Source organism: Carassius carassius, chromosome 43 (genome assembly GCF_963082965.1).
Source record: "Carassius carassius chromosome 43, fCarCar2.1, whole genome shotgun sequence".
Classification (NCBI taxonomy): domain Eukaryota; kingdom Metazoa; phylum Chordata; class Actinopteri; order Cypriniformes; family Cyprinidae; genus Carassius; species Carassius carassius.
Window position 1 is genome coordinate 21,650,792 of NC_081797.1, and position 144,179 is coordinate 21,794,970.

General features: G+C 37.1%; 3 protein-coding genes, 4 long non-coding RNA genes and 7 gene segments (V, D, J or C); 6 read left to right on the forward strand and 8 right to left on the reverse strand.

The window, feature by feature from the left end:
- Positions 1–2,090: 2,090 nt before the first annotated feature.
- Positions 2,091–2,737, reverse strand: LOC132125155 (immunoglobulin lambda constant 7-like). The segment is given in 1 exon segment: positions 2,091–2,737. A coding segment is annotated over 1 exon segment (393 nt).
- A 24,629-nt stretch (positions 2,738–27,366) lies between these two features.
- LOC132125382 (uncharacterized) lies at positions 27,367–34,967 on the forward strand. 2 transcript variants are annotated; one of them, XR_009426900.1, is made up of 6 exons: positions 27,367–27,537; positions 30,957–31,128; positions 31,203–31,530; positions 31,886–31,953; positions 32,059–32,102; positions 34,775–34,967. It is a non-coding gene; the product is annotated as an uncharacterized LOC132125382 (long non-coding RNA). The 2 variants fall into 2 exon arrangements; XR_009426899.1 differs by lacking the exon at positions 27,367–27,537 and adding an exon at positions 29,747–30,489 and having other exon boundaries at positions 34,775–34,966.
- An 882-nt stretch (positions 34,968–35,849) lies between these two features.
- LOC132125432 (uncharacterized) lies at positions 35,850–37,466 on the forward strand. Its single transcript, XR_009426913.1, has 3 exons — positions 35,850–36,054; positions 36,733–36,821; positions 37,364–37,466. It is a non-coding gene; the product is annotated as an uncharacterized LOC132125432 (long non-coding RNA).
- A 448-nt stretch (positions 37,467–37,914) lies between these two features.
- LOC132124760 (uncharacterized) lies at positions 37,915–40,351 on the forward strand. Its single transcript, XM_059535913.1, has 6 exons — positions 37,915–38,022; positions 38,113–38,224; positions 38,311–38,534; positions 38,619–38,790; positions 38,929–39,056; positions 40,034–40,351. The coding sequence occupies exons 1-6, from the start codon at positions 37,921–37,923 to the stop codon at positions 40,349–40,351; spliced, it is 1,056 nt and encodes a 351-aa protein (XP_059391896.1). The 5' UTR covers positions 37,915–37,920.
- A 5,200-nt stretch (positions 40,352–45,551) lies between these two features.
- Positions 45,552–48,469, reverse strand: LOC132125381 (uncharacterized). 2 transcript variants are annotated; one of them, XM_059536767.1, is made up of 7 exons: positions 48,334–48,469; positions 48,123–48,240; positions 47,953–48,044; positions 47,720–47,834; positions 46,745–47,016; positions 46,403–46,579; positions 45,552–45,792 (listed from the first exon to the last, which is right to left on the reverse strand). In XM_059536767.1, exons 1-5 carry the CDS (start codon positions 48,463–48,465, stop codon positions 46,853–46,855), a joined length of 621 nt encoding a protein of 206 aa, XP_059392750.1. In that variant the 5' UTR covers positions 48,466–48,469; the 3' UTR covers positions 45,552–45,792; positions 46,403–46,579; positions 46,745–46,852. The 2 variants fall into 2 exon arrangements, 1 of the variants encoding a protein (XP_059392750.1); XR_009426898.1 differs by having other exon boundaries at positions 46,745–47,013; positions 48,123–48,458.
- A 4,427-nt stretch (positions 48,470–52,896) lies between these two features.
- LOC132124761 (immunoglobulin lambda constant 7-like) lies at positions 52,897–59,140 on the reverse strand. The segment is given in 2 exon segments: positions 52,897–53,310; positions 59,118–59,140. Coding segments are annotated over 2 exon segments (387 nt in total).
- A 798-nt stretch (positions 59,141–59,938) lies between these two features.
- On the reverse strand, positions 59,939–61,241 carry LOC132125467 (uncharacterized). Its single transcript, XR_009426920.1, has 2 exons — positions 61,118–61,241; positions 59,939–60,323 (listed from the first exon to the last, which is right to left on the reverse strand). It is a non-coding gene; the product is annotated as an uncharacterized LOC132125467 (long non-coding RNA).
- Positions 61,242–61,613: 372 nt separating this feature from the next.
- LOC132124762 (G2/M phase-specific E3 ubiquitin-protein ligase-like) lies at positions 61,614–62,592 on the reverse strand. Its single transcript, XM_059535914.1, has 3 exons — positions 62,372–62,592; positions 61,936–62,117; positions 61,614–61,799 (listed from the first exon to the last, which is right to left on the reverse strand). Exons 1-3 carry the CDS (start codon positions 62,565–62,567, stop codon positions 61,614–61,616), a joined length of 564 nt encoding a protein of 187 aa, XP_059391897.1. The 5' UTR covers positions 62,568–62,592.
- Positions 62,593–74,098: 11,506 nt separating this feature from the next.
- On the forward strand, positions 74,099–74,760 carry LOC132124848 (immunoglobulin kappa variable 3-15-like). The segment is given in 3 exon segments: positions 74,099–74,166; positions 74,260–74,333; positions 74,423–74,760. Coding segments are annotated over 3 exon segments (465 nt in total).
- Positions 74,761–90,805: 16,045 nt separating this feature from the next.
- Positions 90,806–92,818, reverse strand: LOC132124849 (immunoglobulin lambda constant 7-like). The segment is given in 2 exon segments: positions 90,806–91,177; positions 92,800–92,818. Coding segments are annotated over 2 exon segments (333 nt in total).
- A 675-nt stretch (positions 92,819–93,493) lies between these two features.
- On the forward strand, positions 93,494–94,265 carry LOC132124958 (immunoglobulin kappa variable 1-39-like). The segment is given in 2 exon segments: positions 93,494–93,586; positions 93,685–94,265. Coding segments are annotated over 2 exon segments (375 nt in total).
- A 3,851-nt stretch (positions 94,266–98,116) lies between these two features.
- Positions 98,117–99,378, reverse strand: LOC132125359 (immunoglobulin lambda constant 7-like). The segment is given in 1 exon segment: positions 98,117–99,378. A coding segment is annotated over 1 exon segment (393 nt).
- Positions 99,379–123,281: 23,903 nt separating this feature from the next.
- Positions 123,282–130,642, forward strand: LOC132125129 (uncharacterized). 3 transcript variants are annotated; one of them, XR_009426853.1, is made up of 6 exons: positions 123,282–123,417; positions 126,655–126,826; positions 126,901–127,230; positions 127,586–127,653; positions 127,759–127,802; positions 130,469–130,642. It is a non-coding gene; the product is annotated as an uncharacterized LOC132125129 (long non-coding RNA). The 3 variants fall into 3 exon arrangements; XR_009426854.1 differs by lacking the exon at positions 123,282–123,417 and adding an exon at positions 125,994–126,187; XR_009426852.1 differs by lacking the exon at positions 123,282–123,417 and having other exon boundaries at positions 126,196–126,826.
- A 10,532-nt stretch (positions 130,643–141,174) lies between these two features.
- On the reverse strand, positions 141,175–143,852 carry LOC132124850 (immunoglobulin lambda constant 7-like). The segment is given in 2 exon segments: positions 141,175–141,596; positions 143,848–143,852. Coding segments are annotated over 2 exon segments (369 nt in total).
- Between the last annotated feature and the right edge of the window lie 327 nt (positions 143,853–144,179).

A 144,179-nucleotide genomic window follows, 5' to 3' on the forward strand; every position in this document is an offset into this window, starting at 1 on the left:
TCCCAAATGACAACGTACCTGCTCTGGGGCGTCTATCTGGTCTGGGGGAATGAGTGTGTTGTGTAGAATGTGATCAGATGGGCAGTGTTGTAGGGATCAAGGGTTGCATGGTGATGGATGATGCCGTGGTGGGTAATCACTGCACACAGCAATCTTCCGCGCTGGCCAGGGACTTCAACAATGGCACACTGGCCGATGATATTCCTTCCCCTCTTTCGTCTTTTTGTGAGGTTGAATCCTGAATCCAATCTGTTGAAAGTATGCATCAATTGTGGGATTGTATAGGACTCACTTGCACATAGTTATATCGCAATTCATTGACTCTTTCTGAATTGCGTTCAGATGGCACCCTGTAGACCTGCTTCATCCTCAGATTATTTCTGCGCAAGACACAGTCCAGTGTTGATAAGCTTACCCTATCAATATTTGGAAATATCTTGTTATGCCATTATTTTCTAAGACCATGTTCATGACTGCAGTTTCCTGTTCAGGAGACCACCTTTGGTACTCTTTCAGTTCTGCCAAACAAATAGTAAAATACTGTAAATACTGTGTAGGAATACAAAGTAGGAATACATTTCCCAAATACTTGAAACATACTTTATTTTTACAGTCCCACAGAACAGTCCACAGGTAATTCTGTGCTACTGTACTCATTGAGCACTGTATTGATTTCCAGTAATGCAATTTTCTAGTGTGAGTAGATTTCTTACCTATTCTCATTTCGGAAAGCTCCCGTGATGGATGATACAGTGTACCTGCTCAAATTTGGCTGTACCCTTTGCCCAGCCTCCCTCATTGTTAGACAATGGTTGACCACATGTTCAACCAAAGTGGCTCGGATCTCATTAAAGATTATGGTCCTTGGCCTTCCTCGTCCTTGTCCTCCTCCTCCTCCTCTTACTCTCACTCCTCTGGCTCTGGCTCTGTTTCCATTGTTGGCATCCATTGCTCCAAAACAGAAGAGCTCACTTTTTGCCGTTTTATGCTAAAGCTCTCTTTGCAATTGTAAAAATGTGTGACAAGTGTTTGCCCATGTGATGAGTCAGTGTGCATATTTGAATGGTAGTGTGTTCCTTGTGAAAACAAGTGATTTTTCTGCCATAAAATTGTGCGAAATGCAGAGAATTGTGTGTAGTGGTTTGAAAAAACCATGTGTTTTAGAACTGCAATGTGAGTGTAAAGCAGGAATTGTGCTTGCAGTCTGAATTCTCTTCTTCTGATACAACTACTCCTCTCCTTCTGCATCCACAAAACCAATTTAAAGAGGTCTTTTTTACTTTATGTTGATGTAATGTAAAGACCCTCAACACCTGACTATTCTTCCAACTGAGAATAGAATCAGCTATTTTTAAATATTTTAGTGATCTGTTACTTAAAATTGCTTATCAGTTGTTACAATATTTTATAAAGAGATATTTTCCAATACTTTTGAGTTGATGTTGTTGCAGAAGTAGAGGCTTTACACTATATTTAAAGTTTGTAACATTAGGTTTTCATTTCTGTCATGCTGTGTTTAAGCATTTGTAAAAAAAAAAAAAGATAATAAAGATCTATGATTTTGGTATAAGGTATAGCTTATGTGAAAAGAAAATGTAAGCATTTTAGAAATGTGTTAATTAACTGAATATTGTGTGAAAACAAAATTAATTTTGCTAAAGATATGGTCACCACAGACTGATGTTGTGCTAAATGTGTATAGTGTTTTGAAAATGTGACTACAGATTGGAAAAAGGATGTTAGCAATTAAAAAAAAAAAAAAAAAAAAACCTGAAATGTAATAATGAGTTTGTCTGTGTGCTGCAGGTCTACAGCAGAAGTGAAACTGGTGTGTTTCAGTCCAGATCATGTAACCAAACAGTCAAACAGTGATTCTGGGAGTGTGAGCTGAAAATCTCATTTGCATTGTCAGGGTGGAGTGATTGTGATCCTCTCAGAATAGAGCAGCTCTGTCTCCAGAGACCATGTTCAAACCCCAAGAGCTTTATTTGACTAGATTTACTGCTACTGATCGAGCTTCTGAAAAACACCTGCACAAACACTACATGCATCTTCATCTGTTAGTTGAATGATGTTGTCCGACACAAATGGAGTTTGTTGAGAAGCTTTATTGAATGTTGCAGCAAACACAGCAGATTGAAAGATCAGCCAGTGCTTTGACACTAGAGCTCTCTTTCAGTATTGAGTTGTAAATGACTACAGCTGCAGCACTAGACTCATGTGAATCCTGCCTGACACAGGACACTCAGATACACTCATCTTCAGGAGAGAGCAGCGCTCACTGGAGAAACATCAGCACTGCGAGCGACTAACAGCGACTCTTGTGGAACGAGGCCTCATGAGGAGCTCCATCATGTGTTACTCTGCAGACGTACTGCTCTCCCGCTTCCCAGCGTGCTTTGCTGAGGGTCAGGACACTACTGCGGCTGTAGCGGCCGTCCTGCTCACTCTCTGCGCTGGTCACAACCCCCTCGGTGACCTCTGAGCCGTCCAGTGTCCAGCTCACCAGCGCCCCCTGTGGAGAGTAAGAGCTGAGCAGGCAGAGCAGTGCGGCTGAGTCTCCAGAGATCTGCAGAGAAGAGGGCGGCAGCAGAGACACTGAGGGCTTCACTGTGGGACCAGCTGCAGGAGACAAACACAACACATTCACAAACACAGAGAAAACACACTGCAGCTCCAGCACTCTTCTGCCCTGCAGCATTCACAGCATTTCAACAGGACTTTCAGCAGCAGACATGAGGAGTGCAGTCAAAACACTACAGTCTCATCATTCATCTTATTCAACATCACTACAGCTGATTAATACACAATATACAAACTATATATAATCACTACATGCATTTAAATGAAACCTCATAAAATGAAACGATGTACATGAATGCTGACACTGTACAAAGACACTGAACGCTTTAATTCCAGTATAGTCTCAAATCTCATCATAAAGTTCTTACATTGTCTTACTTGAACTTGAAATGTTCTTACACTATTAAATATTTTTTTACACTTTTCAAAATCTAAGTTTCAAGCTGATATTTTATTACTATATCTCACACCAAATGCAAATTATTTCATAATAATAATAATAATAATAAAAACAATTGAATCAACTTTTCTAAACATTCACATATTTAGTATTTTGTAAGTTTTTGAAGCATGGTATGAACAAAAGAGATTCAAAATCATTGACTGAACTACAAAAAGTAACTATTTACATTTTGATGTTTTCCATGCATAATATCTATAATAAAATATGAACTTTATATGAAGTGTAAACATTAATGGAAATAAATATGAAATAAAATGAACTGATAAAACTCAAAGTGAGACACATCATGGAAATGTGTTTTGGACAATGTTTGTTTCCTGAGAGTTTAATTCAGTTCTTTTGAAACTCTAAATGTGATGATAAAATAAATAAAATGTTAAAATCTATACATTTCAATACTTTTTTAACCAAGACAGTTAAAAGAGACAGACTTACCGAGCACCAGTTTAGTTCCTCCACCGAAAGTCCACCACAGTGATACAATCTAATGAAACACTCGTACAAAAACCTCTACTCCACTCGAGTGAACACACACTCCAGCAGAGAGAGAAACAACACTTCTACACTCGGTCATTTAGTTTAAAAAATGCTTTTCAAAAAGTAAGAGCAAAGACAAAAAATTTTCTAAATGTTTGTTATTAACTGAAAAATAATTTAGTTATTTTCATAATCAGTTAAAAAGTTTATTCATCTCATTTATAATAGACATGATTCACTTTGACTTTAAACCCCTATCTCTAGCTGTGTGCTGATTTTGAACTTTCTAAAGAAATATACAGTAATTCATGAACTGTGACGTCTGAGGTGACCTTTGACCTCTTTTATCATGAGGATGTTGTGGAGTTTCTCATAAATATACTTCTGTTCTTCATGTATGCAACTCAATCATATTAATTCACAAAATAACCTGCATCTTCAGACAAAAGAATCAAGATACAATTGTTAATATATACTGTAAATATATACTGTACAGGCTGTTGTGAATCCCAGGCTCTAATTGGAGCACAAGAACAACAAAACTTCACATAAACAAGGTTTAATCGATCACCATCCCATTTGTGCCCAATTTTTTCTGAATGGATTCATGTATATAGTCATGTTAATAGTGTCCTATGTGAACATGCATTTATTTTTCCCCAGGTGTTTGTTTATTTTCTTGAAAATCATATTTTAATATGCGGTTACTATAGTTGCCGGTGAGCAAATATGTTGTATTCACCGCTTCAATGTCAAATTTGAATAGGAGAGCATTTGGCATCTAACTCAAAATAACTCTTAAATAACTTATTCATAAACAAATTTATCATGCATAAAATTCAAATAACATTTGATACAAACCCCAAAAAATCATCTAGCTTATAATCTCTTAGATATGATAACACAACAAATCCATTTGTCTTAAAATGATGGAACATAGTTCTGAACAAAGTGCAGCCATTAAACTGACCCAACAGGGTATTGTGTATAAAAAAGTTAAATAAAAATGAACACGTACAACTAAATAGAATGAAGAAAATATTACATCTGTATCATAAAAAAGGTATACCTGAAAGAAACAGTTTGGTTACCAACATTCAGCAAAATATCATATTTTTGCTCAACAGAAGAAAGAAACTCATTGGTTTGCAACTTCAGGGAAACTAAATGATGACACAATTTCCATTTTTGGGTGAACTTTCCCTTACATAAGCAGTGAAGGTACAAGTAGTTTTATAAATTTACATAAACATGAGCCGCGTCTAAAAGGCAAAGGTGGAGGTGTTGCTTCAATTCATAACAACGTTTTCAGGATTTCTCAGAGGGCAGGCTTCAAGTATAACTCGTTTGAAGTAATGGTGCTTCATATAACATTATCCAGAGAAACAAATGTTAATGATAAATCCCCTGTTATGTTTGTACTGGCTACTGTATACAGGCCACCAGGGCACCAAACAGACTTTATTAAAGAGTTTGGTGATTTTATATCCGAGTTAGTTCTGGCTGCAGATAAAGTTTTAATAGTTGGTGATTTTAATATCCATGTTGATAATGAAAAAGATGCATTGGGATCAGCATTTATAGACATTCTGAACTCTACTGGGGTTAGACAACACCAGTGTTGTGCCTGAACGCGTTCATTGAACGATAGTTCATGAACTCGTTCATATTTTGGGCGAACGTGAACTGAACGTGCTGTATTAACTCGTTCTGTGAACTCGTTCATTCTGGTGTCTGTGAACGGCACGCTCTCTCAGGTTAACTTCATTCAATAGGGTGGCAGAATTCTAGAGAGCCTTCCAGGCGAAAATCCGGCTAAAACACACCGTAAACGGGTCTTAATATGTAGCGGAAAAACACCCAATCTGGCAACACCAGCCACCAGTATCGCACCGCCGTCCGCCCATGCGTGACGCGTCATCAAAAAAAAACTACCAGCAAACGACAGCAGCATGTAGCAAGAAGGCGTATGATCATTTAAAAGAATTTTATGATGTTTATGACAAGGTCGGTGAGAATGGGAGACAAAGTATTAAAGCAACAATGGGGAAATGCTGTCCCCTCAATGCTAATGTAAACCCTGGTTGGATAAGGATTCAAAATTGGATATGAAGATGAAATCTGACGCATAGCTTCATTGTTAAAACTGATAAAATAATTGCTGTCTGTGATTCTATATGCGGCTGTGGCAATAATTTAAAAAAATAATATCTCGCAGCAACGTATGGAAAAAAAGAACTATGAACTAGTTGATTTTTGGAACTGTGAACTTTAGTTCAAAATTTTGTAGTTTGAACTATGAACTGAACTAGTTCATTTTAAAATGTGTGAATTGAACTTTGAACTAGTTCATTAAGAAAGTGAACTTTCCCAACACTGGACAACACGTTTCAGGACCTACTCACTGTCAAAATCATACTCTAGATTTAATACTGTCACATGGAATTGATGTTGATGGTGTTGAAATTATTCAGCCAAGTGATGATATCTCAGATCATTATTTAGTTCTGTGCAAACTTCATATAGCCAAAATTGTAAATTCTACTTCTTGTTACAAGTATGGAAGAAACATCACTTCTAACACAAAAGACTGCTTTTTAAGTTATCTTCCTGATGTATCCAAATTCCTTAGCATATCCAAAACCTCAGAACAACCTGATGATGTAACAGAAACTATGGACTCTCTCTTTTCTAGCACTTTAATTAAAGTTGCTCCTTTACTCTTAAGGAAGGTTAAGGAAAACAGTTTGACACCATGGTATAATGAGCACACTCGCACCCTAAAGAGAGCAGCCCGAAAAATGGAGCGCAGCTGGAGGAAAACAAAACTAGAAGTATTTTGTATTGCTTGGCGGGAAAGTAACATATCCTACAGAAAAGCATTAAAAACTGATCCGATTACTTTTCTTCTCTTTTAGAAGATAACAAACATAACCCCAGGTATTTATTCAATACAGTGGCTAAATTTACGAAAAATAAAGCCTCAACAAGTGTTGACATTTGACAACATGTTGACAGTTGACAACACCACAGCAGTAATGACTTTATGAACTTCTTTACTTCTAAAATCGATACTATTAAAGATAAAATTGCAACCATTCAGCCGTCAGCTACAGTATCACATCAGACAGTGCACTATAGACCCCCTGAGGAACAGTTCCACTCATTCTCTATTATAGGAGAGGAAGAATTGTATAAACTTGTTAAATCATCTAAACCAACAACATGTATGTTAGACCCTATACCATCTAAGCTCCTAAAAGAGGTGCTTCCAGAAGTCATAGATCCTCTTCTGACTATTATTAATTCCTCATTGTCATTAGGATATGTCCCCAAAACCTTCAAACTGGCTGTTATTAAACCTCTCATCAAAAAACCACAACTTGTCCCCAAACAACTAGTTAATTATAGACCAATCTCGAATCTCCCTTTTCTGTCCAAGATACTAGAAAAGGTGGTATCCTCACAATTATATTCCTTCTTAGAGAAAAATGGTATATGTGAGGATTTCCAGTCAGGATTTAGACCGTATCATAGTACTGAGACTGCTCTCCTTAGAGTTACAAATGATCTGCTCTTATCATCTGATCGTGGGTGTATCTCTCTATTAGTTTTATTGGATCTTAGTGCTGCGTTTGACACAATTGACCACAACATTCTTTTGCATAGACTTGAACACTTTGTTGGCATCAGTGGAAGTGCATTAGCATGGTTTAAATCGTACTTATATGACCGCCATCAGTTCGTAGCAGTGAATGAAGATGTATCCTATCGATCACAAGTGCAGTATGGAGTACCTCAAGGCTCAGTACTAGGGCTGCTTCTCTTCACGCTTTATATGTTACCCTTGGGAGATATCATCAAGAAACATGGTGTTAGCTTTCACTGCTATGCTGATGATACTCAGCTCTATATTTCTTCGCTGCCCGGTGAAACACACCAATTTGAAAAACTAATGGATTGCATAGTCGATATAAAAAACTGGATGACGAGTAATTTCTTACTGCTAAATTCTGAAAAAAAACAGAGGTGTTAATTATAGGACCTAAAAACTCCGCTTGTAATAACATAGAACACTGTCTAAGACTTGATGGTTGCTCTGTCAATTCTTCGTCATCAGTTAGGAACCTAGGTGTGCTATTTGATCGCAATCTTTCCTTAGAAAGCCACGTTTCTAGCATTTGTAAAACTGCATTTTTCCATCTAAAAAATATATCTAAATTACGGCCTATGCTCTCAATGTCAAATGCAGAAATGTTAATCCATGCATTTATGACCTCAAGGTTAGATTATTGTAATTCTTTATTGGGTGGTTGTTCTGCCTGCTTAGTAAACAAACTACAGCTAGTCCAAAATGCAGCAGCAAGAGTTCTTACTAGAACCAGGAAGTATGACCATATTTGCCCGGTCCTGTCAACATTGCACTGGCTCCCTATCAAGCATCGTATAGATTTTAAAATATTGCTTATTACTTATAAAGCCCTGACTGGTTTAGCACCTCAGTATTTGAATGACGCTACGTTCTCAAAACTCAGGCAATTTGATAATACCTAGAATATCAAAATCAACTGCGGGCGGCAGATCCTTTTCCTATTTGGCACCTAAACTCTGGAATAACCTACCTAACATTGTTCGGGAGGCAGACACACTCTTGCAGTTTAAATCTAGATTAAAGACCCATTTCTTTAACCTGGCATACACATAATATACTAATATGCTTTTATTATCCAAATCCGTTAAAGGATTTTTAGGCTGCATTAATTAGGTAAACCGGAACCGGAAACACTTCCCATAACACCCTATGTACTTGCTACATCATTAAAAGAATGGCATCTACACTAATATTTGTCTGTTTCTCTCTTGTTCCGAGGTCACCGTAGCCACCAGATCCAGTCTGTGTCCAGATCAGAGGGTCACTGCAGTCACCCGGATCCAGTACGTACCCAGACCAGATGGTGGATCAGCACCTAGAAAGGACCTCTACATCCCAGAAAGACAGCGGAGACCAGGACAACTAGAGCCCCAGATACAGATCCCCTGTAAAGACCTTGTCTCAGACGACCACCAGGACAAGACCACAGGAAACAGATGATTCGTCTGCACAATCTGACTTTGCTGCAGCCTGGAATTGAACTACTGGTTTCGTCTGGTCAGAGGAGAACTGGCCCCCCAACTGAGCCTGGTTTCTCCCAAGGTTTTTTTCTCCATTATGTCACCAATGGAGTTTCGGTTCCTTGCCGCTGTCGCCTCTGGCTTGCTTAGTTGGGGAAACTTCATCTACAGCAATATCCTTGACTTGATTGCAAATAAATGCACAGACACTATTTAACTGAACAGAGATGACATAACTCAATCCAATGATGAACTGCCTTTAACTATCATTTTTGCATTATTGACACTGTTTTCCTAATGAATGTTGTTCAGTTGCTTTGATGCAATGTATTTTGTTTAAAGCGCTATATAAATAAAGGTGACTTGACTTGACATAATAATATTTGCATGCTATTCTTTGTGATTTGTGAAAGTCCTTGATATTCATGAAATTAATGATATTATTTTTAAAATATATGCTTTTTATACAATTATCATGTGTAGGTTACACCCATGATTGTTTGCTTGTTTGTTTATTTATTTACTTGACATTGAACATGCAGGTATTTTTATTCTAAGAGGTGTGTTAGTTAAAAATAAATACAAATAAATAGAATGAAGAAAATAGTACGTCTATATAATAATAAAAATTTTTTTTATGCCCATAGTATTCAGTGTCTGACTGTGAAAAGCGATTTATTAACTTTACTTTATCTATTAACTAACTTTATTTTCTCTTCTTCAGCCTCCAGAGGAGTCACTTTGACTCAACCTAAAGTTAAAACTGTCCAGCTCGGTCAAACAGCTACAATAGAGTGTAACATAGATGTAGGGATACATGGCAGCTACTTACACTGGTATCAGCAGAAACCTGGAGAAGCTCCTAAACTCCTCATATATCTAATAAACAGCCTCCAGTCAGGAACTCCATCTAGATTCAGTAGCAGTGGATCTGGCAGTGATTTCACTCTGACCATCAGTGGAGTCCAGACTGAAGATACATGAGATTATTACTGTCAGAGTGTACACAGTGGTCCAGTGTTCACACAGTGATAAAGAGTCGTACAAAAACCTCCGTCAGTCAGAGTCACAGTGACTGCACTGATACAGCTGAGAGACACTGCAGCTGCTGATGCGCATCTCAATAATTTTTGTCTGTAACTCTCTATTGTATTGATGAACACCATTTATCTATTTGCCCAACATTACGAGTAAATATTAGAATTATGTAGGAGGAGCAAAACAATTCAATGCAGTACAAATCACACAAATCTAGATTACTTACAAATCTTCTACTTAGTGTGCAAAAGTCTTATTCAGTGTTGCTGCACTAACTGGCATCACTAGTTCCTGAAGGGGTTAATTCATGATCCCATTTTAATTAAATCTGTAGTGGTCTGTGATGGCTGAAAGAAGTCTCCATTGTCCACATATTTTCAATACGATTTAACATTTATCATATTTAAAAATAAAATGCAAACTTCTAAGAAAGAAAGAAAGAAATGATTACAATTATCAGTCTCTCTGCATCAGAAAAATACCACATATTCCCATTTTTCCAGCTATTGGCTAAACCCAAGCTGAATTCACTGTTTGTTCATCAGCAGAAGTCCAACAAATTTACTCAAATGTTCTACTACTTCCTGCACACACTCGTTCAGATTCATTCAGTTCGGATTAATTTAAACTATAGCCTTCATATTTAAAATGACTGGACGATTATTTTTTAACTGATAAACGCACCAAAAAAACCTGACAGTGCTTGCTCCCTTAATTACGACATTAACCATGGCAGATACAAAAAAAAAAAAAAATTTTTGTACTCAAAGTTACAATGGTAACCATAAATTAACCAGGTTACACTAACCATAGCTTTACGTGGTAACTTATTTGTAGTAAAACTGCCATTATACAAATTGCAGTCAAACTGCTAAAAAACACAGTATACACTTTTTGTATTATAAAACCTTGGTTAAGTTTTTTATGAGGGCTGGTGTACTGTAAACTTCTTAACAAACCGAGGGCTTCTAAACTTCTTAACAGAGCGCCCCAAAGCGAAAAGCTGGTATGCATTGCACCTGTTGCCTCTTATACTCACGCTGTGATCAGCGGCAGCTGGATGCAATAATTGCATGACAGTGTGCATTGGCTTTAGTTTACACTTGAAGTAGATTGCTCTATCGAAGCAATATACTATTTTCGTCGGTCACCGACGTGGAGTCGAGAGGGACCGACTGAAAGGGAACATCATGTTCTAAGACTAACTTACAAATATCTTAGAAAAGTATAAGTTTGGGCAGATTACATCACATTTATTTATTTACTTTTTATACTACTGTGGCTTTTTCTGTTCTGTAAATTTAGTATTTTCACATAATGACATAATTTATAAATAAATGACAGCTATATTGCATATTTTTTCTTGTATTTATGTTTTCGCTACTTTTCTAATGTCCTGTTGCAAATAAATTCTGTCTGTATGCATTTTTTGTCTGTATTCTTTTTTTTCTTTTACATAAACTGTACATTTTATAAAGCTACTCTGAGATGGTTATTGATATTTTGTATTCAATTTCTGCAGCAAAAGAAACAATGCACGCATTTACTAAACCCAATGAAACAAAAATGTAGAGAGGCTTCAAAAGAAACTACAGTGAAAAACACAATCTATGATCAATAAAATATACTGTCTATTGTGTAAGAGCAGACCTGAAGCATAAAATAATGCAGTTTCTGTAATTTCAGCTAATGATTTTTTTTTTTTTGTCATTGTGTTATAATTGACTAAATGTTCCTGTTGGAAGAGAACATGTTAGTGTTTGAATAATAATTTGATTTTGAAACATGTTTGCAGTGTTTTGTTAGACATAGTGTATTGTGTTAGTTTATTATTGTATTTTGAAAATTTGCTTTGGGGTTTAGTTTATATTGTGTGATTTTGAGCATGAAATTAACCATTTCGCCAATTTTGTGTTTTAGGTTTGTTGGTGCGTTAAGAGTTAAGTAAACTTGTTAACCCTTGTGAAAAAGAAGTGCACTTAAGTATACTTTTATAAAGTGTAGTCTACGTGATACGCAGTAATACGCTGTATACTCACTAGAAAAGGCCAAGGATTTCCGTATACCAACTTAAGAAAAACCGTGAGAATACGTAACAACTTGGTTTTGTGTCTAATCTTTTACACTTTTATTCATAAATTCACCCCATCTGTGTTTGCGAAGCGACACGGATTGAATCGTGGAATCCAGTCAAAAATAGAACTTGCTGTATAAAGCAGAACGTCACGGAATTTGGCTGATTTTGAATGAATGCATCTACATTAGGGCTGTACAATGAATCAAATATCGACATGTACTAATGTATATGAATATTTACAGTTTTTCTCAATCGCTTTGTTACATTTCTCAGATCAGAATTGAAATTCTCAAAACTACCTGTTCAATTCTCACATCATTGTGTCACTTGTGCATATCAAAAAGCAGTTTCTCATTTCTTTGAACAAGTTGCAAATGCTTTGGTACATCCATGCAAATGATTATGTACAATTCTCTGTTGTTTCCTACATTATCAGTTGCTAATGTCATGTTGCTCAAAATGTACTATATAGTTTTCTGTGCAATAGTCTTACCCCCCAAAACATCGGGTCTTTAGTTCATCGTATAAGTCATTAAAGGCAAAATGGTTAATCTAGTTGTCATAAACTGCCAAGCACACTTTTTCTTTACACATTATTATTAGAATTTCTTTGTCAATCTGGCATGAATTGTGCAAGTGAATCTTTACTAATGAAGAGAATGTAGATGATAAACCAATGATAAACCATTTCTCTGAAATTGCTCAAAGGTTCATCTCATGAATCTTCTATTGGAAAGCATGTACTGTATAGACAGATGACAACACAAGAGTTACACATTGACTTATTTTCATCTTTGTGCCCATATTTCTTTTTCCTTTTCTATATCACAATGACATTGTAAAGGTTTTTTTTTGTTTGTTTTGTTTTTTGGCCAGACCACTATTAACAGTTTAAACTGGGAATTCTATCCAGTCTCTTTCAATCAATATCCCACATACAGTAATGTGTAAATTTCTACTTTTGAAATGGATATATATGGCATACATAAGCATATGGCATACTGTTCAATACAGTAACTGTCATCCAAAATGTTGCCATAGTTTACATCAGAACATCTCTCCAGAGTACACTGTTATATTGACAACATGACTAAGCAATTTGACTGACTTATCCATAAACTATAACACAAGGACTTGTCATTCGATGGCACTGACATGTTCATTGACACAGATATTTACTTTTGAGAGATGAACTAAGGATTTTGAGTAAGAAAGTGGCTTTTGCAGGTTATCCATGGTGTTTTGCTATTTGTACAAATTGTTTTGAGAAATGCACTTACTGTTTTGCAAATTGTGAGTTTGATTCGAGAAATGTACCAAAGCGACTGAGAAAAACTGTAAGAAGAGACTACAGTTGTTCTACACGTATCTGGGAATGAGCGCTCAATATGTGCATTTTTGTCATTCAAATACACAGAATGTTCACTGTGTTTTCCCCCACGCCGACTCCGCTCTCACCACGCCCCCAAATATGACTACATGCTGACTGTATCTATGTTCCTGTATTTACTACAGCTGGCACACAAAAGCTACTGTCCTCATCATTTGGTTTGTTACCTGTAAAATATATGATGATTATAGGCTGTCTGCAGCAAGCGTGTACGTCTGCAGATTGCAAGACGGGGGCATAACTTGAAGTGGGCGTAACTCGAAGTAGGAGGCGTAACTTGAAGTTGTCTGAATCACACAGAACCACGTGAGATGTAGAAACGAGATGTTGTTGGCAAAATGGCAGCTCGTAAGGTGGCAACGGTGAGAATAACTTTCCCCGAGATAAATGTTTAAATTTAAGTTTATAAGTCAGTTTCTTGTTGTGTAGTATTGGTTCTGGAGCTGATAATCTATTAAAACTTAAGTTAAGTAAGCAAAAGTTATTGCGGGTAACACTTGGCGGTTAAAAGAACAAAATTTGCCAGATGTATATTGTTAAATCGCAAGTAGATAACGTTGAATTCAATAACGACGGGGTTTGCAGTTGTAGTGTCACATAGGTAAACTGTTAGCCAGCAAATACGGGAAACAGGATTTCTTGTGTGTTGTGAAGTGTTTTTATTGCAATGTTAAGTTCACTCATGAATATCACCAATATAAAGTGAAATCACCTGCTGTAGTTGTGGCTGGAATTAATACTGCTTAGTGAATCATAAAAGTGCTGGTTGTGCCGCTCTTAACAGGTGCACTTCAGCCTGAATAGAGTATTTAATGAGTTTACTGAAATGACGAGGGTGTATTACACCTTTAGAGAACATGACTCTTTTGGAAAATGTTGTAAAGTGTTATTGATCTGATCATGTGGGTAAACAATAAAATTCTTATTTTTTTAATTGCTTCCAGCTTCATCCAACGGTTTGTAGGGAAGGTACATTGAAAACCCCAATTTCTGAAGGCCCGAACTACAAATGCCACATTTGCAGCAAAACAGGAGCGTATGCATATGTTGTGGCACATATGCAAACCCATGAGAAGACAGCTGTTAAACATAGAGGTATTTGTTATTTTAGATAAATGTTGTAGAGCCTGATTTTTTTTTTAATTATTCACTAGTAATGTTAAGCTATTTATTTCAGTGTTAACTTATGTACAATTTTAATTCTGAACATTGCATCATAATAAAGAATGTATCTGTATTTTATATACACCTGTGTTTCTCTTTGTTTTTTAGGGTATAAAATGTACAGATGCCATGGTGTATGTTGCAGAAGCCATCATTATCACTGCTGCTATTGTGCGAGAATTATAACTCGGCAAAATTTATTTTTGAACCATGTGCAAAAATGTGGGTTTAGTAAGTTCGTGTGGGCAAGGAAGAGGACAAAGGGGTCGGCTGGACTGCTGACGTATTTATTTAACAGAAAAATAACTCAAACTTTGCAAACACCAAATGGTGACTTCTATTCTGACACGCTGTCACAGCACTTTCGATTTACTCCTTCCGGTTTCCGTTTCCGGTTCGGGTCAGCAGTCCGTCTCTCTCTCACTTGCAGCCTCCCACATAGAGCAGCCTTGACCTGGGTAAAGGCCTGCTGACACGGCTCCGTCCACTGGACCGTATCTGGCACCTCCTTTTTAGTAAGGTCAGTCAAAGGTCTGGTGAGGTCCGAATAATTAGGAATAAACCATCTATAATATCCCGCCAGCCCCAAGAACTGCCTTACCTCCTTTTTGGTCTTGGGACGTGGGCAGGTCGCAATAGCGGCTGTCTTATCAATTTGGGAACGCACCTGTCCATGCCCCAAGTGGAAGCCCAGATACCTTACCTCCACACGCCCAATCGCACACTTCTTTGGGTTGGCCGTGAGCCCCGCTCCCCTCAGTGACCTCAGGACAGCCCTCAGATGCTTCATATGCCGCTGCCAATCATTACTAAATATAATGATTTCATCCAGGTAGTCAGCCGCATATGCAGCATGGGGCCGCAGAATCTTATCCATGAGGCGCTGAAAGGTAGCAGGTGCCCCGAACAAGCCAAACGGAAGGGTAACAAATTGGTGTAAACCAAACGGCGTTGTGAAAGCTGTTTTTTCTCTGGATAATGGAGACAAGGGGATCTGCCAATAGCCCTTTGTTAAGTCATATGTCGAATAAAAACGAGACGTGCCTATCTGATCAAGCAACTCATCAACCCGCGGCATTGGATACGCGTCGAATTTCGACACAGCATTCACCTTGCGATTATCCACACAGAACCGGACTGAGCCATCCGTTTTCGGAACTAAAACTATGGGGCTCGCCCAGTTACTGTTGGATTCTTCTATTACCCCCATGTCAAGCATAGCGCCTAATTCAGCCTGAACTACTTTTTTCTTGTGCTCAGGTAAGCGATAAGGCTGGCTGCGAACTACCACGCCCGGCTCGGTCTCGATATGGTGCTGAATCAGGTTAGTAAGGCCCGGTAGCGCGAGAAGACGTCGGCAAACTCTGCCTGTAATTTAGTTAAATCAGTGAGTTGGGACGGCGAGAGGTGATCTCCACCTGGAGCCAGGGCGAGGGATTGTGGTTTGATATTTGCCTCTGGACCAAGATCATCCTCCCCCAAATCACCGTTGCCAACATCACTGATTCTGCCTCATTCCATTTTGTAAGGAGGTTGAGGTGGTAGATCTGACGAGACCCGTTCCTATCGGACAGTATTACCTCATAATCGAGATCTCCGACTTGTCGTGCGACCTCAAACGGTCCCTGCCACTTAGCCATTAATTTAGAGCTCGACGTTGGGAGTAATATAAGTACTTTCTCTCCCGGTGCAAATTTGCGCAACCTTGTTCCCCTGTTATACAGCTGGCTCTGGCGGTCCTAGGCTTGTAACAAATTCTCCATTGATAGCCGCCCCAATGTGTGGAGTTTTGTTCTCAAGTCCAGCACATATTGAATTTATTTTTTGCCCTGAGATGGTCCCTCCTCCCAAGTTTCTCTCAGTACGTCGAGCACCCCCCGGGGCTGGTGCCCATAGAGAAGCTCGAAGGGGGAAAACCCCGTGGAGGCTTGTGGGACCTCTCGCACAGCGAATAACAAGGGCTCTAGCCACCTATCCCAATTTTTGGCGTCTTCGTGAACGAAGTTACGGATCATGGATTTAAGAGTGCGATTAAATCGTTCGACCAGGCCGTTGGTTTGTGGTTGATAGACGCTAGTTCGAATCGATTTAATGCCCAACAATCCGTACAGTTCGCGTAGCGTACATGACATAAACGCCGTGCCCTGATCGGTGAGGATTTCTTTTGGAACCCCCACCCGGGAGATAAGACGAAACAGGGCATCCGCAACACTTTTAGCGGAAATGTTGCGGAAGCCACCGCTTCAGGATATCGTGTTGCATAATCAACTATGACTAATGCAAAGCGATGTCCTCGTGCCGATCGCTCTAATGGCCCGATGAGGTCCATTCCAATTCTTTCGAAGGGGACCTGCATTAAGGGAAGAGGGCGCAAAGGCGCTTTTGGGGTGGCCGGTGGGTTCACCAACTGACATTCCGGACAAGACGCGCACCACCTGCGCACGTTGTCATGAATGCCCGGCCAAAAGAAACGGGTCATGTGGCGATTTAGTGTTGCGGCCTGTCCCAAATGGCCCGCCATAGGATTAGAATGGGCCGCATGAAAAAGCTTTTCCCTGCGGCCCTTTGGAATTAACAACTGGGTTGTATTCACTTTTGTCCGAGCGTCTTGGGTCACTCGATACAACCGGTCTTTTAAAATGGCAAAATACGGATAGGAGAGCGGGAGGGCAGGATTGAGAGACTGGCCATCGATGGCGCCGACCTGTTGAAACGCATGTTTTAGTGTCTGATCCTGAGACTACTCCAGAGGAAAGTCATCACGCTCCGAGAGAATCAGTCTCCCTATTTCGTTCGGTTCCCCTGAAGCAGAACCCAGCGGTCCTGGCTCAGTTTCCCCCACCTGTACCCGCGCGGTCTCCTTCCGTGCCTTATTTCCCTTAAGAGGCATCCGCACATAACGACCCCAATAAAACCGTAAACGCAGGCCAATTTGTTCCCAAAATTATCGGATGCCGGAGGTGGGGACTAACCGCCACCTCCACACTATGCTTTTGTCCCTGGAATTAAATCATAATTGGGACGACCGGATACTCCACCACATCCCCATGTACGCACCGCACCGTCCCGGAGCTGTTGGGCCATCGCGAAGGGCCAACCGGCATCGCCCAACTCCAGCGATGACGTCCGCAAGCGGCGTGGAGGACGGGCTTTGCATGGCTGCGGCGGCGGTCCTTCTTCCTTCCCGGGTTTCCACTTCCCGGGTTTCGGGTTTCAGTGTATTAAGTTCGTGTGGGCAAGGAAAAGGACAAAGGGGACGGCTGGACTGCTGACGTATTTATTTAACAGAAAAATAACTCAAACTTTCTATTCTGACACGCTGTCACAGCACTTTCGATTTACTCCTTCCGGTTTCCGTTTCCGGTTCGGGTCAGCAGTCCATCTCTCTCTCACTTGCTTCCGTCTCCCCTGGCGTTTTATACTCTCTCCACGGCAATTACTGGAACAAGAAACAGGTGATGATAATTTCTGCCCAAACCACTCACTTACCGCTCGTCTCCTGATTCTCTCTCCCGCTGCAGACTTCGCTAAACCACGCCCCCCTGCCACAGTGGGTTAGCTGAAGCGTCAACAGGTCCCTGTGTCTCTGCACCATCCAGCGTCTGTGCCCCATCCAGCGTCTGTGAACCATCCAGCGTCTGTGTACCATCCAGCGTCTGTGTACCATCCAGCGTCTGTGAACCATCCAGCGTCTGTGAACCATCCAGCGTCTGTGAACCATCCAGCGTCTGTGCCCCATCCAGCGTCTGTGCCCCATCCAGCGTCTGTGAACCATCCAGCGTTGGTATCCCATCCAGCGTCTGTGAACCATCCAGCGTCTGTGAACCATCCAGCATCTGTGCCCCATCCAGCGTCTGTGCCCCTTCCAGCGTCTGTGAACCATCCAGCGTCTGTGCACCCTCCGGCATCTCTGCACCCTCCGGCATCTCTGCACCCTCTGGCATCTCTGCACACTCCAGTGCAGCTTCTTATCCAAAAGTCATTACACTGTCTAACAGTGATAAACCTACGTCATCAACTTGAGCCCAAACCACCTGCTCGAGTAACCCAATAATAATTAGGTCAAAGCCCCAAAAAACTACATGCACATACTGCAATTTAATTGTTAATAAAAAAAACATCAAGATACACATTCAAAGACGTCACTCAACAGCAGATACAGATGTAACGGCAAATCACCATCTACCATCCCAATGCATAGACTGTAATAAGGGCATTTTTGCTGTCAGAAGAAGCTTTTCTGGATTTGGAAACCCCATACATGTACAGAAATGCACCTGGGGAAGCAACCATCAAGTGAGCTGTGAGCTACAGCAATGCAAACGGGCTTCTGAATTTTCCAGAAGAAGTGGCTTAATGGGGTTTCAGTGCATCCATTTGAAGTCATTATCATACTGTCCTATTTCATCCGAACCAGACATCATCCTTAAGGAAGAAGTTCTGTCAGATATGGTAAGAAAAAAGTGGATTTCTGACAAAACAAAGAAATTGTGTCTTGCACGGAAGCAAAAAGCAGAGAATGAGAGCTACCCACTGAGTAAAGAGGTCTCATTTGGCAATGGAACATCGAAAATATATGTGTCAGTCCTGGAAACGTGCATCTCGTATTATTCTCGGTTAGGGAGAGTAATTGTTTGTTTTGACAAAAAAAGAAATACTTGGCACTGCCCATGCTCTAAGCCAAGGAATTCATGTCCTCATAAATCCATTGCGAAATGGCACTTGAACCAGACTCGTCCTGAACTTTTTCTAAAAGTCAGATGTACAGACAGTGATGTGTTTGACACATTTGCAGAAACTTGTCCTCCAGATGTGCACAGTACTGAGGAAAGGCTTCAATATCCACCTAATGGAAACGCTTTGATGGCAATTGTCCTTTACTTGCTGAACAACAAGAAATTGCCAGCTGTTCTGCCAAAAGATGTTTGTTCACCACAGAACATGGAAACACTCCCCAAGCATCTCATTCCACTGGAGACTTTTTGCACTGTATGCCCAGGAAAGATTCCTCTTTCGGATCCAATCTTAATTACACAGAAAGCGAAAATTATCATGTTCACTGGCATAATGGAAGGTGTGTGTAACTTAATTGTTAATTCATGTTATAACCTACAGTGATTCCATGACTAATACAGAATTATTTTCCTTCCTTATAGATGTGACCACATACTGTAAAAGGTGTGGGTTGTGTGGACATTTTTACCGATACCAGGAATCGGCAGAGGGGCTGCACAATTTTGATGACCACACAATATTAACACTGCATCTTTGTCTGTTCTTGAGACAGTCTGTACAGGTAATCTTCACTTCTACATTCATGCATGCAACTTTAATGCACCCATCATATTTTCCTAAACGCACGTCTTGTGTGTTTTTTAATGTACTATTTTAATCATTATTTTAAACGGGAACGATGTAGGAATTTTGATAATTCTTTATAAACAAGCAAGTTTGTTCTTCATTTAATAATTTCAGAAATGTAACTATTTTATTGTGTTTTTGTTCTAAAAGTTTCACCCTGAAATCCTAGTAAGCATTCACAAATGTCAACAGAAAAGCAAACATGACTTGACAATTTCTTGACAAATAGCATTTCAAATGCTATTACAGAATCACACTGCAGTTGGCAGGGCCTTGGACATCTTAGAACAGATCAACCAAAAAAAGTATCCAAACCATGACTCCCTTCTTCATGGTTATCTTCACTTTGAAGCGTTGACGGCACATAATTACCATTTTTCATGTGTGCACTGTGGGGTCCATCCACCTTTTGTGATAATGGACTTGCACAAGAAGGGAGTTTTTAGCATGCCAGGTAAGAAGTGGTCTTTCTCCTCTTTCAAGTTAAGGCAAGTTGAGCTTTATTGTCATTCTGCTACATGTGTGGACATACTGTACGGTGGAACTAAATGTTGTGCCTCATAGGACCACGTTGCTACATAAATACAGACATACAACAATGAAGTAAAACAGTATAAACCTATACACAACTAACTTACTGACAGATTTTGACTATAAATATACTATATATAAATGTTTACCTATACATAAGCTAAAAAAAAAAAAATAACATACTGGGATGCGTTTCCCAAAACCATAGTTGCTAACCTGTAAGCTGTAATGTCTTACAGTGAGCGATATTGAGGATCCCCCACCACAGTTTGATGGCCACGTTGATATTGAAGAATTCTGGCAATCTGGTTTGATGGCCACATTGATATTGAATAATTCTGGCAATCTGTTGACCAAGAAATTATTTGCAGAGGCTTTTTACAAAGTAAGTTGTAGATATGAAAAAGTATCCTGCAGCCATATTTAGAAATGTTTTCCAAAAGATCTCTCTCTCTGTTTACAATGCCCTGTAATTATCTGTGCGCATGCTTTTCTAGTGCCATGGATAATTTTTTATATTATTTTAACTGCCATAATCTGTTAAGTGCAGTAACATTTAAGAAAACTTTTGTTTTTCATCTAAAAAGGTAACCATGGGAATCCATTTAAAGTTTCACCTTCCTATTCAAAATGGGCACCGTGGATTGGTCCCCTCACCAGAGCCAGCAATAAAGTACTCAACACTGAGTATGCCAAAGTTACCGCAAAGAAGTCTGTTGCAGAAAATGTGGACATTGACATCACAGAAGAACGACTGTCAAGTGAACTAATATGATAGCAATGCATACATTTTAATTATGTGTTTTTCTCACAACCTAAGCACTACAGCAGAGTTAAAAACACATAAAATTGAATACAATATACAACAATGATATCAAACAAATCTGACACTTAAACATAAGCAATTTATAAAGGTGGGTTTTCAATAAATTTACTGGATGTTTATAATCTGCTGGATGTTTTTGAAACCGCTTCCAAGTTTGGTTATTAACTAAAAGCAAGAAAAATTATAATCTATCCTGCTTTGTAAGTAATGGTAGTTATTGCATCTACATTTTTTCACAGGTTGATGCCTTGAGAAAACTTATAAAAGAATGTGGTGTGGATTCAAAGGGCTCAAAAATGGATCTTCTCCTCCGTTTGAGGGAGGAGACGAAAACAAGGAGCACTTATGACAAAGTGTTTCAAAAGGTTTGGGGAGCATCTGGTAAGTGCCCTAACTATATGTTGTTCCATAATCTATGTAATGATCTAAGCAAATATTGAATAGTTATTGTGACGAGTGGGGCGGGGCCGAGGGACATGGGAGCGAGGCCGGTGGAGTGATTGGAGATGAGCTACACCTGTTCGACCCGCCGGTCTCGAGGCCCACGGAGGAGATGGAAGGATATAAAACTGGAGCGACGACAGTGAAGGACGAGAGAGGACCAGGCCTGGGCTTTTAGTTGTGTTTTGGTTTTTTTATTTGAGCGCACCAGTCGTCCGTTAGGGGCTGGTGCGCTGTTTTGTGTTGATTTTGCTTTATTAAAATGTTGTTTGATTGTCCGCCGGTTCCCGCCTCCTTCTTCCCGATGATTAGCAAGGTTTAATTCATTACAGTTATATTTAACATGTCAGTATGAGTCTATACGTGTACCTGGAGACAGCTAGGTTAATGGCAATGCTAATGGTGTGTATTTCCATTTCAAGGTGGCTGGGCAGTTATCTTGTGTCCTTGTGGCATTGTGAACTCAGTCAAATTCAACATAAGAGCTGAAAGCCCACGTGATTATGCAGATATGTTGCTGTCATTCCAACATTTCCCAAACATTGTCATCTATGATTTTGCTCGAGGACTAGTGACTCATACCAACCTAAGGGAACCAGACAGACTGCCCTTCAATCCATATGAAGGAAGAGTGGCTGCAGCTATCCCAGAGAATATTGAATCTGCTAAGAGAGGGGAACTGAAAATAAATTTGCCATGGTTGCAGTTGAAAAAAGACCCACCTGATCCTAATGGCCATCCTGCAACTGGTTCCGCAGAGCACTATGCATTGTATGACACGTTTCATCAGTATAACACAAGAGATGAAAAGGATGCTCTGAGAGTAATTGGACTTGTGCCAGAGCTATGTGGGTGGATAAACTCCCAGACAGCAGAGCAGCTGTTCTCTGGCATGTGAAAGAACAACTATTTCATGAACTCTCTCTCCCCAGCAAGCCACATCTTCCTTATGCGTAACATTTTGCATTCACCACAATGAGAGCGTTAACCAGAAGGCACTGGAGGACTTTAAAAGATTTCTCATGGAGATATCACCCTTGATGCATATGGAAAAGCCATTTTGGGTATTTATAATTCGATTTCATTATTTTAATACATTTACATTTAAGATCTATTCTAGGACAACTATTATTTCAAGTAACAAATATACCTAAAATATCTGCATCTAGGGAACTATCATTCACCCAAACATCACTGAAGGAAACCATTGTTTAAATGTGTGCCTACGTAATTCTAAATATTTTTTATGTCTTATCACTGTCAAATGCTTAGAACTGTCACTGTCTTGCAGTGCATGCGGATGTCCCTACAGATGTGGACATGGAAGCCCACTGTGGTGAGCAATGTGAGGCTCTGACTATGACAACAAACCTCAGGCCCTGTCGTGCCTCATGGACACTAGGATTGCATCATCCCCTTCAAGACAAATTGGTATGTTGGATGTACTGCTTTGTCACAAAGATTTATTAATAGACAATATTGTGCCATTTATTTTGTATTTGTTGAAGTTCTTTAAGTGTTGGAGCTTAAAGTTATCAGGCACCATGCCTAATTTTAGGCATAGAGCAGTTTTAAATTCACATTTCACATTTGAAACTGCTTGCATTTCTTTGTAATATGTGTAATGTATAGGTAAATTATGTACTGGATGAGGACCGACCGATGAATGAAACAATCAGAAAAGATGGTCAGACATGCCTCACATGACAGAACTTTGTAACCCTGGGACTAAGAGAGGAAATGGATTCAGTGGTGAGGAACATTTTTAGTTTTACTTTTGAAGTAATTTAACTTTTTATGGAATTGGTATTAAAAAGTGTTGTATTTACAGGTGGGAAATGCTTGTTTCAGGATTATCAAGGAAATAATTCAGCATCAAGTGTGTGTCTGTATATACAGATATATGTGACACATTCAATTGAAAAACTGTCTGTAAATATTGATAGAGATGTCTACTACAGGGAAAAGATGTTTACATTGTAGATCTCCATATTCCACCAACTTGGCTCTTGCCCTCATCCTGTGACCCTCTCCTCTCTCTTCCAGTAAGTAACCACAATATATTCAAGTAATAATGATAATCCTTATGTTTTTCTTTTTAAGAAAAGAAAGCTCTTCCAAAAGTATATGAAATTAAAGATCAAAGATGAAAGAGTTCTAACATTCTCAGGCAGAGTTGAAAATAGCCTTAATCAAAATTAATGAAAATTTGCAAAACAATCTTTCTTGTTTAAGTTGGACTCCCAAAAGAAAGATGCCTTGATTTTCCCCCTTTGGACCCCAGGGCACTATCTGCTGTGTGTAAGTGAATTTTTAGTATTTATTCCAAAATCATACTTCATCATTTATTCTATAAATCATGGAGGATTTATACTGAAATAAACACATTTAAGTTGTAGGTCCTGATTCTTTTTAACCTTCTGTAATCCTGCCTTTGACTTGGATCTTTTGTGCAATGGTGAAGATTTGTTGACTCATTTCCAAGACCACTTTCCCTGTAGGTTATTAAGCCACTTAAAAGAGAGATTTTGTTCCTGGATTCCCAATATTCAGAGAGAGGACAAGGCTTTACTCACGGACCTTATCGAAACATCTTAAGGTTTCTAAAGAAAGATGTTTACTGGAAGGGGTGTTCCTCAGCCTTGTTCAGACTGTTTGATTACTGTTAGTCATGTTCCCAAGACTTGCTCTGATCGTTTGAACTAAAGCTGTTTGTCAGTCGTGTTCCGAAGACTGAAATGTTCTGTAGTTCCTCAACAGAACTTTTTGTGTCTGTTCCAGTAGTTGTTAGTTACTGATGCTTTGTTTTTATCAGGTCTGTTGCACAGCACATTGTCTCGGAACCATTGACTGAATTAACAGGCCTGGATGTTAAGGTAAAAATCATTTGTAAAGGACATTTATCCGCATATCACTTTTTAAATTATTGGTTTGTCACAACTTGGGCTATTACTACTTTGACTATTTCTCACTTCAACCTTACAACCTGAACACTCTACAATAACCAGGCAAGACCCTATCACACTAACACACATCTCTACGCTAGTTTGCGGTTCATTAAACTTGATTACTTTTTATTTATTTTTAAAAGGGGCTCCCTCGACAACATTATGGCATTGACTGTGGAATCTTCATGATAATGGTAAGTGAACAGTTTTCCAGTAAAATAAACAAAAACAAAAAAAACTTTTTTAATTCATGTTATCTCAGATAAAGTCCATGAACAAAACCTATAGCCCTTGTCATACATGCAGGTTTACTTTATTTTACTGGCATTAGGCTTATGTGTGAATGGAATAAAGACTGCGGAATAAGGATGGCAGCACAATGTCTTTGCTCAGTGATGCAGCTGTTGGTTGTTTCCTGTCTCAGTTCCACCTAAAGCAGTTTTTGTTAATTTAATGGGAGTCATACTGTTGCAATAGAAGATTCTCTTTTTCGTTTTATCTAGCTTGCTGACTTCTGAATATGCACACATAAAATTAATTGTGCTAACTTTGCTATATTTGAAGTACTCCTGGTATGTTGCCATGAAAGCTCCATTTGATTTCACAGTTGTAAGTATGAATTCAATACTACTTCATAACTATGGTTAATATATGTGCATTTTGATTTTGGATTTGGTACAGGAAGCAGCTCCCTCTGTGGTCTTTCCTGAGATTTCTTCCTCTTTTACCTTTGGGTTTTTCTGCTAAAAGTATTGTCATCCTGTTTTGCTTTATTTGAATGTGTGGGCCTGTTTTTATTATTATTATTATTCTGGAAATTGTGAGTTGGGCCTCCATATTAACTTACATAACTTTCAACTTAAACTGTAAATGTATTGTTTTCTGGTGTCTTCAGCATGACATGCCCTGCTTAAGCAGGTGGTGGTGCACAGTGTTGGTGGAGAATCTTGAGATTGAAGGGTACGAGTGTCTTTAAATTCAAGACAAATTCAGGATATTATCATTGGTAATCTGGGGCAGCAATGTAAATGTAATTTTATTTTATTTAATACTATAGCCATGGCCGGAGGTTTGCCCACTTTACCAAGCAGGGAATAGAGATGGCCAGTGGAAGTCTGGACCGAATTTTCCGCATCCCTAGGAAGAGGAAATACGAGGTCACCATCATAAGAATTATGACCAAATTTTAAAAGGCCTAAAACTTGGTTTTAAGATGTAATTTTTATTATTGTGCTTTATATGTAATAAGCTGAGTAATATGTATCTCATTTCCTTCATGTAAAGGAACCTGTCCTCTCAAACCCATGCAAGGTGAAAAAGCCATGCAAAGTTGAGCCCTCTCCAAAGGGAATTGGTATTTTGCAGGCATGTAAACATCCCAGCTTTTCACTTCTTATATACTGTATCTTAATCCAAGATGCAACAAGAACTACATATGTGCAATTTGCAGGCCACAGTTGAAGCGTACAGAACATGTAAATTAAGATCATTCCTTTATATTGGTCCAAGATAATGATGACTTAATATTGAGGCTACTGATTTTGCAGTGACTTATGTTATATGTTTACAGCTGCCTGAGGAAATTTTGCACAGAATCTTCATCCATGTGGTGCTGCAAGATGGAGACTCGGCAATCCATACCCTGGCTCTCACATGCACGCATTTCTGGAGGGTAGTGAGAGAAGAATCCTTTTTGAAGGAAGCACACTTCTGCTGGCTTGACAGTAAGTTTTGACCCTTTCCTTCTTCATATATATATATATATATATATATATATATATATATATGAAGTCACTTACGGGATCATTGTGAGCTATGGATGCACTGAACTTGGACATGTTGGCTTGCTGCTTTTTACATTGCAGCAAGTGCATAGCAAAACGTTTAGAACTTGAGAAAGGTTTGAGATGTGTTTGTCCAATTTTATACAACTGAATGTCCTGCAAATGCCAGTAATACAACACCGATTTTGTGTTCTATTATTTTGTCATCAGGTGTGGTGAACTGGGACGCATTTTCAGAGGAGCATAGAAGGACCTACAGAACTCCATATCGAATCTCATGTTGCATTCATTGCAATTCTCTATACAAAGACTGTGAAGGCTACAGGGGATGTGGACAGAGGGGAAAACTACAGGGATTCTACTCCGACAATGAATTTGCAGGATACTGCAGTGCTGACTGCTTTTATGAGGCTGGAGGCACTTTGTAATAACTGATGTTCTTTCTGTTGGATGTGATTTTTCTATTGAATGTTATATGCATGTTAGAAAGGTTCAGACTACATGCATTTCTACATTTTTGTTTGGTCTCTGTTCTGTAAAACTGAAAGCACTTTATATGGCAGTTAATAAATTCAGTTTACAAAGAATTTATGCATTTTCCCCCCACATATTGCAGGTGTCTGTTTCTATAAATCTAAATGCAAAGTGGGCTGTAGGTTGGCACCATTGTTATCATAGGCAATGTATGTTGACAGGCTTGTACTACGATTCACCATGGTAACAGGTAAATTAAAGGCAGACCTTAATGGACATAAAGATATAATAGTTCAAGAATATGTACACAGTGGACATTTATCTTTAAAAAAAAAAAACAACTCAGAATGTGGAAAAGTTATCAATAATTTACAGTTAAGTTTTGTAAATTCATCATTAACCAGACTTACATGTCGTTGGGGTGTATGTAGAACATCATATATTTTTCATAACACTTCTTAACACCTGAAAGTCAAGAATGCTGAGGAAGGTTAAGTTTTAATTGATTATCAACTCCAGAATCAATAATGCACAACACGAAACTGATTTACGTACTAAAATTTTAACCATTATCTTGGAAAAAATCTCACCATTTGACATGAGCGGCCATCTTGCCAACAACATCTCGTGTCTACATCTCGCGTGGTTCTGTGTGAATTGGACAACTTCAAGTTACACCTCCTTCTTCAAGTTCAACACGTTCTCACTCCCAACTCGTCACATATGGTCGCTTGGTCAGGACCCCTTGGCGTCACATTTTAACGCACTTGGTATCCCTTTGGCGTCATTTTTCAACGAGCAGGGCAGTCCGATAGACTTCTATGGAACCCTGAACCCGAGCCTGAGGCGCCGAAATTTGACGTTTTGGGTAAGCACACGCAGCCCTTTGTTTGCTGTGGATGAAAAAATAATAATAATAAAGTTTGCTGTGGATGGATCGAGACTACAATAAATACGAATAGATAGGAATAGGCTACAATAAATGATCTATGCCGAGGCTGGTCAAAGGGTGTCCCCAATATCCTCTTTATCTGGCCACACAACTAGGTTTTAATGTTAAGAAATCCCTCGCAGTCTGATATCAAAGCGCCCTCTGAGAAATAGGGGGGAGCGTTCGTCGTGTTGTTTAACAGCATTCAGCGGTGAGTTTAACAACGCTCTACTGCAGGTAGAACAGCATCCAGATGTGAGTTTACCAAAACAACGCTCAACTGCAGGTAAAACACTATTCAGAGGTGAGTTTAACAACGCTCTACTGCAGGTAGAACAGCATCCAGATGTGAGTTTAACCAAAACAACGCTCAACTGCAGGTAAAACACTATTCAGAGGTGAGTTTAACAATGCTCTACTGCAGGTAGAATAGCATCCAGATGTGAGTTTAACCAAAACAACGCTCAACTGCAGGTAAAACACTATTCAGAGGTGAGTTTAACAACGCTCTACTGCAGGTAGAACAGCATCCAGATGTGAGTTTAACCAAAACAACGCTCAACTGCAGGTAAAACACTATTCAGAGGTGAGTTTAACAACGCTCTACTGCAGGTAGAATAGCATCCAGATGTGAGTTTACCAAAACAACGCTCAACTGCAGGTAAAACACTATTCAGAGGTGAGTTTAACAACACTTTACTGCAGGTAGAATAGCATCCAGATGTGAGTTTACCAAAACAACGCTCAACTGCAGGTAAAACACTATTCAGAGGTGAGTTTAACAACGCTCTACTGCAGGTAGAACAGCATCCAGATGTGAGTTTACCAAAACAACGCTCAACTGCAGGTAAAACACAATTCAGCGGTGAGTTTAACAACGCTCTACTGCAGGTAGAACAGCATCCAGATGTGAGTTTACCAAAACAACGCTCAACTGCAGGTAAAACACTATTCAGAGATGAGTTTAACAACGCTCTACTGCAGGTAGAACAGCATCCAGATGTGAGTTTACCAAAACAACGCTCAACTGCAGGTAAAACACTATTCAGAGGTGAGTTTAACAACGCTCTACTGCAGGTAGAATAGCATCCAGATGTGAGTTTACCAAAACAACGCTCAACTGCAGGTAAAACACTATTCAGCGGTGAGTTTAACAACGCTCTACTGCAGGTAGAATATCATCCAGATGTGAGTTTACCAAAACAACGCTCAACTGCAGGTAAAACACTATTCAGAGATGAGTTTAACAACGCTCCGCGGTGCGTGCAGTAAGCTTTTTTTTTTTTTTTTTTTTTTTTTTTGTGCGTGCAGTAAGCAGTTTAAGCGTTTTCTTTCTTATTTTGTTAATAGGAGTCTGGTATTGATAAATAAATGTATATATGCTTGTGGTAGATTAATCAATGTTTATTTATTTATTAAATATCCTCTAAATTAATAACTCTGACGTCATTGTATGGCGCGATCATGATCCCAAGGTCCATTGCGTTTTTCCCTTTCCACTCGGTAAGTAGAAAAGTTAATTAATAGAGATCGAGACTATTCTTAAATTTACATAATAAAACTGTAGAATCAGGACAAGTTGTGTTTAGAACTTTTAGACGTGTAAGGCAGCAATTTATTAGGACGGTTAATGATAGAAAACTTTATATATATATATATTTAAATTACTTGCTGCACCACATGTGCAGTAGGCTAGCAAAGTTACCTTATTCAATTCAAAGTTAATTTTTTTCCGCATATAATCATGAAGGTGCAATCATGGGGAATACAAGATTTTCAGTACTGATGTTTTTCCAGTTACCTATTTTATATAGCTCAAACTATTAAGCCATTTTAGCTAACATTATAAATGGTCAGGCCAGTAATTGTTTAAAATCCACGGATAATTTGATAATAAATGCCTAAATATTATCTATAATAAACAGTAGAAACAAATTCATAACAACAACAGTATTGTGTCTCAGCACAATTTCTCACTATAAAATAAATAATTTAAATGTTCTTTCAGAGGTTATATAGGAGGCTATGTTAAACATTGCAACTTTTCTATTTCTTTCTTTTGTATTAAAATAACAAAATTCCAGCTGCCCAAGCCCATTTATTCACACATGGTGCAACCCAAAATAAATCAAATATACTTTGAAGAATACTGGTGTAAAGTGTAAGGCACAGGTGTCAAACTCAGTTCCCGGAGGGTCGCAGCCCTGCAGAGTTTAGTTCCAACCCTAATTAAATGCACCTTACTCAGCTAATCGAGTCCTTAAGGTTTATTTCAAAGTTAAAGGTATGTTTCCTGGAGCAGGGCTGAGCCCCTTCAGGAACTGAGTTTGACACCTCTGGTGTAAGGTGTTCAATTATTAATATATTTTTTTTCTCTCTCATCAGGTCTTTCAAATTTGCCTGCTCTTTATTCCAAACCCCGACCACACATACAGACAAACACACTCACTCACTCACTCACACACAATAAAGGCACTTTTAAGAGCCACGTCTGTCCTGTTTACCTGTCTGTGCTGTAGTTTACTTGTCACTCTCTTTTTAGCTCTCTCTATATCTTTATCTCTATTTTCATCTTTATTTGTTTTATTTGACCATCCTTCCAGTTCTCTTAATAGTTCCTAAAAATCCTCTTTATCATAACAGTTTGTCCATCTGTTGTTTGTTTTTGTGTATATTTCTTGTCTAGTCATGACAAGGCCCAAATTCAGGCCCTGCCCTTCTTGCCAGACTCCCAATCAGGCAAGCAGGAAAACTTGTCATGTCTGCTTTGGAAGCCTGTCCACCAAAAACAAAATAAAATAAAAAGTGGCATCACTGGATAGCCAGTGGGGGAAATCTGTCCTTAAAAGCAGAAATGCTGGGCGTATAATTGATTCTGCCCGTATTGCAGTAAGTTAAAAAGTTCATATTTCATACATTATTGTGAAGTGAAACCGAAAGGCCATGTTTTTGACATACGGAATATCATACTAATATGATCTGGCCTTTACAAACATATTTACATACATCTTATTTCATACATGGAAGAATCCATCTTGACTTATACATTTTGTTAAAGAGTTAAAAAATTGTATTCTGTGTCAAGTATTAAGTAAGTCATGATGGCAATGGCAGAAACTGTAGCAGTACCTCTGGCCTTACCTTATATTGATGATCGATTGTATACAGTTCAAGAGTAATGTGTCTTCTAAAATAATCTTAATGAAACAGGTTATGGCTCATTTTCTTGCATTGTTTTTCATTAAATGAAATTTCTTTAACAGTACTGATGTTTCTAATACTTCAGTGGGTGTACTGTAACTAACTAATGTGTGTAATAACTAATGCAGTGTAATAACTGCTTTTGTTCATTTCAGGTGCAGAAACTTGAGGCTGTCGGATACAAGCCAATTTTATTTATTGGGAAACAGGACAAAAGGACTTCAAATAAGTGGGTGGCAGATATTATCACGCATCTGCACCCCACTCCTGTCACCAAAGTGTTTTTGGAGAAGATGCGGAGGGCTTATGAGTTTATCTTAACAAAAGGTAAGAGTAATGTTTTTGTTTAGAATACATGTATATTTATTTGTTACTATGTACATATTAAATTTGTATTTTAGCAACCTCCACAGCACAGCAGCCGGAGAGTGTCGCCGCGGAGCAGCCGGAGAGCCTCACCAAGCAGTCTGAAACTGTGTTTGTTCTCAATCTTGTTCCTGTGTCTTGCTCGCTCTCTCCAACCTCTCTCTCTCCTCCTTCCTCTGCTACTTCTACAACTATTCTTCCCTCACTTTCTTCCCCTCTTCCACCTCCACTGCGGCAAAGGAAAAGAAGGTTAAACACCTTTACCGCGTCTCTCGTACCCTGTTTCTCCTCCATATCCATCTGCCTCTTCCATTTCCAAGCCTTTGAGTCCGGAGGTGCCACTGGTAAAGAACAGAAGAAAAGGTAACTTTTTGCATGATACAACTTACTCCACACTATTAATAAATTTGCTCCCAGTCAAAGCTGACTTCATCTAAATTGGATTCATTCAGCTAACCAGGACATTGATAGCCAGTTCACAGTATTTTGTTATTTACATAGTTATTTAGCTCTGTGTTAGTGGCCAATGTCCAAGCGCTTTGGGAAACCAATCCTGTACATTTTGCTTGATTGACAAAAACAGAAACAAATTCACTTTGACACGAATGGAAAAGACTGCATATCTCCTCACATGTGAATTTATAAATATGGGCTTGTGTGATTCAGCTACAAAGCATGGCATTCGTGGCTTAAAAAACTTGTCTTTTCATTATTTCAGGTTGTCAAAAATGTAGTAGGCAGAAGGTTTTCCTTTTTGATAAAATAACTGGGGAACGAATAAATGAGGTAAAATGTCTCATAAGGCCATGTGCTGGCCTTTCAAAGGTAATATCCAGTGATTGCTTAAACAGTTAAAGTAATTATTACTTGTGTGTGTTTGTGTTTGTGTAGGGGAAAGCTGAATTGAAAGTTCACTGGTTGCCTTGCACTGTGTGGTAAGTCATGTTTTATTTCCTAGTTAATTCCATTTCAATGCAATGGATTAGTCCATTCCATGACCCAATACAATGTTGGCAAATTTCAACTGCTTTCTTGCAAGCAGCATGGAAGTTCATGTCAGTGATGTCCAGTGTTGTGGAAAGTAATGCATTGCAATATTGCATTACTCCCTAAAAAAGTAACTCATTGCGTTACTTAGTTACTTTTTATTTGCATTACTTTTTTCACCTGGGCTTGTTTGTTTGTTTGTTTTAAATAACAACAAAAAATATATATTTTGGAAAATGTTTAAGGCCCTTTCACACCAAACATGAAAATAATAAGCCTCAGGCAGAAGGAAATGCATATCCATTCCTGTACAGTGAAGGGCGTAAATGTGAGTAAATGTTCACATTTAGTCTAGATCAGGGGTGGCAAACCCTGGTCCTGGAGAGCCACAGTCCTGCGGAGTTCAGCTCCAACCCTAATCAAACACACCTGAACAAGATCATCAAGGTCTGAAAGGCTGCTAGAAAGCTACAGGCAGGTGAGTTCTTATGAGGGTTGGAGCTAAACTCTGCAGGACTGAGAGCTACAACACCCATCATGTTCACACAGCACACACAACACCTCTTTAGCACTTTATTTCTCTCAACATTAGGACAGGAGAGCTGTCAGTCAATAAATGTGAAAAAGTAACTTAGATATTTTGTTATAAGCTCCCAGATCTTGGCAGTAAATAATCCTCTGAGGTAGCCTGTAGAAAAACTGGTGTGAGGTCGATGGTCAGTACTCTGATTTAAATAGCGATGAGCTAGAGGCATTGGGAAGAGCTAGATCTGCAATCCTGAGGATCAGACAGAAAAACAAATAAAGGGATTGGTGTGGGTGCCATTCACATAAAAAAAGAGTTATAGTATATAAAGTGTGTTTGTGTGTGCGTTCTTGTATACATGGTTGTATACAAGGACACAAATGTGTGTAATGACATGGGTATTACAATATAAACATGGTTTATGAGGACACACTAAACAGTGTTTTTTTTTTTATTCAAAAATGCTGACAGTTTCCTGTGATGGGCAGGTTTAAGCCAGGCACACACTTAAGGATTGTAAGGCTTGTTATGACTGTAATTTAATACTTACGACTGATCATGCCCAAGTGTGTCAAGTCATAGCCAGTTGCGTTTAGTCAGTGTTTACAGTCGCATTTAAATTACTTGTTAAATGTGCTTTAGTCAAAGAAAACTGTCTTTGTGTGTTGAACTCAGAATGTTTCAGCTAGTCGTTAAGTGTGTCCCTGGCTATAGAGGCAGAATATACAGTTTGCTAATGTAGAATATACAGTTTGTATAGTGTAAAAACATTACGCCTATGAAATGTCCCCACAATTCACAAAAACAAACGTGTGTGAGTGTGTGTGTGTGTGTGTGTGTGTGTGTGTGTGTGTGTGTGTGTGTGTGTGTAACTGAAATTATTAGTCTTGAGTCTGGTTGTTAACTGAGTGTGTCTAAATTTGGAATGCTTGGAAGACTATTCCATAGTTTCAGAGACAAATGGGAGAATGATCTATATTTAGAATATTATATGAAGATCTTGGAATTCTGTGATTGGAGCGGACACAAGGTATTGTTGGTAATGAGGAGCTGCACCATCCAGTGCTTTTCAAGTAATTAATATAATTTTAAAGTAGTTGACAAGCAGCCAATGTATTGACAATGAAATGGTGCTGATTTGATCATATTTTCTACTTCTAGTAAGTGGCCTAGTGGCCACATTTTAAACTAGCTGAAGCTTATTGAGCCTGCAGGACATCCACCCAATGCATTACAATAGTAGCAGTGATTCATCCCCAAAATTTTTCAGTATCTGAAACACTAAGCATGTGTCATATTTTAGCAAAAGTTCTAAGATGGAAAATCTGGAAATTTTCAAAGGACAGATTGCAGTCGAGCATAAGATCTGTGTTCTAAACTGTTATGGATGACTTAACAATACATCCACTGAAAGTCAAATTAATAAACTTGCTTTTGGAGGTTTTTTGGACCAATAATTAATATTTCTGTTTTGCCATAATTTCTTAAATAGGATGATACTGGAATTCGTTTGCATTAAAGATGAGAGCAGAGATAGCAGTGATGATAAAATACATGAGGAAGATCAGAGACAGAGAAGAACAGTAATAAATATTAGTGAAGAGGAGAATAATGAAGGCAATGGGATCAAGATGCAGCCACTACCCTTATCCAGAGTTGGTAGAACTGCCGAATCTGCTTGGAACACAATATGATAACATGCTGAAATTTCTAAACTTATTCTGCCTCTGCAAGTCAGAAGTAGCCACTTTTCAACAAATCCAAGAGTGTTTTTTTCTCCTAACAAATAGGGGATTTTCCTCAACCCACTAATATAACTAAATCCCTCAGAAACAATTTGAAATCACTAAATTTTAAAGTACATTGCTTTCAGTGTACAAGAACTGTATGGAAAATTGTAATATTAAAAGTAACTAGTAACACTAGTAAATAAAGCTGCCAGACCTTGTACTTGAGAAAAAAGAGATGTAATGTTATAGAAGTATAAAACTGTGTAAAATGAAAATATGCCAGACAGTAATTATAAACCTGACGGTGATCTTGATTTTTGCTCTGTGTTCTAATAACATTATGTGCACTTATGATGTTTTACAGTGGCAAAACCTGGGATGACACATGGGAGCCTGCGAGTGAATTCCAACACATTGTGCCAAAGTCCCCACATCCCAACCAGCTTTCAGCATGACAACATAGTCACCATAGACACCTGGACTCATCAAGCACCCTTCAATGCAGTTTATTTTTGAGTGTTTTTGCTTGCTGTTTGTTCTTCAGTAATTTTTTTGCACAGTACCCAGTCTCTTTTAGTGTTTAGTCTCTTACAGTTGTCTTTTTAAAAAAAAACTTTTTGCATTGGTCTTGAACTGCTTAACAGTGTACCTTGCGAGATCTTAAGTTTCTTGTCCGTGCTCATAAATAGCAAATAATACTCCAAAAGCTACTAAATTGTCACTCAAGGTTTGTAGTCATGTTTGAAGTGTTTGATTACAATAATAGATATGAATTACTTTATTATTTATAGTCATAATTGTAATTGCCAATTTATAATAAGTTTTCCTTGCATTTAGTCTAGTTTTTTTTTTTTTTTTTTTTGGGGGGCTTCTTTAAAGGGAAGAAAATAATATGTTTCCTGATGGCAGACTTGCATCTCCTGGTTTGTAAAAAAAAAAAAGAGAAAGGCTTTAAAACATTTTTTATTTAAAGCCTGTTGGGTCACATACCTGCAAAAGTTACATAAGTATGTTATGTTTAATAGATTAACTTACCTCTTATAAAAATTACTGCATGCTAGAATAACTATGACAGTAATTTTCATTTTGTAATAAAAAATGAAATATTTTGATATATTGAATTATTTAATTCACATACAGTGCACAGCTGCCACAATTTTTTAATATTAGTTACCCTCTGCTTCATGCTATGGAAACCAATGGACTTGGAAAAAATGTTTCACTTTAATCTGTTTCAGTGAATTTTATATTTATATATAAATTATATAATAATTATTTTTAATATTCTACTACATAGTAAAGAAACAAAAGGGCCCTGTAGACCTGCCAATCACATGTAATTCAATGATACCCGCAAGTCAACTCAACGAGAAAGACTAGAACGGAATGGGATATACACAGTAAAAAATGGGGTGTTAATTTTTCAGAGTAAAGTTATTTTAATCCAGAAAGAGTATTTTCAACATTTTGGGGAGTAAAGTTGCTCTATCGGTGGAGTTAAAAGTGAGTGTAAAAATCTGCAGAAACGCAGTGACAATTTCAACTCTACAGCAGTGATGAATACCCGCCATTCTGCTGTGCTTATCATTCGTTTGGCACGCATTTCGGTGGAGGAAGATTGAGAAGGAGCAACTCTATTGCTAGGTGAGTATCCTGTGCTATCCACACCAAAACGCATTTTTTTTTACTTTACATAATTTTAAAAGTGTGCTGATATTAGTTGAGGTCATATTACAAGTTATAGCAATCCGTATCGGTAACGTAACTGTGTTTCTTTATGTGTTGCAATATTTTCACGAATGAAGTTTGTCAGAATGATTTATGCTTAAAATAACGTTAACTCGGTCACTATAACAACAAAAGATTTAATACAGTTAATAGCTATTCTTAGCTAACGTATTTTTTAGCTTCCCAGGCAACGTATCTAGGTTTATATATAGCGTTACTGGTAATGTTAGCATGCTTCTGATAGTTAATGTTAGTCTCATTAAACGATAACTTAGATCACTGATTGCGTGACGTGTTTGTTTAACATGGCTTAACAATTTTAAACTGGTTACGGTTTGAACTAAAATAGCTAATGAGCTAGCTAACTTTGGCCTTTGGCACAGTTATTTGGTAGCTAATGGGATACTAGCCTAATTTGCTGCAGAAAATATAGATTACGTTATATTCAACCAGCACAACTTTGTCTTCAGTCGCCATTTGTAACTGCAGTGTAACATCTAAGTAATGCATAGTGCATGAGAGAAATTAATAGGTAACTCTTTGTTGAACCAGCCCTAAATTATGATTTTGAATATATATTTTCTTTGTTAACAGGGGCAAAATGCTGTTGCGTGTTCAATTCGGGGAAGAGCAGAAATACGTGAAGGTGTCTGAGCTGACATTCGATGCTTTCTTGAAAGAAGGTGGGTAACTTACCTTAGTTTAAAGCTATAGCCTATATATCACGCAATGACAAAATAATACAGCTTTAACCAATTATGTCATAATATCTAGTTAGGTCATTAATCAATTGTGTTGTGCTTTATATTTTCATTTGCATATAATTGGCTGCAGATACTTGTCTTGCTTCATTTAGGGAATACATGAGGCAAACTTAAATATGAACTTGGTTACTTGTGAGAAGGGAATGCATGGTTTTTTATTATAATTTTTTTAAACAGTGTGTCTAAAATTCAACGTACCAGAAAGCAGGCAGCCAGACATTAAGGTGTATGACCAGTCAGACACAGAAGTTGACACAGAGGTTTTTGAAGAAATAGTGAAGGAGTCACCTGGAACTCTGAGAATCATGCTGGGCAATGGAGGACTTGGTATTCATTCAGACAATTCACAAATTAGTTTATTTAGTTTAAAGGCTGAAATGAGAACATTTATTGTCTTAAAATACCGATAACATTTTCTTGTAATATGTTTCTATATTTTGTACCAATTTCATAATGAACAGGTGCCTCTCAATCATCATCATGCTCGGGTACATCTGATGACACCGTCATCCTGAATTTCACAATGTGTGACCCTGTTGAAGAAGAAGCTGCTGCTGAAGGAAGCCAGCCTAAAAGGCCATGCCACATAAAGTATGAGGCAAAAGCGGTAAGTGGTGGAAATCGCTAAGTCAAAGTTGCTTATATTGTTAAGTCCAATCTGAATGTTGTTTCACCATGGGAAGTGTTCTTTAGATAACAATTTTTTCCATCATTATTACATATGGTTTTACAATAACGGAAAGCACATTTTATTCCATCTATAGTTGATTGAAAAAATCTTAACATCAAAGCCTGGTGGTGAACACATTATGCATGAGTATGGAAAAACCAAATCCCTGACCGATGCCACCAGGAGACAGATGATAAACATACTTGCTGCTGAGATGACAGAAACACATGGGTAAGCATTAAACATATAGCTGGGCTGTAAATAAACATTATTATTATTTTACAAATATTAATTATGTAAATTGTGTTGTGCAATGTAATTTGAGTGTAATGTTAACTTTGAATTCATATGCTAGGACACCCCCCCCCCAAAAGTGTCAGAGTGATGTATGCACAGGGGATAGTAGCTTTGTTTCCCTATCTAGAAGACCCATACTCACAACATGGATATGTAAGTTAATGGGTTATTGCTAAATTATGCACATATTCACTCTTTGAAATGTTAATAGTACTCCTTTATAATTTATTTATAATTACTTAGGAACATTACTACGATCCAGAGAGTGGTTCAGGATACCTTGCATGGAGATTGAAGACAATACAAAGAAAAACAGCAGAGGAAAGGGGTGCCTCAGTCAGCAAATCTCCTAAAGGTATGTTTACTGATCAGTGACGTGATTATATTGGTGACCTGTGAATTGTACAGAAATGAGTTTTTAACATTTTATTTTGTCTTAAGTTGGTGGGCCAGGTCGTGTTCGTCAGCCCTTCACCTTTGACAGAGAGCCATCTGATGAGGATGTGGAAGCAGCTATTGCCGTTTTGAGACACTCTGCTGATGAAAAGACTGTCCGTGAGAAGATGAAAATGACCTTCATATATCGGCAAGCAATGGTCAACGATGAAGCCAAATCATCAGATGTCTTCTCGGTCTTCCCACGATTTCTGGACACACCAGGACTGGTATGACATCTTAATTCACAACATCACCAAAATATCCAATGTAGCATTAGGTATCACTCATCACCTCTGTGTGTTACATTGCAGATAGAACAAGATTTCAGATTTCTGTTTGGTGAGGCCACGGCCAACAAATTCTTGGAGAAGTGGCCAACCACTTTTAAAGCAAAAGTAATAAAGGAGAGCCATGGACTTGTACCCACCACAGAACTCTTGGATTTGATGTGCAATGCTAAGTCAGCTGCTGAAGTTGAGAATGGTATGAATGGAACTGTTTTACTTGTTATTGTGGGTTATGTAGGTGTGTAGTGTACATTTTTGTAATGGTGCAAGTTTGTCATTTTGAATGCTATGCTATGGCATAATGTTAACCAGGTTTTTATTTACTTATTTGTAGGCTGGGACAGTGACATGTCGGCCATCTTGCTGCTGCTACATCTGCTGCCACCATCTGCACAAGGTAGAAAGAGGCCGGGAAAGCTTTCTGCGTATCAAGCTGTAGATCAGCTCATCAGATTTCAAAAGGTATGCCTAAAGGGTTAGTTCACTTATAATTTTTATTTATTTTTTTGCTAATAATTAACTAACCCCCATGTCATCCAAGAGGTCCATGTCTTTCTTTCTTCAGTCAAAAATAAATGAAAGTGAAGTGACATTCAGCCAAGTATGGTGACCCATACTCAGAATTTGTGCTCTGCATTTAACCCATCCAAAGTGCACACACACAGAGCATTGATAACACACACACACACTGTGAACACACACCCAGAGCAGTGGGGGGTTCAGTGCCTTGCTCAAGGGCACCTAAGTCGTGGTATTGAAGGTGGAGAGAGAACTGTACATGCACTCCCCCCACCCACAATTCCTGCCGACCTGAGACTCGAACTCACAACCTTTCGATTGCCAGTCTGACTCTCTAACCATTAGGCCACAACTTCCCCTTAAATGTATGACTTTGAGGAAAACATTCCAGGATTTCTCTCCATATAATGAACTTCAATGGTGACCAACGGTTTGAGGGTTCAAATGAGGGTTCAAAGTCTGTCTCAATGTTGCTTCAAATTCTCGATATGATCCCAGCAGAGAAATAAGGTTCTTATCTAAATAAAAATACCACAATTGAATGTGTTGTAGAATCTCAAGATGCGCCACGCAATACGTCATGATGTCAGAAAGGTCAAATTTTGGTTAAAAAGTATATTATTTTTAATTATAAGCCGATCGTTTCTCTATATAAGACCCTTATTTCTCTGCAGGGATTGTCGAGTCTTTGAAGCTACATTGAGACAGACTTTGAACCCTCATTTGAACCCTCAAACCGTCTTGGATGACACGGGGGTGAATAATTATCAGCAAAAACATTTTTCAAAGTGAATGAATTCTTTAACAGTTGTTTAAAATATATCTTCCATCACCTCAATCTTGTGGACAGTTTGTAGTGATCTGATCTATTGTCAGAAGTTAGTCACCAAAACAATTCTGTTGAATGTATTTTGTTGTAGGTTGGAACCAGTGTGCAGCAGCATCTAGACAACATCACCCAAAGCAGTCAGCCCTACCTTCTCGCCCAGGGATCCACACAGAGCACCATTCACTCCTACTTCATTGTGGTTGACAAGCATGCACTTCCATGCAAGGCAACAGGTTCAGTTGGAGCTTTTGACGAACTCTTTAAAGCCCATTACGTCTTTAGTACGTCATACAGTTCTTCCCTGAGCAGCTTTTTCACATTTGTGCAAACAACCATCTATAACATCGACATGGGGGAAACAAAGGAGACCCCTAGAGTTGCAGAATTGCGGGCAAGGATGGTGCGTTAGTTGAGATAGAGCTATGAAGTGTTTTCTTTGCAAAAGTGACCATGGAAGTCCAAACAACCTTGTTAAGCACTTTAAGGTAATTCATGGGCTATGTACAGGCAGGACTCTTTTTTTGAAGTGTGGACAAGAAGGATGCTCACGTTCTTTTGGTAGTTTTTCTGGTTTAAGAAAACATCTTAATAAGTGCCATGGAAGCAGTTTAGTTGATTCTGTAGAATATGATCTTTCATATCCTCAAAGTACCGTCAATACAAGTAATGTTTCTCATGTTGAAGAGTCGACTGAATATTTAGAGGCTGAGTCACAGTTATCTTCCCCATACATTGTAAATAGTTGTTCATCTGTAATTTCTGATCTAAAGGCAGCAGGTGTTGGTCAAAGTACACTGAATTCTGTAGTGATTTCCATGGAAGAGATTGTTCAAGATATCCATCAGCATGCTAAAGAGACCGTGATAAAGCATGTATTTAGTAATGAAAGAGAAACGGAAATGTGCAAAAAAGTTGAGGCGTGTTTTGAGGGGTTAGACAATCCTTTCACAATTCTAAATTCGGAATACAAGCGATCAAAATTTATGACTGACAAGTGGGAAATAGTAGAACCAGTTGAATGTGTGATTGGTTCAAGATTTGACACAAGACGAAATAAAAAGACTGGAACATATGATCAGGTAGTAGTTCAAGATAAATTCATGTATATTCCAATTTTATCTACACTGCAGTCAATATTTAAAAGTCAGTATGTTGCAGAAATGTTGCAAAGCTCAGCTACCAGCGACTCTAGACTGAGAGATATTTGTGATGGATCTTTTTTTAAAAGTCACCCCCTGTTCTCAACTGAGAAGCAGACAATACAGATCCAGATGTTCTATGATGACTTTGAGGTCGCCAACCCTCTGGGTCCTAAGCGAGGTATTCATAAATTGGGTGGAGTATATTTTACTTTAAGAAGCTTCTCTCCAAAATGGAATTCTTTCTTGGCTAACATACACCTGTGCGCCTTATTTCATACTCAAGATGTTAAACGGTATGGTTTTAATGAAATTTTTGCTCCCATTGTTCGAGACATTAAACTGTTAGAGAGTGATGGTATTGAGATTCCATTATTCAATGGTTGTGTTCGTGGCACTGTAGTACAGGTTACAGGTGATAATTTGGGTTTGCATAGTTTGTTTGGTCTGGTGGAGTCTTTCAGTGCAAGGTACTGTTGCAGGTTCTGTTTAGCAGAAAAGGAGGACTTTCAGACAGAATTCTCTGAAGATTCTTCCAAAGTAGTTTTGCGCACCAAAGATATACACACTGCTCACTGTCAAGAAATGGCTTGTAATCCATCCCTTCCATATGTTTTTGGTGTGAAAAGGTCATGCATATTAAATTCATTGGAGTATTTTCACACGACAGAGAATTTCTCAGTTGATGTGATGCATGATGTGTTAGAAGGGGTGGGCCAGTACGAATTGAAGTTATTATTTCTGTATTTGAAGGAAAAACATGTTACATCAGCAGAAATAAATTCAAGAATACAAAGTTTTGATTACGGTTTCATGGAGAGAAACAACAGGCCTGTAGCTGTTAATTTAGGTGAAGGATCTAATGATCTGGGACTGAATGCAGTTCAGTCCTGGTGCTTACTTCGGAATGTTCCTCTTATCTTTGGAGATTTAGTAACTTCTATTGACCAACACTGGGGCCTGCTTCTTTTACTGCTTCAAATAATAAACATTATATTCTCGCCCATGTTATCTCAAGGTTTATGTGTATATTTAAAACATTTAATTGTGGATCACCACACACTGTTTAAGAAGTTGTATCCTCAGAAAAAACTTTTACCAAAGCACCATTTTCTTATCCACTATCCCCGCTGCATCCAGAAAATTGGGCCTGTCCTGCATAGTTGGTGTATGAGGTATGAGGGCAAGCATAATTTTTTCAAAAAACAGCTTAAATCATTTAAAAATATTACTAAAACACTGGCAAAAAAGCATCAGAATTATATGGCATATAGTTGGCGAAGTTCAACAACTTTTAGTCAGTTAGACATTGGTCCAGGAAAAATGGTGTCTTTAAATATGGTAAAAGGAGGTTCTGAAATTGCTATGGCAATGCAAGTGCCCAGTAGCATTCAGGTTATGAAGGTTAATTGGGCTAAACATAATGGGTTTGTTTATCGCCCAAACTTGGTTATCTGTGGCAAAGTTGAATCTGAAGTGCCCGTGTTTTATCAGATTGAGTCAGTTCTGATAATGTGTGAAAAACTGTTGCTACTCACAGTGCCTTTAGGTACAGTTACTTTTCAAGAACATTTCCATGCATATGAGGTGATCAGAGCAAAGCAGGATTTTGTTTTTTTTTCATGTCGACAACCTGCATTACCCTAGGCCTTTTGACATACAAATGTCATATGGAGGGAATGACACAACTCTCCTTGTCGTGCCATATTGCTTTCTCTGGTAAACATTTTGTGATGTTATACATATTTCTGTCAGAGACAAGGCAATGGGTTTGCAATGTAAATTCAATGACATTGAAATGCTTTATTTTTTCACAATAAATTGTGAGTCCTGTGATCTACTGTTGTTGTGCTTTGTGTTTTTATTGGGATAGTAGTTGATATATATATATATAATTCATTAACACTGCATCTTATGATTTATATATATTTTTAAACACTGTAGAGAAATGAAAAGTAAATATTACACTTAGAAAGTGTCATTTTTAAAAAAGTAAAAATGTAGATAAATAACTCTATACTGTGTAATTATATTACTCTTAACAGTGTGATTAAACTACAGTGTTAAATAATTTTACACATTTCATTGTTATTTTTTACACAATATTGAGTAGAATTAATTCTAAAAATTTGACACTGACCAAAGAGTAAATTTTACATTGATTTTGAGTGGGACCAAATGTTATCTGAAACGGAGTCAAATTCAACTCTTTAGGAGTTAAATTAACACTTCTGTTTTTACTGTGTAGCTACGGCAACTGGACATGCGCACATCAATATTGCACCAATAATTTAATAGTTATTTAATTAATTTAATAACTGTATTTGCAGTATTGTAATGGTAAGTTTAGGGTTGGGGATAGGGGTTGGTGTTAATAAAACACAGTTTGATAAGTAACAAGTTTATTTCACCGTTATTTACCCTGAAACGTTGCATCACTTCCGGCCGTAGCTGTACTGTAATTACCATATATGGACAAGTATGACGTGACACAGCTCTAACAGGAAACGCTGTGATTGGAGTAACTTTAAGGCCAAAATAAAAAGCGATTAATGTTGCAAACTATGCTTTGATGTCTTTATTACGTAAGTCATACTGTCATTTATCAATGAGGTATTGCTATGTTAAAAGAAATTACCCTTTTACAGAGATCCTAAACCTAACCCTAGTGTAATTTCAATGAACCACAATTTACTGCGCCATTGTTTTCCGTTCCATTGATAGAATTACAGAGGCGTATGGGTAATGCAGTTTAAAAACATTTAGTAATTAAATTAAATAAATACAATCTTTAATGAGCAAAGGGGCATCTAAATATGTTCAGTGTATAAACCTCTATGACATATTTGAGAGTCAGAATGAAATTTGGTATTGTACTGTGAGCAATTACTTTTTAAAATGCCTTTATAACGCCTTTCCATGCATGTCAGAAATCTCTGTTCAACATCATTTAGTAAACATAGCATAAATAGTTGTCCTACCAATTTTCTCTTCGATATGCTTACCAGATTTTGAGTTACAGCCATTTGAAATGTGCATTTTTTGGCTCTTCCAGGGGGCGCTACCGGGTCCCTGGGGGAGGTAAGACAGTAAAAATTACACAGATATGCTCTCTTCATCATGAACAACAAACTGTTGATTCACATTTGTATCTGAATATTGTTTTCTTTTCCCCATTTTCTATATTTACATCATGCTTGTGTTATGTTTTGCTGATATTGTGAGACTCTGAATTCAGTAACACAATAAAAAGAATCAGGGTATAAAAGACAACAATAGTTCATTATTGTCTCAAATGCCATTAATATGACTAAAAATGTTTATGTAAAAGAAGCATGGTAAGTAATTACAAAGTTGTTTTATTTTATATTTTACGAAATCATGAAATTTAAAAAACTCATAAGATGATATAGTGCATTTTTTATTTCCAAAACAATTAACAAAATGTACTATACAATACACCATGTAAATCATTTTATTGTAGACTACAAAATAGAATAAAGATACTTTATGAAATAGTATAAAGACAAATTGGATTCAATAGAAATAAAAAAGGACTTCAAAATTGCTATCATCATGCTGTTTATCAGGTCACAGCTGATGAAGCTACACAAGTGGTGAAATGTTTTGAGCGCCACAGAATCAAATCAGTTGACTCCAATACTTTTACTAGATGACACATAATCAGATGTAATATTAAACTGGGAAATAATGATTCCTCCTTATCATAATGCTTTTCTTCCTCATAATTTGCTTCTTCTATGTCTCTAAAAAGGTTTCAGTTGTTATATTTGAAATACACTCTACACTTCCACAGCCACAAGCTGTGTTCTAATATTTCATTCCCCCCGCGAATCATATAAGCTTAGATTATTATTACTCATGCAAGATTATTATTCATTATTTTGTACACAACCTACACTAATGATTATTTTCATAACAAATTAATCTGCTATTTATTTCTGAACAAATGAAGAGTTTGGATTGTGAGCAAGTATGAAAATGAGAAATGCAGACACAATTACACAAATCCCCAAAAAGATGCATTGATAAAAGCTGTGAACAGTTCAAACCTCAAATAAAAAAAATACATGCTGGAACCATTAAATGTTTTTGCATGAAAATTATTTGGCAATTCATTTTCTGCCAATCAACTAATTGTACTGTTGAGAAGTTTCTTTAGCAACAAAATGTCATTTAAAAGCTCTCCATGTGCTGTCCAGTGCATTTTTTTCTCTCTCTGAATTGCAGTGGAGTATAAGTAAAGTTTGGATGAGAAGAAACAAATCTTACCTCAAATCTCTAAGTACCATACAATACTTCAATTAATGCACTTAATTTCCACCACAAACTGGTTCTAGAGGCATGCATGCACACATTCTATGTATGTGAAAGAAGAGGCAACACTTTTGGTAAAGGTGATGAAAAGCAGATTTTATTACATTCTTTATATCCAGCGTTAAGGTCATTGTCCAGAACGATGAAAGATGTCACAGTCTTGTGGATTACAGTCCGTCATCAGACATATCACAGTCACTGTCATACTCATCAGCTGAAGCACTGTACAAAAAGTTGATGTTGCCTTCTCCAGACAAAACTTGCAGGTAACAGTCTCTTGCTTGCACCTTCATTTCTCTGACTTTATGTTGCTTTCTCAGGATGATGCTCTGCAGACCTTTCAAACCCTCTTCACTTAAGCCACATGGTGAATCTTAAAAGAGGAACAAAATAACCTTAAGCATGCTTTAGAAACTTTATAAACATACATCATTGTTGTGTATATTTATTAGGGCTGCCCCAAAGAGTCAACGAATCGTTAGTCAGTCAGAATGACCATAGTTGGACAAATAAGTGTTTTTCCTGCAAACAACACAACCAAACAAATCCACAGGACGTGGTAATAATCAGACAGTCACGGAAAACTATTATGGATTAAACGGCTGGTCCTCATGTTCACTAGATAGCAAATGTCATGAAGGAAATTCAAAGTTTGAGCATTGCCAGGGCATCAAGGACAAGAAAGCATCATTCTCTACTTTCAGCTACCATTTGGAGTGGAGTGGAGAATTAGGCCAAGTGTAATGACTTATAGAGCTAAAAGCCACTTATCGTTCAATAATATTGTTTTTTTTTAATTACTAGGCTACTTACTTTAATGATTAGAGAGGACATGTCCTACATGTAGTTATGGGAATATGCACTTTAGTAGATTTTAGTTAACAGATCACTCTTACTAACTGTATAATAAAAATATTCCGATAGTTGGAAATCTATGGTCATAGCAACCCTAAATGTTTATGCCATTTTTTACAAATACATACTTCTCATTGTCTCACTGGCAAACATGTGGGACAGCTCTCTGAGGGTATCGGCACGAGTTGAAAGAGATTTCCAGTGGTGGTCCATCTCTGCCACAAGAATCTTCAGCTCCACCTCAAGTCTTCTTACTGACATGATGATGTCAAACGCTCTTCTTTTTGTCCTTAGATCGACAGAGTCTGGAATGCATTTATGAGAAAGACTTAATTCATATGTATCAAACATCAACTTTTAAAGAATCACAGAAAAAAAAGTCACAGAATGACATTTGAAGCATTGTGGGTAATGTGTCATAATGTATGTATCAGATTTGTCAGAAGCAGTCAACAGACTAGTGTACACACCACTGTGTGGTAGCTGCCATGGCCAAGCTGTCTCACCAGACAGAATGGTTTCCATGCAAAGACTTTCTGTGCTTGGAACCATTCTGTTGTATTTCTCTACAACAGATGTCAGGATGCCCTTCTCCTCCTGATCTTGCGGCGGATTCTGGCACGACCTTTGTTCCCATCGGTATCTTTGTAGAGCCGATGGGAACGTCTCTTGATACTCGCTACCAGGACCTCAATTCTGCTGGCCAAGCCATCAGTATCATTTGTGGTTGTTACTCTTGCTGCTGAGAAGAAATAGGTAGTTTGCAGTTTAAATTAAAATAAAAGTAACAATTACAATTATTTGTGCACTGTAAAACCAAACAGTGAAATTAATTAAATGAAATGAGTTTGTTTCACTCAAATAATAATGGAAGTTTTTTGTATTTAATAGAAAAAAAAAAAAAGTTTTGTGAACTCAAAATTTCATTGTAGTAAGCAGTTTAATTGCAGCAGATTTCTAATTCCCAGCATGCTTTGTGTCAGACAGTATAAATAAATGTTGAAATAAAGTGTTATTCTGTGTGTTTTTGCAGATTATCATAGGCTATTCTTTAATATTGTTTTAAGCTGGGATTTACAGGAGGTTCTGTTAAGTTAGTTTTGTAGGGTTACCACTGTGGTGAAGAGTAGAGCATGTGTTTTGGTTGAGGATGGGCTGCTAAACTTTTGAAACCACATGTACTGTATGTTGTTTGATTGTATACATATAATGACAGTCTCTTTGATAGTTATATTAGCATGTGTTATTTGCCATCAAACATTGAAACAAGATCTGAATGTGATGTTTATGTAAATGAGCTGTTTGTAATTAACACTATGACGAGTGGGGTAAGGCTGATAACTGTGGGAGCGATGGGATGTCTGTGATTCTGAACTTGAAAAATTTGTTTACTTAAATGTTTTAAGTATTCTGAACTTGAGGTTTAACAGTAATAATTTCCTCACCGTCTGCCCACTCCTTTACATCACTGACCCAGTCTTCCAGTTGGCTCTCTGTCACTGCCAATTGGGCTTTCAAGGACTCTAGGTTTTGTAACTGGCTTTGCAGAGCTTTTCTGGTCTACAATGACAAGCAATCACAGATCCAAGAAACAAGAACCAAATGTTCAATGCACAGCTTCATACACTGCAAACACACAATACTGACCATGTTAAACAAATTCTACAGTTGTCAATACCTTCTGAAATCGGCGAGTCAGTGAAACTGTCAAATTTCGGAACTTTTGCTGATTCCAGCGCATGGCCATGAGAGTCAGCATGTCTGTGTGTCCTGCAAACACAAAAGATATGATGCATAAAATATGTTATTATGTGATTATGTAACTAGAGCACTATGTGGTCATCTTACCTGCTTTTGACATATGTTTTGTCGTCACTGCAATCCTAGAGAGGAAGGCATTGCACTGTTCCACCTCCTCCCCTAGTGTTAGTCCAGCCCCATCCTGATACGCCCCACTCCATTTCACCTGAGTAAGAAACATAAATAAACAAAGAACCAGATGTTTGCAGATGTTTGGTTTAAGATAATGTGGTTCTGTCACATAGCAACATTTTCTTACCTCACATTTAAAATCATGGGCTTTGGCATGAAATACAGAAAGGAATGGCTTCATGGTAAGGAGGTGCTGGAGCTCTGGCCAGCTTTTTGTAAATCTTTGCAGGTAGGGCCAATATTTGCAGGTCACATCCATACAAAAAAAAGTGACTTGCCTACTGGCCAACTTTTCTTGAAGGTACAGGGGATAGGCAGAGATTTCACCCCTGTACATAAAGCACAGAGAAGCACTCCGTGCCGACAAACCGCAAGCTCCAATCCCTCTTCGTCTACCTTGCTGGCAGATCTTTGGGAGGTCTCCCTGGCTGCTGTCCACTCCCCTCCACAAACACCTCTCCCACTGACCTACAATATGGATAATGGTCAATGAAAACAAGACTCTTCTAAACAAACTCTTCAGTAAGAGTCATCTTTGGCTATAAAGATGCCTTCAAAGATGGCCTGTTCCTCAGATCTAAAAAACCAACAACAACAAAGGTACAAAACCGTTTATGATAACTTATTAGAGTTGTCATAAGTACCAACTTCAGTACCAGTCTGAAATTTAAAAAATGTAATGCTTTGATCGCTGTTGAGTGGATTCGTAAACACCTCTGATTGGTCATTGTGTTCACACACTCATTGGATATGTCTGAGAATGGCTTTAAATGATCAGCGCTAAAAGCGTCAGTCACATTTTTATAATTTTTTATAATTTTTATGTCAGTATTTTCGACAACTCTATAACTTATAATGTAAGATTACTTAGTGCATAATAAAGAGCCATGTTATCTTATTAATATGTAAGAACACTGTGACACACAGTTTGAAGTACCTAGCAGCATTCTTAAAACGGTAATGCTTGCGGTTTCCATCTACGGAAACGGCGAGCATATTTGGGGAGCATGCAGGGCAGATGAAGGGCTCTTCCTTGCATATACTGTCCACCTCAAATCGCACAGCCTCCCACTCAAAAAAACTTTTCTGAAAACTGTCTGCAGAGATCTTGCCAGTCTATTAAAAAATAAAGAAACCAAAAGCTTATAAATGTACAACAAATACATTAGCATCAAACAGGTTTTCAGCCCACAATTCAAATACATTAACAATACTGCAGGATTTATACATTCAATACTCACACGACCAAAGCGAACAGTTCGCTGATCCAGCATTCTTAAAAATGCTTGACAGGACAGTCCTGGTGCCACCATCTTCATTTCCTCGAATGAGAAAAATATATCGGTAGTATAAATTGTGGCAAACTGAAGAGTTGCCGGCCAGTAGTCACTGCTGTTAAGGTCGGCCACTGCAGCAGTCCAAGTGGCTTGGCATGCCTCACAAAATAACTCCATGGGCATGCTTAGATCATATCGTCCTGGAAAAATCAAAAACACATCCACTGTAATGCAATCCTTTGCTGGGTCAGTCAGGGTTTGGGTTCTTAATACAATTTATACATTACTTTGTATACTTCATAAGATGCTTCTCAAACAGGACAAAACTTTCTTTTGCTGCAGCCGTGTTTACCAGACGGGGTCTCTCTGCCCTCCACCTCTCTGAAAAGAAACTCTGACGAATGCTCCAGTTCGAGGATGCCAGAAGAGCATTTCTTGGGGTTCCAAGAGGTGATGCCTCATCACCTGAGGAATCGCTCAGTGAGTGCTGGAGATCTTGTAGAAAACACTCTGTTAAAATAGTATGGAGTCTTCAGAAACAATAGCAAATTTTAAAATACAAACATTTATTTACATTCTAACCCACTGTCAGATATAAATGGAAACAATGAAAATGGTGTACAATGAAGTACACACCAACAGTCTCTGGAGCAAAGACCGCTGAATAGTGTTGCAGTTGAGCGTTGTTTTGGTAAACTCACATCTGGATGCTGTTCTACCTGCAGTAGAGCGTTGTTAAACTCACCGCTGAATGCTGTTAAACAACACGACGAACGCTCCCCCTATTTCTCAGAGTGCGCTTTGAGATCAGACTGCGAGGGATTTCCTAACATTAAAACCTAGTTGTGTGGCCAGATAAAGATGATATGGGGGACATAGATCGGCATAGATCATTTATTGTAGCCTATTCCTATCTATTCGTATTTATTGTAGTCTCGATCCATCCACAGCAAACTTTTTTTTTTTTCCATCCACAGCAAACAAAGGGCTGCGTGTGCTTACCCAAAACGTCAAATTTCGGCGCCTCAGGCTCGGGTTCAGGGTTCCATAGAAGTCTATCGGACTGCCCTGCTCGTTGAAAAATGACGCCAAAGGGATACCCAGTGCGTTAAAATGTGACGCCAAGGGGTCCTGACCAAGCGACCATATGTGACGTGTTGAGAGTGAGAACGTGTTGGTTTTTCACAGCTCCAGACTTAATTGTTCATTAATGACATCATCAGCGACTAGCCGATTTCGACTCGACTTTCATCACATAAAAGTCGACTTTAAAAAATCAGTAGTCATTCAACCCCTAGTAAACACGGCTATTAATGTGAACACCATCTATATGAATAGAGTGCAATTTATTGACTTTATGGCACATTTATATGATTACCATCATTATAACTATTCATCAGTACGTGATAATTTACTATATGAACAGAAATCGTTGTAAATGCTGCATTTCTAGCAATCTCAGGATGTTCTGTAATTGGCATACAAAGTTAAATCTTTTTTATTTTTCTTATTTATTTTTCTTACTTCAATTATTCTTATTGTATCTTTCTAGTGTTTAATTAAATCACTTATATGATGTCTAAGTTTCTGTCTATTGTTTTATAGTTGAAAAACTATGCAGTGGTATGTTAAATGACTAAAATAGTTGGTAGAACCCTTCAATACAGTTGGTAAATTTTTTTAATATATATTTGGGGGGTTGGGGGGACTAGACATAGTCTTAGAAAGATGGTTGCAGGAATCAATTTTTTCATAGTATATTCTTCAGATTTGAAATAGAAACTCATGAGACATTTGACTTTCAGCCCATTACTTTTCTAGATTGCTCCAGGACTGATTTCATTTATTTTTATATAGAATTTAGAAAGAATTTAGTGTGGTAAAAAAATGCAAGGCACTTCAGTATCTATAACATTAAATATTTTTGATAAACTCTGGTTAATAAAAAAGTACAGCCCAAAGAGTCTTCTTTCCAAAGACACCAAAATGATGTGTGTAACACACTAAAGTAAGAACTGTTACAATTACAAGATAGGTAGAGCACTTGCAGCTGTGAGTCCTATAATGTGGGGTCTGGTTAACTGGTTAAAGGTGGCTCCCTCCTTTTCATTGCCTCTACAAAAAGAGTAATTGTGAAAAAAATGATATTTTGTTCACAAACAGCAACATTTCACTGTACTGTAACTGTCTCTAAAATATACAATATAATGTTGAGGCAAACAACACTATGTGACCTGTAAAATAAAAGCCTAGGTAAAGTTGCACTCAACTAAGGTGCCAAAAAATGCAATGTTCTTTCACTTTTAAGCAAGCGCTCTAGTTTTAATTGATGCTATATTGTAATTCAATGCGTCGAAGAACCGTAGAAACACTATGAATGATAGCTGCTGATAGACTGAAAAAATCCACTCGTGACAAACTCTTCTGTTTCTCTGTTTGTTCAGTCATTTGCAGGCTTTTTTTTTTTTAATAATGCATTTCGATGCTCATATTTAATAATGCAACATTAATAGTATGGCAGAACTGAAATGTTCTACAAATGGATAAAAAGAGGTCTGTATATATATATATATATATATATACACACACACAAGAATATTTATGCTGATGCATTTCTAATGAGCTGAAATGCTATTGAAATGTTATTGAATCACATTAGAATAATGTATCATAACATTAGAATAATAGAATATTTTAAATGTAATTAAATACAATTAAATTGCTGTAAAACAAAAACTGTGGTTCCAATTTTACCCAATTTAATATATTAAAATATATTGCAAATAGCTAAATATCTTGATATTTGCTTAAAATACTTACCGTTTCAAAATAATACATTTAAAATGCAATAATTGTGATATTATTAAATTTAATAGATAAAAAATAAATAATAGGAATGTGCAATAAAATAAAAAAATAAACCTATTCAATTTTTTTAAACTTGTATTTTTCACCTGGGCTGTTTGACTACAGCAGAAGTGAAACTGGTGTGTTTCAGTCCAGATCATGTAACCAATCAAACAGTGACTCTGGGAGTGTGAGCTGAAAATCTCATTTGCATTGTCAGGGTGGAGTGATTGTGATCCTCTCAGAATAGAGCAGCTCTGTCTCCAGAGACCATGTTCAAACCCCAAGAGCTTTATTTGACTAGATTTACTGCTACTGATCGAGCTTCTGAAAAACACCTGCACAAACACTACATGCATCTTCATCTGTTAGTTGAATGATGTTGTCAGACACAAATGGAGTTTGTTGAGAAGCTTTATTGAATGTTGCAGCAAACACAGCAGATTGAAAGATCAGCCAGTGCTTTGACACTAGAGCTCTCTTTCAGTTTTGAGTTGTAAATGACTACAGCTGCAGCACTAGACTCATGTGAATCCTGCCTGACACAGGACACTCAGATACGTTCATCTTCAGGAGAGAGCAGCGCTCACTGGAGAAACATCAGCACTGCGAGCGACTAACAGCGACTCTTGTGGAACGAGGCCTCATGAGGAGCTCCATCATGTGTTACTCTGCAGACGTACTGCTCTCCCGCTTCCCAGCGTGCTTTGCTGAGGGTCAGGACACTACTGCGGCTGTAGCGGCCGTCCTGCTCGCTCTCTGCGCTGGTCACAACCCCCTCGGTGACCTCTGAGCCGTCCAGTGTCCAGCTCACCAGCGCCCCCTGTGGAGAGTAAGAGCTGAGCAGGCAGAGCAGTGCGGCTGAGTCTCCAGAGATCTGCAGAGAAGAGGGCGGCAGCAGAGACACTGAGGGCTTCACTGTGGGACCAGCTGCAGGAGACAAACACAACACATTCACAAACACAGAGAAAACACAAACACTACATACATTTCAATGAAACCTAAAAAATGAAACAAAATATATTAAGATATTTACTGCTTTAATCCCAGTAGATTTATATCCCTAAATGATGTCTTTGTATCGTAGTACAGTGAGAAATTCAACTCAAAACACAATTTCAAACGGATATTGTGTGACTACAAATGATACTGGAATTAGAAATTAAGCAACTGAGTTATTTTATATATATTTATATATATATATATATATATATATATATATATATATATACAGTACAGACCAAAAGTTTGGAAAATTACTATTTTTAATGTTTTTAAAAGAAGTTTCTTCTGTTCATCAAGCCTGCATTTATTTGATTAAAAATACAGAAAAAAATGTAATATTGTGATATATTATTACAATTTATAATAATTGTTTTTAAATTTATTATACTTTAAATTGTCATTTATTTCTGTGATGCAAAAATGAATTTTTACAATATACACAACAATATACACTACTGGTCAGTAATTTGGGAGCAGTAATTTTTTTTCTGTCTTTTTTTTAATAAAATCAATACTTTTATTCAGCAAGGTTGTGTTAAATTGATAAAAAGTGATAGTAAAGAAAATATATTATTAGAATTTTTTTATAAATGCAGTTCTTTTTAACCTTTTATTGATCAAATATATTAGACAGCAGAACTGTTTCCAACACTCATAATAAATCAGAATATTAGAATGATTTCTAAATGATCATGTGATAGACTGGATGTTACATGTGACACTGAAGGCTGGAGGAATGATGCTGAAAACTCAGCTTCGCATCACAGGAATAAATTATTTTTTTTTAAGTTTATTCAAATAGAAAACTATTATTTTAAGTTGTAATAATATTTCACAATATTAAAAATTTTTTCTGTATTTTTTTTTTTTTTCAAATAAATGCAGGCTTGATGAGCAGAAGAATCTTCTTTCAAAAACATTAAAAAAGTAATGTTTCCAAACTTTTGGTCTGTACTGTATATATATATATATATATATATATATATATATATATATATAATGAGCTTTTCTTAAATCCACTGAATTATGAGCACGACATGAGCAAAGGAGATTCAAAATCATCGACTGATCTATAGAAAGTAGCTCCATTTATATTTTAAAATATTTTTATTTTCATTTTAAATCTCTTTTTTCCCCATGTATAATATATGTGATAAATAATACAATCAAGAGTGAGCCACATTATGAAAAATTAAATAATTCAGTTGAAATCATCTGAATATCTAAACGGCACAATATTTTAGTTTAAATATTTACTGAAAAACTATATTTATAAAATGTGTAACACTCTGCAGTAAGGTTCATAAGTTAACGTTAATTAATGCGTTAATTCATTTTAACTAACAATGAACAATTCATTTGTTACAGTATTTATTAATCTTAATTAACAAAGATTAATAAAGGTTCAACTGTTCATTGTTAGTTTATGTCAACTCGGGTCCATTAATTAATATTAGCAGATAAAACTTTGGATTTTAATACTGTATTAGTAAACAATTAATATGGGATAGACTGAGATTAATAAATGCTTTACAATATTTTTTAATTGTTACTTCACAGAAACTAATGTATTTAACTAATATTAACAAAATAAATATATAAAATTATTTATAAAAATAAATAAAATTAAATAAATACAATTCTGGTTCGAAAAAAAAAAATGCTAATAATAATAATAATACTTGTACACAATCTAAATTGTTTGTTTGCACTGGAGAATTTAAACAGACTTACCGAGCACCAGTTTAGTTCCTCCACCGAAAGTCCTCCACAGTGATACAATCTAATGAAACACTCGTACAAAAACCTCTATTCCACTCGAGTGAACACACACTCCAGCAGAGAGAGAAACACTTCAACACAAGAGAGTAGAAACAAATCTCTATTTTTCAAATGTAAAACTCCTTCATACAAAATATTTTTTTTTATGTAAAAACGTATTTCTGTCTCACATAGCAACATGACATTGACTCACCACTGAATCAATATTGATTTCTGACATTAATCTATATTAGTTGTGCAATCTTGTAGTAAGTTTATTCAGTTAAAATCAATTTATTATCATGCCAGTGTGTAATTCATCTTGTTTATAATGTTTCATAAAGTGTTTTATTCTTCTTATTCTCACCCTTCACTTGCAAAAACTCACTCTCAACAGAAATGGTGTAAAGTACAGTAATGAGATGAAGAATTAAATCAGAGGTTCAGATATAGCTGCTTTATTCTACATAATGGTGGTCCTACCTCATGAATATCATATGATATAATATAAATGAATATAATAAATGAATCATGGGTGATAAATATTTCTGAAGAGGGTGATTCTATTAAGGGTTTTGTGTCACATTGCATTCAGTGTAAAGTTATTATTTTAATATGCTATACTTTATTTAAAGGTGATGTTGCAGTGTAATTACATAAATACTGAGTAATATTAATTTCTATGAATGTAGGGTTATGGTTAGGGTTTTGGATTATGCATAATTTACCGTTGTTGTTAGAGTAAGTACATGTAACATCTGTAACAAAATCTCCTTAAAATCAAGCTGTTGTGAATCCTGCCCACTTCTTTGCATCGTCAGCACATGCTTCAGTGCTCTGAGAGTGTTTATAGAGCTGTGAGTTTAACACTTCATGACTGAGAGCAGAACAGAACACAATCTTCATCATCACACAAGACACAACAACAACAATGAACAACATCATCATCCTCATCTGGACCACTGCAGCTTTTATTCAAGGTGAAATATTAAGTTTGATATATAAGCTTGAATAATAAGCTATTGTTGTTGTTGTTATTTTACCATTTTAATATACCAATATTCTGCTATAAAGGTGATTTACTGACAATCTAACTTTATTTTCTCTTCTTCAGCCTCCAGAGGAATCACTTTGACTCAACCTAAAGTTAAAACTGTCCAGCTCGGTCAAACAGCTACAATAGAGTGTAACATAGATGTAGGAATATATGGCAGCTACTTAGCCTGGTATCAGCAGAAACCTGGAGAAGCTCCTAAACTCCTCATTTATAGCATAAACACCCTTCAGTCAGGAACTCCATCTAGATTCAGTGGCAGTGGAACAGCAAGTACTGGAAAAGATTTCACTCTGACCATCAGAGGAGTCCAGACTGAAGATACAGGAGATTATTACTGTCAGAGTGAACACTCTATCAGTAGTAGCTGGGTGTTCACACAGTGATAAAGAGTCGTACAAAAACCTCCGTCAGTCAGAGTCACAGTGACTGCACTGATACAGCTGAGAGACACTGCAGCTGCTGATGGAGGTTATTTCTTATAACAGTCTCATTTACTCAAAAAAGTCTTGTACTGATTTATGAATCTTTCTGGTTCTTTAATGTGTGTTTCACTCATTACTTCAACATGGATGTATTTAATTCATCATTTAAAATGTTCCACCATTAAACAATCCAATGTAATCTGACGATACTTACAGTATTCAGGGAAACAGTTCTCATGTCCTTTCAATCCAGAATTACACTAAATAAGTTAATCATAGCAACTCCTTTTGCGTGTCATAGAACATTAAACTTTCATTCCTATTATCTTTTTCTTCTTCTTCCAAAGTGAAAATCTCAAATGATGTTTTGTGTTAAGAATCATTCTGTGAGTCAGTAGTGAAAATTATGTTTTTGGATTTCCCACAATCAAATTATATTTTCACACTTTTTTGAAGTGAAGTCTGAATATATGGAATGAAAGTCTGAATATAGATAGATAGATAGATAGATAGATAGATAGATAGATAGATAGATAGATAGATAGATAGAATGAAAGTCTGAATATATAGAATGAAAGTCTAAATGTATGTGAAAGTGTGAATATGTGAAAAGAAAGTGTACATTTGACAATTCTCACTGAATAATGTGTAGCTTGTTTTGGCCTTTTGAATTGTGATTCATTTAAAAATGTCATTCACTAAAATTTTCCAATACGTTGGTGAGCTACAAGACTTTTTTGCAACAGTTGGTCATACTACATCACATCTACATCACGTCATCTCGAGGATCATATTTCCATTCTTGCAACATTCTTAGCGGTTATGGGCAGTCATGTTCAACAAAATGTTGCTGAAAGAACATTATGCATCATTCTCGAAGGAATTTATGAATCTCTTAGGGAAATGTTGGCTGAAATAGTCCTCCAGGTAGAAGCTGATACACAAGTGCATGGTAGAAATGCACATTCTGCATCACAGAGAGGAAGGCTGAGGTGAGTGATGATAATTTATTGTACTTTAACCTCTTTGCAAGTTGCAAACCAAATAATTAATACAAGTTATGCATTAACACTTTGTGAATTAACACATTTTTGTTATTTAGTTTTTTTCTTGTTTGAGGTACAACATATCAGCTGCTCTGTTGATTCACATGCGGGACTTAGGATTTAGCTGGATGGCCATATCACGAATGTTGTCTGTAAATATTCGAACACTGTACAACCACAGCAGACAACTTGGTTTAGTGGACTATGGGAGTTTCACAAACATTTCAAATGATGATCTAGATTGTCATATTACTGAGGTTATTCAACAAACCCCTGGATCGGGAGAGACCTACATCACTGGTAGTTTGAGAGGAAGAGGGATAAGAGTTCTGCGATGGCGAGTGCGAGAGCGTTTAAGAATCATAGATCCAGTGGGAAGAGCCTTAAGAGGACGAACGGAGGGTCTACAATGTGTCTGTCCCAAATCAATTGTGGGATGTGTTTTGTAAATGTGTTATTACTCTCTAGCTGGTTAATGAAGAAAGATTGCTGTTGTTGTAAAATTTTAATGAAAAAGTGAGATAATGCAACATAAAAAAGTATAAGCATGAAAAAAACATGATATTTAGATTAATTAATTAATTATTTTTTATATTTTTATTATTAATTTATATTTTTAACAAGTTTTTTGGCAAGAAAAAGACAACAAAGCCAAAAAGTTTAACTTTGATGTGGTTTATAAGAATAATGATAATAATAACTATAATAATAACTAGGAATTCCAGAAGCCTTAGTCTGGATCCAACCCTTAAATGAAGAACCAAATACCCGAGAAGAGAAGATGCCAACCATCAGAAAACATACAGAATTACCTAAATTTTCCATATGTTAAATATATTCAGTTTCTACAATATATAAATGTATTGTAGAAACTTGATTTGCTGTTCTTCAAGAGGTATGACAGAATACATTAGTTATTTATTAGCTGTTACTTCAATAATTACTTATTAGTTATACAGTAATAAACAGTATTTTAGTGTTACTATTATGGTTGTTGCTGTTGTAAAATCATCATGAAAATTTGAGATAACGATACATAAAAAAAGTATAAAAATATAAACAGGAAGGGGGAAAAAACAGTATTGAGAATTTTTTTATTTATTTATTTTTCACAAAAGCTTTTTGGCAAGAAAAAGCCAAAAAAGTTACACTTTGATGTACATCCAATGTGTTTAATAATAATAAAAATGATTCTTATTTCAGGCATATAGACACAAACCACAAGTTAAATCCATGGGGATTTGTGATTCACGGTGGAGTTGATGGCTATAGCCGCTGTATTACCTACCTGAGATGTTGCACAGACAACAGATCATCAACTGCCTTGCAACTTTTCCAAAATAATGTGGATCTGTTTGGACTCCCACATCATGTCAGGGGCGATGCAGGTAGCAACAAAAGATTGTGGGCAGAACTTAACAGGGTGGTGTCAGCCTATTTTAAAGATCTTTTTCTTTTCATGGAAAATGTTTGCATTTTAGATAGCAACAACCCACTTGACATTACGGCTCTTCATCATGTTTACCTTCAAAGAATAAACAGATCTGTTGATGAGCTTGTAAGCCAGTGGAACCACCATAGTTTAAGGACAATGGAAAGCAACTCCCCAACTTTGGACAGCTGGAATGCTCCAACTTCCTGAAAATCAAGGACCACTCAATATTGTGCATGTGCAAAGACCTTATGATCATCGCCGGTGTCATCCTGAGTTAATCACAGTAAATCCCTTGACTGACGACGGAAATCATGGAATAGAACTTTTTTTTTCACAGCATGTAACTTGCTTAAAATAAATACTTAGTCTGCTAAGTAATTTTGGTAATGTTTATCATATTTAAGTTATTGTGGTGACAGAAAAAGGCATTAGCATGTAAAATTATGATTTAAACACAAAATACACTTTTCTTTCACGATGAACCATTGAACATTATCACCATATAAATAGTGTATATTATATGATGTATCATTGTAAACGCTGTAACTTAACCCTGTTGTTCAAGGTGAAACCTGTATTTTAAGTTATTAAATACATTCATTTTATGTAGTTTTGTGTAGTCTAATTTTGTAACTACAGTATATTATATAAAATGAGAATAAATGTTACACTTATAGTCTTGGATGCACAAGTCCCACCAATGTAGACACTAAAAATATATAAGCCAGGGCACAAAAAGTAGGAACAGAAAAACATTTATTTAAAAGAAAGCCATACACAGCCTATAAAGAAATAACAATTCTGTCATAACAATGAAACCGGGGAACATGGTTGTTCAGGTTAGAAGACTGGAGCATATAGCTTGAAATACATCTTAAAATGTAATGAAGAACTTTGATTTCTTTTATTGTTTTTTCATGTGTTGTACAGTAAATACATAATGTTGGTATCAATGAATAACAAAGTGAAATAACATCAGTAGCATAAACAATCTAACATAACTCAAGCTCTACATGCCTCGAAAATATTACCTCTCACGCTCTTCCAAATCCTGGTGAATTGTGTTTTGCAAAATCCATGTCAGATCTGAAAGCAGTGTACACTGCATGAACTGGTATGCGTAGAATATTTTCAAAAGTATTGGCCACTGGAAATCGGGAACAGGTAATGAACTCAAGTCTTGGCTTTGGAGAGAAACCCAGTGCTGGAATGTTGTCACATCCAGTGAAGAAAACAAGAACATCCTCCAGAGAGACATTGTTTTCAACTGTAAAACAAAAAAAGAGAGTACCACAATTAAATGATGACTATGTTAAATGATACCACTGGAGTAATGCAAAATTGTTATAAGAGTAGTTATATTCGAAAAGGTTGCTCATAATGTCACATGCAACACTAACAACAGTCTGGTGAGTATAAAGAGCCATTTAGCAGAATAAAAGATAGGAGTTGGTGTAGCAAATAATCTTTCTCCAAGCCTCCTGTATAAGACAAGGTTAAAAAAGAAATGATTAAATTGAGTCAGAGTGGAAGAACTTGACTGGTCTGCATAAAGCTAACTCCAAATCCCAGCTAAACATCTCTGGTGTGACTTTAAATGTGGACCTTGAGCCAAAAACTCATCACCAAACACCAATGACATGTACATTAAATATATGGACAAACGTATTGGGACACCCCCTTCTGTAGAACAGAAAAAGGCACTTACAAAACTGTGGCAACAAATATGGAAACATAATTCATGTATTTAAAAGTTGATTGCCATCTCTGTTGCAACAGTTTTGGAAGTGTCTGAATGAATGTACCCATTTATACAAGTCACTGGTGTTTGGTGATGAGTTTTTGGCTCAGGGTCTGCATTTAAAGTCACACCAGAGGTGTTCAGCTAGGAGGATGACCTAATACTTTTGGCAAAATTAGCTTTAAATGTTATATTAACATTTATTAACAATATTTATCAATTTATAATACATAAGCACCAATTCAAACATTGCAATATAAATATATATTTTAATATAAATAATGTCTTGCATCGAAAACTGTGTGAAATACTAAACTTACTTTCAGCATCCTGAAGATAGTCTTGCCAGAAAGCCAGGGTCCGGCACTCTGCTTGAAATGCATTGCTCCCTCTTTCGGAATGATTCGGATGAGATTCTTCACATCATTTGCAGTTAAGGCCTTTTCATCCTTCACAAAAAGGCACTTTGACTGCACTGGATAGTTTTGGAGAACATCTAGGATACCCAGAGACATCTGAACCTAATAAAAAGGAAACATGCTGTAATGTGTAGTTTATGTGATTTGAAACATGTAACACTAGTATTTTTGACTTTTAATTAGATGAGGTTCCACAATGAATTATTATGTCCACCTGTACTGGTGCACTATAACATGGAAGTTGAGGTCAATCATTAAATGTTCTTATACTGTAGACACACTTTGTTAGCAGTATAATATGTTACATGCTTTCCTCTTCTATCTCTTGCATTTCTGCGATTTTAAAGCCATAAAACTATATTAAATTTTTCTGAAAAAGTACAATTTCATTTTGTGTTCAGATATAAACATACCTTTCAAATGGTGCACGGGTCCGCTGAAGGACATACCAATGAGCCAGATCCAAAACAGTCTCCTGTTTGTTTTCCAGTGTTATGCGAACATTGTGACCAGCAAGACTGATTAAGCTAGCTGCCTGTGCAACTGCATCTTGTAGTTGTGAATCAGTCTGGGCCTGTAAGATCTAAAAATATATATAAAAATAAACATTTTTTGAATGAAGATATACAACTATTAGCTGTAACTTCAATGTTAACGAGTGCATGCAAAAATAATAATTTATATCAAAATACAATATAATTTAAGTAAAATATGCCTACCGACTGCAACTGTGACCTTGTTTCTTCATCGGTAATATCTTCAGTTTTGACATTTTCATTGTCAGGGCCCTTTTGAAGACACTTATACATAAGTTCAGACAGGAAACATGGACTCTGCCCCCCATGGGCAATTGACATTGCCATGATCTGGCCAGCATAGAAGTATGCATTGTCTTTCATCGCTATTATCAAATGAAATTAAAACATCATGTCACAATGCCACCTATCTGTGTGAGGCTGTAAAACCTTTTTTTTTTTTTTTTTTTTTTTTTTTTATCAAGGAGTGAACTTTTAAATGTCCTTTCTCAAATAAGCATTGTAAGTACAACATTTGAAGATTCTTACATTTCCTACTAAATCATTTCAGGTACAACATATTTAGGAATCCAAAAGAAATCCTTTACTTGACCTCAATATGAATTTATAAGTAGTGTACCTTTGGAATTGCATGTGAGGACTTTAGCATTAGATGGTCCTTCAAAGATGCCAATTTTGTCCTTGATTTCATGTAGACAGAGTTGGAAAAACTCCAGAGTAGGTCCTCCATTGTCCACAGCATCCTCAGATGTTTCATAGTCATCAGTAAACTTAACATCCACCTTCTTCTCGGGTGAAAAATTGGATCTGCCCATTGCTCTGGATGTTCCATCCCACACATTTCTTCTTATGATATGGAAGTGTACAATACTGTAATTATTTACTCTAGAACCAATCTGCTCCGTAATTCTCTCTAAAGTCATCCTTGAATCACTGAAACAATAATAAACAATAAAACAATACAACAATTTCAATGATAACTGGCCATTAATGTAACATACAAAAAAGTATATATTTTTATTTTATATATTTTATACACTTTTACACAATGATTTAAACAACAATTTATTAAATGAAAACAATATTATAAATATTGTTGAAACAATAACCACAGAAAAGATTTGATATGAGATAAAGAAAAAAACAATATTGTGCACACATAAATATATTTGTGAACCATTTAGGTGGTAGCCTGTTTATTGCTACGGTCTAGAAAATTAAGCTATTGCTATAATACATTAGAATTAAACATTTCTACATAACGTCTTCTACTGACCTCTCATTTGTGCTGCACTCATCAGAGAGGTATTCTTCCTCAAATAGGTCAAGGTATGTACTAAAATATTTAATATATCAATATTTTATAATGAGCAATGTTTAAGTACATATATGATGTTAACAGAAATAGCTGCATTCCTACAGGACAAATAACATCCCAGATGTAATAATAACATTGTCTACTGCTGAGTGACTACTCTAACACAAAATTGTACTGTAAAGGCCTACTGACATTAAACCCTGACCATGACAATCCTGTATAAAAAGAACATGTACCTGTAGGTTGTGCTGGGTGCATTGGTTTGGGTGGGACTATGGGATGCCCCAGAGGTGTTGCTAGCAGAGAAGCAGTGTGTGTCCAGAGTGTGTGTCCAGTGCCACTGATAGTGGGACCAATCGAAAAGCTGTTGGTGTAGCCACTAGAGATGGCAGATGTTCCACTAGACAAGGTAGGAGTTTCATCAATAGTAAAGGCAGCAGCAACAGAAGACATGGTGAGGTTGTCAGCTGAGATGGGTGGTGCATTGGTTCAAATATCTTTAGTGTCAATACACCAAATAACTTCATCTCCACCAGAGATGGAAGGGGTATTACTGGAGAGACCCTGGACTTCAACAGTGGAGATGGCTGAAACAACTTCTTTGGAAATGTCAGGTACACTACCAATGACTGTATAAACAAGGAAAAATAGTTGGTTAATTTTTTATTAGGATTTCACTTACATGAGAGTGTAAGCAACAGAACACATTTATATCTTCAACATTACATTATGTAGTAGATTTTTAAAAAAAATGAAAAAAATGATATGGATATAAATAAAAGTAGGCATTTACCACATTTGTCAGGATCCAATGTTTCTTTGAAATCATTCTTGTTTGTGTTGCTACTGTCTTCATCAGAACATGACTTTCAATTGAAGCAAATAAATACATTTATAATAATAATTGTATGAAATGTATGCTTCCAATACACTATGCTAACAACAAAACAAACATTTGTTTTAATTGTCACAACATATTAGTATCAAAGTAAAATACAGTATTGCCATTGTCACCTGTTATATACAGTACTGTGCAAAAGTCAAATATAGTACTTTCACCCCCCCCCCCCCCCAATATATATTTAATCTTAATGTTTTGCTTTTGTGAGTCTATAGGAAAATCATTTTATATAGGAAGTATTGTTTACATTTCTTTTGACATTAATTGTAATAATCCATTGTGATTTATGTATGCACAAGAAGTCTAACAACATCCGGTGCACCACAAAAAGATGTGATCTCACATCACCAAGTCCATGTGCGATTGGAGAAAAGACTAAATCCAGAAGACTTAACAATTAACTACTATTAACTAAATCATATGAAAGTTTGTGTTTCAACAAACGTTTTTTGAAGTTTTTTTGTGTTTTTTTGTGTTTTTTGAAGCCTAAAGTGTGTAGAGCGGGCCGTCGCCATCTTGGCAGCGCGTCACCGTGCGACTCTCCCGGACAATCAAAAATGGGCAAAAAGGCGGGAGCTAGTTGCTGTAGCCACACCCACCTAGCACGACGGCATTGTCAGCAGAGGCAATCCACCTGTCACTCAAGTGGCTACGCCCTTAATTATGCAGAACTTTAAGTCTTAATATAATTTAAACGGATGAGTTATAAAAAAATTCACCCCCCTCACAGTTGTCATGAAGGGCAAAATTAGCTATTTAGACCAAAATCATTTTTTGAACCAGGCTGTAAACATGTTTTTTCCTGCTGTAAAGTTGGGCATTTTAACATGGGGAGTCTATGGGACTGACTCCCTTTTGCAGCCAGCCTCAAGCGGCCAGTCGATGAATTGCAGTTTTAGTCACTTCATTATTGGCCTTACGAGAGAGAGCGGGAGGTTGGCACTCGACGTTGAATCAACGTTGAAATCACAACTGACCTTATTTCATCCATATTTCAACGTTGAAGGTCGGTCATGTGCCGGCTGGGTGAAATCATAATTAACACATTTCACCGATATTTCAGAATTTTGCTATGACAAAAACTCTTATCACCCGCAATTAATTTTGTTCTTACCTCTTATGTCTAGGGCCCTTTCGAGTGAATGGGCGAAGATTGTAGATAGCTGTGGGTGGTACCTGTGAGGTAGAAGGCATGTTTCTTTCTGTAATGTTTGCTTGATAAGCAGGAACTTCCTGGGCTCTGAAGTTCACCGCATTCACTCTTCTGCAGTGGAATAGCGAATACATTGTTGAGTACGGTTGCCAGTATTTTGGCCCGTACACACATTTGCCAGGGTGTTAATTAGATGATCGTTACTTAAAATTGCTGCTACTAAATTTCGTGCGGACTCGCTCATTGCTCAAAATGTGTATATAAAATAGTAGATGAATAACACAAGACGGCACTGAAAACATCAGATTTTCAGACATTCGTTTTATATATTCAGACTTTCATTCTATATTCAGACTTTCATTCCATATATTCAGACATTTGTTTTATATATTCAGACTTTCATTCTCTCTCTCTCTCTCTCTCTCGCTCTCTCTCTCTCTCTCTCTCTCTCTCTCAGAGTTGAAGCCTACAGCCATGTTGATGGAAAAGGGAGTATTTTTGGTGCTTTTGTTCTTGCACAAATTATATATATATATATATATATATATATATATATATATATATATATATATATAATGTCAATAAAATCATTATTTAATCATTCTCTAGTTTTGTCTTGCCTCTCTAAAACCATTACAATATCTGGCTATATCATGTAGTGACTGCATATGCTGATTCCATCTTTATTTTACCTGATAATGGGCAAATTAGTTAAACTTAAGGAGGTTAATCAATATACAGTATAATTCAAGAAACTAAGACTTCATGTGTACGGTTGTTTAAAGATTTATATAGATTTGTAATTTGTTTTGTGTAAATTAATTTGTTTAAATTTAACCTGTTATGCATTTTGAATAAAAATACATTTTATAAAATATAATAAAAATACTCCTTAGATTAAATGTCTTACAAACTATGTATGTACAAACTAAACCACCTTGGGTCCTATAACTGCGGTCCTGAAACTGCAACCGTTGCTATATCATCCAGTTCGATAGGTGGCGCTGTCACAAAAAACTAGGGTCCTATAACCGGGGTCCTAAAACTGCAGCCTCCGGCTGTGCAGAAACATACTATAAAAAGCACCCGCTAATCAAGAAAACATCTTCATCAGTTTGACAGCAGGTGCTGCAAATGCTCACAACACAAACAAATAAAGAATTTTATATGCAGCACGTTTCTTTCTTGGGTTTTGTTGTGATCATTTGCTGCATGAATTGATGAATTGAATTGAAGGTGTTTTCTTAGTTTGCCGGTGTTTTTGGGCACTGTGAAACACTGTCAAGAGAAGAGCATGCCAAAGCAACAGGTGGCGATATAACCCTAACCATAAAAACATGTTGGCCAATCAGAAGCCTGAAAAAACGATGTGTCACAATCCAAACTGTCTGGTTTCAGCGGCTACATGACAGTACTCCAACCAGAGTATCTGATAATCTTCATCCTCCAGGAGTTTTCAAAAAGATTTGGTTTCAGTGACCTGATAATATGTTTGCTTGTGAACAAACGGTTTTGTTTGTGGTTCTGCGGTTTTTTAAATAACCATATTCATGTGGACAGTCACAAACAGCATTCATATATGTATCTCTTTTATCCAGGTGTGAAGGAAAGTGATGATCTCTATAAATCGTTTTTGCCATTATACAGTAGATCTGAGGTGTCTGACACTGAAGAAGATATGTAGGATTAAACTTATCAATGAAGATTCATACAAACAATTGATCATCATTGAGCCACTAACACTGGCTCACATTTCAGTCTGAATTAACAATACAAAAGAGGTGATTAATACACAGATCACAAATCCAAACTGGCCATTCCCAAACATTTTAATAGAAGTCTTCACACTTCTGTCTCATCTTTATCGTTTGCATATGGAGGGTGTTTTGCATGAGCTGTGCTTTATATCTCTATGAACTGAACATGACTTGATCAAGAGCTCTTCTTCATCAACAAACAAACATGACTTTCACTATCGTCTTTGTCTGGATTCTGGCAGTGTTTTGTCGAGGTTTGATGATTTATGTTTGTATTTTCCAAAGATAAATGAGTGTGTGAAAATATTTAACTTCTAATATTCTTCACTTGTCAGAATCCATCGGGCAGGTGACAGTGACTCAAACTCCCTCACAGCTGCTCGCTCAAACTGGAGAAGTCAAAATAAAGTGCACAACTAGCAGCAATGTTGCCTGTTGTTGTGGTGGTACTGCATGTATTAGCTGGTATCTACAGAAACATGGAGAAGCTCCTAAACTCCTTATTTATGGAGGGAATCAACGACAGTCAGGAACTCCTTCTAGATTCAGTGGCAGTGGATCTAACAGTGATTTCACTCTGACCATCAGTGGAGTCCAGACTGAAGATACAGGAGATTATTACTGTATGAGTGTACACTATATCAGTAGTAGCTATGTGTTCACACAGTGATAAAGAGTCGTACAAAAACCTCCGTCAGTCAGAGTCACAGTGACTGCACTGATACAGCTGAGAGACACTGCAGCTGCTGATGAGAGGATCACAAACAACTAATAGTTTATAGCAAAAATTAGAGAGATTTAATACAATATTTATTTAATTATTATACTTAATTAATAGGCATATACAGTACATCATTAATTCATTCATTCATTCATTCAGTGATCATTGTCAACTGTAGCCAGTGTTTCTGTGTCTTGTGTCTAAATCAACAAATAGAAGAACTGTCTGTCAGGATCTGTGAGGAAGGACACAAACCCAGAATGGCAAATACAGGGTTTATTAATAACACAGACAGCGCACAAGAGGGTGGGTGAGCAGTGAAACAGTCCAACAAAGACAGGACAGATGACCGCTGGAGCCAGCCTCAGATAACAGTCTGTAGAAGAACAGCAGAGGAAGTGGCAGAGCCAGACAGATGGTGGTGAGGGCCAGACAGGACACAATGAGGCACAGATCTGTCACTTGAGGAACACTGACTCAGAGCCAGTTTAACAGCCAGTCAGAGAGAACCAGCAGACAATCAAGACAACAATCAAGACAAGCAATGAGAAAAACCCTGAGCAAAATAATAAAGATCTGATAGAACTTAAAGTAACAAAACAAATAATAACAAGTAAAAACCTTTGTAAATACATAAATATCACAAATCCAAGACTGAATTATAGTCCATTGTAACGTTTGATCAGTCTCCAGTCCACCAGAGGGAGCCTTCACCTGAATATTGAACTCTGCCACTTCCTGTTCCTGCCACATGAGTTCCTGTAATCCTGTATTTAAGTCATGTGTTTGTACTGCCACATTGTGAAGTATTGCCAGTTCACTGCCTTACTAACGATCTTCCATTGTTGATAATTGTTATGAACTTTGCTTTTGCTCTTCTGACTCACGTTTTTGGATTACTCTTTTTGGATTTGTCTGCCTGTGGATTGTTTTGCCTGTGTTTTGACCCAAGCCTGTGACCTGACCACGAGTTGTGACTATCGTTTGTATTTTATGCTCAGAGCGTTTAATAAAGACCCGCTTGTGGAATCCACTCTGCCTAAATCATCCTTACATCCACAAACAGCATTACACACATCTATTTTATCCAGTATGTAGGGCAATGATGATCTCTGTATATCTTTTCTGGTGTAATGTAGTAAATCTGAGCTGTCAGACAGTGAGGGAGAAATTCAACGTACAAATGTGCCAATCATTGTTTATCATTGAGCCAATAATACTGCTCATGTTTCTGTCTGAATTAAATAAGTGATTAAGTACAATGATAAATAATTCAAACTGGCCATTCTCAAACTTTTGAATATAAATCTCAATGTAGCTGTATGTCACAACATCTGGAATCAGGGCCGCGTCTCCTTCATTCATAAAACTGGAGACAAGTTCAACCTCAATAACTACTGCAGTCGAATCAAACTAGGTAAAAGTAGAAACTCCTCTGGCTTTATTGACTTAATTTTTTTTTCATCTGTTTGAATCTAAATCTAATGTATCAGATGAGTCTCTATATTGTCCTGATCTTGCTTCCGTCTCATATTTATCTCACAGTCTACAGCAGCTTTTTCATAAAGAGAGTGTTTTTCGTGAGCATCACAAGATTCACTTCTCTGCATGTTTATATCTCGATGAACTGAACATGACATAATCAAGAGCTATTCTTCATCAAACAACAAACATGACTTTCAGCATCATCTTTGTCTGGATTCTGGCAGTGTTTTGTCAAAGTTTGACAATGATTTATGTTTGTATTTTGCAAAGATAAATGATCTTGTGAAAAAATTTGACTTGAAATGTTCTTGACTTGACAGAATCCTTCAGACTGGTGACAGTTACTCAGATTCTCTCACAGCTTATCCAATGACTTTCTGTGTTTTGAAAGTGACATGACATTCAGCCAAGTATGGTTACCCCATACTCAGAATTCGTGCTCTGCACACACACGCACACACACACACACACACACACACACACACACACACACACACACACCAGTGGGCAGCCATTTAGCAGTTAAGGGTTTGATGCCTTAGGGCACCTAAGTCGTGTTATTGCCGCCCCGAGATTCAAACCCACAACCCTAGGGTTAGGAGTCAAACTTTCCGTGGAGGACATTGAAGATATCTACCTATTCGGAACCCATCCCTCGCCTTCGCCGATTTGTACCGCCAGTCTGACAAGCGAGTCTGTGACCAGCGGCGTAGGGCTGATGGACCGGACGGCTGCTTGTCTGCGCTGGATTACCTCGACCCCACAATTTCCATCCCCAGTTGCAAAGTCGTGTGTTTGTATCGATTATGTGCTTTGTTGCTGAGGTGTTTTTCCTGTTCTCACACTGTACTCCCAATAGGAGCATAGTCTGGGGGTTGTTGTTTTTTTCTCCTCACTTTCCTAATGTTATGCTGTATTTATTCTGTATGTACCTGTATGTATGGACAGGTTGATGGCTAATTTCGCTGGTACTTGTGACTAGTGACAATAAAGGGCTACTACCACTACTAAAATGGTAGTTTAAAATTAAGTTTATATGACTCCTGTCCTTTATTAATTTTCTCCATTTTAAAACATTAGACATTCTATTTTTTATTGTTAATATTAGTGTTGTTTCTGTTGATGCTTTTTATAAATAAAATGTTTTATATTGTTGTAATATAAAAGGCAAAATGTTACATGAAAGGCTAATTTTCAACTCTTAAAAAAAGTTAAGTATGTTCTTTCTTCACTTACTTTATAACAGTTAATAAATATCGGTTCTGCATATCGGTTATCGGGCACATAAACATGCAAATAACTGTTACTGGTATCGGTAATAAAAAAAATCACTAATCATTCGATCACGAGTCATATGATGCTGCAAAAAAGAACATTACTCTGTGTATTTGGTGTAATGAAATGTGTTTATGTGGTTTAAGGTAAAAAAAAAATAAATAAACACATTATTTTCTACATTTGCCTCAAGCGTGTGATGGAAATGTTACGCCACTTATCATACTGTGATGCCGTGTCCTGGTGCGACAAGACAAAACCAGTTAAACCTATTACACACCAGGCATTTGTTGCATCCAGTGGGGACATAATTACTGATTGTAATGACTTATACTGACTTTTTATGTGTTGTGTTTAACGCATTCTCATCCCAAGGCGTCATATACTGACCCTCTTGACATTTCGTCAACATCATACGCATATGGCACCCTCTAGCGTCAATATGAGACACAGATTATGGGTTAAGGTTAGGGTTAGGGTTAGACCGCTAGGAGGCGCCTTCTGGCCCATTTTTATCTGCTTCTAATATTGACGCTAGAGGGTGCCATGTGCGTAGGATGTTGACGAAATGTCAAAAGGGTCAGTACATGACGCCTTGGGATGAGAACGGTCTGGTTGTGTTGCATAACACGCTGCGTAAACTTGTCTGCATGATTGGAGAAACAAGCCTACACTAGACTCCTTAAAACTTGCGTTTCAATCATCAGTGGCAAATTATTTAAATATGTAAATGTACTTACAAACTCTCTCACGTACTTCTCTCCCAGGATCAGGAAACAGTCCTCCATAAAATGTGCTGCACACATCTGAATATTTGGGTTGAACTGTTCTGGAACAGTGTTGTAGATACAACTTAACCACTGATTTCTAGTTGTGTCCTCTTTTAGAAGAACAAACAAAGTAGTTTCACTTTCACAATGAAACACAGTGTATCCACAACATGGCGGTGGCGGCAACAGCCATAATAAAAGTTGCCTTCTTTCTTTGCGTGAACATCTGGGCAGCATTATGCAAATCTTCCCACATAATGACAGATATGTGGGTGCATTTTAGGGGTGTGTGGTTGACATTTAACTTTTATAAAGAATGTCTCTTTGGATTTGAGACTTTAGTCTTTGCAACTTTACAAATCTTCTTTATGCACCAAGAGCTTGTAACAATCCAAAGAGAAAGGAACTTGAAATCGCATCATATGATCCCTTTAACCGCTATAGGGCAAAAGTTACACGGTGTACTGTATGTTAGGCAAGGCAAGGCAAGTTTATTTATATAGCACATTTCGTACACAATGGTAATTCAAAGTGCTTTACATAAAAGAAAGTAAAATAGTAATGAAGAAAAATAATAACAAGAATAAAACAAGCAATTTTAAAACTTTTAAAATTATTAAAACTGTACTTATTTAAAATGAATTTAAAACGGTAAGAAAATGATTTTACATAAAATTAAATAAAAAAAAAACAGTGAAAATATATATTGCAATCAGTTCGGACATTGCACAGTGCTCATTCAATAAATGCAAGCTAAACAGATGAGTTTTAAGTCTAGATTTAAATGTGACTAGTGTTTTAGCACATCTGATCTCTTCTGGAAGCTGATTCCAGCTGCGGGCGGCATAATAACTAAAGGAGGACTCCCCTTGTTTTGTGTGAACCCTTGGTATTTCTAACTGACTCGATCCTAATGATCTAAGTGCTCTGTTAGGTTTATATTCAGTGAACATATCTGCAATATATTTCGGTCCTAGGTCATTTAGTGACTTATATACGAGTAAAAGTACTTTAAAATCAATCCTAAATGTAACTGGAAGCCAGTGCAAGGACCTGAGGACTGGTGTGATATGCTCAGATTTTCTGGTTCTAGTCAGAATCCTGGCAGCAGCGTTCTGGATGAGCTGCAGTTGTCTAATGGTCTTTTTGGGAAGGCCGGTGAGGAGCCCATTACAATAGTCCACCCTGCTGGTGATGAAGGCATGAACAAGTTTCTCCAAGTCTTGGCTGGAAACAAAAGATCTAATTCTTGCAACGTTTTTTAAATGATAGTATGCTGATTTAGTTACTGCTTTGAGATGACTATTGAAACTAAGGTCCGTCTCCAGAATCACACCAAGATTCCTGACTTGATTTTTAGTTGTTTGACCCCTAGATTCAAGGTATGCATTCACCTTGAACACTTCATCTTTGTTTCCAAATGTTAAACTAATTTATGAAGTAATAACATTGAACCCTACATATACAGGATAACAATAATTGTACATTAAACCCTATTACACCAGTGTCTTGTTTATACTGAACTCTGTAAAACACAAAGCATACTGAACAAAAAGATCCTCAAAACAGAAGTCTGTGGTTAACTGAGTGTTTACAGGTGAACTAGAAAGACACATACAGTGAGAGTACAGTGAAGCTGGCAAGAAAGAGAGAGATTCCATTTGTAATGTATTTTATTATATTTATTCATTTCATTTATTCAATTTATTGAACATTCTTTTAGAAATATTGCACTCATATCAACAAGTTGTCACCCCATTATTATTCTAAATCTAAATGAACTTTTCTTTATAGCACTCACACCCCACTCTTAGTTTGGCATCAATAGTCAACATGAGAAACATCCTGATGTACATCAAAAGTGTCTTCAAAACTAATAAAACTCTCCAGACAAAATAAAATATGACTTTTACTGGTGATGACTAATGACTTTTAAATCCTGACACGTTTCTGAAGGGTAGACTTTTGTTGTGTTAGATGTGTGTGTGAGAAAAATAAAAACAGGAGAGAAGTCATGTGGCTCACTTTATTACCTGTGATATATTTATATACGCCATTTATTATTTTTATAAATGCTATGAGTAGCTGTGCACACACAAGCGACGGGATTTCAGGTTTACAAGCACCGCTTGCAAATCATCACTTCACCACTATTACCAGTTTGCCCGAAAATGAACAAGAGACTTGTGCTTTCCTCATCCGTGTGAGACTTCATTAATGTAAAGGTGATACTGTTGCCGGTCCAATATATGTGTGGCTTACTGGGAATTCTCCTGAATCTTCCAATGACCATTCCAGGCCTGTATATGCACGTATTATATTATATACAGTATTATATACCGGCACGGATCTGCGGGGGTGTTTGAAACAAACACTACACCCTCAGATAAAGCTGTAATAAAAACACATTTGAGAAACAGATCTGGCAAACAATCCAGTGCTTATTTGTGTTTGCGCTCTGGACGCTATGGAAATGATAGAAACATTGTGCAGTAATTATAATATAATTTTGTGAGATCGCGGTGAAGACGAGTGACAGTTTTTTAGTGATATTAAGGGAGCACTTTTTGCACACTTTCTAGGCTAGGCTATAGTTTGTTTAAAATAAATTGTTTTTCACGTACATTCTGCAAGAATTTCAGGCATGAAGTCTGCATATTTACAGTTGAAACCAGATATTTACATACACTTCAGAAAAGAACACAAAAACTTTTATTTCTTTACTGTCATACATTAAATCAGAGTAAACTTTTTCTGTTTTAGATCAATACATATAAAAAAAAATATTTATTTATCGACAATTTATTTTATTTATTAATTTATTTTTATTTTTTCTGAAGTGTATGTAAATATCTGGTTTCAACTGTATGCAAAGATTTACTCTCAGAAAAGCAAATAAGTAACAAGTAATTATAAATAAGTACAAGTAATTAAAATACAAGTAATTTCTTTGTTAACATTCGATAATGATCTATAGGCAAATGATGGAGTCACTTCACAAAGCTGTTGTGAATCCTGCCCACTTCTTTGCATCGTCAGCACATGCTTCAGTGCTCTGAGAGTGTTTATAGAGCTGTGAGTTTAACACTTCATGACTGAGAGCAGAACAGAACACAATCTTCATCATCACACAAGACACAACAACAACAATGAACAACATCATCATCATCCTCATCTGGACTCTCACACTGTTTGCTCAAGGTTTGTAATAAAACTTTCAGAATGTTATTAACCATTTTAAAATGTGTAATATACATTATTGTAATTTGTGTCTTGTTTTCCTGTTTCAGAGTGTAGAGGACAGTACACAGTAACTCAGACTCAATCAATAATAGCAGCTCAACCAGGACAAGAAGTCAGAATAAATTGTAAAACCAGCAGTTCAGTGCATAATAATGATTTTTTAGCCTGGTACTTACAGAAACCTGGAGAAGCTCCTAAACTCCTCATATATCGTGCAACAAGCCGTTACACTGGAACTCCTTCTAGATTCAGTGGCAGTGGATCTGGCAGTGATTTCACTCTGAGCATCAGTGGAGTCCAGACTGAAGATACAGGAGATTATTACTGTCAGAGTCTACACATTCCTAGTAGCTGGGTGTTCACACAGTGATAAAGAGTCGTACAAAAACCTCCGTCAGTCAGAGTCACAGTGACTGCACTGATACAGCTGAGAGACACTGCAGCTGCTCTAAAACACAATCACACACACAACACTGATCAACACACACACACACACACACACACAGAGACAACACTGATCAACACAATCTCACACACAACACTGATCGACACAATCACACACACAACACTGTTCAACACACACACACACACACACACACACACACAGAGACAACACTGATCAACACAATCTCACACACAATTCTGATCAACACAACCACACACACAACACTGATCGACAAAATCACACACACAACACTGATCAACACAATCACACACACAACACTGATCAACACAAACACACACACACAACACTGATCGACACAATCACACACACAATACTGATCAACGCAATCAGACACACAACACTGATCGACACAAACACACACACAACACTGATCGACACAACCACACACACAACACTGATCGACACAATCACACACAACACTGATCAACACAATCACACACAACACTGATCAACACAATCACACACACAACACTGATCGACACAATCACACACACAACACTGATCGACACAATCACACACACAACACTGATCAACACAATCACACACACACAACACTGATCAACACAATCACACACACACAACACTGATCGACACAATCACACACACACAACACTGATCGACACAATCACACACACAATACTGATCGACACAATCACACACACAACACTGATCGACACAATCACACACACAACACTGATCGACACAATCACACACACAACACTGATCGACACAATCACACACAACACTGATCAACACAATCACACACACAACACTGATCGACACAATCACACACACAACACTGATCGACACAATCACACACAACACTGATCGACACAATCACACACACAACACTGATCGACACAATCACACACACAACACTGATCGACACAATCACACACACAACACTGATCGACACAAACACACACACAACACTGATCGACACAATCACACACACAACACTGATCGACACAATCACACACAACACTGATCAAAACAATCACACACACAACACTGATCGACACAATCACACACACAACACTGATCGACACAATCACACACAACACTGATCGACACAATCACACACACAACACGGATCGACACAATCACACACACAACACTGATCGACACAATCACACACACAACACTGATCGACACAAACACACACACAACACTGATCGACACAATCACACACACAACACTGATCGACACAATCACACACACACAACACTGATCGACACAATCACACACACACAACACTGATCGACACAATCACACACACAACACTGATCAACACAATCACACACAACACTGATCAACACAATCACACACACAACACTGATCGACACAATCACACACAACACTGATCAACACAATCACACACAACACTGATCAACACAATCACACACACAACACTGATCGACACAATCACACACACACAACACTGATCGACACAATCACACACACAACACTGATCGACACAATCACACACACAACACTGATCGACACAATCACACACACACAACACTGATCGACACAATCACACACACAACACTGATCGACACAATCACACACAACACTGATCAACACAATCACACACAACACTGATCGACACAATCACACACACAACACTGATCGACACAATCACACACACAACACTGATCGACACAATCACACACACAACACTGATCAACACAATCACACACACAACACTGATCAACACAATCACACACACAACACTGATCAACACAATCACACACACAACACTGATCGACACAATCACACACACAACACTGATCGACACAATCACACACACACACAACACTGATCGACACAATCACACACACACACAACACTGATCAACACAATCACTAATAACACAATATCACTAAAATTAACAGAAATATTGTATTTCTAAAGATAATGAGTCAGGGTTTTAATATAATCATCATGTTTTAGGTGTAATATATGATTCCTGTCAATCAAACTGAACAGACTGCATTCAGTCACTTCTGCTGTCTGGATGTGATGCTTTTGGTGAAAAAGACAAACTATTAAATGAATTAAAATATAGTTAAAGTACATTTGTACATTTGTATACACAACATGTTTATTTGTAAACTGCATTTTAATATATTTCTAAAAAAAAAACATGCTAATAAATATATGCTTAGTTGAGCTTTTAAGTCATATTCTTAACATAAGCATACTTAAAGTGAAGTTTTAATCTATTTTTAACTCATTTTAATTTTACTCTTTCTTTAAGTATATTTTATTTGTACTTTGTGTAAGAACATAGAAAAATTATTCAAGTTTTGTAGTGTTTAATGTATAACTTTATAGCAATGCATTAACATTCTAGCAATAATAATCTAATGATAAATAATAATAAAATAATAATAAATAATAGTACAACAGTCCCTGTTTACTTTTAAACCTTAAAATACATTTTCCTGACTGTACTTACTTAAGTAACATTTTCATTGCAGGACTTTTACTTGCATCAGAGTATTTTTACAGTGTTGTATTAGTGCTTTATTCATTATTAGGTAAATGTTTGTAATACTTCTTCCACAACTGTATTTAATAAGCTTAATTTATAACGTTACCCTCCTTGTGGTCAGTCTGCACAAGATCAACACACTGTTTGCTTTGCGGCTCTTTTAAATACAAAAGAAGCATTATCTTTTTATTTAATTCTAAGAATTCTGAAAAATTGTAATGTGTATATAAATTCTAATACAAAACTGTTAATCATTGGTTAATTTTATATATTTTTTTCCCCTTTCACAGGTGATAAAATCTCTAAATACTACAGTGTCTGAATTTCAAGTCTTCAGCTGCTGAAAATACAATTCATACTCAAAGAAGTGACAATGCACTAGTGACAAACTCTTCTGTTTCTTCCTTTGTTTAGATATTTGCGGGCTTTTGTTGTTGTTCTTGTTTTTTTTTTCTCAGAAAATTGCATTTTGATGCTTATATTCAATAATGTAATTTTCATAGTATAGCAATAGCATAACTGAAATGTTTTACAAGTTGATAAAAAAAGCTCTGCCATAGCAATTCACTGATCTTTCATTCATTATGTATTTTTGGTCAAGATATTATATATGCTGCCATTAAATTACACTTAATGTACTTGAAGTGGTTCCAATTTTACACAATTTAAGATATGAAAATATATTGTAAATTGCTAAAATCCTTTTGTCCAATCTGTACTCACATTTTTTAAACTCTAAACACAATAAGACACATCATTCTGTTGTGATAATACCTTCAACACAATTCATGATGTTTTCACACAATATTCAGTAAATTAACCACTTTAGCATTTCTAAAATGCCTAAATTTTATTTCCACACAAGCTTACCCCATACCAAAATCATAGATCTTTCTTATCTTTTTTTTACAAATGCTTAAACACAGCATGACAGAAATGAAGACATGTTACAAACTTTAAATATAGTGTAAAGCCTCTACTTCTGCAACAACAGCAACTCAGAAGTATTAAAAAATATCTCTATATAAAATATTGTAAGAACTGATAAGCATTTTTAAGTAACAGATCACTAAAATATTTTGAAATAGCTGATTCTAGTCTCAGTTGGAAGAATAGTCAGGTGTTGATTCTCTTTACATTACATCAACAGTAGATGTAGAGTAAAAAAAGACCTCTTTGAATTGGTTTTGTGGATGCAGAACAACACAAAGAATCAGAGAGAGGGAAAATAATGTCTGGGAGAGGAAGAGGAGTAGTTGGATCAGAAGAAGATAGGTAAGAGAGAAGAAGAGGTAAGCGAGGGGTAAGAATGTGCGCTGGACTGCATATTTTTATGTTTGTTTGTTTGTTTTTCCCTCTTACACGTGGAACCAATAAAAGCTTATTTCTGCCATGGAATATAAAGGTTAAAGGGTAATTTGACTTTGTTTCATCTCACAGTTTTGACTTGTATTTCTTGCAGTTGTGAATCTGATAAATACAGTGGCCCAGTAGTGCACAACACAACGACATTAAAGAAGCAAACATAAGCTCACAACACAAATACATTAAGCCACAACACAAATACATTAACCCACAACACAACGAAATTCTCACAACACAACGAAATTAAGCCACAACACAAATACATTAAACCACAACACAAATACATTAAGCCACAACACAAATACATTAACCCACAACACAACGAAATTCTCACAACACAACGAAATTAAGCCACAACACAAATACATTAAACCACAACACAACGAAATTAAGCAACAACACAACGAAATTCTCACAACACAACGAAATTAAGCAACAACACAACGAAATTCTCACAACACAACAAAATTAAGCAACAACACAACAAAATTAAGCCACAACACAACGAAATTAAGCCACAACACAACGAAATTAAGCCACAACACAAATACATTAAGCCACAACACAACGAAATTCTCACAACACAACGAAATTAAGCCACAACACAACGGAAGTGCTCCCGACCACTAGGGGGCAGTGTTGAAAGTTAAACACCGATATTTCATCGAGACGTATGTGTAACTTAATATGTGTAATTGATTTTTAAATGAAAAACTTGTTTTTATTAAATGTTTTGATATCCTGATAATCTTAATGTATCGATTCATGAATCGAGCAAAAAATAAATTGATAATATTTCCAATTTGGACCGTTTAGCTCTGCTCTTGTACACAATGTTTTTCCTCAGGGGGGCTTATTTAAATCCGGTGCTGTGTGGGGAAACCATTGCTCTTTCCGTAGAGCTTTCAAATTTACAAGAGGAGAAGATTTTTCATCTTACAAGAACTTCCCCTGATGACTGTAAATGAATTTCTTCGCGCGGAGAAGGGCATTAAACGTTTCAAGTTACATCAACAACTTTAGGGTGAGTATTGTTCTATCGTCTTCTAGCAAATCTAGCTAATAAGGCTGGATAACACTGCTGCACTGACTTGATCAGCTCAAAAATAGCAGGGCTAAGTTAGTTTAGCTTTAAACTCCGTCCACCTCATCTTTTTATAACTCGTAAGAGATAGTAGAAATAACAGCAGGACTCCCGGTAATCCACGTTTATAGGTGTTTGCTGTGATAGGAACTTCTACACTTGATATAAAGTATTTTAAATACTGTTGCTATTTTTAGATTGCCATGTATCGTAATAAATCTTAAAGGACTGTTCACACCAAACTATAAAGAAAACGATAAAGATATTTAGTTTTAAAAATCGTTCTCACTATTTAAAAAAAAAGAGTCCACACCACAGCTATAATGATAAAGACATAGAGAAACAATATCATTGGAATCACTTTAAGAACTATTTTTTTCCAGCTGATGAACGATTAAAAACATTAACAGCCGATCAGAATCCTGCTATAACGAGCTCGAGAATGTAAAGCAGCGGACGAGCGTGTGCGCGCTTAGAATAAACAGATTATATCGTTCGCTGCTGTGGACTCTATCGTTATCTTAATAGTTATCATTCATTGTGTGAACGGGGTTTTAGTCTGACAGTTATTTTCAAATTGTATTATCTGTAACCTGAAGCTTGAATTAATTGTTCACATTTATATAGCAGTTTTCCAGGGATCCCCAACACAAGCATGATAAAGCTATTCAGTAAAAAGATCAGAAATGGTTAAGAGAGATAGGGACATCCTTTGAAATATTACTGATCTCTTTATTTGGCATGTTTGTAACATTATATAAAATATTTATTATTTGTTATTATTAATTAATTATTATTAATTATTTGTCATAATTTATTTTAAATATAGAATAATTTACAATGTAATAATTTAAAATGCAACTGAAAGTAATTAAAAATGTATCTGAAATCAATTAAATATGTAAACCAATGTTATTATCTTCACAGATTGTTTTAACGGACTCCCATCCATACTGTTGCAGCACTGTAGCAGACAGCACACTATTCAGAAGTGAGAATCAGTGCAGTTCCTCCTGTACAGAGCTGCACTGAAGGGAGCAGAGCTGGCACAAACCTAGATCAATGGAAAGTAAGAGAATTATCAAATTCTTTAATGTATGACATAATTAATCAACTTTGATTAATAATATTAACATGCCCCATTGGTATGCCTAGAGAGTCAAGCCAGGTCCTGTCAGTGGGATGGTGTTCCTGTTTTCAAGAGAGGAAACTCGCTAAGTGGTTAAGGTAGGAGGAAAGTGTCTAATATTGATATTGATCATCTTTTCATATCTTGCTTTTATTCATAATGTATAACATGCCTATTTGATTAGCCCTAACAGAAAAAAGACAAAAACACAATCATAATGATTATGGCTCTATTCATTATGCATGCAACTTGTAATGATGGTGGACATTTTTTATTTTTCTTAATGGTCAATTTACACTATACCTTTGTTTTTCATCTCAGGAGAATGTTTACAGTGATGTCACCAGTGATCTGCCTGACCTATCAGTCCTCCAAGTGGCAGAAGTGGCAGAAGTGTTATAAATATAGTAGTGTTACAAAAAATATAGTAACACACCATTACACTGCCATAGTTATTAGTATTTGTATTTTACATAACTATTAAAACTGTATCACTTTTTTAACTGTAAGTTTCAAAAAATTAAGTGTGGATATTTACATGTTTACATTACACTGGTGAGCAAGAAAATATATTAAAGTTACATATATTTGCACTTACATAATATATTGTAGTCTGTACAAATAAAACCAAATGAATCCATCCCAAGTTTTTTGTGTAAGGCCAGATCTCTCTGTGGAAGATCGACTGAAAGGTGGACCATGAAGAGGGGGAACTCATCGAAGGGCTGCAGAGACTGACACTGTCAAAATAAATGTTAAATAATTATGATACATGCATGTAATGTGTGCATCAAAAAGTGAAAATAAATATAACATTTTCTTTCTCTGTCACGAACAATACAATATCAATATTTACCATTGCATTGCTTGTTATTCCAACTTCTCTCCTCGCTTTAGCTGTCCTTGCTCTGGTCACACGAACCATGTGGAATGCAGGTTCAATAACTCTCCAAAAGGCCATTAAATGGATCTACTTCTCAAGTCTAGATTGGATGAGACATGTTTTCAGAAAATACACACCAAACAATGTAAAAAGTTTGTTTGCCTACACTGAACCTGAAGGATACTTAAAATGTATAATGTATTGACATACAAGTGGAAAAAAGGTAAGTCTGTAAAAAGATTTTAGCTGGGGTTTTAGCTTATTCTCCCTCGTGTCATTCTAAACTGTTCTGAATTTATTCTGTGGGGTCTATCTAGATAGCTGACTGACGGTAACATTATTTACAACATTTCTGTATGCCAATGAACAAAGCAAGCCATAATGGTTTACAGTGACATAATGTTGAGTATATGATGACAGCATTATTTTTGGGTTAATCATCTATTAACACGTATTGCCTTGATCCACAGAAGGGGTTTTTAAACAAACAGGCAACCACAGCGACATAAAATAAATAATGACAATTAAAAAATTCACAATAGGCCTACATTGTGCTCGTTAATATAGTAATAAAGGTTTAGATCTTACCTAGTGTAGATTCGCATGCTGTTGTCATTGTTGAAGAGGCGCCTGCAAACTGAAGTATCAGAAGTGATGTTGAAATCCTTACATCTAACATTACTAATTTGAATCCACTTATTTCGAGTTTCTACATCCAGGGAAGAAGTGTGAAAAACCTTTGAGGAGCCTCACAAAACGGGTCACAGTAATAGCTGTGTAAACCACCCTCACAGATGTTTATGGAACTCTTCATTAAATAATTATATTGCTGTGGTATACTTAATTTGTTGTATTATAGCAAAATGTATAAATATTATTTAATATTCATCGTTTATGGATAAAAGTTTGCAGCTGGTAATGCAATCACACTACGGCAGAATAAAGACAGGAACTTTTTATTCGCCCTGAGATTTCACAGGAAATACGTAGTCTATTGCCCATTTCTGCAGACCAACTGCTCCCTAGTGGTCGGGAGCATTTCCGTTGTGTTGTGGCTTAATGTATTTGTGTTGTGAGAATATTGTTGTGTTGTGAGAATTTCGTTGTGTTGTGGCTTAATTTTGTTGTGTTGTGAGAATTTCATTGTGTTGTGGGTTAATGTCTTTGTGTTGTGAGAATTTCATTGTGTTGTGGGTTAATGTATTTGTGTTGTGAGAATATCGTTGTGTTGTGAGAATTTCGTTGTGTTGTGGCTTAATTTTGTTGTGTTGTGGCTTAATGTATTTGTGTTGTGGCTTAATGTCGTTGTGTTGCGAGCTTATGTTTGCTTTTTTAATGTCGTTGTGTTGTGCACTACTGGGCCACCGTAGATAAAGTCTGATGAAAGATGTAAACTCACAATTCCAAGAATAGTCAGTGGAAGTGAGAGAAAAATGGTTATTACGTTTGAAGTCTGGATATTTATCTTACAAAAATGCCTGGATTTGCTACAGTAGGCCTTTATTCACCTCCTGGAGCACGGACATTTTATTACAGATGCACACACTTTATTTCACGTCTTCTGAACTGTTGGCAACAAACACCCACTTACCCCCATTGAAAGACTTGGAGTGGCCAGGACAAATTTTTATATAACTCTGATTGGATTCATCTGGAAGAAAGTCACATTCACCTAGAATGCTTCTAGGGTGAGTAAAACACAGGGTAATTTTCATTTCGGGTGAACTTACCCTTTAAGTTTTTTATAGTTTGTAGGTGTCCAGGTACAGAAACAGAATAATCAAATGTAAAATAACACTGCATAGCCTTATATATATATATATGGTCAAACCAAAATTTACTCAGACAAACACATTATCACAGTTTATCCACTCTAGTTTAGAAAATGGTAATAAAACATGGCAATAACTTAGAGTTAATCTATCAAAACAAATTCATCTTGATAATGCCAGATAACTTCAAAAGAAAGGTATGTAATGGATTACAATCAACCCAAATTTCAGACAACTGTTAGTATGACAATATTTACTCAACTATCAATACTTTGTTGACCAGTTTCCAAGCAATGCTTCATTTTGTTCAGTCTGTGTTGTAAAAAGTTAGCATTAGCAATTAAAGAAAAACACAAAGCATAGTCGGGTCAAAGTGTCTGAATAATCGTTGGTCCCAATTTTTTTTATCAGTTTTACTGGTAGTCCACTGTATAAAGGATTGTTGGGTATAATATGTCACAGTTTACTTTATTTTGCCATCCTCACTTACATAAATTAACTATACTGTCCTGCACCCACTAGTAAAATTATATCTGTTGTCGGAACAAAACTCGGTTTGATTGTGGATCAATTCTTTTTAGTAATTCAGTCAAGAGCCGTCGCCATCAACCAGGTGGCGGAGGAGTGTTGTGCCGTCCACCGAGGGTTATCCAGTGCTGCCGCCAGGCACCGCAGAAGAGTTCACACAGCTGGTGGGGGGCCGAGCAGCGGCATGTCTGGGAAACGGAACAATTATTATTTTTTCCTCTCTCCCTTCTCTCGTCTCTGTCGCTAATCATCCTTCCATCTCCTTTTCTCTCTCCTCGTCTGTCTGTCCTTACCTCCAGGTTCCCGCAGCTACCGTGAACAGTCCCCCTGGAGGGAGGGTGTGGGGGGGGGGTAGAGCGCAGTCTTCTGGGTACCCCTGACCTGCGAGGGGCGATGGGGGTATGTGACAAGTGGGGCGGGGCCGAGAGCCGTGGGACTGAGCAAGGTCGGTGGATTTGGAAATGAGTGACACCTGCTCCACTCGCTGGTCTCGAGTCCCACGGAGGAGATCAGAAGGATACAAAAGAGGAGCAACGACAGTGAAGGATGAGAGAGGACCAGGGCTGGATTTTAGTTTGTGTTTTGGTTTTGTTTGTGCGCGGAGGTCGTCTGAGAGGGGCTGTCACCCTGTTTTGTTTTTATTTGGTTATTAAAGTTTGATTTAAATGTCCGCCGGTTCCCTTCTCCTTCCCGTGATTGTGAAGTTTTCTTTTGTTAAATATATATAAAATAGTTTTTATAGTCAGAACACACAAATACACGGTAACAAATATATTTTATTTTTCCAACAAAAACAATGTACAGTGTACATCCCAACCAAAGCAAAGTTGCACATACAGTGGTCTACATACAAAACAACAGAAGAATTTACTGTATACAGTTGCACATAGTTATATCGCAATTCATTGACTCTTTCTGAATTGCGTTCAGATGGCACCCTCTAGACCTGCTTCATCCTCAGATTATTTCTGTGCAAGACACAGTCCAGTGTTGATAAGCTTACCCTATCAATATTTGGAAATATCTTGTTATGCCATTATTTTCTAAGACCATGTTCATGACTGCAGTTTCCTGTTCAGGAGACCACCTTAGGTACTCTTTCAGTTCTGCCAAACAAATAGTAAAATACTGTAAATACTGTGTAGGAATACAAAGTAGGAATACATTTCCCAAATACTTGAAACATACTTTATTTTTACAGTCCCACAGAACAGTCCACAGGCAATTCTGTGCTACTGTACTCATTGAGCACTGTATTGATTTGCAGTAATACAATTTCCTAGTGTGAGTAGATTTCTTACTATTTTCATTTCGGAAAGTCTGCGTGATGGATGATACAGTGTACCTGCTCAAATTTGGCTGTACCCTTTGCCCACACTGTTAAAAATGTATTGTAATTTTACAGGAAATTCCTGGCAACTAATTGCCGTGAATTTACAGCAAGTAATATACAGGTAATATACTGTTTTTTTAATACAATATAGTACTGTATTTAAACAGCAGTGCTACTGTGATTATAGTAGCATTATTACAGTAAAATGCTGTAATTTATTTTAATTTACTGTATATTTACTGCAACTCAGTTGCCAGGAATTTCCTGTAATTTTACAGGAGACAATTACAATTGAATATTGTAATTCAAAATATATTGTATATATATTGTTATTTCTAAATATAAAAAAAATACTGCAATTTTCCATCTTCCAAAATTAAAACCAAAACAATGGCAACTTCTTTTTTTTTTTAACACACTATGCAACCTCACATATTATTCAATACATACAAAATTACAGTTTCACTGAAGAATCTAGCTCACTTCCAGACATCCAGACAGTCTATCATCAGGGGGAACATGGTAATAAATAACAAAAGGTCCCAACCAGTCTTGAACTGGGGAAGCTGTGGGGTGTGGGTGGGCATCAATACTAGCCCATCAAAGTCCAGGAGTCTTCTTAATAGGGTGCAGACAGCTGCGTTGAGCCCATGTCTCTTCTCTGCTTTGCTGACTTCTTGGAGTTGATTCCACAAAAAGCTCTGAAAACAGAGAGAGTGAAAACAAGTTTTCATATCAGTAAATGGTGAATACTGTGTAAAAAACATAAAAAGTAAACTATTCCTACTTGCTTGTAGAAAATAAATGACGTTGATGTATTTATTTAACATCAACACATTTAACAACATAACATTTAGAATTACATTGGCTTTTACATTGTTTTTCTTAAATATATAATGTCACTGTATGCACTGTAAATTGAATGTCGCTTTGGACAAAACTGTCTGCAAAATGGGTCATATGACGTTTCTGAAAAGAACATTATTTTATGTATTTGGTGTAATTAAATGTTTAAGGTAAAAAAAAAAACACATTATTGTTTCTTCTCTACAGGTACTCCTCTCCTCGCCTTCTGAAACGTGTTGATCTTTACAAAGCTCATCATTCTGAAAAGCAAAGTGTGCTCTAATTGACCAGCTATCCAATCTATCTATCTATCTATCGTGTGACTGAAATGTTATGCCCCTTAAAATACTGTGCCCTGTCCAGCCGAAGCGACGAGACATAAACATTTAATTATAATGTTTATTTCATTATAATGTCAAAACCCATTATAAATGTGATATAAACATGATTTCTAGTCGTGTTCTCTTTTGGAAGGCCAAACAAAGTAGTTTCCCTTTTTAAAGAAACAGCGTTTAAGAGTGACGCTTCAATTCAAACGAACGAACAAACACATGAGAGCAATTTCAAAAGCATAAGGAGGTGTCTGTTCTGCTCTCTTTAGCTCTCATGAATTTCACACAACGATCGGCCTGCACAGTGCATACAGCCAAAACCTGGATGTTTTAGGCAATATTAAAATCCTGGTGGGGACGTGTCCCGTATGAACGGCGCATATGGCCACCCTATACAGATCTTCTTCATTCACCAAGAGCTTGTAACACTCCAAAGAGAAAGGAAAAAATTTAATTGCATCATATGACCCCTTTAACCCCAAAATTGACTTAATTAATGAAAATTGTAATGTTAAACTGCTGTCTGTCAGACTTTTCTGTTTACATATATGTCTTGAAGGGCAATACCAACTCTATGTTAGACACTTAATAGCAATAGCTTTGTTTCCATCCAGCTTTTTATTGTACATTTTAACCTTTTGAAAACAAAAAAAAATGGATACGGTTCAAATTCACATAAAATATTCTAATGTGAATAAAACTTTTTATGTGGATTGACTAGCTAATAAATGCAACATAAATGCACATTTGTTGCAACTATCAGGTGTTTTAAGTTGCCCCTTAAGTTTTGATCCCACAGCGTTTCATGACTACTGTCCTGTCCATGTCTAATTTACATAACAGAGCTGATGGAAATGCTCTCCAGTTATAGGGTTTCTTTGCCAAATTTCTGCGAATGCGCTTAAAAGATGCAAAGGAATTGGATGGAAACCTGTCTTTTGACATCAATGCATAGAGTATATCACAGAGCCTAACAATACTGAACCCAAAGAAAGTGATTCATTGGATGTTCCATATGAGAATGATCTATTTTCTTTATAAGTGTGCAAACAGTTTAAACATACCTTTAGTGCTTGAGTCCTCTTTAGGATACTGTTAGTTAAACACGTAGACAGCGAAGGTCGCTGCACTCCATTCAGAAGGCTGTTGTGGGGCCCCATCACAGTTGTCCCTTCCAAAGACATCATCCATCTGTCTGCACTTAGTGCCTCTCCTGAAATGCATACACAATATGATAACTAAAAGAGCACTAGAAAGCTGCACTACATACATACACGCATGAGTGGCAGTATTGGCAGGATGGGCAAAAGTAATTTTATCAGGTGGGAGACAAAGTTATGGTATGGTTTTTCCTAATTTAGACTAGGCATTTTATGGATACAATAGGCTTATGTTGAATTACAGTCTTTCCTTTCTTCTTTGACATATATCCATGTAACAATTATTAACAGGGCTTAAAGCAAGCAAACGTATGTTCCATCTAGCAGCCGGTGTGCAGCTGATCCTGCGGTGTGTCTACAGCTGTTCCCGCTCAGTCTTTTCCTTCTGCGTTGACCGTTCATGACGTGGTACAGTTATGACGAGTTTCCACCAACCCCCCCATTTCAATAAGACGAAATATGATATCAAACACCACTGCCTCCTTTAGTTTTCATTTTCATTCGTTAAACATATTAATAGCCGCAGAAATGAAGTTCATGGAAATGTGTAGGCCTACATTATAGAAAACGAAATATTAAATCAAACAGTAGCCTATTGTCTCTTTTTTTTTACATATTAATAGATTAACTTAATAAAGACCAAAGATTACCTGTTAGGTTTACCCAAAACGAATTATATTTTATGCTTAACCACTAAAGAGACATCAGAGCCAGCGGCAAATGTCAGAAGGTATTGCCGAGTTGAGAGTGCTCCCGACGGATTCATGATCACTGAGCTCCCGCTGATCGCGTGGAGTTGACCGTCTCCGACATCGGCGAAACACATTTTTAAATAGGCGCAGTCTTTATAAATAAACCGCATATTTGAGTTTTAAACAACTACATTCTCACCTGAAATAGTTAAAACGCTAACGTTATACCTTTCATGACACGATGGCAGTAATATTTTAAAAATTATCAAAAGAAATGGTCGTTGAAATTACAATGTTGTATTGCCACTCCCGAAAGTTCAGTACCTTTGAACAAGTACTTCGCGAGCAGGGACTTTCTGAGGGACATTTTTTTACCCAGAACTTTATTTAGATCATGGTAACTGCGGTGGAAGCACACCGAGTACCAGCCCAAAGTCCATAGTTTCTGGGTAAAGTTCCCGGCGGTGGAAATTTGGATATGAGTATGAAGACGCGATTTTAACTAACTTCACCGTATTCCACTGAAATAAACCAAACGAAACAATCAGCACTCACTCAGATCACCAGTATTAATATATATAAAGACTTATAAAACAGATTTTATGTTACATACCTGAGACATGTTCCTTCTTCCAAAAATGTTAAAATACTTCTGGTACCTTCCGTTGGCCGCGTAATTTCAAAATTCAAACAGCAGCGATCCCACAATGCTATGCGGTGGCTGTATAAAAAAAAATGCTTCTACGGTGTAGTTACAATAATATTACAGGACTGTCCGTTAATTTCCCATCATGCATTTGCATTTACAACAAAAACATGAATACAGTGCGTTGTTGTAAAATTTATTGTAAAAATTACATCAATTCCTAACAGTGCTCATTGTTAGACAATGGTTGACCACATGTTCAACCAAAGTGGCTCGGATCTCATTAGAGATTACGGTCCTTGGGCTTCCTCCTACTCCTCTGGCTCTGGCTCTGGCTCTGGCTCTGTTTCCATTGTTGGCATCCATTTCTCAAAAACAGAAGAGCTCACTTTTTGCCGTTTTATGCTAAAGCTCTGTTTGCTAATTGTAAAAATGTGTGACAGGTGTTTGCCCATGTGATGAGTCAGTGTGCATATTTGAATGGTAGTGTGTTCCTTGTGAAAACAAGTGATTTTTCTGCCATAAAATTGTGCGAAATGCAGAGAATTGTGTGTAGTGTTTTGAAAAAACCATGTGTTTTACAACTGCAATGTGAGTGTAAAGCAGGAATTGTGCTTGCAGTCTGAATTTTCTTCTTCTGATCCAACTACTCCTCTCCCTCGCATACTTTTTCTCTGTCTGATTCTGTGTTGTTCTGCATCCACAAAACCCGTTCAAAGAGGTCTTTTTTACTCTATGTTGATGTAATGTAAAGACCCTCAACACCTGAATATTCTTCCAACTGAGACTGAAATCGGCTATTTTTAAATATTTTAGTGATCTGTTACTTAAAATTGCTTATCAGTTGTTACAATATTTTATAAAGAGATATTTTCCAATACTTTTGAGTTGATGTTGTTGCAGAAGTAGAGGCTTTACACTATATTTAAAGTTTGTAACATTAGGTTTTCATTTCTGTCATGCTGTGTTTAAGCATTTGTAAAAAAAAAAATATAAGAAAGATCTGTGATTTTGGTATAAGGTATAGCTTATGTGAAAAGAAAATGTAAGCATTTTAGAAATGTGTTAATTAACTGAATATTGTGTGAAAACAAAATTAATTGTGCTAAAGATATGGTCACCACAGACTGATGTTGTGCTAAATGTGTATAGTGTTTTGAAAATGTGACTACAGATTGGAAAAATAAATTACAATTTAAAAATAATTAAATAAAAAACCTGAAATGTAATAATGAGTTTGTCTGTGTGCTGCAGGACTACAGCAGAAGTGAAACTGGTGTGTTTCAGTCCAGATCATGTAACCAATCAAACAGTGACTCTGGGAGTGTGAGCTGAAAATCTCATTTGCATTGTCAGGGTGGAGTGATTGTGATCCTCTCAGAATAGAGCAGCTCTGTCTCCAGAGACCATGTTCAAACCCCAAGAGCTTTATTTGACTAGATTTACTGCTACTGATCGAGCTTCTGAAAAACACCTGGACAAACACTACATGCATCTTCATCTGTTAGTTGAATGATGTTGTCAGACACAAATGGAGTTTGTTGAGAAGCTTTATTGAATGTTGCAGCAAACACAGCAGATTGAAAGATCAGCCAGTGCTTTGACACTAGAGCTCTCTTTCAGTATTGAGTTGTAAATGACTACAGCTGCAGCACTAGACTCATGTGAATCCTGCCTGACACAGGACACTCAGATACGCTCATCTTCAGGAGAGAGCAGCGCTCACTGGAGAAACATCAGCACTGCGAGCGACTAACAGCGACTCTTGTGGAACGAGGCCTCATGAGGAGCTCCATCATGTGTTACTCTGCAGACGTACTGCTCTCCCGCTTCCCAGCGTGCTTTGCTGAGGGTCAGGACACTACTGCGGCTGTAGCGGCCGTCCTGCTCGCTCTCTGCGCTGGTCACAACCCCCTCGGTGACCTCTGAGCCGTCCAGTTTCCAGCTCACCAGCGCCCCCTGTGGAGAGTAAGAGCTGAGCAGGCAGAGCAGTGCGGCTGAGTCTCCAGAGATCTGCAGAGAAGAGGGCGGCAGCAGAGACACTGAGGGCTTTACTGTGGGACCAGCTGCAGGAGACAAACACAACACATTCACAAACACAGAGAAAACACACTGCAGCTCCAGCACTCTTCTGCCCTACAGCATTCACAGCATTTCAACAGGACACAATGTGTGGCTAGAGTATATTACTGTTCATAATTAGAAAAATAACTGAATCAAATGTGTTTAAAAGATTTACACATATTTTGTATGCATATTAAAATCATTGAATTAGAAGAACAACACGATCAAAACAGATTCAGAATCATTAAATTATCTGCAGAAAAATTCTACCTTTACATTTTAACATCAAATCTCTTTTTTTCTGTTTATGACATCTACAATAAAATACTATGAACAAAATATAGAAATGTATAAAAGAAAAATAAAGAAAAAAATCTGATAAACTGATAAAATATTATGAAAGTATTTAGACAGGAATTGTTTGTTCAAAGTGAATGGTAACAACTTTCTAAAGACGTTCAGTTGTAAGTCATTTATAATTGATTAGTTAATCATGAACTAATCATTTACAAAACAATCATAAACAATGAATAAGTGATATGCTAACAATATATGTGTGTGTTTGTTAATTCATTAAACTAACTAAACTAATTATTTACAAAACATGACTGTGTTCATAAATGATTAATAAGTGAAATGTTAATATTTTATTTATGTTTTCTACATTGTTAGAAATAATTTACAAGTGATTAGATGATGGTTAACTAATCATTTACAAAACATGACTGTAAATTCACAAATGATTATTAAGTAATATTCTAACAATTTACAAATCTTGTAAGTTATTTTTAAAAATAGCATCATGAAATAATCAAACAGATCCTTAGTTAAAGGTTAATACACTGAAAAAAAAAATACAATTTATTTTTAAGCTAAGTGGTTGCAAACAATATATTTTAGCTACAAATAAAAATGTTGTTGATAGTTAATCAACTAAATTTGTTTATTTAAATATAGCTAAAATAAATTGATTGCTACTTAATAAAAAAATGATAAATTACTAAATTCATTGAAATATCATCATTGTATTATTATCTCACAGTTCAAATACTCTGTGTGTGTCAGAAGACATCTGTCTAACTCTCACCCGTCGGCCCTTACACTGCAGTACACACTACAAAGTGTTCAAAACCTGTTGTGTAGACGCATGAATACTTCATTTACAACACTTTCTGAATTCTTTAATCTAGTGTAAACTACTCATCAGATGTAAATGTTTTACAAACCTGCCGGTTACAGGATGTGTGTGTGTGTGTGTGTGTGTGTGAAAGATCTATGAATGATGAGTAATTTTGTTTAATCTTTAAAAACAGGGTTTTTTGTTTGTTTGTTTTTTTTTTACAATCTAAATTGCAAGTTTTTAATGAAGAATTGAAAAGACAGACTTACCGAGCACCAGTTTAGTTCCTCCACCGAATGTGCACCACAGTGATACAATCTAATGAAACACTCGTACAAAAACCTCTAATCCACTCGAGTGAACACACACTCCAGCAGAGAGAAACACTTCAACACACTGCAGTTTGAAAATGCATTTCAAATAAAACTTTCACATAAAATATCTTCAAAATGTTCTTATATAACACTTTTTAAACATACAGTATATATTTAATAACCTAATGACCTTTGACCTCTTCTATCATGGATGACGTTGTGTTTCTCATAATGTTTCTATTCTTCATCTGCAGCTCAATCACTCTGAATCCACTTTACATTTGAAACCCTGGCCCTGGATTCAACAACAGTTACTAAAAATAATGACCATACTTTATTTTAATGTCCAGTTCTCGCTATTAACAAACTATTAACTATGACTTTTGCCAAAAAAAACTCGTTCTAGTTCCCTGCTTATTAATAGTTAGTAATGTAGTTGTTAAAGGGTCAATTCACCTAAAAAAGAAATTTATGTCATCAATTACTCAGCCTCATGTCGTTCCAAACCTGTAAGACCTCCGTTCATCTTCAGAAACACAAATTAAGATGTTTTTGATGCATTTTTGGGGTTCTCTGATCCTTCATAGACAGCAATGGAATTTTCATTTTTGGGTGAACTAACCCTTGAAAGTTTAGGGACAGTCAATATTTTAATAATAGGCATGCTAATAAACAACTATTCAATAGTGAGAACTGGTTCCTATAATAAAGTGTTACCAAACTAATATTTGTGAAAATGTTAAATCAAATATACTATAATATGGTTTTGTTAGCAGCTCAGTCTGTTGTGAATCCTGCCCACTTCTTTGCATCGTCAGCACATGCTTCAGTGCTCTGAGAGTGTTTATAGAGCTGTGAGTTTAACACTTCATGACTGAGAGCAGAACAGAACACAATCTTCATCATCACACAAGACACAACAACAACAATGAACAACATCATCATCCTCATCTGGACTCTCACACTGTTTGCTCAAGGTTTGTGTGATGAAATTTGATAATTATTATTAATTCTTTAATATTTGAAATGTACATCGTCACATTTGTCTAAATATTATTCTTGTTCTTTCTTTCAGAGTGTAGAGGACAGTACACTGTAACTCAGAGTCCATCAGTAATAACAGCAGCTCAAGGACAAGACGTCAGAATAAACTGTAAAACCAGCAGTAGAGTGTATAGTGGTAGTTACTTACACTGGTACTTACAGAAACCTGGAGAAGCTCCTAAACTCCTCATATATATAACATCAAGCAGATACACTGGAACTCCTTCTAGATTCAGTGGCAGTGGATCTGACAGTGATTTCACTCTGACCATCAGTGGAGTCCAGACTGAAGATACAGGAGATTATTACTGTCAGAGTGAACACTCTATCAGTGGTAGCTATGTGTTCACACAGTGATAAAGAGTCGTACAAAAACCTCCGTCAGTCAGAGTCACAGTGACTGCACTGATACAGCTGAGAGACACTGCAGCTGCTGATGAGAGGATCACAAACAACACAATGACTTCAAGTAACACATTTTCCAGAGATTACGGCATACGGACATTAATATGAACTGTATTTATTTACCTACATTAACATTTAAATATCAGATTCATCTGCTCTAGTCTTGTCTGCTTGAGGACTAAATGTCTGGAACAATGTGCTCTGGACAGAAAAGTCAAAGGTTGAGCAGTTTTCTGAAACTTAATGGAAATTTCAACAGGATAATGACATTAATCATTCAAGAGGAATGACTGAGAAGAATAAAATGTGGGGGGCTTTTATGTTTTTTAGGCGGGCCGAATCAGAGGGGGGTTTAAAGTGAATGCATAAAATACATTCTTTAGGAAGTACTTTACAATAATAATAGACTTTAATACATTAACTTAAATTACCTATTTATAGGTAAAAATTGATAGCCTGAATGCACTAAGTTACTTTGAATAAAAGTGTCTGCTAAATGCATAAATTTAATTTAATTTAATTTAATTTTAACTTACATCAACTAGTCAAACCCTATTGTAAAGTGTTACAATTACTTGTTAATAAAGTATATATATATGTATATATATATATATATATATATATATATATATGTATATATATATATATATATATATATATATATATATACACAGTACAGACCAAAAGTTTGGACACAACTTCTCATTCAAAGAGTTTTCTTTATTTTCATGACTATGAAAATTGTAGATTCACACTGAAGGCATCAAAACTATGAATTAACACATGTGGAATTATATATGGAATTATATACATAACAAAAAAGTGTGAAACAACTGAAAATATGTCATATTCTAGGTTCTTCAAAGTAGCCACCTTTTGCTTCGATTACTGCTTTGCAGACTCTTGGCTTTCTCTTGATGAGCTTCAAGAGGTAGTCACCTGAAATTGTCTTCCAACAGTCTTGAAGGAGTTCCCCGAGAGATGCTTAGCACTTGTTGGCCCTTTTGCCTTCTGTCTGCGGTCCAGCTCACCCCTAAACCATCTGGATTGGGTTCAGGTCCGGTGACTGTGGAGGCCAGGTCATCTGGCGCAGCACCCCATCACTCTCCTTCTTGGTCAAATAGCCCTTGATGCCTTCAGTGTGACTCTACAATTTTCATAGTCATGAAAATAAAGAAAACTCTTTGAATGAGAAGGTGTGTCCAAACTTTTGGTCTGTACTAAACAGAAAAGCAAGCAGGTGAGCTTGATTTAGAGTGGCAGCCAATAGAAATAATAACCGTTTCCTTACCTAAATCCTGTGTTTGGACCAAGTAGCAACTTTCTGCTCCCTCTCTTGAAACAACACAGAAGTTTCTAAAACTGTAATTCATCGACTGGCTGCTAGAGTCTGGCTCCAAAAGGGAGTCAATCCCATAGACTCCCAATTAAAATGACCAGCTTAACAGCAGAAAAAAAAACATGTTTACAGCCTGGTACAAAAAATGATTTTCGTCTATAGCTAGTTCCCTCCATGACAAATGTGAGGGGGCTGAATTTTTTATAACTCATCCATTTAAATTATATTAACTTGAGTTAGCAACTTGATTGACGCTGCTGTCAACGCTATCAAGCTAAGTGGGCGTGGTTTCAGCAACCAGCTCCCGCCTTTTTGGCCATTTTCAATTATCCCGAAGTGATGCTTGGTTATACGGCCTCCTCTGCCCATATTTGGCTTCAAAAACGCTTTTCGGACGCTTTTAGTTACGGACACTACATCCATGTTTTTATACAGTCAATGGGTTGGACCAGATCGGCTGCAGAATCATGTGCTTCTGAAATTATCATTTTTTTGTAGCAGTTGGCTTTCTCTGTATTATACGTGGCTGCTTGTCAAACATGAACTTCTATTTAAATTCTGAATAAAACATAATTTACAGCATGTAAAGTCTGCTCCATTTAAATTTGTTAAAGCCTGTCACTCATTTATCACAATCAAAACACTTTTAAATGTCTTTGTTAGAAAAAAAAGTTATGAAAATGATAGAAACCAGCCCTGGACAAAAAAAGCGGTGAAAAGCGGTGACTCCACTCACTGACGCAGCTTCACCATCTGTGGTTTGACTTTACTAAATCAGATTGAGGCGAATAAAACGTATTGATCATGAGACCAACATTTAGCAAGCAGGAAAACATTACTTCTACCTGAAGAAAGACGTATTTCATTGAGCTAATGCTGTTAAAGAGAGAGAGAGAGAGAGAGAGAAACTAGTCTAGGGCTATTCTTAAACTTGGAGCTCATTATATTGAAGTACAAATGCAAACACCAGAAACGTTATGCATTTTATGAATAATAAAATGTTATGAAAAGTATGCATTTTATTTATTCACATGCTGTATGGTTGAAATTATATTTTAGTTCACAACTTTATGTTTAAAAAAATGCTTTATTGGCTAACATTTCATAAACCTTTAGTTGTTATGCTCTTAAATTCAATGCCATTTGTAATTTCACAGTATTTTCACCTTTAAAGTCACAATTCTATAATGGTCAAATTTATTCAGGCCGATGGTATTTTTAATGACATTTTATTTTTATTTATTTATTTTTGAATAATTGTAGCCTACATAAACAGGTAAAGCAAAACAAATATTTGGATCGTCCCTTATTTTCTTAAAGAATAAACAATTATTTTCTACAAGAATAAACATGATAACATATTACTAATTCATAGAAATAATTTAAGCAGTTAAAACCTATTTTTAAACTTGAATTTAAATACTATTAAACTAACTTTAAAATCTCAAGGAGTTTATAAGTTAAAAAGGACTAAATGTCACAGTGCATGTTAAATAGTGTAACGATTGATCACAGGAAACGCGAGATCCAAATGCAGTGTGTTTAATGGGGTAATCCAAAATCAAAATCCAAAACAGGCTAGAGGTCAATAACGGGGAAAGCAGTCCAAAAACAAGAAACACAGGCATCATTTTTCTCTGTCTGATTCTGTGTTGTTCTGCATCTACAAAACCAATTCAAAGAGGTCTTTTTTACTCTATGTTGATGTAATGTAACGACCATCAACACCTGACTATTCTTCCAACTGAGACTAGAATCAGCTATTTTTAAATATTTTAGTGATCTGTTACTTAAAATTGCTTATCAGTTGTTACAATATTTTATAAAGAGATATTTTCCAATACTTTTGAGTTGATGTTGTTGCAGAAGTAGAGGCTTTACAATATATTTAAAGTTTGGAACATTAGGTTTTCATTTCTGTCATGCTGTGTTTAAGCATTTGTAAAAAAAAAAAAGATAAGAAAGATCTATGATTTTGGTATAAGGTATAGCTTATGTGAAAAGAAAACGTAAGCATTTTGGTAATGTGTTAATTAACTGAATATTGTGTGAAAACAACATGAATTGTGCTAAAGATTTGGTCACAACAGACTGATGTTGTGCTAAATGTGTATAGTGTTTTGAATATGTGACTACAGATTGGAAAAAGGATGTAAGGAATTAAAAAAAATAAAAAATAAAAAACCTGAAATGTAATAATGAGTTTGTCTGTGTGCTGCAGGACTACAGCAGAAGTGAAACTGGTGTGTTTCAGTCCAGATCATGTAACCAATCAAACAGTGACTCTGGGAGTGTGAGCTGAAAATCTCATTTGCATTGTCAGGGTGGAGTGATTGTGATCCTCTCAGAATAGAGCAGCTCTGTCTCCAGAGACCATGTTCAAACCCCAAGAGCTTTATTTGACTAGATTTACTGCTACTGATCGAGCTTCTGAAAAACACCTGGACAAACACTACATGCATCTTCATCTGTTAGTTGAATGATGTTGTCAGACACAAATGGAGTTTGTTGAGAAGCTTTATTGAATGTTGCAGCAAACACAGCAGATTGAAAGATCAGCCAGTGCTTTGACACTAGAGCTCTCTTTCAGTATTGAGTTGTAAATGACTACAGCTGCAGCACTAGACTCATGTGAATCCTGCCTGACACAGGACACTCAGATACGCTCATCTTCAGGAGAGAGCAGCGCTCACTGGAGAAACATCAGTACTGCGAGCGACTAACAGCGACTCTTGTGGAACGAGGCCTCATGAGGAGCTCCATCATGTGTTACTCTGCAGACGTACTGCTCTCCCGCTTCCCAGCGTGCTTTGCTGAGGGTCAGGACACTACTGCGGCTGTAGCGGCCGTCCTGCTCGCTCTCTGCGCTGGTCACAACCCCCTCGGTGACCTCTGAGCCGTCCAGTTTCCAGCTCACCAGCGCCCCCTGTGGAGAGTAAGAGCTGAGCAGGCAGAGCAGTGCGGCTGAGTCTCCAGAGATCTGCAGAGAAGAGGGCGGCAGCAGAGACACTGAGGGCTTCACTGTGGGACCAGCTGCAGGAGACAAACACAACACATTCACAAACACAGAGAAAACACACTGCAGCTCCAGCACTCTTCTGCCCTGCAGCATTCACAGCATTTCAACAGGACTTTCAGCAGCAGACATGAGGAGTGCAGTCAAAATCACTACAATCTCATCATTCATCTTATTCAACATCACTACAGCTGATTAATACACAATATACAAACTATATATAATCACTACATGCATTTAAATGAAACCTCATAAAATGAAACGATGTACATGAATGCTGACACTGTACAAAGACACTGAACGCTTTAATTCCAGTATAGTCTCAAATCTCATCATAAAGTTCTTACATTGTCTAACTTGAACTTGAAATGTTCTTACACTATTAAATATTTTTTTACACTTTTCAAAATCTAAAAGTTTCAAGCTGATATTTTATTACTATATCTCACACCAAATGGAAATTATTTCATAATAATAATAATAATAAAAACAATTGAATCAACTTTTCTAAACATTCACATATTTAGTATTTTGTAAGTTTTTGAAGCATGATATGAACAAAAGAGATTCAAAATCATTGACTGAACTACAAAAAGTAACTATTTACATTTTGATGTTTTTCCATGCATAATATCTATAATAAAATATGAACTTTATATGAAGTGTAAACATTAATGGAAATAAATATGAAATAAAATGAACTGATAAAACTCAAAGTGAGACACATCATGGAAATGTGTTTTGGACAATATTTGTTTCCTGAGAGTTTAATTCAGTTCTTTTGAAACTCTAAATGTGATGATAAAATAAATAAAATGTTAAAATCTATACATTTCAATACTTTTTTAACCAAGATAGTTAAAAGAGACAAACTTACCGAGCACCAGTTTAGTTCCTCCACCGAAAGTCCACCACAGTGATACAATCTAATGAAACACTCGTACAAAAACCTCTATTCCACTCGAGTGAACACACTCCAGCAGAGAGAGAAACAACACTTCTACACTCGGTCATTTAGTTTAAAAAATGCTTTTCAAAAAGTAAGAGCAAAGACAAAAATTTTTCTAAATGTTTGATATTAACTGAAAAATAATTTAGTTATTTTCATAATCAGTTAAAGAGTTTATTCATCTCATTTATAATAGACATGATTCACTTTGACTTTAAACCCCTATCTCTAGCTGTGTGCTGATTTTGAACTTTCTAAAGAAATATACAGTAATTCATGAACTTTGACGTCTGAGGTGACCTTTGACCTCTTTTATCATGAGGATGTTGTGGAGTTTCTCATAAATATACTTCTGTTCTTCATGTATGCAACTCAATCATATTAATTCACAAAATAACCTGCATCTTCAGACAAAAGAATCAAGATACAATTGTTAATATATACTGTACAGGCTGTTGTGAATCCCAGGCTCTAATTGGAGCACAAGAACAACAAAACTTCACATAAACAAGGTTTAATCGATCACCATCCCATTTGTGCCCAATTTTTTCTGAATGGATTCATGTATATAGTCATGTTAATAGTGTCCTATGTGAACATGCATTTATTTTCCCCAGGTGTTTGCTTATTTTCTTGAAAATCATATTTTAATATGCGGTTACTATAGTTGCCGGTGAGCAAATATGTTGTATTCACCGCTTCAATGTCAAATTTGAATAGGAGAGCATTTGGCATCTAACTCAAAATAACTCTTAAATAACTTATTCATAAACAAATTTATCATGCATAAAATTCAAATAACATTTGATACAAACCCCAAAAAAATCATCTAGCTTATAATCTCTTAGATATGATAACACAACAAATCCATTTGTCTTAAAATGATGGAACATAGTTCTGAACAAAGTGCAGCCATTAAGCTGACCCAACAGGGTATTGTGTATAAAAAAGTTAAATGAAAATGAACACATACAACTAAATAGAATGAAGAAAATATTACATCTGTATCATAAAAAAGGTATACCTTAAAGAAACAGTTTGGTTACCAACATTCAGCAAAATATCATATTTTTGCTCAACAGAAGAAAGAAACTCATTGGTTTGCAACTTCAGGGAAACTAAATGATGACACAATTTCCATTTTTGGGTGAACTTTCCCTTACATAAGCAGTGAAGGTACAAGTAGTTTTATAAATTTACATAAACATGAGCCGCGTCTAAAAGGCAAAGGTGGAGGTGTTGCTTCAATTCATAACAACGTTTTCAGGATTTCTCAGAGGGCAGGCTTCAAGTATAACTCATTTGAAGTAATGGTGCTTCATATAACATTATCCAGAGAAACGAATGTTAATGATAAATCCCCTGTTATGTTTGTACTGGCTACTGTATACAGGCCACCAGGGCCCCATACAGACTTTATTAAAGAGTTTGGTGATTTTACATCCGAGTTAGTTCTGGCTGCAGATAAAGTTTTAATAGTTGGTGATTTTAATATCCATGTTGATAATGAAAAAGATGCATTGGGATCAGCATTTATAGACATTCTGAACTCTACTGGGGTTAGACAACACCAGTGTTGTGCCTGAACGCGTTCATTGAACGATAGTTCATGAACTCGTTCATATTTTGGGCGAACGTGAACTGAACGTGCTGTATTAATGCCTAATGAACGTTACTGTGAACTCGTTCATTCTGGTGTCTGTGAACGGCACGCTCTCTCAGGTTAACTTCATTCAATAGGGTGCCAGAATTCTAGAGAGCCTTCCAGGCGAAAATCCGGCTAAAACACACCGTAAACGGGTCTTAATATGTAGCGGAAAAACACCCAATCTGGCAACACCAGCCACCAGTATCGCACCGCCGTCCGCCCATGCGTGACGCGTCATCAAAAAAAAACTAACAGCAAACGACAGCAGCATGTAGCAAGAAGGCGTATGATCATTTAAAAGAATTTTATGATGTTTATGACAAGGTCGGTGAGAATGGGAGACAAAGTATTAAAGCAACAATGGGGAAATGCTGTCCCCTCAATGCTAATGTAAACCCTGGTTGGATAAGGATTCAAAATTGGATATGAAGATGAAATCTGACGCATAGCTTCATTGTTAAAACTGATAAAATAATTGCTGTCTGTGATTCTATATGCGGCTGTGGCAATAATTGAAAAAAATAATAGCTCGCAGCAACGTATGGAAAAAAATAACTATGAACTAGTTCATTTTTGGAACTGTGAACTTTAGTTCAAAATTTTGTAGTTTGAACTATGAACTGAACTAGTTCATTTTAAAATGTGTGAATTGAACTTTGAACTAGTTCATTAAGAAAGTGACCTTTCCCAACACTGGACAACACGTTTCAGGACCTACTCACTGTCGAAATCATACTCTAGATTTAATACTGTCACATGGAATTGATGTTGATGGTGTTGAAATTATTCAGCCAAGTGATGATATCTCAGATCATTATTTAGTTCTGTGCAAACTTCATATAGCCAAAATTGTAAATTCTACTTCTTGTTACAAGTATGGAAGAAACATCACTTCTAACACAAAAGACTGCTTTTTAATTTATCTTCCTGATGTATCCAAATTCCTTAGCATATCCAAAACCTCAGAACAACCTGATGATGTAACAGAAACTATGGACTCTCTCTTTTCTAGCACTTTAATTAAAGTTGCTCCTTTACGCTTAAGGAAGGTTAAGGAAAACAGTTTGACACCATGGTATAATGAGCACACTCGCACCCTAAAGAGAGCAGCCCGAAAAATGGAGCGCAGCTGGAGGAAAACAAAACTAGAAGTATTTTGTATTGCTTGGCGGGAAAGTAACATATCCTACAGAAAAGCATTAAAAACTGATCCGATTACTTTTCTTCTCTTTTAGAAGAAAACAAACATAACCCCAGGTATTTATTCAATACAGTGGCTAAATTTACGAAAAATAAAGCCTCAACAAGTGTTGACATTTCCCAACACCACAGCAGTAATGACTTTATGAACTTCTTTACTTCTAAAATCGATACTATTAAAGATAAAATTGCAACCATTCAGCCGTCAGCTACAGTATCACATCAGACAGTGCACTATAGACCCCCTGAGGAACAGTTCCACTCATTCTCTATTATAGGAGAGGAAGAATTGTATAAACTTGTTAAATCATCTAAACCAACAACATGTATGTTAGACCCTATACCATCTAAGCTCCTAAAAGAGGTGCTTCCAGAAGTCATAGATCCTCTTCTGACTATTATTAATTCCTCATTGTCATTAGGATATGTCCCCAAAACCTTCAAACTGGCTGTTATTAAGCCTCTCATCAAAAAACCTCAACTTGTCCCCAAACAACTAGTTAATTATAGACCAATCTCGAATCTCCCTTTTCTGTCCAAGATACTAGAAAAGGTGGTATCCTCACAATTATATTCCTTCTTAGAGAAAAATGGTATATGTGAGGATTTCCAGTCAGGATTTAGACCGTATCATAGTACTGAGACTGCTCTCCTTAGAGTTAACAATGATCTGCTCTTATCATCTGATCGTGGGTGTATCTCTCTATTAGTTTTATTGGATCTTAGTGCTGCGTTTGACACAATTGACCACAACATTCTTTTGCATAGACTTGAACACTTTGTTGGCATCAGTGGAAGTGCATTAGCATGGTTTAAATCGTACTTATATGACCGCCATCAGTTCGTAGCAGTGAATGAAGATGTATCCTATCGATCACAAGTGCAGTATGGAGTACCTCAAGGCTCAGTACTAGGGCTGCTACTCTTCACGCTTTATATGTTACCCTTGGGAGATATCATCAAGAAACATGGTGTTAGCTTTCACTGCTATGCTGATGATACTCAGCTCTATATTTCTTCGCTGCCCGGTGAAACACACCAATTTGAAAAACTAATGGATTGCATAGTCGATATAAAAAACTGGATGACGAGTAATTTCTTACTGCTAAATTCTGAAAAAAACAGAGGTGTTAATTATAGGACCTAAAAACTCCGCTTGTAATAACATAGAACACTGTCTAAGACTTGATGGTTGCTCTGTCAATTCTTCGTCATCAGTTAGGAACCTATGTGTGCTATTTGATCGCAATCTTTCCTTAGAAAGCCACCTTTCTAGCATTTGTAAAACTGCATTTTTCCATCTCAAAAATATATCTAAATTACGGCCTATGCTCTCAATGTCAAATGCAGAAATGTTAATCCATGCATTTATGACCTCAAGGTTAGATTATTGTAATGCTTTATTGGGTGGTTGTTCTGTCTGCTTAGTAAACAAACTACAGCTAGTCCAAAATGCAGCAGCAAGAGTTCTTACTAGAACCAGGAAGTATGACCATATTTGCCCGGTCCTGTCAACATTGCACTGGCTCCCTATCAAGCATCGTATAGATTTTAAAATATTGCTTATTACTTATAAAGCCCTGACTGGTTTAGCACCTCAGTATTTGAATGACGCTACGTTCTCAAAACTCAGGCAATTTGATAATACCTAGAATATCAAAATCAACTGCGGGCGGCAGATCCTTTTCCTATTTGGCACCTAAACTCTGGAATAACCTACCTAACATTGTTCGGGAGGCAGACACACTCTTGCAGTTTAAATCTAGATTAAAGACCCATCTCTTTAACCTGGCATACACATAACATACTAATATGCTTTTATTATCCAAATCCGTTAAAGGATTTTTAGGCTGCATTAATTAGGTAAACCGGAACCGGAAACACTTCCCATAACACGCTATGTACTTGCTACATCATTAAAAGAATGGCATCTACGCTAATATTTGTCTGTTTCTCTCTTGTTCCGAGGTCACCGTAGCCACCAGATCCAGTCTGTGTCCAGATCAGAGGGTCACTGCAGTCACCCGGATCCAGTACGTACACAGACCAGATGGTGGATCAGCACCTAGAAAGGACCTCTACATCCCTGAAAGACAGCGGAGACCAGGACAACTAGAGCCCCAGATACAGATCCCCTGTAAAGACCTTGTCTCAGAGGAGCACCAGGACAAAACCACAGGAAACAGATGATTCGTCTGCACAATCTGACTTTGCTGCAGCCTGGAATTGAACTACTGGTTTCGTCTGGTCAGAGGAGAACTGGCCCCCCAACTGAGCCTGGTTTCTCCCAAGGTTTTTTTCTCCATTATGTCACCAATGGAGTTTCGGTTCCTTGCCGCTGTCGCCTCTGGCTTGCTTAGTTGGGGAAACTTCATCTACAGCGATATCCTTGACTTGATTGCAAATAAATGCACAGACACTATTTAACTGAACAGAGATGACATAACTCAATCCAATGATGAACTGCCTTTAACTATCATTTTTGCATTATTGACACTGTTTTCCTAATGAATGTTGTTCAGTTGCTTTGATGCAATGTATTTTGTTTAAAGCGCTATATAAATAAAGGTGACTTGACTTGACTTGACATAATAATATTTGCATGCTATTCTTTGTGATTTGTGAAAGTCCTTGATATTCATGAAATGAATGATATTATTTTTAAAATATATGCTTTTTATACAATTATCATGTGTAGGTTACACCCATGATTGTTTGCTTGTTTGTTTGTTTGTTTGTTTATTTATTTACTTGACATTGAACATGCAGGTATTTTTATTCTAAGAGGTGTGTTAGTTAAAAATAAATACAAATAAATAGAATGAAGAAAATATTACGTCTATATAATAAAAAAGGTATACCTGAAAGAAAATTATATTTTTTTTATGCCCATAGTATTCAGTGTCTGACTGTGAAAAGCGATTTATTAACTTTACATTATCTATTAACTAACTTTATTTTCTCTTCTTCAGCCTCCAGAGGAGTCACTTTGACTCAACCTAAAGTTAAAACTGTCCAGCTCGGTCAAACAGCTACAATAGAGTGTAACATAGATGTAGGGATACATGGCAGCTACTTGCACTGGTATCAGCAGAAACCTGGAGAAGCTCCTAAACTCCTCATATATCTAATAAACAGCCTCCAGTCAGGAACTCCATCTAGATTCAGTAGCAGTGGATCTGGCAGTGATTTCACTCTGACCATCAGTGGAGTCCAGACTGAAGATACAGGAGATTATTACTGTCAGAGTGCACACTATATCAGTAGTAGCTGGGTGTTCACACAGTGATAAAGAGTCGTACAAAAACCTCCGTCAGTCAGAGTCACAGTGACTGCACTGATACAGCTGAGAGACACTGCAGCTGCTGATGCGCATCTCAATTTTTGTCTGTAACTCTCTATTGTATTGATGAACACCATTTATCTATTTGCCCAACATTACGAGTAAATATTAGAATTATGTAGGAGGAGCAAAACAATTCAATGCAGTACAAATCACACAAATCTAGATTACTTACAAATCTTCTACTTAGTGTGCAAAAGTCTTATTCAGTGTTGCTGCACTAACTGGCATCACTAGTTCCTGAAGGGGTTAATTCATGATCCCATTTTAATTAAATCTGTAGTGGTCTGTGATGGCTGAAAGAAGTCTCCATTGTCCACATATTTTCAATACGATTTAACATTTATCATATTTAAAAATAAAATGCAAACTTCTAAGAAAGAAAGCAAGAAATTATTACAATTATCAGTCTCTCTGCATCAGAAAAATACCACATATTCCCATTTTTCAAGCTATTGGCTAAACCCAAGCTGAATTCACTGTTTGTTCATCAGCAGAGGTCCAACAAATTTACTCAAATGTTCTACTACTTCCTGCACACACTCGTTCAGATTCATTCAGTTCGGATTAATTTAAACTATAGCCTTCATATTTAAAATGACTGGACGATTATTTTTTAACTGATAAACGCACCAAAAAAACCTGACAGTGCTTGCTCCCTTAATTACGACATTAACCATGGCAGATAAAAAAAAAGAAAAGATTTTTGTACTCAAAGTTACAATGGTAACCATAAATTAACCAGGTTACACTAACCATAGCTTTACGTGGTAACTTATTTGTAGTAAAACTGCCATTATACAAATTGCAGTCAAACTGCTAAAAAACACAGTATACACTTTTTGTATTATAAAACCTTGGTTAAGTTTTTTATGAGGGCTGGTGTACTGTAAACTTCTTAACAAACCGAGGGCTTCTTAACTTCTTAACAGAGCGCCCCAAAGCGAAAAGCTGGTATGCATTGCACCTGTTGCCTCTTATACTCACGCTGTGATCAGCGGCAGCTGGATGCAATAATTGCATGACAGTGTGCATTGGCTTTAGTTTACACTTGAAGTAGATTGCTCTATCGAAGCGATATACTATTTTCGTCAGTCACCGACGTGGAGTCGAGAGGGACCGACTGAAAGGGAACATCATGTTCTAAGACTAACTTACAAATATCTTAGAAAAGTAGAAGTTTGGGCAGATTAGATCACATTGCATATTTTTTCTTGTATTTATGTTTTCGATACTTTTCTAATGTCCTGTTGCAAATAAAGTCTGTCTGTATGCATTTCTGTCTGTATTCTTTTTTTTCTTTTTTTTACATAAACTGTACATTTTATAAAGCTACTCTGAGATGGTTATTGATATTTTGTATTCAATTTCTGCAGCAAAAGAAACAATGCACGCATTTACTAAACCCAATGAAACAAAAATGTAGAGAGGCTTCAAAAGAAACTACAGTGAAAAACACAATCTATGATCAATAAAATATACTGTCTATTGTGTAAGAGCAGACCTGAAGCATAAAATAATGCAGTTTCTGTAATTTCAGCTAATGATTTTTTATTTTTTTTGTCATTGTGTTATAATTGACTAAATGTTCCTGTTGGAAGAGAACATGTGGGGTTTAGTTCATATTGTGTGATTTTGAGCATGAAATTAACCATTTCGCCAATTTTGTGTTTTAGGTTTGTTGGTGCGTTAAGAGTTAAGTAAACTTGTTAACCCTTGTGAAAAAGAAGTGCACTTAAGTATACTTTTATAAAGTGTAGTCTACGTGATACGCAGTAATACGCTGTATACTCACTAGAAAAGGCCAAGGATTTCCGTATACCAACTTAAGAAAAACCGTGAGGATACGTAACAACTTGGTTTTGTGTCTAATCTTTTACACTTTTATTCATAAATTCACCCCATCTGTGTTTGCGAAGCGACACTGATTGAATCGCGGAATCCAGTCAAAAATAGAACTTGCTGTATGAAGCAGAACGTCACGGAATTTGGCTATTTTTGAATGAATGCATCTACATTAGGGCTGTACAATGAATCAAATATCGACATGTACTAATGTATATGAATATTTACAGTTTTTCTCAATCGCTTTGTTACATTTCTCAGATCAGAATTGAAATTCTCAAAACTACCTGTTCAATTCTCACATCATTGTGTCACTTGTGCATATCAAAAAAGCAGTTTCTCATTTCTTTGAACAAGTTGCAAATGCTTTGGTACATCCATGCAAATGATTATGTACAATTCTCTGTTGTTTCCTACATTATCAGTTGCTAATGTCATGTTGCTCAAAATGTACTATATAGTTTTCTGTGCAATAGTCTTACCCCCCAAAACATCGGGTCTTTAGTTCATCGTATAAGTCATTAAAGGCAAAATGGTTAATCTAGTTGTCATAAACTGCCAAGCACACTTTTTCTTTACACATTATTATTAGAATTTTTTTGTCAATCTGGCATGAATTGTGCAAGTGAATCTTTACTAATGAAGAGAATGTAGATGATAAACCAATGATAAACCATTTCTCTGAAATTGCTCAAAGGTTCATCTCATGAATCTTCTATTGGAAAGCATGTACTGTATAGACAGATGACAACACAAGAGTTACACATTGACTTATTTTCATCTTTGTGCCCATATTTCTTTTTCCTTTTCTATATCACAATGACATTGTAAAGGTTTTTTTTGTTTGTTTTGTTTTTTGGCCAGACCACTATTAACAGTTTAAACTGGGAATTCTATCCAGTCTCTTTCAATCAATATCCCACATACAGTAATGTGTAAATTTCTACTTTTGAAATGGATATATATGGCATACATAAGCATATGGCATACTGTTCAATACAGTAACTGTCATCCAAAATGTTGCCATAGTTTACATCAGAACATCTCTCCAGAGTACACTGTTATATTGACAACATGACTAAGCAATTTGACTGACTTATCCATAAACTATAACACAAGGACTTGTCATTCGATGGCACTGACATGTTCATTGACACAGATATTTACTTTTGAGAGATGAACTAAGGATTTTGAGTAAGAAAGTGGCTTTTGCAGGTTATCCATGGTGTTTTGCTATTTGTACAAATTGTTTTGAGAAATGCACTTACTGTTTTGCAAATTGTGAGTTTGATTCGAGAAATGTACCAAAGCGACTGAGAAAAACTGTAAGTAAGAAGAGACTACAGTTGTTCTACACGTATCTGGGAATGAGCGCTCAATATGTGCATTTTTGTCATTCAAATACACACAATGTTCACTGTGTTTTCCCCCACGCCGACTCCGCTCTCACCACGCCCCCAAATATGACTACATGCTGACTGTATCTATGTTCCTGTATTTACTACAGCTGGCACACAAAAGCTACTGTCCTCATCATTTGGTTTGTTACCTGTAAAATATATGATGATTATAGGCTGTCTGCAGCAAGCGTGTATGTCTGCAGACTGCAAGACGGGGGCGTAACTTGAAGTGGGCGTAACTTGAAGTAGGAGGCGTAACTTGAAGTTGTCCGAATCACACAGAACCACGTGAGATGTAGAAACGAGATGTTGTTGGCAAAATGGCAGCTCGTAAGGTGGCAACGGTGAGAATAACTTTCCCCGAGATAAATGTTTAAATTTAAGTTTATAAGTCAGTTTCTTGTTGTGTAGTATTGGTTCTGGAGCTGATAATCTATTAAAACTTAACATTCCTCGCTTTGCGTTGTTAAGTAAGCAAAAGTTATTGCGGGTAACACTTGGCGGCTAAAAGAACAAAATTTGCCAGATGTATATTGTTAAATCGCAAGTAGATAACGTTGAATTCAATAACGACGGGGTTTGCAGTTGTAGTGTCACATAGGTAAACTGTTAGCCAGCAAATACGGGAAACAGGATTTCTTGTGTGTTGTGAAGTGTTTTTATTGCAATGTTAAGTTCACTCATGAATATCACCAATATAAAGTGAAATCACCTGCTGTAGTTTTGGCTGGAATTAATACTGCTTAGTGAATCATAAAAGTGCTGGTTGTGCCGCTCTTAACAGGTTCACTTCAGCCTGAATAGAGTATTTAATGAGTTTACTGAAATGACGAGGGTGTATTACACCTTTAGAGAACATGACTCTTTTGGAAAGTGTTGTAAAGTGTTATTGATCTGATCATGTGGGTAAACAATAAAATTCTTATTTTTTTAATTGCTTCCAGCTTCATCCAACGGTTTGTAGGGAAGGTACATTGAAAACCCCAATTTCTGAAGACCCGAACTACAAATGCCAGATTTGCAGCAAAACAGGAGCGTATGCATATGTTGTGGCACATATGCAAACCCATGAGAAAACAGCTGTTAAACATAGAGGTATTTGTTATTTTAGATAAATGTTGTAGAGCCTGATTTTTTTTTAATTATTCACTAGTAATGTTAAGCTATTTATTTCAGTGTTAACTTATGTACAATTTTAATTCTGAACATTGCATCATAATAAAGAATGTATCTGTATTTTATATACACCTGTGTTTCTCTTTGTTTTTTAGGGTATAAAATGTACAGATGCCATGGTGTATGTTGCAGAAGCCATCATTATCACTGCTGCTATTGTGCGAGAATTATAACTCGGCAAAATTTATTTTTGAACCATGTGCAAAAATGTGGGTTTAGTAAGTTCGTGTGGGCAAGGAAGAGGACAAAGGGGTCGGCTGGACTGCTGACGTATTTATTTAACAGAAAAATAACTCAAACTTTGCAAACACCAAATGGTGACTTCTATTCTGACACGCTGTCACAGCACTTTCGATTTACTCCTTCCGGTTTCCGTTTCCGGTTCGGGTCAGCAGTCTGTCTCTCTCTCACTTGCAGCCTCCCACATAGAGCAGCCTTGACCTGGGTAAAGGCCTGCTGACACGGCTCCGTCCACTGGATTGTATCTGGCACCTCCTTTTTAGTAAGGTCAGTCAAAGGGCTGGTGAGGTCCGAATAATTAGGAATAAACCATCTATAATATCCCGCCAGCCCCAAGAACTGCCTTACCTCCTTTTTGGTCTTGGGACGTGGGCAGGTCGCAATAGCGGCTGTCTTATCAATTTGGGAACGCACCTGTCCATGCCCCAAGTGGAAGCCCAGATACCTTACCTCCACACGCCCAATCGCACACTTCTTTGGGTTGGCCGTGAGCCCCGCTCCCCTCAGTGACCTCAGGACAGCCCTCAGATGCTGCATATGCCGCTGCCAATCATTACTAAATAATTTCATCCAGGTAGTCAGCCGCATATGCAGCATGGGGCCGCAGAATCTTATCCATGAAGCGCTGAAAGGTAGCAGGTGCCCCGAACAAGCCAAACGGAAGGGTAACAAATTGGTGTAAACCAAACGGCGTTGTGAAAGCTGTTTTTTCTCTGGATAATGGAGACAAGGGGATCTGCCAATAGCCCTTTGTTAAGTCATATGTCGAATAAAAACGAGACGTGCCTATCCGATCAAGCAACTCATCAACCCGCGGCATTGGATACGCGTCGAATTTCGACACAGCATTCACCTTGCGATTATCCACACAGAACCGGACTGAGCCATCCGTTTTCGGAACTAAAACTATCGGGCTTGCCCAGTTACTGTTGGATTCTTCTATTATCCCCATGTCAAGCATAGCGCCTAATTCAGCCTGAACTACTTTTTTCGTGTGCTCAGGTAAGCGATAAGGCCGGCTGCGAACTACCACGCCCGGCTCGGTCTCGATATGGTGCTGAATCAGGTTAGTAAGGCCCGGTAGGGCAAGAAGACGTCGGCAAACTCTGCCTGTAATTTAGTTAAATCAGTGAGTTGGGACGGCGAGAGGTGATCTCCACCTGGAGCCAGGGCGATGGATTGTGGTTTGATATTTGCCTCTGGACCAAGATCATCCTCCCCCCCAATCACCGTTGCCAACATCACTGATTCTGCCTCATTCCATTTTGTAAGGAGGTTGAGGTGGTAGATCTGACGAGACCCGTTCCTATCGGACAGTATTACCTCATAATCGAGATCTCCGACTTGTCGTGCGACCTCAAACGGTCCCTGCCACTTAGCCATTAATTTAGAGCTCGACGTTGGGAGTAATATAAGTACTTTCTCTCCCGGTGCAAATTTGCGCAACCTTGTTCCCCTGTTATACAGCTGGCTCTGGCGGTCCTAGGCTTGTAACAAATTCTCCATTGATAGCCGCCCCAATGTGTGGAGTTTTATTCTCAAGTCCAGCACATATTGAATTTTGTTTTTGCCCTGAGATGGTCCCTCCTCCCAAGTTTCTCTCAGTATGTCGAGCACCCCCCGGGGCTGGTGCCCATAGAGAAGCTCGAAGGGGGAAAACCCCGTGGAGGCTTGTGGGACCTCTCGCACAGCGAGTAACAAGGGCTCTAGCCACCTATCCCAATTTTTGGCGTCTTCGTGAACGAACTTACGGATCATGGATTTAAGAGTGCGATTAAAACGTTCGACCAGGCCGTTGGTTTGTGGTTGATAGACGCTAGTTCGAATCGATTTAATGCCCAACAATCCGTACAGTTCGCGTAGCGTACGTGACATAAACGCCGTGCCCTGATCGGTGAGGATTTCTTTTGGAACCCCCACCCGGGAGATAAGACGAAACAGGGCATCCGCAACACTTTTAGCGGAAATGTTGCGGAAGCCACCGCTTCAGGATATCGTGTTGCATAATCAACTATGACTAATGCAAAGCGATGTCCTCGTGCCGATCGCTCTAATGGCCCGATGAGGTCCATTCCAATTCTTTCGAAGGGGACCTGCATTAAGGGAAGAGGGCGGCCGGTGGGTTCACCAACTGACATTCCGGACAAGATGCGCACCACCTGCGCACGTTGTCATGAATGCCCGGCCAAAAGAAATGGGTTATGAGGCGATTTAGTGTTGCGGCCTGTCCCAAATGGCCCGCCATAGGATTAGAATGGGCCGCATGAAAAAGCATTTCCCTGCGGCCCTTTGGAATTAACAACTGGGTTGTATTCACTTTTGTCCGAGCGTCTTGGGTCACTCGATACAACGGTCTTTTAAAATGGCAAAATACGGATAGGAGAGCGGGAGGGCAGGATTGAGAGACTGGCCATCGATGGCGCCGACCTGTTGAAACGCATGTTTTAGTGTCTCATCCTGAGACTACTCCAGAGGAAAGTCATCACGCTCCGAGAGAATCAGTCTCCCTATTTCGTTCGGTTCCCCTGAAGCAGAACCCAGCGGTCCTGGCTCAGTTTCCCCCACCTGTACCCGCGCGGTCTCCTTCCGTGCCTTATTTCCCCAAGAGGCATCCGCACATAACGACCCCAATAAAACCGTAAACGCAGGCCAATTTGTTCCCAAAATTACCGGATGCCGGAGGTGGGGGCTAACCGCCACCTCCACACTATGCTTTTGTCCCCGGAATTGAATCATAATTGGGACGACCGGATACTCCACCACATCCCCATGTACGCACCGCACCTTAACCACGCGGCTTGTATCCAATGCCCCCGGTTGAATCAGGCTTTGATGGATTGAGGTTTGGTTGCCTCCTGAATCCACCAAGGCCGGATATGTACCCCCCTTGATACTCACAGGTATTTGGTACTCGCCGACCCCTGGGCACGCCACCATGTGGTCCTCCGCCTTTTTGGGAAGCCGAGCGATGAACTGCTCCAGCACCACCAGGTCGATGACATGCTCCACATCGCTTCCCTCGGCTAGTAGCCACTTGCGGCAGGAGTCCCGGAGCTGTTGGGCCATCGCGAAGGGCCAACCGGCATCGCCCAACTCCAGCGATGACGTCCGCAAGCGGCGTGGAGGACGGGCTTTGCATGGCAGCGGCGGCGGTCCTTCTTCCTTCCCGGGTTTCGGCTTCCCGGGTTTCGGGTTTCAGTGTAGTAAGTTCGTGTGGGCAAGGAAGAGGACAAAGGGGTCGGCTGGACTGCTGACGTATTTATTTAACAGAAAAATAACTCAAACTTTCTATTCTGACACGCTGTCACAGCACTTTCGATTTACTCCTTCCGGTTTCCGTTTCCGGTTCGGGTCAGCAGTCCGTCTCTCTCTCACTTGCTTCCGTCTCCCCTGGCGTTTTATACTCTCTCCACGGCAATTACTGGAACAAGAAACAGGTGATGATAATTTCTGCCCAAACCACTCACTTACCGCTCGTCTCCTGATTCTCTCTCCCGCTGCAGACTTCGCTAAACCACGCCCCCCCTGCCACAGTGGGTTAGCTGAAGCATCAACAGGTCCCTGTGTCTCTGCACCATCCAGCGTCTGTGCCCCATCCAGCGTCTTTGAACCATCCAGCGTCTGTGTACCATCCAGCGTCTGTGTACCATCCAGCGTCTGTGAACCATCCAGCGTCTGTGAACCATCCAGCGTCTGTGCCCCATCCAGCGTCTGTGAACCATCCAGCGTTGGTATCCCATCCAGCGTCTGTGAACCATCCAGCGTCTGTGTCCCATCCAGCGTCTGTGCCCCATCCAGCGTCTGTGCCCCTTCCAGCGTCTGTGAACCATCCAGCGTCTGTGAACCATCCAGCGTCTGTGAACCATCCAGCGTCTGTGCCCCATCCAGCGTCTGTGAACCATCCAGCGTCTGTGAACCATCCAGCGTCTGTGCCCCATCCAGCGTCTGTGCCCCATCCGGCGTCTGTGAACCATCCAGCGTCTGTGTCCCATCCAGCGTCTGTGCCCCATCCAGCGTCTGTGCCCCTTCCAGCGTCTGTGAACCATCCAGCGTCTGTGCACCCTCCGGCATCTCTGCACCCTCCGGCATCTCTGCACCCTCTGGCATCTCTGCACACTCCAGTGCAGCTTCTTATCCAAAAGTCATTACACTGTCTAACAGTGATAATCCTACCTCATCAACTTGAGCCCAAACCACCTGCTCGAGTAACCCAATAATAATTAGGTCAAAGCCCCAAAAAACTACATGCACATACTGCAATTTAATTGTTAATAAAAAAAACATCAAGATACACATTCAAAGACGTCACTCAACAGCAGATACAGATGTAACGGCAAATCACCATCTACCATCCCAATGCATAGACTGTAATAAGGGCATTTTTGCTGTCAGAAGAAGCTTTTCTGGATTTGGAAACCCCATACATGTACAGAAATGCACATGGGGAAGCAACCATCAAGTGAGCTGTGAGCTACAGCAATGCAAACGGGCTTCTGAATTTTCCAGAAGAAGTGGCTAAATGGGGTTTCAGTGCATCCATTTGAAGTCATTATCATACTGTCCTATTTCATCCGAACCAGACATCATCCTTAAGGAAGAAGTTCTGTCAGATATGGTAAGAAAAAAGTGGATTTCTGACAAAACAAAGAAATTGTGTCTTGCACGGAAGCAAAAAGCAGAGAATGAGAGCTACCCACTGAGTAAAGAGGTCTCATTTGGCAATGGAACATCGAAAATATATGTGTCAGTCCTGGAAACGTGCATCTCGTATTATTCTCGGTTAGGGAGAGTAATTGTTTGTTTTGACAAAAAAAGAAATACTTGGCACTGCCCATGCTCTAAGCCAAGGAATTCATGTCCTCATAAATCCATTGCGAAATGGCACTTGAACCAGACTCGTCCTGATCTTTTTCTAAAAGTCAGATGTACAGACAGTGATGTGTTTGACACATTTGCAGAAACTTTTCCTCCAGATGTGCACAGTACTGAGGAAAGGCTTCAATATCCACCTAATGGAAACGCGTTGATGGCAATTGTCCTTTACTTGCTGAACAACAAGAAATTGCCAGCTGTTCTGCCAAACGATGTTTGTTCACCACAGAACATGGAAACACTCCCCAAGCATCTCATTCCACTGGAGACTGTTTGCACTGTATGCCCAGGAAAGATTCCTCTTTCGGATCCAATCTTAATTACACAGAAAGCGAAAATTGTCACGTTCACTGGCATACTGGAAGGTGTGTGTAACTTAATTGTTAATTCATGTTATAACCTACAGTGATTCCATGACTAATACAGAATTATTTTCCTTCCTTATAGATGTGACCACATACTGTAAAAGGTGTGGGTTGTGTGGACATTTTTACCGATACCAGGAATGGGCAGAGGGGCTGCACAATTTTGATGACCACACAATATTAACACTGCATCTTTGTCTGTTCTTGAGACAGTCTGTACAGGTAATCTTAACTTCTACATTCATGCATGCAACTTTAATGCACCCATCATATTTTCCTAAACACACGTCTTGTGTGTTTTTTAATGTACTATTTTAATCATTATTTTAAACGGGAACGATGTAGGAATTTTGATAATTCTTTATAAACAAGCAAGTTTGTTCTTCATTTAATAATTTCAGAAATGTAACTATTTTATTGTGTTTTTGTTCTAAAAGTTTCACCCTGAAATCCTAGTAAGCATTCACAAATGTCAACAGAAAAGCAAACATGACTTGACAATTTCTTGACAAATAGCATTTCAAATGCTATTACAGAATCACACTGCAGTTGGCAGGGCCTTGGACATCTTAGAACAGATCAACCAAAAAAAGTATCCAAACCATGACTCCCTTCTTCATGGTTATCTTCACTTTGAAGCGTTGACGGCACATAATTACCATTTTTCATGTGTGCACTGTGGGGTCCATCCACCTTTTGTGATAATGGACTTGCACAAGAAGGGAGTTTTTAGCATGCCAGGTAAGAAGTGGTCTTTCTCCTCTTTCAAGTTAAGGCAAGTTGAGCTTTATTGTCATTCTGCTACATGTGTGGACATACTGTACGGTGGAACTAAATGTTGTGCCTCATAGGACCACGGTGCTACATAAATACAGACATACAACAATGAAGTAAAACAGTATAAACCTATACACAACTAACTTACTGACAGATTTTGACTATAAATATACTATATATAAATGTTTACCTATACATAAGCTAAAAAAAAAAAAATAACATACTGGGATGCGTTTCCCAAAACCATAGTTGCTAACCTGTAAGCTGTAATGTCTTACAGTGAGCGATATTGAGGATCCCCCACCACAGTTTGATGGCCACGTTGATATTGAAGAATTCTGGCAATCTGTTGACCAAGAAATTATTTGCAGAGGCTTTTTACAAAGTAAGTTGTAGATATGAAAAAGTATCCTGCAGCCATATTTAGAAATGTTTTCCAAAAGATCTCTCTATCTGTTTACAATGCCCTGTAATTATCTGTGTGCATGCTTTTCTAGTGCCATGGATAATTTTTTCTATTATTTTAACTGCCATAATCTGTTAAGTGCAGTAACATTTAAGAAAACTTTTGTTTTTCATCTAAAAAGGTAACCATGGGAATCCATTTAAAGTTTCACCTTCCTATTCAAAATGGGCACCGTGGATTGGTCCCCTCACCAGAGCCAGCAATAAAGTACTCAACACTGAGTATGCCAAAGTTACCGCAAAGAAGTCTGTTGCAGAAAATGTGGACATTGACATCACAGAAGAACGACTGTCAAGTGAACTAATATGATAGCAATGCATACATTTTAATTATGTGTTTTTCTCACAACCTAAGCACTAGAGCAGAGTTAAAAACAAATAAAATTGAATACAATATACAACAATGATATCAAACAAATCTGACACTTAAACATAAGCAATTTATAAAGGTGGGTTTTCAATAAATTTACTGGATGTTTATAATCTGCTGGATGTTTTTGAAACCGCTTCCAAGTTTGGTTATTAACTAAAAGCAAGAAAAATGATAATCTATCCTGCTTTGTAAGTAATGGTAGTTATTGCATCTACATTTTTTCACAGGTTGATGCCTTGAGAAAACTTATAAAAGAATGTGGTGTGGATTCAAAGGGCTCAAAAATTGATCTTCTCCTCCGTTTGAGGGAGGAGATGAAAACAAGGAGCACTTATGACAAAGTGTTTCAAAAGGTTTGGGGAGCATCTGGTAAGTGCCCTAACTATATGTTGTTCCATAATCTATGTAATGATCTAAGCAAATATTGAATAGTTATTGTGACGAGTGGGGCGGGGCCGAGGGACATGGGAGCGAGGCCGGTGGAGTGATTGGAGATGAGCTACACCTGTTCGACCCGCCGGTCTCGAGGCCCACGGAGGAGATGGAAGGATATAAAACTGGAGCGACGACAGTGAAGGACGAGAGAGGACCAGGCCTGGGCTTTTAGTTGTGTTTTGGTTTTTTTATTTGCGCGCACCAGTTGTCCGTGAGGGGCTGGTGCGCTGTTTTGTGTTGATTTTGCTTTATTAAAATGTTGTTTGATTGTCCGCCGGTTCCCGCCTCCTTCTTCCCGATGATTAGCAAGGTTTAATTCATTACAGTTATATTTAACATGTCAGTATGAGTCTATACGTGTACCTGGAGACAGCTAAGTTAATGGCAATGCTAATGGTGTGTATTTCCATTTCAAGGTGGCTGGGCAGTTATCTTGTGTCCTTGTGGCATTGTGAACTCAGTCAAATTCAACATAAGAGCTGAAAGCCCACGTGATTATGCAGATATGTTGCTGTCATTCCAACATTTCCCAAACATTGTCATCTATGATTTTGCTCGAGGACTAGTGACTCATACCAACCTAAGGGAACCAGACAGACTGCCCTTCAGTCCATATGAAGGAAGAGTGGCTGCAGCTATCCCAGAGAATATTGAATCTGCTAAGAGAGGGGAACTGAAAATAAATTTGCCATGGTTGCAGTTGAAAAAAGACCCACCTGATCCTAATGGCCATCCTGCAACTGGTTCCGCAGAGCACTATGCATTGTATGACACGTTTCATCAGTATAACACAAGAGATGAAAAGGATGCTCTGAGAGTAATTGGACTTGTGCCAGAGCTATGTGGGTGGATAAACTCCCAGACAGCAGAGCAGCTGTTCTCTGGCATGTGAAAGAACAACTATTTCATGAACTCTCTCTCCCCAGCAAGCCACATCTTCCTTATGCGTAACATTTTGCATTCACCACAATGAGAGCGTTAACCAGAAGGCACTGGAGGACTTTAAAAAGATTTCTCATGGAGATATCACCCTTGATGCATATGGAAAAGCCATTTTGGGTATTTATAATTCGATTTCATTATTTTAATACATTTACATTTACATTTAAGATCTATTCTAGGACAACTATTATTTCAAGTAACAAATATACCTAAAATATCTGCATCTAGGTAACTATCATTCACCCAAACATCACTGAAGGAAACCATTGTTTAAATGTGTGCCTACGTAATTCTAAATATTTTTTTATGTCTTATCACTGTCAAATGCTTAGAACTGTCACTGTCTTGCAGTGCATGCGGATGTCCCTACAGATGTGGACATGGAAGCCCACTGTGGTGAGCAATGTGAGGCTCTGACTATGACAACAAACCTCAGGCCCGGTCGTGCCTCATGGACACTAGGATTGCCTCATCCCCTTCCAGACAAATTGGTATGTTGGATGTACTGCTTTGTCACAAAGATTTATTAATAGACAATATTGTGCCATTTATTTTGTATATGTTGAAGTTCTTTAAGTGTTGGAGCTTAAAGTTATCAGGCACCATGCCTAATTTTAGGCATAGAGCAGTTTTAAATTCACATTTCACATTTGAAACTGCTTGCATTTCTTTGTAATATGTGTAATGTATAGGTAAATTATGTACTGGATGAGGACCGACCGATGAATGAAACAATCATAAAAGATGGTCAGACATGCCTCACATGACAGAACTTTGTAACCCTGGGACTAAGAGAGGAAATGGATTCAGTGGTGAGGAACATTTTTAGTTTTACTTTTGAAGTAATTTAACTTTTTATGGAATTGGTATTAAAAAGTGTTGTATTTACAGGTGGGAAATGCTTGTTTCAGGATTATCAAGGAAATAATTCAGCATCAAGTGTGTGTCTGTATATACAGATATATGTGACACATTCAATTGAAAAACTGTCTGTAAATATTGATAGAGATGTCTACTACAGGGAAAAGATGTTTACATTGTAGATCTCCATATTCCACCAACTTGGCTCTTGCCCTCATCCTGTGACCCTCTCCTCTCTCTTCCAGTAAGTAACCACAATATATTCAAGTAATAATGATAATCCTTATGTTTTTCTTTTTAAGAAAAGAAAGCTCTTCCAAAAGTATATGAAATTAAAGATCAAAGATGAAAGAGTTCTAACATTCTCAGGCAGAGTTGAAAATAGCCTTAATCAAAATTAATGAAAATTTGCAAAACAATCTTTCTTGTTTAAGTTGGACTCCCAAAAGAAAGATGCCTTGATTTTCCCCCTTTGGACCCCAGGGCACTATCTGCTGTGTGTAAGTGAATTTTTAGTATTTATTCCAAAATCATACTTCATCATTTATTCTATAAATCATGGAGGATTTATACTGAAATAAACACATTTAAGTTGTAGGTCCTGATTCTTTTTAACCTTCTGTAATCCTGCCTTTGACTTGGATCTTTTGTGCAATGGTGAAGATTTGTTGACTCATTTCCAAGACCACTTTCCCTGTAGGTTATTAAGCCACTTAAAAGAGAGATTTTGTTCCTGGATTCCCAATATTCAGAGAGAGGACAAGGCTTTACTCACGGACCTTATCGAAACATCTTAAGGTTTCTAAAGAAAGATGTTTACTGGAAGGGGTGTTCCCCAGCCTTGTTCAGACTGTTTGATTACTGTTAGTCATGTTCCCAAGACTTGCTCTGATCGTTTGAACTAAAGCTGTTTGTCAGTCATGTTCCGAAGACTGAAATGTTCTGTAGTTCCTCAACAGAACTTTTTGTGTCTGTTCCAGTAGTTGTTAGTTACTGATGCTTTGTTTTTATCAGGTCTGTTGCACAGCACATTGTCTCGGAACCATTGACTGAATTAACAGGCCTGGATGTTAAGGTAAAAATCATTTGTAAAGGACATTTATCCGCATATCACTTTTTAAATTATTGGTTTGTCACAACTTGGGCTATTACTACTTTGACTATTTCTCACTTCAACCTTACAACCTGAACACTCTACAATAACCAGGCAAGACCCTATCACACTAACACACATCTCTACGCTAGTTTGCGGTTCATTAAACTTGATTACTTTTTATTTATTTTTAAAAGGGGCTCCCTCGACAACATTATGGCATTGACTGTGGAATCTTCATGATAATGGTAAGTGAACAGTTTTCCAGTAAAATAAACAAAAACAAAAAAAACTTTTTTAATTTATGTTATCTCAGATAAAGTCCATGAACAAAACCTATAGCCCTTGTCATACATGCAGGTTTACTTTATTTTACTGGCATTAGGCTTATGTGTGAATGGAATAAAGACTGCGGAATAAGGATGGCAGCACAATGTCTTTGCTCAGTGATGCAGCTGTTGGTTGTTTCCTGTCTCAGTTCCACCTAAAGCAGTTTTTGTTAATTTAATGGGAGTCATACTGTTGCAATAGAAGATTCTCTTTTTCGTTTTATCTAGCTTGCTTACTTCTGAATATGCACACATAAAATTAATTGTGCTAACTTTGCTATATTTGAAGTACTCCTGGTATGTTGCCATGAAAGCTCCATTTGATTTCACAGTTGTAAGTATGAATTCAATACTACTTCATAACTATGGTTAATATATGTGCATTTTGATTTTGGATTTGGTACAGGAAGCAGCTCCCTCTGTGGTCTTTCCTGAGATTTCTTCCTCTTTTACCTTTGGGTTTTTCTGCTAAAAGTATTGTCATCCTGTTTTGCTTTATTTGAATGTGTGGGCCTGTTTTTATTATTATTATTATTCTGGAAATTGTGAGTTGGGCCTCCATATTAACTTACATAACTTTCAACTTAAACTGTAAATGTATTGTTTTCTGGTGTCTTCAGCATGACATGCCCTGCTTAAGGAGGTGGTGGTGCACAGTGTTGGTGGAGAATCTTGAGATTGAAGGGTACGAGTGTCTTTAAATTCAAGACAAATTCAGGATATTATCATTGGTAATCTGGGGCAGCAATGTAAATGTAATTTTATTTTATTTAATACTATAGCCATGGCCGGAGGTTTGCCCACTTTACCAAGCAGGGAATACAGATGGCCAGTGGAAGTCTGGACCGAATTTTCCGCATCCCTAGGAAGAGGAAATACGAGGTCACCATCATAAGAATTATGACCAAATTTTAAAAGGCCTAAAACTTGGTTTTAAGATGTAATTTTTATTATTGTGCTTTATATGTAATAAGCTGAGTAATATGTATCTCATTTCCTTCATGTAAAGGAACCTGTCCTCTCAAACCCATGCAAGGTGAAAAAGCCATGCAAAGTTGAGCCCTCTCCAAAGGGAATTGGTATTTTGCAGGCATGTAAACATCCCAGCTTTTCACTTCTTATATACTGTATCTTAATCCAAGATGCAACAAGAACTACATATGTGCAATTTGCAGGCCACAGTTGAAGCGTACAGAACATATAAATTAAGATCATTCCTTTATATTGGTCCAAGATAATGATGACTTAATATTGAGGCTACTGATTTTGCAGTGACTTATGTTATATGTTTACAGCTGCCTGAGGAAATTTTGCACAGGATCTTCATCCATGTGGTGCTGCAAGATGGAGACTCGGCAATCCATACCCTGGCTCTCACATGCACGCATTTCTGGAGGGTAGTGAGAGAAGAATCCTTTCTGAAGGAAGCACACTTCTGCTGGCTTGACAGTAAGTTTTGACCCTTTCCTTCTTCATATATATATATATATATATATATATATATATATATATATATATATATATATATATATATATATGAAGTCACTTACGGGATCATTGTGAGCTATGGATGCACTGAACTTGGACATGTTGGCTTGCTGCTTTTTACATTGCAGCAAGTGCATAGCAAAACGTTTAGAACTTGAGAAAGGTTTGAGATGTGTTTGTCCAATTTTATACAACTGAATGTCCTGCAAATGCCAGTAATACAACACCGATTTTGTGTTCTATTATTTTGTCATCAGGTGTGGTGAACTGGGACACATTTTCAGAGGAGCATAGAAGGACCTACAGAACTCCATATCGAATCTCATGTTGCATTCATTGCAATTCTCTATACAAAGACTGTGAAGGCTACAGGGGATGTGGACAGAGGGGAAAACTACAGGGATTCTACTCCGACAATGAACTTGCAGGATACTGCAGTGCTGACTGCTTTTATGAGGCTGGAGGCACTTTGTAATAACTGATGTTCTTTCTGTTGGATGTGATTTTTCTATTGAAATTCAGTTTACAAAGAATTTATGCATTTTCCCCCCACATATTGCAGGTGTCTGTTTCTATAAATCTAAATGCAAAGTGGGCTGTAGGTTGGCACCATTGTTATCATAGGCAATGTATGTTGACAGGCTTGTACTACGATTCACCATGGTAACAGGTAAATTAAAGGCAGACCTTAATGGACAAAATTTACAGTTAAGTTTTGTAAATTCATCATTAACCAGACTTACATGTCGTTGGGGTGTATGTAGAACATCATATATTTTTCATAACACTTCTTAACACCTGAAAGTCAAGAATGCTGAGGAAGGTTAAGTTTTAATTGATTATCAACTCCAGAATCAATAATGCACAACACGAAACTGATTTACGTACTAAAATTTTAACCATTATCTTGGAAAAAATCTCACCATTTGACATGAGCGGCCATCTTGCCAACAACATCTCGTGTCTACATCTCGCGTGGTTCTGTGTGAATTGGACAACTTCAAGTTACACCTCCTTCTTCAAGTTCAACACACGTTCTCACTCCCAACTCGTCACATATGGTCGCTTGGTCAGGACCCCTTGGCGTCACATTTTAACGCACTTGGTATCCCTTTGGCGTCATTTTTCAACGAGCAGGGCAGTCCGATAGACTTCTATGGAACCCTGAACCCGAGCCTGAGGCGCCGAAATTTGACGTTTTGGGTAAGCACACGCAGCCCTTTGTTTGCTGTGGATGAAAAAATAATAATAATAAAGTTTGCTGTGGATGGATCGAGACTACAATAAATACGAATAGATAGGAATAGGCTACAATAAATGATCTATGCCGAGGCTGGTCAAAGGGTGTCCCCAATATCCTCTTTATCTGGCCACACAACTAGGTTTTAATGTTAAGAAATCCCTCGCAGTCTGATATCAAAGCGCCCTCTGAGAAATAGGGGGGAGCGTTCGTCGTGTTGTTTAACAGCATTCAGCGGTGAGTTTAACAACGCTCTACTGCAGGTAGAACAGCATCCAGATGTGAGTTTAACCAAAACAACGCTCAACTGTAGGTAAAACACTATTCAGCGGTGAGTTTAACAACACTCTACTGCAGGTAGAACAGCATCCAGATGTGAGTTTACCAAAACAACGCTCAACTGCAGGTAAAACACTATTCAGAGGTGAGTTTAACAATGCTCTACTGCAGGTAGAATAGCATCCAGATGTGAGTTTAACCAAAACAACGCTCAACTGCAGGTAAAACACAATTCAGCGGTGAGTTTAACAACGCTCTACTGCAGGTAGAATAGCATCCAGATGTGAGTTTAACCAAAACAACGCTCAACTGCAGGTAAAACACTATTCAGAGGTGAGTTTAACAACGCTCTACTGCAGGTAGAACAGCATCCAGATGTGAGTTTAACCAAAACAACGCTCAACTGCAGGTAAAACACTATTCAGAGGTGAGTTTAACAACGCTCTACTGCAGGTAGAATAGCATCCAGATGTGAGTTTACCAAAACAACGCTCAACTGCAGGTAAAACACTATTCAGAGGTGAGTTTAACAACGCTTTACTGCAGGTAGAATAGCATCCAGATGTGAGTTTACCAAAACAACGCTCAACTGCAGGTAAAACACTATTCAGCGGTGAGTTTAACAACACTCTACTGCAGGTAGAACAGCATCCAGATGTGAGTTTACCAAAACAAAGCTCAACTGCAGGTAAAACACTATTCAGCGGTGAGTTTAACAACGCTCTACTGCAGGTAGAATATCATCCAGATGTGAGTTTACCAAAACAACGCTCAACTGCAGGTAAAACACTATTCAGAGATGAGTTTAACAACGCTCCGCGGTGCGTGCAGTAAGCTTTTTTTTTTTTTTTTTTTTTTTTTGTGCGTGCAGTAAGCAGTTTAAGCGTTTTCTTTCTTATTTTGTTAATAGGAGTCTGGTATTGATAAATAAATGTGTATATGCTTGTGGTAGATTAATCAATGTTTATTTATTTATTAAATATCCTCTAAATTAATAACTCTGACGTCATTGTATGGCGCGATCATGATCCCAAGGTCCATTGCGTTTTTCCCTTTCCACTCGGTAAGTAGAAAAGTTAATTAATAGAGATCGAGACTATTCTTAAATTTACACAATAAAACTGTAGAATCAGGACAAGTTGTGTTTAGAACTTTTAGACGTGTAAGGCAGCAATTTATTAGGACGGTTAATGATAGAAAACTTTATATATATATATATTTAAATTACTTGCTGCACCACATGTGCAGTAGGCTAGCAAAGTTACCTTATTCAATTCAAAGTTAATTTTTTTTCGCATATAATCATGAAGGTGCAATCATGGGGAATACTAAAAAAGATTTTCAGTACTGATGTGTTTCCAGTTACCTATTTTATATAGCTCAAACTATTAAGCCATTTTAGCTAACATTATAAATGGTCTGGCCAGTAATTGTTTAAAATCCACGGATAATTTGATAATAAATGCCTAAATATTATCTATAATAAACAGTAGAAACAAATTCATAACAACAACAGTATTGTGTCTCAGCACAATTTCTCACTATAAAATAAATAATTTAAATGTTCTTTCAGAGGTTATATAGGAGGCTATGTTAAACATTGCAACTTTTCTATTTCTTTCTTTTGTATTAAAATAACAAAATTCCAGCTGCCCAAGCCCATTTATTCACACATGGTGCAACCCAAAATAAATCAAATATACTTTGAAGAATACTGGTGTAAAGTGTAAGGCACAGGTGTCAAACTCAGTTCCCGGAGGGTCGCAGCCCTGCAGAGTTTAGTTCCAACCCTAATTAAATGCACCTTACTCAGCTAATCGAGTCCTTAAGGTTTATTTCAAAGTTAAAGGTATGTTTCCTGGAGCAGGGCTGAGCCCCTTCAGGAACTGAGTTTGACACCTCTGGTGTAAGGTGTTCAATTATTAATATATTTTTTTTCTCTCTCATCAGGTCTTTCAAATTTGCCTGCTCTTTATTCCAAACCCCGACCACACATACAGACAAACACACTCACTCACTCACTCACACACAATAAAGGCACTTTTAAGAGCCACGTCTGTCCTGTTTACCTGTCTGTGCTGTAGTTTACTTGTCACTCTCTTTTTAGCTCTCTCTATATCTTTATCTCTATTTTCATCTTTATTTGTTTTATTTGACCATCCTTCCAGTTCTCTTAATAGTTCCTAAAAATCCTCTTTATCATAACAGTTTGTCCATCTGTTGTATGTTTTTGTGTATATTTCTTGTCTAGTCATGACAAGGCCCAAATTCAGGCCCTGCCCTTCTTGCCAGACTCCCAATCAGGCAAGCAGGAAAACTTGTCATGTCTGCTTTGGAAGCCTCTCCACCAAAAACAAAATAATAGAAAAAGTGGCATCACTGGATAGCCAGTGGGGGAAATCTGTCCTTTAAAGCAGAAATGCTGGGCGTATAATTGATTCTGCCCGTATTGCAGTAAGTTAAAAAGTTCATATTTCATACATTATTGTGAAGTGAAACCGAAAGGCCATGTTTTTGACATACTGAATATCATACTAATATGATCTGGCCTTTACAAACATATTTACATACATCTTATTTCATACATGGAAGAATCCATCTTGACTTATACATTTTGTTAAAGAGTTAAAAAATTGTATTCTGTGTCAAGTATTAAGTAAGTCATGATGGCAATGGCAGAAACTGTAGCAGTACCTCTGGCCTTACCTTATATTGATGATCGATTGTATACAGTTCAAGAGTAATGTGTCTTCTAAAATAATCTTAATGAAACAGGTTATGGCTCATTTTCTTGCATTGTTTTTCATTAAATGAAATTTCTTTAACAGTACTGATGTTTCTAATACTTCAGTGGGTGTACTGTAACTAACTAATGTGTGTAATAACTAATGCAGTGTAATAACTGCTTTTGTTCATTTCAGGTGCAGAAACTTGAGGCTGTCGGATACAAGCCAATTTTATTTATTGGGAAACAGGACAAAAGGACTTCAAATAAGTGGGTGGCAGATATTATCACGCATCTGCACCCCACTCCTGTCACCAAAGTGTTTTTGGAGAAGATGCGGAGGGCTTATGAGTTTATCTTAACAAAAGGTAAGAGTAATGTTTTTGTTTATAATACATGTATATTTATTTGTTACTATGTACATATTAAATTTGTATTTTAGCAACCTCCACAGCACAGCAGCCGGAGAGCGTCGCCGCGGAGCAGCCGGAGAGCCTCACCAAGCAGTCTGAAACTGTGTTTGTTCTCAATCTTGTTCCTGTGTCTTGCTCGCTCTCTCCAACCTCTCTCTCTCTCCTCCTTCCTCTGCTACTTCTACAACTATTCTTCCCTCACTTTCTTCCCCTCTTCCACCTCCACTGCGGCAGAGGAAAAGAAGGTTAAACACCTTTACCGCGTCTCTCGTACCCTGTTTCTCCTCCATATCCATCTGCCTCTTCCATTTCCAAGCCTTTGAGTCCGGAGGTGCCACTGGTAAAGAACAGAAGAAAAGGTAACTTTTTGCATGATACAACTTACTCCACACTATTAATAAATTTGCTCCCAGTCAAAGCTGACTTCATCTAAATTGGATTCATTCAGCTAACCAGGACATTGATAGCCAGTTCACAGTATTTTGTTATTTACATAGTTATTTAGCTCTGTGTTAGTGGCCAATGTCCAAGCGCTTTGGGAAACCAATCCTGTACATTTTGCTTGATTGACAAAAACAGGAACAAATTCACTTTGACACGAATGGAAAAGACTGCATATCTCCTCACTTGTGAATTTATAAATATGGGCTTGTGTGATTCAGCTACAAAGCATGGCATTCGTGGCTTAAAAAACTTGTCTTTTCATTATTTCAGGTTGTCAAAAATGTAGTAGGCAGAAGGTTTTCCTTTTTGATAAAATAACTGGGGAACGAATAAATGAGGTAAAATGTCTCATAAGGCCATGTGCTGGCCTTTCAAAGGTAATATCCAGTGATTGCTTAAACAGTTAAAGTAATTATTACTTGTGTGTGTTTGTGTTTGTGTAGGGGAAAGCTGAATTGAAAGTTCACTGGTTGCCTTGCACTGTGTGGTAAGTCATGTTTTATTTCCTAGTTAATTCCATTTCAATGCAATGGATTAGTCCATTCCATGACCCAATACAATGTTGGCAAATTTCAACTGCTTTCTTGCAAGCAGCATGGAAGTTCATGTCAGTGATGTCCAGTGTTGTGGAAAGTAATGCATTGCAATATTGCATTACTCCCTAAAAAAGTAACTCATTGCGTTACTTAGTTACTTTTTATTTGCATTACTTTTTTCACCTGGGCTTGTTTGTTTGTTTGTTTTAAATAACAACAAAAAATATATATTTTGGCAAATGTTTAAGGCCCTTTCACACCAAACATGAAAATAATAAGCCTCAGGCAGAAGGAAATGCATATCCATTCCTGTACAGTGAAGGGCGTAAATGTGAGTAAATGTTCACATTTAGTCTAGATCAGGGGTGGCAAACCCTGGTCCTGGAGAGCCACAGTCCTGCGGAGTTCAGCTCCAACCCTAATCAAACACACCTGAACAAGATCATCAAGGTCTGAAAGGTTGCTAGAAAGCTACAGGCAGGTGAGTTCTTATGAGGGTTGGAGCTAAACTCTGCAGGACTGAGAGCTACAACACCCATCATGTTCACACAGCACACACAACACCTCTTTAGCACTTTATTTCTCTCAACATTAGGACAGGAGAGCTGTCAGTCAATAAATGTGAAAAAGTAACTTAGATATTTTGTTATAAGCTCCCAGATCTTGGCAGTAAATAATCCTCTGAGGTAGCCTGTAGAAAAACTGGTGTGAGGTCGATGCTCAGTACTCTGATTTAAATAGCGATGAGCTAGAGGCATTGGGAAGAGCTAGATCTGCAATCCTGAGGATCAGACAGAAAAACAAATAAAGGGATTGGTGGGTGCCATTCACATAAAAAAAGAGTTATAGTATATAAAGTGTGTTTGTGTGTGCGTTCTTGTATACATGGTTGTATACAAGGACACAAATGTGTGTAATGACATGGGTATTACAATATAAACATGGTTTATGAGGACACACTAAACAGTGTTTTTTTTTTTATTCAAAAATGCTGACAGTTTCCTGTGATGGGCAGGTTTAAGCCAGGCACACACTTAAGGATTGTAAGGCTTGTTATGACTGTAATTTAATACTTACGACTGATCATGCCCAAGTGTGTCAAGTCATAGCCAGTTGCGTTTAGTCAGTGTTTACAGTCGCATTTAAATTACTTGTTAAATGTGCTTTAGTCAAAGAAAACTGTCTTTGTGTGTTGAACTCAGAATGTTTCAGCTAGTCGTTAAGTGTGTCCCTGGCTATAGAGGCAGAATATACAGTTTGCTAATGTAGAATATACAGTTTGTACAGTGTAAAAACATTACGCCTATGAAATGTCCCCACAATTCACAAAAACAAACGTGTGTGAGTGTGTGTGTGTGTGTGTGTGTGTGTGTGTGTGTGTGTGTGTGTGTGTAACTGAAATTATTAGTCTTGAGTCTGGTTGTTAACTGAGTGTGTCTAAATTTGGAATGCTTGGAAGACTATTCCATAGTTTCAGAGACAAATGGGAGAATGATCTATATTTAGAATATCATATGAAGATCTTGGAATTCTGTGATTGGAGCGGACACAAGGTATTGTTGGTAATGAGGAGCTGCACCATCCAGTGCTTTTCAAGTAATTAATATAATTTTAAAGTAGTTGACAAGCAGCCAATGTATTGACAATGAAATGGTGCTGATTTGATCATATTTTCTACTTCTAGTAAGTGGCCTAGTGGCCACATTTTAAACTAGCTGAAGCTTATTGAGCCTGCAGGACATCCACCCAATGCATTACAATAGTAGCAGCGATTCATCCCCAAAATTTTTCAGTATCTGAAACACTAAGCATGTGTCATATTTTAGCAAAAGTTCTAAGATGGAAAATCTGGAAATTTTCAAAGGACAGATTGCAGTCGAGCATAAGATCTGTGTTCTAAACTGTTATGGATGACTTAACAATACATCCACTGAAAGTCAAATTAATAAACTTGCTTTTGGAGGTTTTTTGGACCAATAATTAATATTTCTGTTTTGCCATAATTTCTTAAATAGGATGATACTGGAATTTGTTTGCATTAAAGATGAGAGCAGAGATAGCAGTGATGATAAAATACATGAGGAAGATCAGAGACAGAGAAGAACAGTAATAAATATTAGTGAAGAGGAGAATAATGAAGGCAATGGGATCAAGATGCAGCCACTACCCTTATCCAGAGTTGGTAGAACTGCCGAATCTGCTTGGAACACAATATGATAACATGCTGAAATTTCTAAACTTATTCTGCCTCTGCAAGTCAGAAGTAGCCACTTTTCAACAAATCCAAGAGTGTTTTTTTCTCCTAACAAATAGGGGATTTTCCTCAACCCACTAATATAACTAAATCCCTCAGAAACAATTTGAAATCACTAAATTTTAAAGTACATTGCTTTCAGTGTACAAGAACTGTATGGAAAATTGTAATATTAAAAGTAACTAGTAACACTAGTAAATAAAGCTGCCAGACCTTGTACTTGAGAAAAAAGAGATGTAATGTTATAGAAGTATAAAACTGTGTAAAATGAAAATATGCCAGACAGTAATTATAAACCTGACAGTGATCTTGATTTTTGCTCTGTGTTCTAATAACATTATGTGCACTTATGATGTTTTACAGTGGCAAAACCTGGGATGACACATGGGAGCCTGCGAGTGAATTCCAACACATTGTGCCAAAGTCCCCACATCCCAACCAGCTTTCAGCATGACAACATAGTCACCATAGACACCTGGACTCATCAAGCACCCTTCAATGCAGTTTATTTTTGAGTGTTTTTGCTTGCTGTTTGTTCTTCAGTAATTTTTTTGCACAGTACCCAGTCTCTTTTAGTGTTTAGTCTCTTACAGTTGTCTTTTTAAAAAAAGAAAACTTTTTGCATTGGTCTTGAACTGCTTAACAGTGTACCTTGCGAGATCTTAAGTTTCTTGTCCGTGCTCATAAATAGCAAATAATACTCCAAAAGCTACTAAATTGTAACTCAAGGTTTGTAGTCATGTTTGAAGTGTTTGATTACAATAATAGATATGAATTACTTTATTATTTATAGTCATAATTGTAATTGCCAATTTATAATAAGTTTTCCTTGCATTTAGTCTAGTTTTTTTTTTTTTTTTGGGGGGGGGGGGGGGGCTTCTTTAAAGGGAAGAAAATAATATGTTTCCTGATGGCAGACTTGCATCTCCTGGTTTGTAAAAAAAAAAAAAGAGAAAGGCTTTAAAACATTTTTTATTTAAAGCCTGTTGGGTCACATACCTGCAAAAGTTACATAAGTATGTTATGTTTAATAGATTAACTTACCTCTTATAAAAATTACTGCATGCTAGAATAACTATGACAGTAATTTTCATTTTGTAATAAAAAATGAAATATTTTGATATATTGAATTATTTAATTCACATACAGTGCACAGCTGCAACAATTATTTAATATTAGTTACCCTCTGCTTCATGCTATGGAAACCAATGGACTTGTAAAAAATGTTTCACTTTAATCTGTTTCAGTGAATTTTATATTTATATATAAATTATATAATAATTATTTTTAATATTCTACTACATAGTAAAGAAACAAAAGGGCCCTGTAGACCTGCCAATCACATGTAATTCAATGATACCCGCAAGTCAACTCAACGAGAAAGACTAGAACGGAATGGGATATAGCTACGGCAACTGGACATGCGCACATCAATATTGCATCAATAATTTAATAGTTATTTAATTAATTTAATAACTGTATTTGCAGTATTGTAATGGTAAGTTTAGGGTTGGGGGTAGGGGTTGGTGTTAATAAAACACAATTTGATAAGTAACAAGTTTAATTCACTGTTATTTACCCTGAAACGTTGCATCACTTCCGGCCGTAGCTGTACTGTAATTACCATATATGGACAAGTATGACGTGACACAGCTCTAACAGGAAACGCTGTGATTGGAGTAACTTTAAGGCCAAAATAAAAAGTGATTAATGTTGCAAACTATGCTTTGATGTCTTTATTACGTAAGTCATACTGTCATTTATCAATGAGGTATTGCTATGTTAAAAGAAATTACCCTTTTACAGAGATCCTAAACCTAACTTCAATTGAACTACAATTTACTGCGCCATTGTTTTCCGTTCCATTGATAGAATTACAGAGGCGTATGGGTAATGCAGTTTAAAAACATTTCGTAATTAAATTAAATAAATACAATCTTTAATGAGCAAAGGGGCATCTAAATATGTTCAGTGTATAAACCTCTATGACATATTTGAGAGTCAGAATGAAATTTGGTATTGTACTGTGAGCAATTACTTTTTAAAATGCTTTTATAACACCTTTCCATGCATGTCAGAAATCTCTGTTCAACATCATTTAGTAAACATAGCATAAATAGTTGTCCTACCAATTTTCTCTTCGATATGCTTACCAGATTTTGAGTTACAGCCATTTGAAATGTGCATTTTTTGGCTCTTCCAGGGGGCGCTACCGGGTCCCTGGGGGAGGTAAGACAGTAAAAATTACACAGATATGCTCTCTTCATCATGAACAACAAACTGTTGATTCACATTTGTATCTGAATATTGTTTTCTTTTCCCCATTTTCTATATTTACATCATGCTTGTGTTATGTTTTGCTGATATTGTGAGACTCTGAATACAGTAACACAATAAAAAGAATCAGGGTATAAAAGACAACAATAGTTCATTATTGTCTCAAATGCCATTAATATGACTAAAAATGTTTATGTAAAAGAAGCATGGTAAGTAATTACAAAGTTGTTTTATTTTATATTTTACGAAATCATGAAATTTAAAAAACTCATAAGATGATATAGTGCATTTTTTATTTCCAAAACAATTAACAAAATGTACTATACGATACACCATGTAAATCATTTTATTGTAGACTACAAAATAGAATAAAGATACTTTATGAAATAGTATAAAGACAAATTGGATTCAATAGAAATAAAAAAAGGACTTCAAAATTGCTATCATCATGCTGTTTATCAGGTCACAGCTGATGAAGCTACACAAGTGGTGAAATGTTTTGAGCGCCACAGAATCAAATCAGTTGACTCCAATACTTTTACTAGATGACACATAATCAGATGTAATATTAATCTGGGAAATAATGATTCCTCCTTATCATAATGCTTTTCTTCCTCATAATTTGCTTCTTCTATGTCTCTAAAAAGGTTTCAGTTGTTATATTTGAAATACACTCTACACTTCCACAGCCACAAGCTGTGTTCTAATATTTCATTCCCCCCGCGAATCATATAAGCTTAGATTATTATTACTCATGCAAGATTATTATTCATTATTTTGTACACAACCTACACTAATGATTATTTTCATAACAAATTAATCTGCTATTTATTTCTGAACAAATGAAGAGTTTGGATTGTGAGCAAGTATGAAAATGAGAAATGCAGACACAATTACACAAATCCCCAAAAAGATGCATTGATAAAAGCTGTGAACAGTTCAAACCTCAAATAAAAAAAATACATGCTGGAACCATTAAATGTTTTTGCATGAAAATTATTTGGCAATTCATTTTCTGCCAATCAACTAATTGTACTGTTGAGAAGTTTCTTTTGCAACAAAATGTCATTTAAAAGCTCTCCATGTGCTGTCAAGTGCATTTTTTTCTCTCTCTGAATTGCAGTGGAGTATAAGTAAAGTTTGGATGAGAAGAAACAACTCTTACCTCAAATCTCTAAGTACCATACAATACTTCAATTAATGCACTTAATTTCCACCACAAACTGGTTCTAGAGGCATGCATGCACACATTCTATGTATGTGAAAGAAGAGGCAACACTTTTGGTAAAGGTGATGAAAAGCAGATTTTATTACATTCTTTATATCCAGAGTTAAGGTCATTGTCCAGAACGATGAAAGATGTCACAGTCTTGTGGATTACAGTCCGTCATCAGACATATCACAGTCACTGTCATACTCATCAGCTGAAGCACTGTACAAAAAGTTGATGTTGCCTTCTCCAGACAAAACTTGCAGGTAACAGTCTCTTGCTTGCACCTTCATTTCTCTGACTTTATGTTGCTTTCTCAGGATGATGCTCTGCAGACCTTTCAAACCCTCTTCACTTAAGCCACATGGTGAATCTTAAAAGAGGAACAAAATAACCTTAAGCATGCTTTAGAAACTTTATAAACATACATCATTGTTGTGTATATTTATTAGGGCTTTATCAGTCAGAATGACCATAGTTGGACAAATAAGTGTTTTTCCTGCAAACAACACAACCAAACATAGCCATAGGTCTTGGTAATAATCAGACAGTCACGGAAAACTATTATGGATTAAACGGCTGGTCCTCATGTTCACTAGATAGCAAATGCCATGAAGGAAATTCAAAGTTTGAGCATTGCCAGGGCATCAAGGACAAGAAAGCATCATTCTCTACTTTCAGCTACCATTTGGAGTGGAGTGGAGAATTAGGCCAAGTGTAATGACTTATAGAGCTAAAAGCCACTTATCGTTCAATAATATTGTTTTTTTTTTAATTACTAGGCTACTTACTTTAATGATTAGAGAGGACATGTCCTACATGTAGTTATGGGAATATGCACTTTAGTAGATTTTAGTTAACAGATCACTCTTACTAACTGTATAATAAAAATATTCCGATAGTTGGAAATCTATGGTCATAGCAACCCTAAATGTTTATGCCATTTTTTACAAATACATACTTCTCATTGTCTCACTGGCAAACATGTGGGACAGCTCTCTGAGGGTATCGGCACGAGTTGAAAGAGATTTCCAGTGGTGGTCCATCTCTGCCACAAGAATCTTCAGCTCCACCTCAAGTCTTCTTACTGACATGATGATGTCAAACGCTCTTCTTTTTGTCCTTAGATCGACAGAGTCTGGAATGCATTTATGAGAAAGACTTAATTCATATGTATCAAACATCAACTTTTAAAGAATCACAGAAAAAAAGTCACAGAATGACATTTGAAGCATTGTGGGTAATGTGTCATAATGTATGTATCAGATTTGTCAGAAGCAGTCAACAGACTAGTGTACACACCACTGTGTGGTAGCTGCCATGGCCAAGCTGTCTCACCAGACAGAATGGTTTCCATGCAAAGACTTTCTGTGCTTGGAACCATTCTGTTGTATTTCTCTACAACAGATGTCAGGATGCCCTTCTCCTCCTGATCTTGCGGCGGATTCTGGCACGACCTTTGTTCCCATCGGTATCTTTGTAGAGCCGATGGGAACGTCTCTTGATACTCGCTACCAGGACCTCAATTCTGCTGGCCAAGCCATCAGTATCATTTGTGGTTGTTACTCTTGCTGCTGAGAAGAAATAGGTAGTTTGCAGTTTAAATTAAAATAAAAGTAACAATTACAATTATTTGTGCACTGTAAAACCAAACAGTGAAATTAATTAAATGAAATGAGTTTGTTTCACTCAAATAATAATGGAAGTTTTTTGTATTTAATAGAAAGAAAAAAAAAAGTTTTGTGAACTCAAAATTTCATTGTAGTAAGCAGTTTAATTGCAGCAGATTTCTAATTCCCAGCATGCTTTGTGTCAGACAGTATAAATAAATGTTGAAATAAAGTGTTATTCTGTGTGTTTTTGCAGATTATCATAGGCTATTCTTTAATATTGTTTTAAGCTGGGATTTACAGGAGGTTCTGTTAAGTTAGTTTTGTAGGGTTACCACTGTGGTGAAGAGTAGAGCATGTGTTTTGGTTGAGGATGGGCTGCTAAACTTTTGAAACCACATGTACTGTATGTTGTTTGATTATATACATATAATGACAGTCTCTTTGATAGTTATATTAGCATGTGTTATTTGCCATCAAACATTGAAACAAGATCTGAATGTGATGTTTATGTAAATGAGCTGTTTGTAATTAACACTATGACGAGTGGGGTAAGGCTGATAACTGTGGGAGCGATGGGATGTCTGTGATTCTGAACTTGAAAAATTTGTTTACTTAAATGTTTTAAGTATTCTGAACTTGAGGTTTAACAGTAATAATTTCCTCACCGTCTGCCCACTCCTTTACATCACTGACCCAGTCTTCCAGTTGGCTCTCTGTCACTGCCAATTGGGCTTTCAAGGACTCTAGGTTTTGTAACTGGCTTTGCAGAGCTTTTCTGGTCTACAATGACAAGCAATCACAGATCCAAGAAACAAGAACCAAATGTTCAATGCACAGCTTCATACACTGCAAACACACAATACTGACCATGTTAAACAAATTCTACAGTTGTCAATACCTTCTGAAATCGGCGAGTCAGTGAAACTGTCAAATTTCGGAACTTTTGCTGATTCCAGCGCATGGCCATGAGAGTCAGCATGTCTGTGTGTCCTGCAAACACAAAAGATATGATGCATAAAATATGTTATTATGTGATTATGTAACTAGAGCACTATGTGGTCATCTTACCTGCTTTTGACATATGTTTTGTCGTCACTGCAATCCTAGAGAGGAAGGCATTGCACTGTTCCACCTCCTCCCCTAGTGTTAGTCTAGCCCCATCCTGATACGCCCCACTCCATTTCACCTGAGTAAGAAACATAAATAAACAAAGAACCAGATGTTTGCAGATGTTTGGTTTAAGATAATGTGGTTCTGTCACATAGCAACATTTTCTTACCTCACATTTAAAATCATGGGCTTTGGCATGAAATACAGAAAGGAATGGCTTCATGGTAAGGAGGTGCTGGAGCTCTGGCCAGCTTTTTGTAAATCTTTGCAGGTAGGGCCAATATTTGCAGGTCACATCCATACAAAAAAAAGTGACTTGCCTACTGGCCAACTTTTCTTGAAGGTACAGGGGATAGGCAGAGATTTCACCCCTGTACATAAAGCACAGAGAAGCACTCCGTGCCGACAAACCGCAAGCTCCAATCCCTCTTCGTCTACCTTGCTGGCAGATCTTTGGGAGGTCTCCCTGGCTGCTGTCCACTCCCCTCCACAAACACCTCTCCCACTGACCTACAATATGGATAATGGTCAATGAAAACAAGACTCTTCTAAACAAACTCTTCAGTAAGAGTCATCTTTGGCTATAAAGATGCCTTCAAAGATGGCCTGTTCCTCAGATCTAAAAAACCAACAACAACAAAGGTACAAAACCGTTTATGATAACTTATTAGAGTTGTCATAAGTACCAACTTCAGTACCAGTCTGAAATTTAAAAAATGTAATGCTTTGATCGCTGTTGAGTGGATTCGTAAACACCTCTGATTGGTCATTGTGTTCACACACTCATTGGATATGTCTGAGAATGGCTTTAAATGATCAGCGCTAAAAGCGTCAGTCACATTTTTATAATTTTTTATAATTTTTATGTCAGTATTTTCGACAACTCTATAACTTATAATGTAAGATTACTTAGTGCATAATAAAGAGCCATGTTATCTTATTAATATGTAAGAACACTGTGACACACAGTTTGAAGTACCTAGCAGCATTCTTAAAACGGTAATGCTTGCGGTTTCCATCTACGGAAACGGCGAGCATATTTGGGGAGCATGCAGGGCAGATGAAGGGCTCTTCCATGCATATACTGTCCACCTCAAATCGCACAGCCTCCCACTCAAAAAAACTTTTCTGAAAACTGTCTGCAGAGATCTTGCCAGTCTATTAAAAAATAAAGAAACCAAAAGCTTATAAATGTACAACAAATACATTAGCATCAAACAGGTTTTCAGCCCACAATTCAAATACATTAACAATACTGCAGGATTTATACATTCAATACTCACACGACCAAAGCGAACAGTTCGCTGATCCAGCATTCTTAAAAATGCTTGACAGGACAGTCCTGGTGCCACCATCTTCATTTCCTCGAATGAGAAAAATATATCGGTAGTATAAATTGTGGCAAACTGAAGAGTTGCCGGCCAGTAGTCACTGCTGTTAAGGTCGGCCACTGCAGCAGTCCAAGTGGCTTGGCATGCCTCACAAAATAACTCCATGGGCATGCTTAGATCATATCGTCCTGGAAAAATCAAAAACACATCCACTGTAATGCAATCCTTTGCTGGGTCAGTCAGGGTTTGGGTTCTTAATACAATTTATACATTACTTTGTATACTTCATAAGATGCTTCTCAAACAGGACAAAACTTTCTTTTGCTGCAGCCGTGTTTACCAGACGGGGTCTCTCTGCCCTCCACCTCTCTGAAAAGAAACTCTGACGAATGCTCCAGTTCGAGGATGCCAGAAGAGCATTTCTTGGGGTTCCAAGAGGTGATGCCTCATCACCTGAGGAATCGCTCAGTGAGTGCTGGAGATCTTGTAGAAAACACTCTGTTAAAATAGTATGGAGTCTTCAGAAACAATAGCAAATTTTAAAATACAAACATTTATTTACATTCTAACCCACTGTCAGATATAAATGGAAACAATGAAAATGGTGTACAATGAAGTACACACCAACAGTCTCTGGAGCAAAGACCGCTGAATAGTGTTGCAGTTGAGCGTTGTTTTGGTAAACTCACATCTGGATGCTGTTCTACCTGCAGTAGAGCATTGTTAAACTCACCGCTGAATAGTGTTTTACCTGCAGTTGAGCGTTGTTTTGGTAAACACATCTGGATGCTGTTCTACCTGCAGTAGAGCGTTGTTAAACTCACCGCTGAATGCTGTTAAACAACACGACGAACGCTCCCCCTATTTCTCAGAGTGCGCTTTGAGATCAGACTGCGAGGGATTTCCTAACATTAAAACCTAGTTGTGTGGCCAGATAAAGATGATATGGGGGACATAGATCGGCATAGATCATTTATTGTAGCCTATTCCTATCTATTCGTATTTATTGTAGTCTCGATCCATCCACAGCAAACTTTTTTTTTTTTCCATCCACAGCAAACAAAGGGCTGCGTGTGCTTACCCAAAACGTCAAATTTCGGCGCCTCAGGCTCGGGTTCAGGGTTCCATAGAAGTCTATCGGACTGCCCTGCTCGTTGAAAAATGACGCCAAAGGGATACCCAGTGCGTTAAAATGTGACGCCAAGGGGTCCTGACCAAGCGACCATATGTGACGTGTTGAGAGTGAGAACGTGTTGGTTTTTCACAGCTCCAGACTTAATTGTTCATTAATGACATCATCAGCGACTAGCCGATTTCGACTCGACTTTCATCACATAAAAGTCGACTTTAAAAAATCAGTAGTCATTCAACCCCTAGTAAACACGGCTATTAATGTGAACACCATCTATATGAATAGAGTGCAATTTATTGACTTTATGGCACATTTATATGATTACCATCATTATAACTATTCATCAGTACGTGATAATTTACTATATGAACAGAAATCGTTGTAAATGCTGCATTTCTAGCAATCTCAGGATGTTCTGTAATTGGCATACAAAGTTAAATCTTTTTTATTTTTCTTATTTATTTTTCTTACTTCAATTATTCTTATTGTATCTTTCTAGTGTTTAATTAAATCACTTATATGATGTCTAAGTTTCTGTCTATTGTTTTATAGTTGAAAAACTATGCAGTGGTATGTTAAATGACTAAAATAGTTGGTAGAACCCTTCAATACAGTTGGTAAATTTTTTTAATATATATTTGGGGGGTTGGGGGGACTAGACATAGTCTTAGAAAGATGGTTGCAGGAATCAATTTTTTCATAGTATATTCTTCAGATTTGAAATAGAAACTCATGAGACATTTGACTTTCAGCCCATTACTTTTCTAGATTGCTCCAGGACTGATTTCATTTATTTTTATATAGAATTTAGAAAGAATTTAGTGTGGTAAAAAAATGCAAGGCACTTCAGTATCTATAACATTAAATATTTTTGATAAACTCTGGTTAATAAAAAAGTACAGCCCAAAGAGTCTTCTTTCCAAAGACACCAAAATGATGTGTGTAACACACTAAAGTAAGAACTGTTACAATTACAAGATAGGTAGAGCACTTGCAGCTGTGAGTCCTATAATGTGGGGTCTGGTTAACTGGTTAAAGGTGGCTCCCTCCTTTTCATTGCCTCTACAAAAAGAGTAATTGTGAAAAAAATGATATTTTGTTCACAAACAGCAACATTTCACTGTACTGTAACTGTCTCTAAAATATACAATATAATGTTGAGGCAAACAACACTATGTGACCTGTAAAATAAAAGCCTAGGTAAAGTTGCACTCAACTAAGGTGCCAAAAAATGCAATGTTCTTTCACTTTTAAGCAAGCGCTCTAGTTTTAATTGATGCTATATTGTAATTCAATGCGTCGAAGAACCATAGAAACACTATGAATGATAGCTGCTGATAGACTGAAAAAATCCACTCGTGACAAACTCTTCTGTTTCTCTGTTTGTTCAGTCATTTGCAGGCTTTTTTTTTTTTTTAATAATGCATTTCGATGCTCATATTTAATAATGTAACATTAATAGTATGGCAGAACTGAAATGTTCTACAAATGGATAAAAAGAGGTCTGTATATATATATATATATATATATATATATATATATATATATATATATATATATATATATATATATACACACACACAAGAATATTTATGCTGATGCATTTCTAATGAGCTGAAATGCTATTGAAATGTTATTGAATCACATTAGAATAATGTATCATAACATTAGAATAATAGAATATTTTAAATGTAATTAAATACAATTAAATTGCTGTAAAACAAAAACTGTGGTTCCAATTTTACCCAATTTAATATATTAAAATATATTGCAAATAGCTAAATATCTTGATATTTGCTTAAAATACTTACCGTTTCAAAATAATACATTTAAAATGCAATAATTGTGATATTATTAAATTTAATAGATAAAAAATAAATAATAGGAATGTGCAATAAAATAAAAAAATAAACCTATTCAATTTTTTTAAACTTGTATTTTTCACCTGGGCTGTTTGACTACAGCAGAAGTGAAACTGGTGTGTTTCAGTCCAGATCATGTAACCAATCAAACAGTGACTCTGGGAGTGTGAGCTGAAAATCTCATTTGCATTGTCAGGGTGGAGTGATTGTGATCCTCTCAGAATAGAGCAGCTCTGTCTCCAGAGACCATGTTCAAACCCCAAGAGCTTTATTTGACTAGATTTACTGCTACTGATCGAGCTTCTGAAAAACACCTGGACAAACACTACATGCATCTTCATCTGTTAGTTGAATGATGTTGTCAGACACAAATGGAGTTTGTTGAGAAGCTTTATTGAATGTTGCAGCAAACACAGCAGATTGAAAGATCAGCCAGTGCTTTGACACTAGAGCTCTCTTTCAGTATTGAGTTGTAAATGACTACAGCTGCAGCACTAGACTCATGTGAATCCTGCCTGACACAGGACACTCAGATACGCTCATCTTCAGGAGAGAGCAGCGCTCACTGGAGAAACATCAGCACTGCGAGCGACTAACAGCGACTCTTGTGGAACGAGGCCTCATGAGGAGCTCCATCATGTGTTACTCTGCAGACGTACTGCTCTCCCGCTTCCCAGCGTGCTTTGCTGAGGGTCAGGACACTACTGCGGCTGTAGCGGCCGTCCTGCTCGCTCTCTGCGCTGGTCACAACCCCCTCGGTGACCTCTGAGCCGTCCAGTGTCCAGCTCACCAGCGCCCCCTGTGGAGAGTAAGAGCTGAGCAGGCAGAGCAGTGCGGCTGAGTCTCCAGAGATCTGCAGAGAAGAGGGCGGCAGCAGAGACACTGAGGGCTTCACTGTGGGACCAGCTGCAGGAGACAAACACAACACATTCACAAACACAGAGAAAACACAAACACTACATACATTTCAATGAAACCTAAAAAATGAAACAAAATATATTAAGATATTTACTGCTTTAATCCCAGTAGATTTATAGCCCTAAATGATGTCTTTGTATCGTAGTACAGTGAGAAATTCAACTCAAAACACAATTTCAAAAAGATATTGTGTGACTACAAATGATACTGGAATTAGAAATTAAGCAACTGAGTTATTTTATATATATTTATATATATATATATATATATATATATATACAGTACAGACCAAAAGTTTGGAAAATTACTATTTTTAATGTTTTTAAAAGAAGTTTCTTCTGTTCATCAAGCCTGCATTTATTTGATTAAAAATACAGAAAAAAATGTAATATTGTGATATATTATTACAATTTATAATAATTGTTTTTAAATTTATTATACTTTAAATTGTCATTTATTTCTGTGATGCAAAAATGAATTTTTACAATATACACAACAATATACACTACTGGTCAGTAATTTGGGAGCAGTAATTTTTTTTCTTTCTTTTTTTTAATAAAATCAATACTTTTATTCAGCAAGGTTGTGTTAAATTGATAAAAAGTGATAGTAAAGAAAATATATTATTAGAATTTTTTTATAAATGCAGTTCTTTTTAACCTTTTATTCATCAAATATATTAGACAGCAGAACTGTTTCCAACACTCATAATAAATCAGAATATTAGAATGATTTCTAAATGATCATGTGATAGACTGGATGTTACATGTGACACTGAAGGCTGGAGTAATGATGCTGAAAACTCAGCTTCGCATCACAGGAATAATTTTTTTTTTTTTAAGTTTATTCAAATAGAAAACTATTATTTTAAGTTGTAATAATATTTCACAATATTACAATTTTTTTCTGTATTTTTTTTTTTTTCAAATAAATGCAGGCTTGATGAGCAGAAGAATCTTCTTTCAAAAACATTAAAAAAGTAATGTTTCCAAACTTTTGGTCTGTACTGTATATATATATATATATATATATATATATATATAATGAGCTTTTCTTAAATCCACTGAATTATGAGCACAACATGAGCAAAGGAGATTCAAAATCATCGATTGATCTATAGAAAGTAGCTCCATTTATATTTTAAAATATTTTTATTTTCATTTTAAATCTCTTTTTTCCCCATGTATAATATATGTGATAAGTAATACAATCAAGAGTGAGCCACATTATGAAAAATTTAATAATTCAGTTGAAATCATCTGAATATCTAAACGGCACAATATTTTAGTTTAAATATTTACTGTAAAACTATATTTATAAAATGTGTAACACTCTGCAGTAAGGTTCATAAGTTAACGTTAATTAATGCGTTAATTCATATTAACTAACCATGAACAATACATTTGTTACAGTATTTATTAATCTTAGTTAACAAAGATTAATAAAGGTTCAACTGTTCATTGTTAGTTCATGTCAACTCGGGTCCATTAATTAATATTAGCAGATAAAACTTAGGATTTTAATACTGTATCAGTAAACAATTAATATGGGATAGACTGAGATTAATAAATGCTTTACAATGATTTTTAATTGTTACTTCACAGAAACTAATGTATTTAACTAATATTAACAAAATAAATATATAAAATTATTTATAAAAATAAGTAAAATTAAATAAATACAATTCTGGTTCGGAAAAAAAAAATGCTAATAATAATAATAATACTTGTACACAATCTAAATTGTTTGTTTGCACTGGAGAATTTAAACAGACTTACCGAGCACCAGTTTAGTTCCTCCACCGAAAGTCCTCCACAGTGATACAATCTAATGAAACACTCGTACAAAAACCTCTATTCCACTCGAGTGAACACACACTCCAGCAGAGAGAGAAACACTTCAACACAAGAGAGTAGAAACATCTCTCTATTTTTCAAATGTAAAACTCCTTCATACTAAATATTTTTTTTTTATGTAAAAACGTATTTCTGTCTCACATAGCAACATGACATTGACTCACAACTGAATCAATGTTGATTTCTGACATTAATCTATATTAGTTGTGCAATCTTGTAGTAAGTTTATTCAGTTAAAATCAATTTATTATCATGCCAGTGTGTAATTCATCTTGTTTATAATGTTTCATAAAGTGTTTTATTCTTCTTATTCTCACCCTTCACTTGCAAAAACTCACTCTCAACAGAAATGGTGTAAAGTACAGTAATGAGATGAAGAATTAAATCAGAGGTTCAGATATAGCTGCTTTATTCTACATAATGGTGGTCCTACCTCATGAATATCATATGATATAATATAAATGAATATAATAAATGAATCATGGGTGATAAATATTTCTGAAGAGGGTGATTCTACAAAGGGTTTTGTGTCACACTGCATTCAGTGTAAAGTTATTATTTTAATATGCTATACTTTATTTAAAGGTGATGTTGCAGTGTAATTACATAAATACTGAGGAATATTAATTTCTATGAATGTAGGGTTATGGTTAGGGTTTTGGATTATGCATAATTTACTGTTGTTGTTAGAGTAAGCACATGTAACATCTGTAACAACATCTCCTTAAAATAAAGCTGTTGTGAATCCTGCCCACTTCTTTGCAT

Excerpts from the sequence above, each read along its gene's own strand:
- LOC132125381 (XM_059536767.1), bottom strand. The coding sequence starts at position 48,465 with ATGGATGTGACCTGCAAATATTGGCCCTACCTGCAAAGATTTACAAAA. Across the intron at positions 48,045-48,122 it reads AAAACATATGTCAAAAGCAG|GACACACAGACATGCTGACT; the intron begins GTAAGATGACCA and ends TTGTGTTTGCAG. Across the intron at positions 47,835-47,952 it reads TGACTCGCCGATTTCAGAAG|ACCAGAAAAGCTCTGCAAAG; the intron begins GTATTGACAACT and ends TTGTCATTGTAG.
- LOC132124760 (XM_059535913.1), top strand. The coding sequence starts at position 37,921 with ATGCTAGGACACCCCCCCCCCAAAAGTGTCAGAGTGATGTATGCACAG. Across the intron at positions 38,023-38,112 it reads CATACTCACAACATGGATAT|GAACATTACTACGATCCAGA; the intron begins GTAAGTTAATGG and ends ATAATTACTTAG. Across the intron at positions 38,535-38,618 it reads TTCTGGACACACCAGGACTG|ATAGAACAAGATTTCAGATT; the intron begins GTATGACATCTT and ends GTTACATTGCAG.
- LOC132124762 (XM_059535914.1), bottom strand. The coding sequence starts at position 62,567 with ATGGGCAGATCCAATTTTTCACCCGAGAAGAAGGTGGATGTTAAGTTT. Across the intron at positions 62,118-62,371 it reads CCTCACATGCAATTCCAAAG|CGATGAAAGACAATGCATAC; the intron begins GTACACTACTTA and ends ATTTGATAATAG. Across the intron at positions 61,800-61,935 it reads CAAGGTCACAGTTGCAGTCG|ATCTTACAGGCCCAGACTGA; the intron begins GTAGGCATATTT and ends ATATATTTTTAG.